General features: G+C 46.4%; 4 protein-coding genes across 5 annotated transcripts; 3 read left to right on the top strand and 1 right to left on the bottom strand.

Moving 5' to 3' along the window:
* The first annotated feature begins 33,122 nt into the window (after positions 1 to 33,122).
* LOC148510591 (cyclin-dependent kinase 5 activator 1-like) lies at positions 33,123 to 33,920 on the top strand. Its single transcript, XM_088442551.1, has one exon. It carries the CDS (start codon positions 33,123 to 33,125, stop codon positions 33,918 to 33,920), a length of 798 nt encoding a protein of 265 aa, XP_088298677.1.
* A 50,364-nt stretch (positions 33,921 to 84,284) lies between these two features.
* DNAJC19 (DnaJ heat shock protein family (Hsp40) member C19) lies at positions 84,285 to 105,374 on the top strand. Its single transcript, XM_088442632.1, has 6 exons — positions 84,285 to 84,444; positions 86,436 to 86,487; positions 87,125 to 87,198; positions 89,199 to 89,275; positions 98,385 to 98,455; positions 105,196 to 105,374. The coding sequence occupies exons 1-6, from the start codon at positions 84,442 to 84,444 to the stop codon at positions 105,270 to 105,272; spliced, it is 354 nt and encodes a 117-aa protein (XP_088298758.1). The 5' UTR covers positions 84,285 to 84,441; the 3' UTR covers positions 105,273 to 105,374.
* SELENON (selenoprotein N) lies at positions 105,328 to 140,118 on the top strand. Of its 2 annotated transcripts, none has more exons than XM_088442630.1 (2): positions 105,328 to 105,391; positions 137,748 to 140,118. In XM_088442630.1, exons 1-2 carry the CDS (start codon positions 105,343 to 105,345, stop codon positions 139,442 to 139,444), a joined length of 1,746 nt encoding a protein of 581 aa, XP_088298756.1. In that variant the 5' UTR covers positions 105,328 to 105,342; the 3' UTR covers positions 139,445 to 140,118. The 2 variants fall into 2 exon arrangements, with proteins under 2 accessions (XP_088298756.1, XP_088298757.1); XM_088442631.1 differs by lacking the exon at positions 105,328 to 105,391 and adding an exon at positions 126,396 to 126,432.
* Positions 114,330 to 117,785, bottom strand: LOC148510589 (E3 ubiquitin/ISG15 ligase TRIM25-like). Its single transcript, XM_088442583.1, has one exon. The coding sequence runs from the start codon at positions 117,520 to 117,522 to the stop codon at positions 115,933 to 115,935; it is 1,590 nt and encodes a 529-aa protein (XP_088298709.1). The 5' UTR covers positions 117,523 to 117,785; the 3' UTR covers positions 114,330 to 115,932.
* Positions 140,119 to 144,179: the final 4,061 nt, after the last annotated feature.

The raw sequence follows: 144,179 nt of genomic DNA, 5'->3' as shown, positions 1-144,179 counted from the left end.
ATATTGGTGGCATTGTCCGAAATCACAAATCCCGAGGAGAGTCCAAGTGGGGTAAGCCATTTAGCAATGATTTCCCTGAGTTTTTCTAAGAGGTTTTCAGCGGTATGCCTCTTAATCAAACCAGTTATACAAAGAGTAGCCTGCCTCTGTATCAGCTGTCTTTTGGGAGATGTTGCTGTTGCTGTTGTAGGCAATACACCTACCCAGTGGGCTGTCACAGTCATGTAATCCTTAGTTTGCCCTGTCCCACTTGTCCACATATCAGTGGTCAAGTGGACAGTGCAAATGTATTACCACCTCAAGCTGTGGAATTTGGGGCCATTCTGTCTAGGATTCAGACAAATCCAATTGTGTAGATATTATATTACAATTGCCACAACTATACTTTATCTGCATCCAGGGATTCCCAATTTGTATGTAAAAATACCCATTGTCTCTTCTTATTTACTTTTACTCAGAAAGCTTGTTTTTCCAGTTGCCCTTGGTAGGTTAACAAAAACATTGCCATCTGTTCTTAGCTCCGGAGTTATAACTTGAATTGACACTGACCACAAAAATGGTGTCTTGCGATCTCATTTCCAAAATGGAGTCTTGCGGCCATTCGCAAGATGGCGTCGCCGCGATTACATTTTAAACTGAACTTGTCTCAGCCAATTATTCAACTTCGACAGAAAGTAGCCAGCTGTCTGTTTCTATTAGAGATGAGAGGGTCCGGTGCTCCAAAACTCGGGGCCTGATTCAGACCCGGTCGCAAGCGCTGAGCGCTCGCAACCGGGTCGATGGTGGCCCAGAGCGCATGCGCATGACGGAGCCGGCTTCGTCGTGCGCATGCACGAGACCCGGATAGCGACGGGCAATCCGTCGCTCCGGGTCTCACACCAAATGGGGTTTGCTGTCGATGTTGAGTGACAGCACGCCCCCTTTGGTGGGCGGGTCAGGGGGGTGGCTGCCCAGACAGAGTCGTTCCCATGGGAACGCCTACCATTTGGGGGCGGCCCCACTGACATCACAAGTGATGTAAGTGGGAGAGCTTTCGGCTGTTTGAGCCGAAAGCTCTCTTGGGCTTGCGGCCACGAGACCCTACCACAAGGGTCTCGTCGCAAGCTCGATGGTCGCGATGGTCTTGACCATCGCGACCATCATCCTGGCTGCTCGCATTAGCTGTGGGTGGAAACCCACAGCAATGCGAGCGGCCAGGAGGCCGCTCCATAAAAAAAAAAATAGGATGCCCTGATTCAGAGCGAGCGCTCTGTCAGAGCGTCCGGCTCTGAATCAGGGCCTCGGTTCCCAAAATGCCATCAATCCTGGCGTCGGATATTTGCGGGTTTTGGATTGCATATAAGTCCCTTCCCACGGTGATCGGCCCCATTTGTTTCACTAAAGCTGTGCTGTACTCTGCTGTGGGCAGTGCTGAGTCCGTCCAGGGGCTGTGCTGAGTCCGTCCAGGGGCTGTGCTGAGTCCGTCCAGGGGCTGTGCTGTGCTCCGTCTATACACTCCAGTGGCTGCTCCTGTGCTCAGTGCTGTGTCCATCCACTCCTGTGCTGCGGACGCACTTGTCCAGAGTTAATCCATTCCAGTGCTGCTGATGCACCTGCTCGGTGTTCATCTGTTGAAAAAAAAAAAACACTTAAAAAAAGTCAAGAAAAGTTTAATAAAAAGTAAAAAAAATAATGTTAAAAAAGTTAACAAATATTTGTTGTTTTTTTTTGTGCTGTACTCCAGTGTATCCCTAACGCAAGTACTCTGACGCCGCAGGCCATACCCCAGTGTGTATCTCTAACAAGCAAGTACTGTGACGCTGCAGGCCGAACCCTAGTGTATCCATACAAGTACTGTGACGCCAGCTGTCTGTTTCTATTAGAGATGAGATGGTCTGGTTCTCTAAGACTCAGTTCCCAAAACGAGTCAAACCATCATCAATCCCGGCATCGGATTCTCGCAGGTTTTGGATTGTATGTAAGTTCCTTCCCGCGGTGATCGGAGCCATTTGCTTCACTCCGGCTGTGCTGTACTCTGCTGTGGGCTGTGCTGAGTCTGTCCAGAGGCTGTGCTGAGTCTGTCCAGAGGCTGTGCTGAGTCCGTCCAAGGGCTGTGCTGAGTCCGTCCAGGAGCTGTGTTGAGTCCGTCCAGGAGCTGTGTTGAGTCCGTCCAGGGGCTGTGTTGAGTCCGTCCAGGGGCTGTGTTGAGTCCGTCCAGGGGCTGTGTTGAGTCCATCCAGGGGCTGTGCTGTCCAGAGGCTGTGCTGAGTCCATCCAGGAGCTGTGCTGAGTCCATCCAGGAGCTGTGCTGAGTCCATCCAGGAGCTGTGCTGAGTCCATCCATGAGCTGTGCTGAGTCCATCCAGGAGCTGTGCTGAGTCCATCCAGGGGCTGTGCTGTCCATCCAGGGGCTGTGCTGTCAAACCAGGGGCTGTGCTTTGTCCATCCAGGGGCTGTGCTCTCTGGGCCTGATTCAGACCCACTCGCGAGTGGTGAGCGCTGGCAAGCAGGTCAATGTTGGCCAAGTGCGCATGCGTACAACGGAGCCGGCTCCGTCATGCGCATATGCGAGACTCGAATAACAACGGCCAAGCCGTCGCTAAGGGTCTCGCACCAAAGGGGGCGTGCTGTCGATGGTGATGGTGTTCAACCGTTTCCAGTGCTGCTGATGAACCTGTTCGGTGTCCATCTGTTAAAAAAAATAATACATTTAAAAAAAAAGTTTAAAAAAATAAAAGTAAAAAAAAAAAACACTTAAAAAAAGTCAAGAAAAGTAAAAAATATTTTTTTAAAAAATAATAAGTTGAAAACTAGAGATGTGCACGGACCCCCGTGTTTTGGTTTTGGCTTTGGATCTCCCCTGGTTTTGGATCTGGATTGTTTTTGCCAAAACCTCACCTCCGTGATTTGGTTTTGGATCTGGATTTTTTCTTAAAAAATTAAAAAAAAAAGCTAAAATCACATACAATGGGCCTTTTTTTGTTCCTACAGTATTAATAACCTCAATAACATTTATTTCCACTCGTTTCCAGTCAATTTTGACCACCTCACAGCTCACAAGGGAACCAGGAAGTGTGCTTTCCAAAAATAAATAAACAATTGACTTAAATAATGCTTTGCAAATCTTCTAAAGGCATTTCCAAACCTGTAGAGGGACATAAAAAAATATACTTAGTTAGTGGCCTTCAAACTGCCGTTTGCCGTTGTTCCCACTGTCCACTTAACCATATGAGATATATTGTGAACAAGCAGAACAGAGCAGCAAATGCAACATTTCAGACCTAAGGTTTAAGTATTACATTGTGTTTTTCTTGAGCGCCATGACTGCTTGCTGGGAGTTGATTTTTTTCATCCCAGAAGGAGACCAGGAAGCATGCTTTCCAAAATTAAATAGACACTTGATTTAAATAATCCTTTGCAAACCTTCTGTTCTGTAATGGAATTTTCTGATCTGTATAGGGACATTTAAAAAAACAGAGTTAGTTAGTGGCCTTCAAATTGCCATTGTTCCCACTGTCCACTTCTTCTTAGATATGTGAATGTTATGTGGAAGTCCAAAAATTGGGTGGACCACACATGGCTGATTGATCAACCATGGCGACTGAATTAGTGTCATAAGGAAGAGGAGGCTTTTTAACTGGGTGTCATGTTATGAGTTGGCCATATGGGGTATGTTGCTGTTAAGGGATCAGGCTGGTTATCAGTGGACACATTAGTTGTTATTCTGGGTTGCCATCTCCTGAAGGGTGTTTATTTTACCAACAGACAGAGACTACCTACCTATCAGCTCAGGCATAGACACTTCCTGAGGAACAGAGCTCTTTTCTCTGTAGAGAAGACAAATAGGTGGGAGCACCTGTACTTCCAACATCCGAAGCTCTTATCTCTCCACATCATCTATTATAGAAGACAAAAAAAATGTCATTGGGGACATATAGCACCTCTTTATGTAGCCTGCTTACCCTTTTTGGACAGGAAGTCCAGCATGGATGGTTTGAAAGAAGAAGGCCTAGCAACAGATGCGGATGGTCATTATCAAGACCTGGTCCCCCCAGTGGGTGTAGTCTGGGAGGTATTGGTTGGCATGCAGGCAGCAGAATAACAAAGGCCTCCATATTGTCTGTGCTTACTATTCCGTATTTCAGTTTGCGATTCAGTTAGGAATAAAGTGGGCTACAGAACACAGTGACAGAATCACTGGATGTCTTAGTGCATTCAGGCCAAATATGATCCATGAATTCCTAGACATATTCCAGACAGATGAATCCTTTGCTTGTAATAATCTTTGGCTATATATAACACCCACCTTTGCCAGGAATTACCAGACACTTTGAATGCTGTAACTTTGAACTGCTTTATAAGAAAACATGTGAATGAAACTTTTCCACACTACAGAACATGATGGAGAAATCCCTTGAAGTTCAGCACCTAGAGCATCTTTTTTCATGTTCTCTGATGCCTCTCCTGACTGTGAAGAAAGATTCTCCACACTGTAGTCTTCCATTGTGACTTTTTAATGGTGATTTCAATGTTGTCCACTGGCTGAGATCCATCCCATCTGAGGGTTGTGTTTTCCCCATGCAAATGAGACAATTCAGATCCAGTAGGTGACTCTTATGTTTAGCCGTTGTGTCAGTCTCTGTTTTGGCTGAATTAGGCTTTAGTTTTTTTTTTTTTTTACAAATATAGGCTTTAGTTTTTTAGAGCATATAACTTTATAAGATGTTAGGATAACATTTCTGCTATGATTAAGATTAAAAAAAAAACTTTTTGTAACCCAAAAACTTAAAAATAAAGATTTCATTGCAGTATTCATGCAGCCCCTTGACAGACAGCAGCACAGCACCCCTGCGCAGCTATGCCGATGACAGGTGTGGCTGACACGCACACCAAAAAAAATAGTTTATTTATTATTTTGGGCAACAGCCCCTCGACAGACAGGAGCACAGCACCCCTGCATAGCTACGCCAATGACAGTGACAGCCAGGTGTAAAATTGATCATAAATTATTTTAAAAACAATTCATTGGGTGCAGCCTCTGGCTGTTAAATTGATCATAAATTAATTTAAAAATAAATCATTGGTTCCTAAACCAACCATAACATTAATTTAAAATGTCAGGCAGCAATGCCCCAATCAGCACATAATGGAAAGGAAAAAGGTGCAAGATGGAATAGTCCTTGGGCCCTCCCACCCACCCTTATGTTGTATACGAAACAGGACAGTTTAACAAACCAATCATTTCAGTGACAAGGACTGCCAATTGTGGCTGAAATGATTGGTTTGTTTGGACCCCCATAAAACAAGCTGCCAATGTGCTTTGGACATGGAAAAGAAAATAATCCTATACACAAACTGGCTTTACATTACAAGTTGTCATCATCCTCGTCCTCGTCATCCCCATCAGTGTGTACATCCTCTTCTTCACACAATATTAATTCATCCCTGCTGGATTCCACCATAGGCGCCTCTGTCATTTTTTCATGTAATTGTTGGTCGAGGTCTATCCTCATGGAATTTGTAATTCATTTTAATGAACATCATCTTTTCCACATTTTGAGGAAGTAACCTCCTATGCCGATCACTGACAAGGTTGCCAGCTGCACTGAAAACTCTTTCGGAGTACACACTGGAGGGCGGGCAACTTAGGTAATGCAAAGCCAGTTTGTGTATGGGACTCCAAATTGCCTCTTTTGCCTGCCAGTACTAAAAGGGACTGTCTGACATGTCTATTAGGATGTTATCTCTGATATAGTTCTCCACCATTCTGTGAATGGAGACCGTATCACACATAGTCACGGTAGAAGACATGTCACTACTAGGCAGTTCTCTCAGGCCCGACCAGATGTCATTTTTTGGTGACTGATCTGCATGACCAGCAGACATTCTGTAAGGAAAATTGAGTTTTTTCCTGGCAGCTGTTGAAACTGAAGGAGGAGATGAAGGCGTTTCACATGCGGCTGCAGCTGACAATTATTTGACCAACAGCTCTTTGCATAGTTTTAGATTTTGGTCTTTTGGAAAAAAAATTCAAAAGGTAGGACTTAAGCCTAGGATCCAGAATGGTGGCCAAAATATATTTTTCAGATTTCAATAGATTGACGACTCTTGGATCCTGGTGAAGTGAATCAAGGGCTTGATCCACCAGTCCGACATACTTTGCGCAATCGCTCCGTTTCAGCTCCTCCTTCAGTTTCTCCAGCTGTTTTTGCAAAAGTCTGATGAGGGGAATGACCTGACTCAAGCTGGCAGTGTCTGAACTAACTTCACATGTGGCAAGTTCAAAGGGTTTGAGAACCTTGCACAACACGGAAATTATTCTCCACTGCGCTTGAGTAAGGTGCGTTCCCCCTCCACGGCCTATGTTATAGTCCGTTGTATAGGCCTGGATGGCCTTTTGCTGTTTCTCCATCCGCTGAAGCATATAGAGGGTAGAATTCTACCGAGTTACTACTTCTTGCTTCAGTTGATGGAAGGGCAAATTTAACTGTACCTGCTGGTCATGCAATCTTCGACAAGCGGTCGCCGAATGTCTAAAATGTCCAGATATTTTGTGTGCCACCAAGAGCATCTCCTGCATGCTCCTGTCATTTTAAAAAAAATGTTGCACCACCAAATTAATTGTGTGAGCAAAACATGGGACGTGTTGGAATTCACCCAGATGTAATGCTCTCACAATATTGGTGGCATTGTCCGAAATCACAAATCCCGAGGAGAGTCCAAGTGGGGTAAGCCATTTAGCAATGATTTCCCTGAGTTTTTCTAAGAGGTTTTCAGCGGTATGCCTCTTAATCAAACCAGTTATACAAAGAGTAGCCTGCCTCTGTATCAGCTGTCTTTTGGGAGATGTTGCTGCTGCTGTTGTAGGCAATACACCTACCCAGTGGGCTGTCACAGTCATGTAATCCTTAGTTTGCCCTGTCCCACTTGTCCACATATCAGTGGTCAAGTGGACAGTGGGTACAACGGCATTTCTGAGGACAGTAATAAGGTTTTTTTTAATGTCCTTGTACAGATTTGGCGTTGCTCTTCTAGCGAAGTGGAATCTAAAAGGGATGTGGTAGCGAGGACCCAGGACCTGAATTAACTGTTGAAAACCCACTGCAGTAATGGCGGATACTGGACGCACATCTAATACCAGAATAGCTGTTATGGCGTCAGTAATCCGCTGTGCAACTGTGTGATTACTGTCTTACTTGTTTGCTCTTGCAAACGATTGTTTAACAGTTAATTGCTTTTTGGAGGATACGCTACAAGTAGTCTTCCTCCTGGTCCCCTTCTGGGATGAAGATCCACTGACAGCAACAGCAGCAGCAACAGGAGTAGTCATCAAGGATCCTTCTGAGGAATCACAGATAGGAGAGGAGTCAATCATGCTTGGAATACCAACATTGGATGCAGCAGGACTACTCCCGATGACGAATGAGGATGTTGATGATACAGGTGTTGGTGTTGGAGATCGAAGGCGCTTGGATCTCACAGAGAGGGAGCAGGTAGGTGACACTGGACTTGTTATGTTTTGAGTTTTGGAACTTGGCAACGTACACTTTGATATTTGATGAATGCGCTCCAAGTGACGTAACAAGGAGGAGGTTCCTAGGTGGTTTAGGTCCCTCCCTCTACTCACTCTTGCATGGCAATGGGCACATATAGCTTGACAACTGTTGTCCGGATTGGGATGGAAATAATTCCACACGTGAGAAGTAGATTTTTTTGTCTTTTGTCCTGGCATGACAACAATGGGCTTTGGCTTTTTCAAACCATGGGCAACAGTTGTTACCTTACTTAAACAAAGGACATCCTCTGCATCAACATCCTCATCACCAACATCTTCATCATCAACATTCTCATCATCCTTAGCACCTTCAACTACCAAAATATCCTCCTCCTCCATGTGCAATTCCACAGAAGCATCCTCAGTGACTACGTGTACAAGATGTTGACTGCCCTTCCCCACATTTACAGAGGGCACACAAATGTTGGAACTTGGAGGATCCTCCAGTACACTAGTATTTAGGTCGGGCTCACACATGGCAACCGCGGACACACTTGCATTCTCCTCGGGGATTTGTGATTTCGATTTCTCAGGGCACACAGTTGGTTTATCTGGAGCTGTCTTAACAACTTTCAAATTTTTAATTGTACCACCACCACTACTACTATAAGCAGAAGGGCTATCAGAATCAGCAGTCTTCTTCATAAAGTAAGAAGGCCAAGGCCTTATCCTTTCCTTGCCACTTCGTGTAGTGAATGGCATATTGCCAATTTTTTGTTTATCTAAAGTTAAATATCCTTTCAATTTTTTTTCTTAATTTCAGTAAAACTTGCTTTACCATATCGATGGAGTGACTTAAGTCCTGTGGCATGGGCCTTCCTAGAGGTCGAGGAAGTTGACGGCCTTGCACTGCTGGCGGCAGCTACAACATGTGGTTCTTGGCCTTGCTCTCCTGTCATGTGACAGCCCTCCATATTTTTTCTGCAGTCTAGAAGCAGTGTCACAATCACCAATAGTGTAGCCAAGGTGCGGTTACAAAATTCACACATGTGCAGTCGTGTGCGCACACAAAAATATTAGAAAAAACGACAAATGATGATTTATATTTTTTTCAGCTTCAGAAGAACTTGGGCCCAGAGCACCGATTGATCACGACTGGAGTCGGGCAGCACAAGGTTGCAACTCGCGTTGCTGACTGGATCTTGTGCGCTACTGTGGTTAAGCCTAACACCCACCCACACAAAGAAGAAAAAAATATATAAGACAGTGACACTTGTATTGTTTTTTTTTGATTGAACACGACTGGAGTCGCTTGATCTTGTGCGCTACTGTGGTTAAGCCGAAAACCCACCCACACAAACAAGAAAAAAATATGACACTTTTATTGTTGTTTTTTTTTTTTTTTTAGAACGACTGGAGTCAGGCAGCACAAGGTTGCAACTTGCATTGCTGGCTGATTCTTGTGCGCTACTGTGGTTAAGCCTAACACGCATGCACAGTGCACACACAGAAAAATATAAAAAGACACTTTGATTTTTTCTTTTTTGACTTTTTTTTTTTTGGAGTCCAGAGCTTGGGCCCAGAGATGGACACAGCACAAGCCCAGGACACAGCAGATAGCCCAGATGGATCACCAGACAGCACAGTGACAGCACCGTGACCAGAGACCAGAATGGATAAGCAGACAGCACAGTGACAGCACCATGACCAAAGACCAGAATGGATAAGCAGTCACCAGCCCAGGACACAGCAGATAGCACCAGCACCTCTCCCAGCCCTACACTACCCACCCTCCCTGTTCAGTCTCCACAGCCAGAGTGAAATGGCATCTGTCGTGTGGACCCTATATACTACATTGATCATAGAGACGAAAGCTCGCGAACCGTGAGATTTCAGTCTCTATGGTTTTGCCTCGGTTTGGAGAACAGAGTAAGGCAGGAACCCCCGAGCCTTTTTGGATCTGACTCGGATATGCTAAATTCGGGTGGCCTCGGTTCTCTGAGAACCAAACCCACTCATCTCTATTGAAAACAATTATTTTTTTACTTTTTTTCATGTGCTGTATCTCAGTGTATCTCTAACACAAGAACTGTGATGCTGCAGGCCGGACCCCAGTGTATCCATACAAGTACTGTGATGCTTAGGGAGAGGGGCCCTAGATTGCACACCCTAAGCACAATGTGAGGTGCTACCTACTGAGACTTGTAGTGCTGCAAGCAGAAAACGAAACAAATGCAGGTCCACACTCTAACCATACTGAATCTAATAATAATACTGCTAAATTGCATCAAAAAGGTTCTTAGCATAATGATGGCCATAATTATGGGCCTGCCCACCATATCCAGGTGACCACCATCAGTCAGGTCCCTAACACTCCTATGGAACAAATACAGGGCACGGGACCCCCCAGGCCAACCCAGCATACCACCCCATGGCATCACACTAGTGTGAGATTTAAAGTGGAGGATAAATAATAATAATGAAATGCCTATGTGTTAAGTCCTACATAAGTAGGAGGTTATAATTAAAAGTGTATAAAGTGCTACATATATAAAAACAAACTAAAGAAGTTAAAAAGTGTACATTATGATGCCATGAAACAGTCCAGCCACACCAGCCCATACAGCCCCGCACCCCAATATCGTCCCAAAACTGACACACACACACTCCCGTCTGTCAGTGACACCCCCACACACATACTCCCCTGTCTGTCAGTGACCCCCCCACACACACACACACATACTCCCTCTGTCTGTTAGTGACCCCCCACACAATCACCTCTGTCTGTCAATAACCCCTCCACACACACACACACACTCTCCCCTCTGTCTGTCAGTAACCCCCCACACACACATACACTCTCCCCTCTGTCAGTAACCCCCACACACACACATACACTCTCCCCTCTGTCTGTCAGTGACCCCCCCACACACACACATACACTCTCCCCTTTGTCTGTCAGTAACACCCCCCCACACACACACATACACTCTCCCCTCTGTCTGTCAGTGACCCCCCATACACAAACACACACCCTCTGTTTGTCAGTAACTCCCCCCCACACACACACACACTCCCCTCTGTCTGTCAGTGACCCCACACACACACACTCCCCTCTGTCTGTCAGTGACCCCCCCACACACACACACCCCCTCTGTTTGTCAGTGACCCCCCCACACACACATACACTCCCCTCTGTCAGTAACCCCCCACACACACATACACTCTCCCCTCTGTCTGTCAGTGACCCCACACACACACACTCCCCTCTGTCTGTCAGTGACCCCCCACACACACACACCCCCTCTGTTTGTCAGTGACCCCCCCACACACACATACACTCCTCTGTCAGTAACCCCCCACACACACATACACTCTCCCCTCTGTCTGTCAGTGACCCCACACACACACACACACTCCCCTCTGTCTGTCAGTGTCCCCTCAGACACACACACTCCCCTCTGTCAGTGACCCCCCCCCCCCACACACACACACCCCCCTCTGTCAGTGACCACCCTCAGACACACACACACCTAAGTACTGTGATGCTGCACGCCATACCCCAGTGTATCCATGCAAGTACTGTGGCGCTGCAGGCCGTACCCTAGTGTGTATCCATAACACAAGTACAGTGATGCCTTTGGCTGTACCCTTAATATGTATCCATTACACAAGTACTGTGACACCTCAGGCCGTACCCTTAGTGTGACTATGTACCCATAACACAAGTACTGTGATGCCTCAGGTCATACCCTTAGTGTGTATCCGTAATACAAGTACTGTGATGCTTCAGGCCATTAGTGTGTATTCGTAACACAAGTTCTGTGACGCCTCAGGCCGTACCCTTAGTGTGTATCCGTAACACAAGTAGTGTGATTCCTCAGGAAGTACCCTTAGTGTATATCCATAACACAAGTACTGTGACGCCACATGCCATACCTTTAGTGTGTATCCATAACACAAGTACTGTGACGCTGCAGATCGTACCCTTAGTGTATCCATATAAGTACTGTGACGCTGCAGGCCTTACCCAAGTACTGTCATGCTGCAGGTCAAACCCCAGTGTATCCATACAAGTACTGTGATGCTGCAGGCCATACCCTTAGTGTGTATCTGTAACACAAGCACTGTGATGCCTTAGGCTGTACCCTTAGTGTGTATCCATTACACAAGTACTGTGACGCCTCAGGCCGTACCCTTAGTGTGACTATGTACCCATAACACAAGTACTGTGATGCCTCAGGCCATACCCTTAGTGTGACTATGTACCCATAACACAAGTACTGTGATGCCTCAGGTCGTACCCTTAGTGGGTATCTGTAATACAAGTACTGTGATGCTTCAGGCCATTACTGTGACGCTGCAGGTCGTAGCCTTGTGTATCCATATAAGTACTGTGACGCTGCAGCTCTTACCCAAGTACTGTCATGCTGCAGGTCAAACCCCAGTGTATCCATACAAGTACTGTGACGCTGCAGGCCATACCCTTAGTGTGTAACTGTAACACAAGCACTGTGATGCCTTAGGCTGTACCCTTAGTGTGTATCCATTACACAAGTACTGTGACGCCTCAGGCCGTACCCTTAGTGTGACTATGTACCCATAACACAAGTACTGTGATGCCTCAGGTCGTACCCTTAGTGTGTATCCATTACACAAGTACTGTGACGCCTCAGGCCGTACCCTTAGTGTGACTATGTACCCATAACACAAGTACTGTGATGCCTCAGGTCGTACCCTTAGTGTGTATCTGTAACACAAGTACTGTGATGCTTCAGGCCATTAGTGTGTATTCGTAACACAAGTTCTGTGATGCTTCAGGCCATACCCTTAGTGTGTATCCGTAACACAAGTAGTGTGATTCCTCAGGAAGTACCCTTAGTGTGTATCCATAACACAAGTACTGTGATGCCTCATGCCATACCTTTAGTGTGTATCCATAACACAAGTACTGTGATGCTGCAGGTCGTACCCTTAGTGTATCCATATAAGTACTGTGACGCTGCAGGCCTTACCCAAGTACTGTCATGCTGCAGGTCAAACTCCAGTGTATCCATACAAGTACTGTGATGCCGCAGGTCATACCCTTAGTGTGTATCTGTAACACAAGCACTGTGATGCCTTAGGCTGTACCCTTAGTGTGTATCCATTACACAAGTACTGTGACGCCTCAGGCCATACCCTTAGTATGACTGTGTACCGATAACACAAGTACTGTGATGCCTCAGGCCGCACCTTTAGTGTGTATCCATAATACAAGTACTGTGACACCTCATGCCATACCCTTAGTGTGTATCCATAACACATGTACTGTGATACCGCAGGACGTACCATTACTGTGTAGCCATAACCAAGTATTATTAAAATTTATGTTTTATAATTAATCAATCATATCCTACACATTTACATACATTATTTAGGGGCGCCCCAAAAAATAGTCTATTTGGTTTGCCTGTGCAGACAACTCTTTTTTTTATTGGATTACTGTATGACTATTGGGTGCACCACCAACAATCCTGATTAAAAGAGGTGTAGTTACTCCTAATGATGTTTATTATAGTTGGTTCATATACATAACAGATTTCTCTCTGATGCAGAATCCTTCTCCAAATTCCCCCTTCCCACAATTTTGCAAGTGTAGCCATAACACAAGTACTGTGATGCTGCAGGCCACACCCTAGTGTGACGCCTCAGGCCGTACCCTTAGTGTGTATCCGTAACACAAGTACTGTGACGCCTCAGTCCGTACCCTTAGTGTGTATCCATAACACAAGTACTGTGACCCCTCAGGCCGTACCCTTAGTGTGTATCCGTAACACAAGTACTGTGACGCCTCAGTCCGTACCCTTAGTGTGTATCCATAACACAAGTACTGTGACCCCTCAGGCCGTACCCTTAGTGTGTATCCGTAACACAAGTACTGTGACGCCTCAGTCCGTACCCTTAGTGTGTATCCATAACACAAGTACTGTGACCCCTCAGGCCGTACCCTTAGTGTGTATCCGTAACACAAGCCTGTAAAGTGACAAGAGCTGATTGGTTGGTACTTTTTATATATCTCCACGGCTAAGTACATCTACCCCAAAACCCGCCGTCAACTGACAGCAGTTTCTAAATGACACCAAAACCACAGCTTAATACATTTAGCCCTTTTTGTGTAGGGATCTGCAGTTCGGTTTTCCTGAAAACTGAACACACCCGAACTTGGGGGTTCTGAGTGAAATTGAGTCCCGGCTTGGATCACTTTTGTGGTACCAAATAGAACTCAGTCCTAGTTCGGACCACTTTTGGGGTTCCTTGAAGAGCCGTGCCCGGCTCGTGTCTGCTGTATGTTCGGTATTCGGATTTAAAAAACGAATCCCAGGTTTTGTATGTAAACAGGTTAAAATTATATGATTTTGGCTGTTTTTATGAAGAAATTCAAAACCAAATCTGAATCCGAACCAAAACATTTGATGGTGGCTTTACCAAAACCATAACATTTAAGGGTGGTTTTGCTAAAACCAAAATCAAAACACGGCAGTCAGTACACAACTCGACTTGACTTGTATGAGAACCTTACCGTAGGGTGATCCAGGACCGCAGCTGGAGTGTTATGCTTCTGTAAATGAAGGAAGTCAGATAAGTTAATTTTAGGTAAAAACTGTTGTTCTAGTGAGGTGTTTGCGTATGTATCATGCCTATAAATCCACTGTACTTTATATACTGTAGCGGCAGATGGCTGCCTGGTTTTATAGTTTGATATCTGGAAAGTTTATCCCTCCATCTGTTTCAGTTTTTCTGCAGTATAATGAGGCTAATCTTTGGTTTTTATTGTTCCACATGCAGTTTCTGAATGCAGTAATAATGTGTTTTTGTTTCCATTGGCTTTGGTAATGTTATGGGGTCACTTGTAGGGGATATACTGTAAAATTTTTGGAAATGTTATCATCCTAATAGAGTTTGCTTTGGTCAAGTATGAGAGTTGTAGGTGTTGTTGCTTCTTAGTTCACGTACAGATTGTGCAATCAAAGCCTCACTCTCAAGCAGCTTCTGATTCCTTACTGCCCCGCTCACTTCCTGCGATCTGTAGATGAAGGACTATTAGCAGTACCTACAATCTCCCTGAATTTATCTGGGGATTGAGCTTTTAGCTTTTTGGCCTCGACTCTTTGGAAGTCAGTTCCTCGCACAGTTCCAGAGGCCTCCACTCTATAATCCTTCAAGAACAGACTTACCTGTTCCCTCACGAATTTCACTGATGTCCCTTTAGTTCATAACAAATACAACGCAAATGCTTAGTTCTCTTTTCTGTTAAGTATATTTTGGGTTTTATATTTTTTAAATGAAAATGTAGAGCACTACTGGGAGAAAAGTACTATATAAATATTATTATTATTATTATTACTATTATTATATTTTTATGTTACATTTATATAAAATCTACATATTTCTAGATAGTTAAATTCCAAGTTTGGTGATACCCAGCCTAATCCACTGAAATCTGAGTGATCTGCTGCTTGAGGACTGGTTCACACCAAATGTAAAATTACCATGTTAGGTCATCTGCAAATGCTATTCATTTAATATAATTTCCACCCACCTGGAAATCCCATATTTGAAAGATTCTAAAAGCCGGTACACACTAGAGACGATGTCTAGTGCGCCCAACCTCGTTAGCGACGGGACCCGGTGGGGTTGCCGGCAGAGCGACGTGGGGGCCGTACTGCATTTGGCAGTGAAAAGAGTAGAGAAGTGGACAGTGGAGAAGTTGCCTATAGCAACCAATCAGCTCCTACTCTACCTATTATTTTATAGACTGTACTTAGGAAATGTTACTTCAAAGCTGATTGGTTACTACGGGCAACTTCTCCACTGGTTCACTTCTCCATGCTTATCACTGCTTCATACATAAACCCCTTAAAAGAATATTTAGAGTATGTTCAACGTTTCAGGATGCAATTACTGCTGCTATTTTGTATAACCTTGGCTGAGTGACGGCCACACGTCAATTCAAGTTTGTTTCGCTTAACGGTCTTCAAAATATGATAGGGATGGAAAAACACAGAGCACAGACAATAGCCTCAGACAGTGTTTGGGGGATAGTACATAGTAGGCAGTGAATGGAGGAATGTAGCCAATAGCATGTAATCAATTAACGAGGCACATTTAAAATACAAATTTGTATTATTATTACCCACACCTTTTAAATTGTAAAATTTGGGCAGGGCCATCTTTGACCATCTGTTTCGTGTCACTATATGTAATGTTTTTGTACCATGATCCCATCAATGTACAGCCTTGCGCAGACCCGTAACTAGACTTTTTGGTGCCCTGTGCCAGAGAGAGCATTGGCGCTCTCCCCTGATTTTGCACCTGAAAAATGGCCATGGCCACATGGGGAAGGGCCAGGGAAGAGATAGGAGAAGCCAGGAGATGCTGGGGATAAAATAAGAGGAAGCTACAAGTGGTACTGATAAAAAACAGAAAATTGACAGGCCCAAACAGCGCCCCCTGGCCTGCGGTGCCCTGTGCCATGGCACAGACTGCACTACCCTAGTTACGGACCTGGCCTTGCGTAACATGTCCGCATTTTATACAAAGATAAGAATACTTGATCATCATCATTGTTTTAATTATAAATAATGTAGATGATGAATATACACAATAGATACAATGATTATCTTAAATTTTAATTTCTCGCATTTATGTCTCCCAATTTTACTCTTTATTTAATTTGACTTACTGAATTGAATACTCAGTTTTTGTAAAACCCCTCATATTTAAATTTCTTGAGAACATTCAGCGGCCTTGGTCTAAGCTAAAATTTAGGCATTTCATATATTTTTACGCAGTCAGCCTTTTCGGTCAAAGCATCAATCTTCTTGTAAAGATAATTAGTCTGAACTGTTATATTTCAGCTTACAGAAAATTTAACCAAATACAAAGACACAGCACTGTCATCTTTTGAAAGAAACCTGCAAGCCCTGTTATTACTGCTTAGATTTATAGCAGGGAGTCTAAGAGGGGATGCAAAAATTTTAAAATAAACAACCACAGCCAGCGAAATCACCAGCTATGTTGTTTCATGTTATTTAGTGACATTTAAGCTAAAGTGCTAATATTTGTGAAAAACTGCATTAATATCTCATTAGGATAAAAGCAAAATAAAGACTCACAAAGGAGAACTCCACCTAACACGGTTACTTTCAAATCTTAGGGTATGAGTATTTTTTTCTCTGGCTATTACTGCAGTCTATTTAAGGAGAAAAACATCATGGGACACAATCTGAGAGCCTTTGTCTGAGCTTGGCAGCCATACTTGTTTTCTATCCAGAGGGATTTTGAAAAGAGATAATGATTTGTACAAGAAAAATGCTGCACACTGAAAAGATACTTAACTTGCTGTTTAAAGACAAGAAAAACTTCTATGTAGAATTGCGGCTTTAACGATTCATCTTGATTGGAATTGTCCTTAAATGTAACCAACATCTCTCCAATCTTAATAAACTGTAGAATTATATAAAATGTATTCTGCATTTAAATGGTAAAATGTCAGGTGTACGATTGTAATCTGCAGTCCTGTACAGTACAAGGGTTGTGCATGCTGCAGCTTCCCAATTACAGTAACATTTCCACTTACCTCATCAGTCTCCATCTCGTATAAAAGGCAAGATTAGTGCATTAGTCTGTAGATAAATTCACCCCTACATGAGCCTTTTTTTGGGCTGCCATAAAAGATGTATTTTATGTATTTTGTTAGCTAGGTTTTCTGAGTTATTCACATGAAATGGTGATAGTTTAACAAAGTACTATTAAAATGTGTAATGCATTGTGGTGTGCGCTCTAAAAGTTATATATCGATTCGTGACTGATCATTATTAACTCAGCCAAAACAAAAGAGACTACTAATTTGAACTTTTGCAGCAAGAGAGCTGACCCCTGTCCTCTCCTAGTTATGTCAGCCCTGGTCCCTCTCCTAGATATCTGAGCCATTATCCTTCTCCTAGTTATGTCAGCCCTGATCCCCTCCTAACTATTTCAGCCCTGATCCCTCTCCTAGCTATTTCAGCCCTGATCCCTCTCCTAGCTATTTCAGCCCTGATCCCTCTCCTAACTATTTCAGCCCTGATCCCTCTCCTAGCTATTTCAGCCCGGATCCCTCTCCTAGTTATGTCAGCCTTGATCCCTCTCCTAGCTATGTCAGCCTTGATCCCTCTCCTAGCTATGTCAGCCTTGATCCCTCTCCTAGCTATGTCAGCCCTGATCCCTCTCCTAGTTATGTCAGCACTGATCCCTCTCCTAGTTATGTCAGCACTGATCCCTCTCCTAGTTATGTCAGCACTGATTCCTTTCCTAGTTATTTCAGCCCTGATCCCTCTTCTAGTTATGTCAGCACTGATCCCTCTCCTAGTTATGTCAGCTCTGATCCCTCTCCTAGTTATGTCAGCCCTGATTCCTCTCCTAGTTATCTTATCGATACACTTTCTGGAACTCGATGCATGCAGCCACATCGCAGCCACATAGTATTCTATGGGCTTGCTGTCCCTCATGACCGCAGGTGAACCAAATGTATTGCGGTAAACCTCCAAAACCTGCAGTTTTCTGGGTTCTTACTGATTTTCTCCTATGGATACATCCCACCCTTATTGAGACAGTGGGTCTGATGCAGAGTTAAATGCATGTTGGCCATTAGTACACCCATATGCAGAATCTATGCAACCGTACCTCCCCAAATCCATAGACTTGGCTTCATAGCCGTCAAGCGCCAACCTTAGTACTGGTACAAGGGATCCATCTGAAACAGACGGATCTCTATTTACACATAGCTCTGCCGCAATTCCATCATCATGGTGACACTAAACACCCTGAATACACCCAATTACGCCCCTTCAGCCGCGAGTGGAGATCGCCGACAGTTTTCTGCGCTCAGCCCCAGAGCACTCACTGTGCAAAAGTGTGTCAAATCCACCCGCAAAACCGACATGTTCACATATGCATCAGCCCCAGAATCTTTAGGGCAGACTAGATGGGCCAAGTGGTCCTTATCTGCCGTCAAATTCTATGTTTCTATGTTACTTGCAGAGCGCAAAATGATGCAAACTCTAAATAAAGAGCTAATCTTTCAAATGAAGTGCGCTATCTATGCAGAGTTGATGGTTCTATGGTTAAGGTCAGTTAAGGATTTCTGAAAACAACTTAAGGAATATATAGCGAGACAGGAATACCTTAGGCACCTGTTGTCTCACAAAGATTATACAGTCTTCCAGCCATAATATCATCAAGCTTAAGAATGGTTCTAAAAGTGTCAGTCCGTCAGATGCTTACTGCCAAATATGCGGAACTTGACACTACGGTGATTACTTGAGCCGGAATAATAACGATCAAGACACCATCTGCAGAGACCCTCAGACTTGAAGTATTTCGCCAGCTACTGTATTTAAGTTTACTAAATAACTCACCACTGTCCATATAGCTGACACGAAACATGCATTAGCCCGTGGTCTTTGTACAGGACTGTAGCTGTTGTACAGTATATCTAATGCACAGGTTTCCCAGGTTGCAGGATCCAAAGAAAGAAGAGGAGCTCAGCGTTTGACGGTGATACCTATGTTGTTAGTGAATGTAACAAGTGAGAAATTAAAATATGTTTCAGAATGTAAACAAAAGGCAGTACAGCTGGCTATAGGTTATGTACAGTGCAGCTGGTTATAGGTTATGTACAGTACAGTGCAGCTGGCTATAGGTTATGTACAATGCAGCTGGCTATAGGTTATGTACAGTACAATGCAGCTGGCTATAGGTTATGTACAGTGCAGCTGGCTATAGGTTATATACAGTACAGTGCAGCTGGCTATAGGTTATGTACAGTGCAGCTGGCTATAGGTTATGTACAGTACAGTGCAGCTGGCTATAGGTTATGTACAATGCAGCTGGCTATAGGCAGGCTTGCCTACCCTCCCGATTTGGACGGGAGCCTCCCGATTTTCGGGTGTCACTCCTGGCCCCCCGGAAAGGCAGGCAAGCCTCCCGACATTCCCCAACAATCCCGACCTCCCCCCAGAATACACTAGAAATCCCCACAGGGGGAGGGTGGGGGCAGCGACGCGATTCGCAGTGCTGAAAATAACGGCATTGTGAAGAGGGGGCCGGGCCACAATGACATGATCATATGGCTCCACCCCCAATCTGTCACAGCTGTCCGGACACGTCCCCCCGCTGTTAGCCGACAATCAGCTCCCTCCCAGAAGGACCCGCTTGCGAGCGCTATGCGCTTGTGAGCGGGTCTGAATCAGGCCCTGTATCCATGTTGGAAATTAGAAACTGAACTGCCACATGTTAGTGCCACCAACTGTGTCACTTAGCTTAGTCAGCCAGCTAGCTGGATGCAACCTTTTGGCCTTAACTAGATGAAGCAAATAATATTGTGAGGTGGTCAAAATTGATTGGAAATTACTGGAAATAAATGTTATTCGGGTTAATTATACTGTAGGAACAAAAACAGGCCCATTTTATGTGATTTTATCTGGTTTTATGATTTTTTAGGTAAAAATCCAGATCCAAAACCCAGAGGTGTATCTAAGGATCTTGGCACCCACCCTCCCACCATAATTTCAGTAAGTGCCCCCAGTAGTAGTCCCCTCTATGCAGTGCTCCTAGTAGTAGTCCCCTCTATGCAGTGCCCCCAGTAGTAGTCCCCTCTATGCAGTGCCCCCAGTAATAGTCCCCTCTATGCAGTGCCCCCAGTAATAGTCCCCTCTATGCAGTGCCCCCAGTAGTAGTCCCCTCTATGCAGTGCCCCCAGTAGTAGTCCCCTCTATGCAGTGCCCCCAGTAGTAGTCCCCTCTATGCAGTGCACCCAGTAGTAGTCCACCCTATGCAGTGCCCCCAGTAGTAGTCCCCGTTATGCATTGCCCCCAGTAGTAGTCCCCCCTATACATTGCCCCCAGTAGTAGTAGTCCCTATACAGTGCCCCCAGTAGCGGCTATCCCCCCCTCCATAACGTGTCCCCAGTAGCGGCCACCCCTATACCGTGCCCCCAGTAGCGGCCACCCCTATACCGTGCCCCCAGTAGCGGCCACCCCCCCATAACATGCCCCCAGTAGCAGCCCCCTCTATACAGTGCCCTCTGGTAGCCACACTCCCCCCCCCTGTACCAGAAAAAAAACACACGCAGAAAAAAAGAAGCAACTTGCCTGATCTCCGCTCCTGCCGACATCCGCCGCTGTCCACTCCCCTGGGCCCGCTCTCTCACTCTGGGCCCGCTCTCTCACTCTGGGCCCGCTCTCTCACTCTGCACTATGGGATGGGAGAGACGTCATTAGCTCCAGCCGGCTCCCTCCATGGATGCAGTCTTGTGGGGCCCGGGGGACTAGCAGGGCTAGTTCAAGCCCCTGGGGTTGTCCACCCATTGGCTGCTGGTGGCACTGCCAGGCTGTGCCTCCCCTTTGGCCGGTGCCCCTGGTGAGTGCCATCCTGGCCAATGGGTAGATACACGCCTGCCAAAACCAAAACACGAAAACAAAACACGTGAGGTTTTGGCAAAACCAATCCAGATCCAAAAAAAGGGTAGATTCAGATCCAAAACCAAAACATGGGGGTTGGCGCACATCTCTAATTCATACACACATATACACACACATACGGACATGCATGCATACATACCATGTTTCCCCGATAATAAGACACTGTCTTATTTTTTTCATTTTTGTCCAAAAAAACGCCATAGGGCTTATTTTCGGGGTAGGGCTTATTTTAATTAACATTGACGCTGTTGAATGCAGTCTGTGCCTCTCCCTCCCCCCCCCCGTTGTTGAATGCAGCATGTGCCCCTCCTCCCCCCCCCCGTTATTGAATGCAGCCTGTGCCCCTCCTTCCCCCCCCCCAGGCCCCCGGCTCCTGCCCTCCCCACTTACCTTTACCTTCCTCCAGGGTCCACAGCTCTTGATCCGCGGCTCCTCCGACGTCAACCTTCAGAGTCGCGCTGTGACGTCATGACGCGCGCTGACTCCAAAACAAGCTTTATTGAAAGCTTGTTTTGGAGTTTGACTACCGTATCTCACTGTAAGCTGGTGGAGGAGCGGCCCACCAGCTTACAGTGAGATACGGTACAGTGAGATACAGTGAGACTACTACTGGGGGCAATGCATAACGGGGACTACTGCTGGGGGCACTGAATAGGGTGGACTACTACTTACCAGCTCTATCATTTAGTAAGGGACCGGGTCGGCGGGCGGTAGCAGCGGCGGCCGAGTCTCCTTTCCCCCCTGGCGGCATCCATTTCATATGGAGGGCGGAGCTGGGGGCATTTTAGTGTAGGACTGGACAAAATGGGGATTTTGGTAGGGCTTATTTTCGGGGTAGGGCTTATTTTGGACCGGGTTTCAAAAGTAGGGGTAGGGCTAATTTTTGGGGTAGGTCTTATTATCGGGGAAACATGGTACATACACACACACACACATGCACACACACAATTTAGCGAGAGGGAAGCAGAAATAAGCCGATGGGAGAGGAGAGGAACAGGAAGGAAGCAGGAGAGGTAAGGTGCTGGGGCTGGGTACAGGTGGATGCAGCCAGCACCTGCATGACCCGTTATTTGATGTTGGGGCCCATTTTGGTTGTCACTCCCCTGTCGCTGGGCCCAGACACAAGATGTAGCTGTAGCCATTCTTCCCTGTGTACTAGACCAAGGCTTACTGTATGTGGCCTGACCACAAATCTGTCCACAATCTTTTCTTAAATTGGTTCACAGGTGTCAGTGACGTGTTACAGAACATGTAAAATGACGTCATGACAAAGAAAAAGTTTGAAAACGGTTCTAGCATAGTGACTTTGTAACCGCTACTGCCGGCAGGCGGCAAAAGTCATCTCACCAGCCAATGCCATCTGACTATAGCACAAACAATGGATATAGCGCTGGTTTTTCAATAGATTGCATAAATCTGCTTAATAGAAACACACAATTTGCTTAATGTCCTCACATCCACCAATTTAAGGGAGAACATCTTGCGCTTCTAATGGATTTTATTACTATGCCATATGCAAGCCATTCCAATAGCCGAAATTAGAAATGGTTAGAAATTAATTTTAAATTGCTGTATAATAATATGACCAACTGCTATTGCACATTAACAATGATGTGGACTTTATTATATACAGTATCATCAAGCAGATTTTTAAATGATGAAATCCCATGTACGTATATTTGTTTGGTGCGCAGAGGGTCTGATTCACAGCTGTATGTTATTCCGGATTTCAGCGATTATCAGTAAACCGTGCATGCGTCTAAGTTGGTAAACCGCACATGCACCAAAGACATACTGCGCATGCGTCACAGACCATAACCACAGTCGCTTGCAGCGACTATTTATTTGCAATGTGATTGACAGTCAGGGAGCGCTTGGGGGAGGTATCAGGAAGTGGCGGCGAAGAACGCAGTCTTGTCACAACCATTTTGGGGACGTGTCACACCCTGTGACTGCGATCTCGTATGCAAGGAATATGGCACCGGTGTCTCTATTCCCACGGGCACTCTTCAGAACCATACACTCACTCAGGAGTGCGACTATCGAATGATCTGCGACCAATGCTGCGTCTTTGTACGCAGATGCTTGGATTCACAAAGCCGTAGATGGACGTCTCAATACATCTACCGGCGGCTGCGACATTTGCATATTTTCGCATAGCAGCTGCATGCACGCAGAAGGGGTCTCTGAGTACCTAGAAACCTCCCCTAACCGCCGATTAGTATGTGTGGTGCAGACCGCAGTCAAAGCCTGATTCTGTAAGGATTGTAATTGCAAAGCTACACGCAGGCTATAGATATGATGTATGCACGCAGGCTATAGATATATGATGTATGCACGCAGGCTATAGATATGATGTATACACGCAGGCTATAGATATATGATGTACAGTATGCACGCAGGCTATAGATATATGATACTTCATTTATTTTAAAACTTGCAACATAAAATACATAAATAGCATAAATATAAAATATATATAATATAAATAATATAATATACATAACAAAAACGTAGGTACACATAATATTACCACATATTATGCCCCCTCCAAACAAATATCACCTAACTCAACCATATATCATCTAACCCCTACAAAGAAAAACTAAGCAAGGATGTATAACGCACATCACTTGTTCCAAATCACTCAACTAACTAACAAACTTAACTCTACCCACCACCATTACCTGTCACCTCCAGGCAGATGTATGCAAAACCTTCTCATAAAAATAATAACAGCAAAATCTATGGGGCATGTAAGAAGAGAAAGACTCCCAGCTGGACAAAAAGAGGCTAGCCACCACCCACTCAAGGGGGCTTCAACTGACCCCCACCGACGGAACCAGCTGACAGTGTCTAGCCTCCCCCTATCCTGATCCATCATCCTCTTCACCTCTTGTAGAATTGAACCCACCACCACTTCACAGTGAAGGACCTTTCTCCGTATGGAGACATGACACCGTGCACCCCACATGTGTGTTACGATCCTCTAGCAATTGCTAGGACCGAGATGGAGGTGTTGGAGATACGTGGCACATCGAAGAACAAACACAAGAAGTATAGTTAAATCATGGCAGTTTACTAAATAAATGATATGATGGACCAGTGAAAACACAACATGTCAATGGTGCAATAAGGAGCTGAAACCATAGGACAGTCAATAGAATATACTGTAGGTTTACAGTCCAAACTAATGTTATTAAATGGCCAGGAGGCCTAGTAGATAGCAATGCTTGAAACGTGGTGAAGAAGCAGGATTGCTGGAGGGCCTAGCAGACAGCGCTTGAATCCTGGTATAGAAGCAGGATTGCAGTATGGCCTGGAGGGCCTAGCAGACAGCGATGCTTGAAACTGGTGTAGAAGCAGGATTGCTGTATGGCCAGGAGGGCATAGTAGACAGTGGTGCTTGAAACGTGGTGTTGAAGCAGGATTGCTGTTTAGCCTGAAAGGCCTAGTAGACAGCGGTGCTTGAAACGTGGTGTTGAAGCAGGATTGCAGTATGGCCTGAAGGGTCTAGTAGACAGAGTAGCTAGAAACATGGTTTAGAAGCAGGATAGCTGTATGGCCTGGAGGGCTCAGCAGACAGCGATGCTTGAACCGTGGTATAGAAGCAGAATAGCTGTATGGCCTGGAGGCTCTGTAGGCAGCGATGCTTGAACCGTGGTATAGAAGCAGGATAGCTGTATAGCCTGCAGGGCTCTGTAGACAGCGATGCTTGAACCGTGGTATAGAAGCAGGATAGCTGTATGGCCTGGAGGGCTTAGTAGACAGCGATGCTTGAACCGTGGTATAGAAGCAGCATAGCTGTATGACCTGGAGGCTCTGTAGACAGCGATGCTTGAACCGTGGTATAGAAGCAGGATAGCTGTATGGCCTGGAGGGCTCTGTAGACAGCGATGCTTGAACCGTGGTATAGAAGCAGGATAGCTGTATGGCCTGGAGGTACCTGCAGACAGCGTTGCTTGGACCCAGGGTACTTGGGTCACTTAAAAGCTGGTGAGCAGAATACACGCAGCATGTAGAAAATATAGCTGGAAGTCTGGATGCACAGAGAGCAGGTGCATAACCAAAAGTTCCACATGAAAACTCTATAGCCGACAGGGCAGCGACAGTCCAGGAAGTTCAAATAGGATCAGCTGCCAATCAAGCAACACTAGGAGGAAACATGTGAAATCCTCTGATGTCTGGGTCTCCTAGAAACCGGCAACCTAGAAGCATGGTCAGGAGCAGGAGGAATACTGGCAGGAGACAAGTCCTGGACTGGACTTGTAACAGTGTGGTACCTAACCACTAAACTTACTAAAACAATTGTGGTCAAGTCAAATCCACTGTACCTTCTGACTACCCCATAAGCCCACTCGGGGTAAGTAAGACCCGAAAGGCACAGGATTCCAATAGCCTTTGATACCTCCTCATAAACTTTTACATTAAAGGGACACTCAAGCAGGAAGTGGTCCATTGTCTCCTCCACCCCTGGACATTCCTCCCGTGGACAACCACGTTCACTGGCACTCCGCCACTTGAGGTTCCCTCCGACATAAAGCTTTCCATGAAAAGAGAGCCAAGTAATATCTTTAAACTTTGGCGGTATCCTCTGCGAATTTAACAGAGCTAACCCGTCCGAAGCAGCATTACCAAGGCAGTCCCTCAGTGACAGCGGAACATGAAAGTGAGTCTGAAAAATTCTGTTCTCCAACTTCCTTCTGGAACAGTTTTTGATTCACTCACTTCCACACCATACCGCTTTATCACCTTCAAGCTCTGGATGACATAGATCGGGAGGTAACCATGCTGAATCTGAAAACTTTTCACTTGGCCACTATCTATCCATAGACTGAGGAAGGGAGACACCCATGGTCTGAATCATCTACCCACAGAGGGGGAGCATCCAAAAACATACTCCCAACGTTAAATTTTATAAAAGCTGTCACAAAAAAAGATCACAGGGTTTACCATATCTAAACCCCCATCTTTCCTTGGATTGTAGGTAATACTTCTCTTAACTATGTTGGTCCTATTCCCCCACAACAGCAGAAAGAATAAGGAGTTCAATCTAACCAACATAGATTGTGGTAGAAAGCACACGTAACTGACATACAAAAAAATAGGGACCAGGTAAGTTTTGCACAGGTCAACCTTTTCCCTAAAAGATAACTTCCATCTTTTACCAACACTCTACTTTCTTGGTAGCATCTTCCAGCCTTTTAACCCAGTTTAGAGAGGCATAATCACCATGATCAAATATGATGCCTAGGATTTTAATCTGATCACTGACCTGGGGGAAGCTGTCCGGAAGGGAAAAATTCATCACCTTCCTCCCCCATACAAACAACTTTGCACTTTTTCCGATTTACCCTGGAGCACGAGGTTTCAGAATAAACAAAGATAAGATGCTCCATGTCACAGGCCTCTGTCTGAGAAGACAGAACCACTGTGACATCATCTGCGTAGGCTACCACCCTCAAGGGACACTCCAGACACAGCTGCACCCCTCCTACAGTTCCACTCTCTACCCTTCTGCTAAAGGGATCAATCGCAAAAACATATAAAAAGGGGCTCAGGGGGCAACCCTGATGAACCCCAGAGCATACCTCAAAGGTAGGACCTACCCAACCGTTCACAAGTGGGAAGCTTTCAGCCAGTCGATATAGAGTCTGCAACCAAATAACCACCTGCCCTGGAAGACCATACCATTCCAGTAAAGCCCAAAGGTACTTGTGGTTTACCCGGTCAAAAGCCTTAGACTGATCCAATGCCAGTGCGTACTTTCCCCACTTCTCGGCCCTGCACCACTCAATGGCCTCCGGACACCAAGGACAGCGCTAAATGTGCTTTGACCCTTCACAGGACAGTGCTGAGAAGATGAAAGCAAAAGCCTATTATAGAGTACTTTCGCCAAAATCTTTCTGTCTGTATTAAGAAGGGCTGTGGGCGCCAATTCTCAATACAAGATGGGTCTTTCCCTTTGGATAGCAAAATAAGTGCAGATAACCTCATGAAAGGAGAGAGAATTCCCTCATCCAGGCTCTCATTAAATACTTTCACTAGGCGGGGAATTAGGAGGTCTGAAAAGGTCTTATAAAGCTCAGATGTCTGACTATCTGGTCCTGGTGATTTCTTGGGGTTCAGACCCAATATCGCTTTCCGAATTTCTTCTGCAATTATATCACAAGCCAAAGAGTCAAGAGACGTATCCTGAGGAATCAGACCAGGAGTCCCCCTCAGAAATGTTTCCATCCTCTCTCTAATAAGTGGCTGCTCAGACAACAGATCAGAATAGTAGGACACAACTACGTCCAGAATGCCTTCTTTATCCTTACGAAGAGCACCCTGCCCATCAACCAATCCTCTGACATGTTTGGCATCAACTGATACCTTACAGCTCTGGTAAGGATCTGGCAAGTGGTATGAACCATAATCCCTTTCCAAAACCAAAAAAGCCAATCGGTTATATTGAAACTCTCTTATCTGAGCCATCACTCAGGAGATTTCCCCACAATCTCCCTCCTCAGAGATCAAGAAATCCAATTTACTTCTCAGTCTATGGTAGACATTTTTCTTTATTAAGTTTCTCTTAGCTACAAGACCATGGAAGAATTTACAGATTTTCTTATTAATTACCTCCCACCACTCTGACCTACTCCAACCAGCCTGGGTCTCTTCTACAATCTCTACTCCCTCTTATTCACCCTCCTGCACCTCCTTACTATCCATCAGCTTTGTTCCAATTGGGTCTAAAAGAGAGCTTATAGGATACCCTACAACCAACCTCTCTACCTCTTGCGTTGTTTCCTTCCTCTTTTTCCTTGATCACTATGTTGCGCATCTCCTAATTTAGCCCTTCTTTTTGTTTTACTTTTACTTTTTCCTGAAACAAGCCTTAACTCATTTCCATCTCTAACCACCTCTCCTTCCTCATCTGATGAAAATATATCAAATTTATTTGACAAGACTATTTGTCCTTCATTATTCCTTTTTTCTATTTCTTTTCTCTATTACTACCTAAAAAGGTTCTTCTTCTGCAATCACATTACTTGTTCCACCTCCTACATTATCTTGTTTTTCATTTACTACCACCTTATCTATCTCTATTGGACTTTCATCTTCACTTACTACCGTCTTTTCTTGTCTAGACTACTGGGATTCTGCATTATGACTAGCCTTAGGACACCTGCTATACGGGTGACCTTCCTCGCCACACAAGTTGCATCTCACCATATTACATGACCTTGACACATGTCCAATTTTCCCACATAAGGAGCATCACAATTCCTGCTGAGGTGCCTAAAATCCCCACACTTGAAACATGTTCTCGGCTGCCCAGGGTAAAAGCACTGTACTCTATTATGCCCTATGTAGGCAGCCGAGGGAACATGTACAATACCGGAATTTGACAAACACAGTTCAACCATGGCTTCCCAAGCTCCACCCCATACCCCTAGCATATGACCAGATTTTAACAAAATTTGACTGTAACTCACAATATCTTGATAACCAAAAGGAGATATCTTCTGACGGCAGTGATTAGTTTCTTACCAAAACAGTAATTTTTACTTTATCTTGACGAGTAATCAAGCTTGCAACAAAATTCTTATAAGGACCCCTATATCTGTATGCCTGCCACACCTCCCAGAAAGCTTGTAAACCCTGATACGATAAAAAGCTTAGATCGTAATCTGGGGATTTCACTGGGTGGATGCAGGCATAGAGATTACTAGCAGTGAAACCCATGCCAAAAAACATTTTCAAAAAACTTTCGGTATTTGGGCCCTCTCCTTCACCCACCCACTTAAACTGGATGAGATTCCGTCTTTTCCCCACATTCCCAGACCCCACATTTACAATTGCTTGCACATTAATATTCTGTTTGGATACCATACTTGCATAGGATATCCCACTCGGTAATGCCTTATTTACTGCATTACCCCACCAGCTGATCTCAAAGTCCTGGATGCAATGTCTTTTACAATGACTTCTGCTGCTTTCTTCGCTCTACCGGGACAGACATCTGGTCACAATATATAGTCTCTATTATGGCCTTCTCAGTATTAGAAACCTTATCTATGTCTAATACTGCCATACCTTGCACCCTTTCCTCTGTACCTATCAACCTCCGAACTATATCGTTAGCGCCCTGCACTTCGCAAGGAACGGCCCCAGATGTCTCTCCAGCTGCCTGTAAACTACAAAAAATGTCTGAGTTGTCTTTGGGGGCCCCCTCCATGCTACTCTCCGCTAGTACAACCACCTGTACTCAGGGCCGGATTAACAATGGAGCGGGTGGAGCTCCAGCTCCAGGCCTCCCATAAGAATAGGCCCACAGGCTTCATTGCAGGCAGTGCAGTGTTGACAGGTAAAAAAATGTCCTGTCACCACAAGCGGCCATCTGACGCTCAGCACATTCATACCCTGAGGGCGAGGCCCAACCTATTCACAGTTTCACCCACTACCCACCCCGCCGCCAGGTGCGCGAAGCCCCGCCCACAGCCGACCGAAGCGCCGTCCACCCACCGTCACTATCTGAAGCTCCGTCCCCTTATTCACGTCAAAGGTACACATTTACAGTTTATTCGCCGTCATGTCATCCTGTGCATGGCACATTCATTTTACCTGGGGATGTAGATATTGAAGATAAACCATATAAAGAGTTTTCTCCAGAAGAAAAAGCAGAAAGCTAAAACAGAAAGGGATAATCAGAAGCATAAAGAACTCTTCCAGTGGGTGGATTTTGAGAAGTGAGTGGACATTAATTATGGTTTCATGTATGTAAACACAGGCTCAGACTTTAATCCCCATTCAGCAGTTTTGCAGTCCCTACTCCCAGTCGCACAAAGCGGGGTGCCCTGACAGCAGAACCAGTGGCTGCATCCCGTGCTCTACTCCTTATTCCCATCTCCTGCACTGTGTTGGGATAGGCGCATCGCATGACATCTCCCACAGTCCTGTGGGCTCTGTACTGCTGCTCGGAGCGTCCTTCAGATGCCCCAAGCAGCACCCTATTTACCTGATGAAGGGGCATGGGGTGCAGGGTTATGGTATACTGGCGCTCTGTTACGGGGCTGCCTATCCCTATAGAGTGACATCATAGACTGTGTTCTTCTCCTATACATATACTATGCAGGACAGTGCTGTTGTCGTCTTCTTGGAGTATGTCCCATACGATGCCGCAATGCCGCCAGTCTCATAACCAACAACAGTATCCCGACGAGGGACTTAAGATAGGTGACGAAATACCGATGCATAGCTTAATCCCGACGTCGGAATGCCGAAGGACGCATGCCCGAATGAGGTAAGTCCGGGGAGCCCTTAGAGTTAGCTGTATGGTGAGGGTTAGGTTTAGAGAGCTTAGCGGGGTTAGATTTTGGGGGGGAGGTTGGGGTTTGGCACCCCTAGGGGGGACGGTTAGGGTCAGGCACCACTGCGTGGGTTAGGTTGAGGCACTAAGTGGGGAGGATTAGGTTTAGTAAGCTTAGTGGGGTTAGTGGTAGGTTTTGGGGGGGAGGTTAGGGTTTGGCACCCCTAGGGGGGATGGTTAGGGTTTGGCACTAAGGGGGAGGGTTATATTTAGGCCCTGGATGGCCTGATCTGCGGGATCAGGGCGACATATCTTCTAGTGTGTACCAACCTTTACACTACCCCAGACGACCCAGCTGACTGCACATGTGTGACCTTAGGGCTCACAGTGCAGAGGTGGTTAAGGGATCTGCTTGGATCCCTCTTCGCAACCTCAGACCTTCCCATTGGAAGGAGCGAGGATCCAGGAATCACCACCATCTTAAGTTGTTGTTGGGTACCACAAGCAAACTAAAGTTTGCTGAATCCTAGGCGGCTGTTACAGAAAAGTGAAAACATGTGGACTAGCGTTTCTGTATGTGCATCAGGTCTGTTCGGGATCATGAATAGGCCCCTAAACACATTTTTCCTTTTAAAGTTAAAGTCTGCCTTAAATGTTTATACAGCATAAATAATATTATAATGCCAACGTAGAATCTTTAGCAAAAGGCACAAGACATTATAAACTCATAGATACATAAAACAATCAAGTCATTTAAGTTACACAAAATGCTGCTTATTGTAACATACCTCCATATTACATTGTGTTTAATACCTAAGCCTGTCAATTACTTTGCAGAAAAATCCTCACTGCGACAGCTGTCGCAGGCCCATTGCAGCACATGGGCAGTGTGACATACACACATGCGCAGTAGAAGAAAATCAGCCATTTGTGAAAACATCGGCATTGTGACCGTTTCTGAATCAGGCCCACAGATCACACCCTTTTACAAAAAAAAATAATTATTTTTGATATAGCTCCACTATAAAGTGGTTGAAGGTAGGTGCTAGCTGTGCCCTCCGTGGAGCCTCATGGCACAGGCCACACCCCCTGTGCAAACCACACTGCTAGTTATGCACCCACATCAATAGTCACACTGCACAGCGCTGGTCACACCCTCTCTAGCAGCACACAAAAGCCCCTAAATAAATGTCAGCTCCAGGCCCTTTTGGAACTTAATCTGGCACTGGTGTGGGGGCCCCTGGATGACCGCCCCGTCCGCCCTGCCTATAATCCGGTCCTGCATACTATTATAATACACAGCATGTCACCTACTAGTGTGTATGTGAGAGCAGACACCGGCATCTTACAGCGCAGACACACACAGTAACAATGTGTAGCGCTGCCTTTATGTCTGCTTAGTTACAGCATCATCCACACTGCAGAGATCGTCTGATACATCGCCGATAGCCGTACGCAGCTGCACAGAGGACGAGATGTATGAACAGGCGTTAGGGAAATTAGTGGTATCAGTGCACGTTATGTGCGCTGATACTGCTTCTTCCCCATGTATTAATATGGGGTTGGATGGAAAATGATATGTACCACTGTCATTATTGGCGCCGCTATCTAGAAGATAGCGCGCCGATGTACCACCCAATGTATGACTGCAGCTGATGTTCCCCTATCACCACAGCAGGGACAGCACCGTCCCTGGTTGCCGCGGCTGCCGACTCCGGGCTGCATGTGAGATCTCGTGTATGCCCAGTGGAGCCGGCCTAAGGTAAGACACAGCGCTAGGCTAATGCACTGTGGGGTCTGGCAGGGATCGCCAGAGGGGGGAGTTATCACTTGTTATTACAACTCGTCAGTACTGCTTCCTGCTTTGCCTCATTAAAGAGGTGAAGCAGGAACAATTTTAGGGGCATGATGCATGCGGCTATAATACATCTCCCCCAGAGAGAGCACTTTTGAATTTGGCGCCTCAGTTGTGATAAAAATGAATACATAAAAGTGTCCTTATAATATATAGTACATATCTAATACATCAGGACACGTTTCTCACTATGGTGACAAAGCCACGGCATGTTCTAGACCTAAAACTTACTGTAAAGATGCAGTTTTAGTCGGTGAGCAGAGCTCCTTACCTTCACCTGTGACTGATATCTAAGGTAAAGGGTCCGGGTGTATAAGCTAAACCAGATACAGAAAACACTGTTAAGACAAATCTCTGCAAACATAAATGAGATTTTCTATGTCGGTGAAATGTAAATTGACTCCCTCTTCTTTGGACTTTGGTTTAACACCGGTTTGTTATAAGGGGTTTTAATTTATTAGGAAAAAAAATCTCACACAGAACCTCAGAGTTAATGATTTATTTTAGGTAATTGCTATAATGAATTTCAAAAACTATAATTTCATTTTGATGGCTTGTGCTACCTGGGTGCCACAGACTTGCGTATTCAGTTAATGATTTTACTCTTAATATTTACACACTGGACATAGATAATCAGTGCTAGATTGGTTTACTATAGTTTTCTGCTGTTGCCTGGCCAGCACATTCAGTGTACTCACATAAGGTTATGTCACTTTTTGAATTGTCTAGAATGTTAGCAGTAGCTCATTAGCATAAATAACGCATCACAATCATCATTCCGTGTCACAATGCCCAATGTAAGCAGAGTACCTCTGACAACAACCTCCTGGACTCAGTTGCTGCCTAGTCTACACACGGGCAGCTTCTTTCACAAAGTGCTGGAAACGGATTGTGCCTATCTGATTGTCTGCAGTCAGAACCACCACAGATCCGAATCTGAATTTGATTCCTGCAGACATTTCTGCTTGCAGGTACCGTGGATAAAGAATAGGAATGTGGAATTGTCTCCCATTTCGGTGCTTCCGAAAGACGGGTCAGCACGAGGAAGAATTATCAAATGGGACCCATCATGCTGCTGTCAAGAACAGCAAGACTGGAAGATCTGTCGAAAGACAGTCGCTCATCTGGCGTTTTAGGCGGAGACAACGCAGACATGGTGAAACCGATGTCACTCACCTCATCAGAGAGAGCATGAAGGATTCTCTATCCTGTGTTGATTTAACAATTTTCACACAGGCCTCAGACAACACTTTTGCTAAGAAGCCTGCTTCTAATGTTGTTGAAGACCAGCAAGTGTTCTTGAATCCAAGATGCACAAAGATGCAGGCATCCACCAGCGAGCTCCTGAGCTGCTTTGCCCAGTTCATCTGTAGAAGTTGTCACCAGCTGAACAATCTGTCACCTACAGATATCATTTTATGGATGACAAGTATAGACGACTCTCTCACTGGATACTGGCAGGAAGAATGCTTCATCAACCCGGCCAATGTAGTGTTCCTCTACAAGCTCTGCCGAGAGTTCATTCTATCAGAGTTGGACAGTAAGCAAGACCTACTGGCATTTCTATCCACATGTCTGTATATATCCTACGCATACTTGGGTAGTGAGATCTCCTATCCAATGAAGCCATTCCTAGTGGAAAGTTCAAAGGAAGACTTTTGGAGCCGTTGCCTCTACATCATTAATTTCATGAGCTCAAAGATGCTGCGCTTCCATGCCGACCACCATTATTTCATCCAGATCTTTGTTGATCTCAAAGCTGAGGGTGAAGAGGAGATCAGCCTAGTATAGTACTGGACAAGTAATCAACATTACTCCAGGCTAAATACTATACACAGCAATCTTCACCATCCGATCCATGCTGTGAACTAATACAGCAAGCTTCACCATCAGCTCCAGGCTGTGCACTGACACAGCAGGATTCATCATCAGCTCCAGGCTGTGCACTGACACAGCAGGCTTCATCATCAGCTCCAAGCTGTACACTGACACAGCATGCTTCATCATTAGCTTCAAACTGTGCTCTGACACAGCATGCTTCATCATCAGCTCCAGTGCACTGACACAGCAAGCTCTACCATCAGCTCCGGACTGTGCTCTGACACAGCAGGCTTTATCATCAGCTCCAAGCCGTGCACTGGCACAGCAAGCTTTATCATCAGCTCCAGGCTGTGCACTGACAGAGCAAGCTCAACCAGCCACTCCAGACTGTGCTCTGACACAGCAAGCTCTACCATCCACTCCAGACTGTGCTCTGACACAGCAAGCTTCATCATCAGCTCCAGGCTGTGCACTGACACAGCAAGCTTCATCATCAGCTCCAGGCTGTGCACTGACACAGCAAGCTTCATCATAAGCTCCAGGCTGTGCACTGACACAGCAAGCTCTACCATCAGCTCCAAACTGTGCTTTGACACAGCATGCTTCATCATCAGTTCCAGACTGTCCTCTGACACAGCAAGCTTCATCATAAGCTCCAGGTTGTGCGCTGACACAGCAAGCTTCATCACCAGCACGAGGCTGTGCACTGACATAGCAAGCTCTACCATCAGCTCCAGGCTGTGCTCTGACACAGCATGCTTCATCATCAGCTCCAGACTGTGCTCTGACACAGCAAGCTTCATCATCAGCTCCAGGCTGTGCACTGACACAGCAAGCTCTACCATCCGCTCCAGACTGTGCTCTGATGCAGCATGCTTCATCATCAGCTCCAGGCTGTGCTTTGACACAGCAAGCTCTACCATCAGCTCCAGGCTGTGCACTGACACAGCAAGCTTCGTCATCAGCTCCAGACTGTGCTCTGATACAGCAAGCTTCGTCATCAGCTCCAGACTGTGCTCTGACACAGCAAGCTTCATCATCAGCTCCAGACTGTGTTCTGACACAGCAAGCTTCATCATCAGCTCCAGGCTGTGCTCTGACACAGCAAGCTTCATCATCAGCTCCAGGCTGTGCACTGACATAGCAAGCTTCATCATCAGCTCCAGGCTGTGCACTGACATAGCAAGCTTCATCATCAGCTCCAGACTGTGTTCTGACACAGCAAGCTTCATCATCAGCTCCAGGCTGTGCTCTGACACAGCAAGCTTCATCATCAGCTCCAGGCTGTGCACTGACATAGCAAGCTTCATCATCAGCTCCAGGCTGTGCTCTGACACAGCAAGCTTCATCAACGGTTGATTTGAATAGCCACCCCTATTTTCTGGACGAGCGAGCGCTAATTGCGTCCGGCTCTGAATCAGGCCCTATGCTCTGACACAGGAAGCTTCATCATCAGCTCCAGGCTGTGCTCTGACACAGCAAGCTCTACCATCAGCTCCAGACTATGCTCTGACACAGCAAGCTTCATCATCAGCTCCAGACTGTGCACTGACACACAGTGACTTGAATTTAGAATATTCTTTGCATTTACAATAAAATGTTTTGGGTTTTCTTCTATAAAATTGGTTGGTGTATTATTTTGCTTTACAGGTCTAATATATGGACAGGGTTTTACTATGCAATGTTTTGTGATCTTTTTTTTTCACTGTAACAATATCCTGCAGAGGGACCAGAGATCGCCTTATTGGACACCAATATCTGTTTGCAAATAGGATGTGGGACTAGTAAATATTTATCTAAAAAACCCAGGAAGCAGTGTCCCAGGTCTCTTCTTTCGGACTAGATCATTGTGGGCATGCTGCCATTGCCTTCATGAGGCAGCGCACACTATGGGTCCCTGCCAGCCACTTATCTGCTCTCCTCACAGGCGGTACATGCTACTGTCACCACGTGCTCCGCACAGTTCAGGAGGGAAAAGCGACAAGGTGAGAATTTTACTTCCTTGTGTCTGCAACACCCATCCCCTCCCTTCCCTCTCCCTCCTTCCCACCCACTCCTCTCCCCTCCTTCTCCTCTCATCTCCCTCTCCTACTATCATGTGTAAGCCTTAAGGGGCATTACACTGTAAGTGGCATTACTGTGCGGAATAATATATAAAAGCCACTGCATGACTTAATGTGTTATAAGGTACACTACTATTGTGTGGCATAATGTGTATAAGGGGTACTATGGTGTGGTACACTACACTGATTGAAATGGAGGGTGTCTTAAGTACACACCCCCTTTGAGTGGCCACTCCCCCATTGTCCAGATGAACTTCTTCTGCAATAACCAAATTATTGAGGCCACTGTGAATGCTGCAGGCACACCGTGGGCTCCACATTTAAAAGCACCCCTGCCAGCCCTTATCCACCAGCGGAGGTAGAAAGAACAACCAGGAGCTGGAGAACATACATGCTTCTGTCATAAGAAGAAGGATACATGAGCCATGTGACACAACGAGTCAGAGGGTGAAAGAAGTATAATAATATGCCTCTGGCTGTGACAGTTCTCACCACTGCCATCGCGGAGCTTCCTCCTGGCTATCACTGTCTGCTGCTTCTGATAAGTTACCAGAGGAGCAGTGCAGCGAGGAAGAGAGAGAGGTATAAAGAAGTAGAAAGATAGTTGCTAAAAGAGAGAGAAAGACAGAGAGTGTTTAGAGGGAAAAGGTGCAAAGATGAGGAAGAGATCCAAAACAGCGATATGGGCAAAAGGAAAGGAGATAGAGACAAACATGGGCAGAGCCATAGAGAAGAGCATGGGGTGGAAAAGGAACCAGTTGGAAAGAGGAAAGGAAGAGAGAGTGGTAGACAGAGAAGTAAAAGTGGACATGAGAGGAATGTACCAGTTATCCAGCCTCAGAGCTCCCGCCTGGCAGTAGGTCACCTCCCCCATCTTAGGACAATCCCATTTGGCTCTTGCTCCAGCCTTAGACATTAGTTCTATTGATCACATGGCTGAAAGGTTTAAAATGAGTTGAGACTTAAGTATTAGCTAATAAGCACTGGTCCTGGGTTTTTATAAATATGCAACGGTACGAGCAGCACAGAAGGCGTAATGGTTAGTATTACTGCCTCACAGCACTGAGATTGTAGGTTTGATTCCCACTACGGCCCTACCTGTGTGACATCTGTATATTCTCCCTATGCTTGCGTGGGCTTCCTCCGGGTGCCCTGGTTTCCCTGGTAGGTTAATTGGCTCCCAACAAAAAATAACCCTAGTGTGTATGTGTGTGCCTGTGGTAGGGTACATAGAGTGTAAGCTCCACTGGGGCAGGGACAGATGGGAATGTAAAGCGCTGGGGAATATGTGTGCACTATATAAATAACTGGTAATAAAATAAACGGCCATTCATGAATTGTAGCTCCAGGGCCATGCAGACCTTCATTTGGCACTGCCTAAACCTCAACTCTCAATGGGGGTGACCGTTGTCAGGCAGTTTGCGCTGCACTGTCTGCACATGAAGCTGCCTGTCTGTCACAGATTTGTACTGGTCAGACAGTGACAGGCAGCTGTTCTGTCAGTAGGGAGGCTGAGGTGCAGCTTGGGCTGGTTTTGTAAGAGACTGGGATGGAGGGACAGGAAGGAGAGACATTTAATTGTGTGCCGTGATCTGCCCAAGGAAGAGCAAAGTCACAGATGACTGTCATAAAGCTCACCTGAGGCATATATATATATATATATACACATACACACACACACAGACATACATACACACAGATATATATATATATATATACACACACACACATACATACACACATACATACACAGATATATATATATATACACACACATACACACACACACACACACACACACATACATATATACATACATACATACACAAATATATAAATAAATATATATATATATATATATATATATATATATGAGGCAGTCAATATCCTGCCGGAATCTCAACCACCGGAATCCCGAAGGTAAGTAGCGAGGGTAGGGCAAGGATTAGTGTTGAGGGTTACGGTTAGGCACTAAAGGGGGAGGGTTAGGACACCTACCAACAGGTGTCGGTATCCTAACCCTGTCAGGATGCCATTGTCAGGATTCTGACCGCTGGCATGCCGTACCCATATATATATATATATATATTTATATATATATATATATATATATACAGTCAGGTGCATAAATATTGGGACATTGACAGAATTTTCATATTTTGGCCTCTATTTACCACCACAATGGCTTTGAAATGAAACAAACAAGATGTGCTTTAACTGCAGACTTTCAGATTTAATTTGAGGGTAATTACATCCAAATCAGGTGAACGGTGTAGGAATTACAACGGTTTCTGTATGTGCCTCCCACTTTTTAAGGGGCCAAAAGTAATGGGACTATCAACTCAAAAAATAACCGAAGTTCGCATAGATCTGAGGGCATATAAACACCTAGGCAGGGATACGTGGAGTTAATAAATTAGGTAGGAAGGTTAGCTTAATGATTGACAGGTTGACACTGTGTTCGGATTGGTGAGTGCTGATTTAAGGGGTGTGGTCAGTAGGAGTGTGGGTAGGTCTATAGAGTTAATCTGCCTCTTTTGAACTTGATCTGCGTGCTGTTCGGACGCAGGTCGTATAGTTCTGTGTTTGAAGAGCTTTTTTTTTCTCTACAATCTTCTAATTCTTTCCCTCTCTATTCTCACATCTTAACTTCCTCCTTCTTCTTCCTATCTAACCTCTATTCTCTTTCTTTCACTGTCTAATCTAACTATGTCTCGCCCCCAGCGTGCCCGATCTGTCCCCGCCCGGCTGGCTGATGCTGCCGGGCTGGGGCTCATGCCGCTGGTCCCTCCGCCTGCCCCCAACGCTAGTTACCCCCGCCGGTCCTCCTGCAGATCTGGAGGTGCCGACGGGGAAGGTGCGGGTGGAGTCGCTCAGAGCCGCGCGCGCCGCTCTCACGGGTGCGCGCGGCGTCCACTCCACGATGCCGCCGGCCACCCCAGCTGAGTCCCGCTCTGGGGATTTAATCAGCCGGGGGTCGGAGGATGCCAGGCCTCGCGGGTGCGCGCGCCCCGCGCGCAGCGCAGTTGAAGTGATGGTCACCCCGGCGGCGTCCCACTCCGGGACGCTGGCCAGCCGGGGGACCAAAAGGAGACATAAGGGAGTGAGTCGGGAGCCAAACAGGGCTCCGGCTCACTCCATAACGGTGGGGGGGTGGAGCCAGCGGCCATTTTCTCAGGGCCAGGGTCAGCAGCCATCTTGCAGCGGGGGTGTGAATCAGGGGCTGCATGGTCTGCTTGCTGCCATGGGATCCCCCATGGCAGCCCCTGTACCCCCTTTGATCGATGGTGGCGTAAGACCAGCCAGCCAGGCTGGTCAGGCAGGCGCAGCACTGGATAACACTGCCATTGCTGGGCTGCTGGTGGCAGTGGTGGGCGCTCTCACGCCCCTGCTGTCTCAGCAGCATGGGGCTGCAGGGACACCTGTGGCCTCTTCAGGGGCTGCGTCGGTCAATGTGCGGGCGCAGCTAGGTCCAATCCTACAGCAGTTAGGTAATTTGTGCGGCCTCCCCCCGCAGAATCACCTGTTGCCGCGGTTTCCTTTGCCCCAGTAGCCGATGCGGGTGATGTTTCACATGATTCCGCATCTGTATCTTCTGTTACAGCTGACAGCGCGGCGGACGCTCACTTGGCTGCACCTACGGTGATCACAGTCAACCCAGCTACCTCGGGTTCCCCCGGGGTTGGCGTCATCGCGGATCCTGGTTCCCGGAACGTGGTCGATGTACATGCTTGTGAGTGCGATAGTTCATCTGATATTATCTCCACTTCCAGTTCTACGTCTTCTTCGGGCAATAGTTCCCGCAGGGCCAGGCGCAGGCGATCCAAGCGATCACGACGCCATCATTCTAGGAGACGCCGTCATTCCAGTGACAGATCATCAGGTAGTAGCACTAGCGTAGAGGGTGGGGCCGGTCCAGCCGACGTAGTACACTGCGCAAATACAGAAGTCACAAGGGGTTTACGGACGCGTGTTAGGAAGTGCATTCGCCTGGGACACTATGTAGACATGTTCACCCTCACGGCTAAAGCTAAAAAAGAGTCCGCCGCAGCAAAAAAGAAAGGAGGCATAGGGGTGGAGGCTTATAAGTCCTATACTAACTGGTTGTCGGGCTTTTGTGTCTTTTCTGCCTGCTATTTCAAAACCAGACCGTCCAAATACCTTAATGTTATTCGATATCTTCACTTGATTCATGGTCTGTTCCGGTCATCTCGGGGTGCGGCCTGGCGTCACTATGACGAGGAATTTCGCAGGAAACAGGATAGGGTAGTTAATCTTGAGCTGGGTTGTAAAGATGTAGAAGTCTGGATGGAGGTTTCTCAGTCTGCGGGGAGTACGCCTGAACCGTCCCAAGGTCGTCAGGTGCAATCCGCGACCACGGTGCCCGCTAGGACTACTGGTAATAATCAGGCAAAAGGAAAGTTTCGCCTTTAACCACGGCAACTGCACGATGGAGGGGTCGGTGTCGTTTCCGACACCTCTGCATCCGTTGCAATGCAGGCCACCCCAGCAAAGATTGCCCCAGAAACAGCGGGGGTCACCCAGCAGCTGGCTCTGGGCCTGCACCTAAGCGGGTTACCTCTGGATCCTCTAAGTAAAGCTATGTCCCCGATTCGGTTGGATGCCATGACCAAGTGGCTTAATTGGTATCCATTACGCGTTGATGCAGATTTTTTATGTTCAGGGTTTACAGAGGGTTTCCGCCTTCCAGTTTCGGGAGCAGTAAGTTCAGGATGTCCCAGGAATCTCCGTTCTGCCTATGATTTGCCACAAATAGTCAGAGCCAAGGTGATGAAGGGGGTCAGTCTAGGCTGCATGATTGGGCCCTTTGACTTACCTCCGGTCACGGGCTTGATTCTTTCTCCTGTAGGAGTGGTTCCCAAGAAAGCCCCAGGTAGTTACCGGCTTATACAACATCTGTCCCACCCCCCAGGAATGTCGGTCAACGATGCCATTGCCGAGGTCGATAGTTCAGTGCATTACCAATCGTTTGACGCGGCTCTCGGGCTGGTTTGCGCCTCAGGCACGGGCTCGCTTTTAGCCAAAGTGGATATCGAATCCGCATTCAGGCTGTTACCCTTGCATCCGGATTCTTTCCGTTTCATGGGTTTCAGGTTGGCAGACGGGTATTATTTGGATAAATGTCTCCCGATGGGTTGCTCAGCGTCATGTGCTTTCTTTGAGCGGTTTAGTTCCTTCCTCCATTGGTGCGTTACCACGGGATCCGGCGAGGTGGGTCTGGCTCACTACTTAGATTATTTTTTATGTGTGGGTCCTTCCAATTCTGATCGTTGCGATCGCCTCCTTTTTTCGCTACAAGCGCTCTTCACGGAATTTGGAGTCCCAATCGCGCATGACAAGACGGAAGGTCCTTCCACTTATTTAATCTTCTTAGGTATTGAGATCGATACTATTGCTGGGTGTTGTCGCCTGCCTCAGGACAAAATTTGTCGTTTGCAGGACGCCATACTTCTTGCGCTAGCATCAGGGAAGGTCACTCTCAGACAGGGTCAATCTTTGCTTGGTTTGCTGAACTTTGCTTGCAAGGTTATACCTATGGGGAGAGTCTTCTGTCGCAAGCTACAGCATGCTTTAGGAACTTTGCATTTACCTCATCATTTCCTGCGTTTGTCCACGGAGCACACACTTGATCTCGCAGTTTGGGATGTTTTTCTGTCAGGTTTCAATGGGGTGCGTATTTGGCCGTCAGTTCCGCAAACGAACCGTGGCCTGCAGCTCTTCACAGACGCTGCGGGTTCCTCAGGTTTTGGAGCCTTCTTGGATGGGTCTTGGTGCTTCGCCACATGGCCAGAGGAGTGGGTAAGGTTGGGACTGACCTCAAACTTACTTCTCCTTGAACTCTTCCCCATCATTGTATCACTTGAACTCTGGGGTTGGCACTTGCGCGACCAGTCAGTGGTGTTCTGGTGTGATAATTTGGGGGTTGTACAGGCCATCAACAACCAAAGATCCTCGTGCCTCCCGGTGCTGTGACTTCTAGCTTACCTGGTGCTGCGCGCGTTGCAAATGAATATTAGCTTTACCGCTAGGCACGTCCCTGGGGTTGACAATGCTATTGCTGACGCGCTGTCTAGGCAAGATTGGGTGAGGTTCAGGGCATTGGCTCCCTCAGCAGCTTTAAGAGGTGAATCATGTCCATCTCATTGTTGGCAGATTATCAAGCCGGCATGGAGGATCTCGCACGTCGGTCCGTGGCCCCTCGGACCTTGAATGCGTATCAGGCCTCATGGCACCAATGGGAATGCTTCTTACAGAGTCGGAGATCAGCAGGTACTTCCAAGCGTGCACTCATGATAGAATTTGTGTGGAGTCTGTTTGGTGAAGGCAGGTCGCGGGCTTACGTAGCCCAGAGGCTGGCCGGCATTTCCTTCTTTTTGCAACTGGCAGGAAGTAGGGATGTCACTAAGGGTTTTTTGATACAAAAGGTACTCATTCCTTTCGGATTGGCGCAGCGACTTTTGCAGCTTCTTCAGGTTCTTCTCCACAAGAGATCCAGGCCCTGGGGCGGTGGAAGTCCGACGCATTCAGAAGATATGTCCGTGTGGAGTCTTGATGTACTTTGTTTCAGGCTTGAGTGCTTCGGCCAACTCGTCACCTTTTAGGTGGGGGTCTCGGGGGATTTTGCCCTGTTTTTTGCCCTGCATTGGACACTGATTGGTTATCTACAATATAAATTTATTGAATATGATAGTCGAAAAATAAAAAGACCCAGCAGGTTTTTTGTAGGTTTTTTACCTTTGGTCAAGCCTTCCTTCCCCCCTCTTCCCACCCCACCCACCATCTCCCTCTGCAATATTTTAATCACAGTATCTCATGTATTTTTCTGTGTATTGCAGGTAGCATCCAGGATTGTAAGCCCATTTGGTTTGTCGGTCATTCCTATATGTTTTGGGCGGGGCAGTCCCGCTTTGCAACAGATGCTTCTGTTTTCCCTCGTTGGGATAGAGTGAGGTGGTTAGGCCACAGAGGTATGTGTTGGGGATCGTTATTGCCCTGTCTACAGACGGCAGCTGAGAATTTCGGTTCTCCTATAGTCTTGGTGATTCACCTGGGCGGGAATGATTTGTGCCAGCAGACGTCTCTCGAGTTGCGGCACGATATTATCCGAGATTTGGGTGTGTTGCTCAGTATGTGGCCTGATTGTGATTGTATGGTCCGACATTATTGCCAGGCTTTCCTGGAGGTGCAGGTATAGTGTGGTGGGGCTGGACAAGGCCAGAAAGAGAGTGAATAGATGGGTGTCCGAGAGAGTTTTGCAAATGGGAGGTTTGGTGGTGCGTCACCCTCTAATTAGGGTACAAGATGCCCATCTTTTTCGTAAGGATGGGGTTCACCTCACGGAGGAGGGGCTATTTTTATTTCTTGAAGGTATAGGTTTAGTGTTAGGAGGTTTAGTTTGTTAGGTGGTATGGTGGCGTACATGTTTCATTGGGAACATGTGTGGCGAGAAAGAACGGCAGTCTATATAAAGCGTCCACCTTGCTGCAGTAATTGGCGGTGCGACCCCCTTCAATGCACTGGTTAGGCTGATTTTACCCAACTGGGGTCAGCAGCACCTCTCGTCGGAGTGGGCTAATAATAGTGCATTGGGATGGGGGCTGGATACCGTCCAACTTGCCAGAGAGGGATATCAGCCCTTGCAAGTTGTTATATCACTCTGACACTTGAATTGGGATAGTGGCCCTTTTCAGTGAGTGCATTACATCCTTGCTTAAGTCAAGTGGGGCGTCAGATGACTCGCCGTTCTTTCTTATTCCACCATACTATGTTGTAAAAATAAATAAAGCTGACCATATTTTTTAATTGCATATACTTTGTCTCTTTATTTAGTTAAGTTGTAATAACATGTTTATGGTTGCACACATTATCTGCTGATAGGTAGTTTAAAATAACCGAAGTTTGGATAGATCTGAGGGCATATAAACACCTAGGCAGGGATACGTGGAGTTAATAAATTAGGTAGGAAGGTTAGCTTAATGATTGACAGGTTGACACTGTGTTCGGATTGGTGAGTGCTGATTTAAGGGGTGTGGTCAGTAGGAGTGTGGGTAGGTCTGTAGAGTTAATCTGCCTCTTTTGAACTTGATCTCCCACCCTCCCTCCCCGATTTTCCTTTTGTGTCTTGTGTCGGCTTTATTTGCAATGGCGAGAAAGAACGGCAGTCTATATAAAGCGTCCACCTTGCTGCAGTAATTGGCGGTGCGGCCCCCTTCAATGCACTGGTTAGGCTGATTTTACCCTACTGGGGTCAGCGGCACCTCTCGTCGGAGTGGGCTAATAATAGTGCATTGGGATGGGGGCTGGATACCGTCCAACTTGCCAGAGAGGGATATCAGCCCTTGCAAGTTGTTATATCACTTGACACTTGAATTGGGATAGTGGCCCTTTTCAGTGAGTGCATTACATCCTTGCTTAAGTCAAGTGGGGCGTCAGATGACTTGCCGTTCTTTCTTATTCCACCATACTATGTTGTAAAAATAAATAAAGCTGACCATATGTTTTTATCGCATATACTTTGTCTGTCTCTTTATTTTAGTTAAGTTGTAATAACATGTTTATGGTTGCACACATTATCTGCCGATAGGTAGTTTAAGCTATTTTATGGACAGGTGTGGGCTATTCCCTCATTTTTTCATTATCAATTAAGCAGGTAAAAGGTCTGGAGTTGATTCTAGGTGTGACATTTGCATTTGGAATCAGTTGCTGTCGACTCTCAATATGAGATCCAAAGAGCTGTCACTATCAGTGAAGCAAGCCATCATTAGGCTGAAAAATCAAAACAAACCCATCAAAGAGATAGCAAAAACATTAGGTGTGGCCAAATCAATTGTTTGGAACATTCTTAAAAAGAAAGAACGCACCGGAGAGCTCAGCAACACCAAAAGACCCGGAAGACCACGGAAAACAACTGTGGTGGATGACAGAAGAATTATTTCCCTGGTGAAGAAAAACCCCTTCACAACAGTTGGCCAAATCAAGAACACTCTCCAGGAGGTAGGTGTATATGTGTCAAAGTCAATAAGAAGACTTCACAAGAATGAATATAGAGGGTTCACCACAAGATGTAAACCATTGGTGAGCCACAAAAACAGGAAGACCAGATTAGAGTTTGCCAAACAACATCTAAAAAAGCCATTACATTTCTGGAACAACATCCTATGGACAGATGAGACAAAGATCAACTTGTACCAGAGTAATGGAAAGAGAAGAGTATGGAGAAGGAAAGGAACTGCTCATGATCCAAAACATACCACCTCATCAGTGAAGCATGGTGGTGGTAGTGTCATGGGGTGGGCATGTATGGCTGCCAATGGAACTGGTTCCCTTGTATTTATTGATGATGTGACTGCTGACAAAAGCAGCAGAATGAATTCTGAAGTGTTTCGGGCAATATTATATGCTCATATTCAGTCAAATGCTTCAGAACTCATTGGACTGCGCTTCACAGTGCAGATGGACAATGACCCGAAGCATACTGCAAAAGCAACCAAAGAGATTTTTAAGGCTAAAAAGTGGAATGTTATGCAATGGTCAATCCAGTTATTTATATAATGGTCAAGCTTCTGTTGCTCTGATACCAGGATGACTGTGTACTTCCTGGTTGTTGGATCGCACTATGAAATATAAGCACCGGTTATGACACCACATCACTAGTCACATTCACTCAGGGCTGGTCACACCCCCTACAGTGGCACACAATAGGCCCTTCATAAATTTCAGCTCCAGGCCTATGTGGACCTTAATCTGACACTGCCTGTACTAACTCCATATCTGTGGCTTCCTCTCGCCCTTTAGAGCTGGCACTCACCTGCTCCCCTATGCCACCTGCCTTTTCTGATTTCGGGACTGATTCACATGCGGCCTCTAGGAGAACAGATGAAGCACCTACACCCTTCACCTTCCGAGCACCCCATGCATCGTCACTCACCAAACAGCCGGCACCACGAACACCCTTTCCACCGTACACCGTCTCCTGTACCACCATCTGAGGCTCCGACACCAACTTTACTGGCTCTTCCTGCTCCAAGGATACCTCAGATTCATCACCAGACACTGTACTCAATTTTCCTGTTTGCAATGGCTCCACCTTCCTTTCTGTATTCTTTCCAACCGGGAGTAAATCTTTCACCATAGCTTCTTTTTTAAATTCTCTCAGTAGAACCAATTTCTTTCTGGCAATTTCCAGTGTTTTATCCAAAGCATCAATTTCCTCTTTCAATCCCTGCCGCTCCCATTTAAAGCCGGAATTCCTTTTTTTACTTTATTTGTTGTTTATTTTTGCATTTATCCTCCTTATTTCCTTCTGCATTTCTTCAACATTAAAGGATGCATAGATATCAATCTCACCTTCTTCAGAGGATTGCTCCATTTTGAGTTGCAGACTTCCCTCTGTTACACAACTGGTGGGATCCAGCATCTCCACCTGAGTTGCACTACTCATGGAATCTCCCACCAGCATACTAGAGGGTCCTGCCTCTTCAGGGATCCCCTGGCCATGAGTCACCAACGTTACATCCGCAGGGGTATTTGGCTTTTGACTTGCCAGGACCCCTGCTGCCAATGGGACCTTTCCACCATCCTCCACCGGGACACATATCCTGGACTGTATCCACCTGAGCAGGAAGCTCTGTGACCTGTCCCCTCTGCCCAACATTCTCCTGAACAGTCTCCAGTGAGGAAGCCGCCCGGACCCCCCTGCCGACACTACTCCCCGCCGGGAGCAGAGCCACTAGAGCCGGGGTCACCTGACCGGTGCCTTCCGGATCACGTGCTTCCGCACATACTGCCTCCGGGTCGCGTGTTACTGAAGACTCCTCCGGTGCACACCTCGCGATGGATGCCGCCTTCTCCATACACACAGCGGGGGTTACACAGCAAGACTCACCCTCCACTTTGTCCACAGTTGGCGCCATTAGTGCGGTCAGACCCTCTGCTGGCAACTGCTGTTTCACTTCAGATGCCATTAATCCATCTGCTCCATCCAGACCTCCGGGCTGACTTGCGGACGTATGAACCCAAGATTTCACCTTCTTTGGTACCTTTGGCATTTTCCCTTATACCTCCTCAGCCAAGTATAATCACTTAGGGCACACAGGGGAGAGAAAACCCCACTTGCACTGCAATAAACGGAAGTTCTTAAGCCAGATAGGCCATACCAGAGTCACGGCCACACTTCCCCCAGGCAAAGGCAGCCTGCCTGGGGAAGCCTACAGGGGAAAGCCCCCTCCCACTCAGTCACCTACGAATACCATGAGCTGCTGCAACACACTACCTCTCCTGATGGATGCACGCAGGCTATAGATATATGATGTATGCACGCAAGCTATAGATATATGATGTATGCACGCAGGTTATAGATATATGATGTATGCATGCAGGCTATAGATATATGATGTATGCACGCAGGCTATAGATATATGATGTATGCACACAGGCTATAGATATATGATGTATGCACGCAGGCTATAGATATATGATGTATGCATGCAGGCTATAGATATATGTTGTATGCACGCAGGCAGCTTTGCAATTGCGATTCTTGCACATATGGTATCACGCCTTCTGTGCATTACTTAACTGAGATGCGTTGTCCAACGCAGCATCGGTTAATCTGTGTACCATTGGCCGGCAGCGGTGATCCGTAGGGTCCCTCACTCTGCAACAGCGGTGATACGCCTCCGTTTCAGGAAACGGAGGGCATCACCGCCCCCTCCCTGCCCACAAACAGCAGCAGACACAATAATGACAGTCTGCTGCCAGTTTGCGTGCGGTCTCACAGACGCGTTCTGCACATGAGCAGAATGGGTCTGGCGCCTGTGTAGATTCCCAAACATTGGGACTCTGCGTTCAGCAGTGCACTAGCATGCACTGTTGAATCAGGCCCGGAGTGCGGTCCGCACTACACAGTAACAAACACACCGGTGCCGGCGACGGGTAGTACACAGAGAAGAGCCGGGCGCCCGCTGGTAATAACATCTCAGCGGGCGTCCGGCTTAGAGCCTCCCTGCGGTGCAAAGCTATAGGACACTGGCGCTGGGGGAAGCGGCGCACCCACACCTCCAGCCCCTCCTAGTTGTGGCCCTGTTCAAGTATATACACTCGTATTACACACATACACACACATTGTGTGTGTGTGTATATATATATACATATACACACACACACACACACTGTATAAATATATATATATACACAGAATTTTATATATATATATATATATATACACAGTGTGTATATATATATATATATATATATATATACACACACACAGTGTATATATACACACACACAATGTGTGTGTATATATATATATATATATATATAGATCCAAGAAGGCGGCACTCAGATACTTGAAATATAGAAAAACTCCAGTTTTATTGATCGACGTTTCGGAGGACGTACCTCCTTTCTCAAGATGTTCAATGATTTAATTCTAGCACATAATTCTTCAGATGTAGCTGCTAAGTTGACATATACCATCAATATTCATGAGGTTACTTTTCTTGATGTTAAGATTAAGTCTGTTGCAGGCCGTTTACAGACATCACTATTTGTTAAGCCGACGGATCGGAATACCATCCCTCGTCATAACAGTTTCCATCCTATCTCTACATTACACAGTTTGCCGTACTCTCAGATGCTGCGGGTCTGTAGGATCTCCAGTGAGAGCGAGGATTTGCATGCACAACTTGATGTCATGATAAACAAATTTATTGATAGGGGTTATTGTCGTGAAGAGTTACTCCAATCCAAAGATAGAGCTCTAGCCATCAGTCGTAAAGATTTATTAAATCCACGTCCTAAAGTTTCTGACCAAAATATAATCACATGGGTCAATAGATACAGTACTACCAGTAGAATGAGTAATAAGAAGATGAAACAACTGTGGCCTTTGGTTCAGTCTGACCCTGAACTTTCCTTTTTGGCTGATACTAGGATTCGCCCTTGTTATACGAGGGGTCATAATATTAAGGATTTTCTAGTCAAAACAGCTATTACTGGATTTTCAAAGGTGACTCCCACTCACTTCTTACAACGCAAACATTGGTGTTTCAAATGTACTGGATGTCTGACTTGCCGCTATATGGTCACTGGTGATAGTTTTTTACATCCTTATTCTGGGAAAAAATTTAAGATTTTCCATGCCTTAACTTGTAGTTCTAGATTTATCGTCTACTTTCTGTCTTGCCCATGTGGTTACACTACGTGGGCAAGACAGAGAGGCAGTTCAAAGAGCGCATGGCACAACATCGCTCAGCAGTTAGGGCAGAAATCACTACTGGCTCCAGCGATCAGCCTGTGGCACGTCATTTTGCCCAAGTCAGACATGGAGTTACTACAATCCGGTATCGGATTATAGATCATTATTATTATTATTATCCTTTATTTATATGGCGCCACAAGTGTTCCGCAGCGCCTTACCTAGTACATAGAACTAATAGGTGAACAAGAAACAAGTAACTTACAGTACATTACAGTGCAGGACAAGGACACAACTTATATACATTGCTGAAATAGTGATTAAAGCACTCACAATAAGCTGCCGGGAGTTGGCAGTCACGTGTTAGGTGCCCTATGGGGAGTAGAGAGTAGAAGAAAATGTAAAGAGAAGCACATGAGGGAAGAGGTCCCTGCTCATGAGAGCTTACATTCTAAGGGGAGGGGCAGATAGACAGACGTGACACAGAAGGGGAAGATAGGAAGGAAAGAGCATGAGGTGGGTTAGGATGAGTGCTGGAAGGCCTTGATGAAGTAGTGGGTCTTGAGAGCCCGTTTGAAGATTTGTAGAGAGGTGGAGAGTCTGATGGGGAGAGGGAGAGCATTCCAAAGGTAGGGAGCAGCACGGGCAAAATCTCGGATGCGGGAGTGGGAGGAAGTAATCAGTTGGCAAGAGAGGCGGCATGCATTAGTTGAGCGAAGTGGGCGGGCAGGAGTGTGAAGGGAGAGAAGGTCAGAAATGTATGCGGGAGAGGATTTGGTGAGGGCTTTGTAGGCGAATGTAAGAACCTTGAATTGGCATCTGAAGGGGAAGGGGAGCCAGTATAGGGCTTGAAGGAGAGGGGAAGCAGATGTAGAACCTCTGGAGAGGAAGATGAGCCAAGCAGCAGCATTAAGAACAGATTGTAGTGGAGAGAGGTGAGAGACTGGGAGGCCAGCTAGGAGAAGGTTACAGTAGTCCAATCTGGATATGACCAGTGAGTGGATGAGGGTTTTAGTGGCATCCTGTGTGAGGAACGGTCTAATCCTGGAGATATTTTTTAGGTGAAATCGGCAGGACTGCAAGAGGTGCTGAATGTGCGGTTTAAAGGAGAGGGAGGAGTCTAAGATAACTCCAAGACAGCGCACTTTGGGGCTAGAGGAGATAGTTGTGCCATCAATAGATAATGAAATTGTGGAAAGTGATGTAGTGGAAGAGGGTGGGAAGATGATCAGCTCAGTCTTAGACATGTTAAGTTTAAGAAAGTGCTGGGACATCCACGAAGAGACAGCAGAGAGACAGTTGGAGATACGGGTAAGGAGCTCAGGGGTAGAAAGGTAAATTTGAGTATCATCTGCATAGAGATGATATTGGAGGTCAATGGAGTTAATGAGTTCACCTAAAGAGGATGTATATAGGGAGAAAAGGAGAGGTCCAAGAACAGAACCTTGGGGAACTCCTACCTTTAGTGGAAGTGGAGGGGAAGAGGAGTCATGAGAGGACACAGCGAAGGAACGATCAGAGAGGTAGGAGGAAAGCCAGGAGAGGGCAGTGTCACGTAGACCGAGAGAGTAAAGGATTTGCAGGAGGAGAGGGTGGTCTACAGTGTCAAATGCAGCAGAGAGGTCAAGGAGAATGAGCAGAGAGTAGTGGCCCTTGGATTTGGCAGCAAGGAGGTCGTTGCTGACTTTCATGAGGGCAGTTTCAGTAGAGTGGAGAGATCGGAAGCCAGATTGAAATGAGTCAAGGAGGGAGTGGGAGGAAAGAAAGGTGGTAAGGCGGTTGTAGACAATACGCTCAAGGAGTTTGGAAGCAAAAGGGAGAAGAGAGATGGGTCGATAGTTGGAAAGTATGTTAGGATAAAGGGTAGGTTTTTTAAGAATGGGGAGACAAGAGCATGTTTGAATGCAGAAGGGACAGTGCCAGATGATAGGGAGAGATTAAGGAGGTGAGCCAGATGGGAACAGGCAGAAGGAGACAGGTGGGAGAGGAGACGGGAAGGGATAGGGTCAAGAGGGGAGGTGGAAGGAGGAGAGGACCGGATGAGGGCCATGACTTCCTCTCCAGAAGCAGGGGAGAAGAATGTCAGAGTTGGTGAGACAGAAGGGGAGGGGTGGTAAGGGCGAGGAGGGGGAGGAGTGCTGAGGGTCTGATGGGATATGATGTCCTCACGTATGAAGTCAATTTTAGATGTAAAGTAGGTGGCAAAGTCAAGGGCAGAGAGCGAGGATGGAAGGCAAGGAGGGGAAGGGCAGAGTAGGGAGTTGAAAGTGGCAAAGAGATGCCGGGGGTTTGAGGACTGGGAGGAGATGAGGTTCTTGAAATATGTTTATTTGGAGAGAGACAGGGCAGCACTGTAGGAAGAGAGAATAAATTTGAAATGGAGGAAGTCAGCCTTAGAGCATGACTTTCTCCACTGACGCTCTGCAATTCTTGAACACTTTTGTAGGTATCTGGTGCATTTGGAATGCCAGGGTTGTGGTGTGGATCTGCGAGGGTGAGTGGTTATTGCTGGAGCAACAGAATCAAGAGCAGAAGTAAGGGAGGAATTGTACAGGGAAGTAGCTTGTTCAGGACAGGAGAGAGAAATGATAGGGGAGAGAAGAGAGTCCAGCAGGGAGGAAAAAGCAACAGTGTCAATAGCCTCAATATTACGCTTAGTAATGGTAGCCTTAGGAGTTAGAGGAGGTGAAGGAGAGAGGGATAGGTTAAAAGAGAGAAGGTGATGGTCAGAGAGGGGGAATGGGCAATTGGAGTAATCAGAAATATCACAACGGCGCGTAAAGACCAGGTCAAGTGAGTGCCCACTCACATGGGAGGGTGAGGAGGTCCATTGGGCGAGACCAAATGAAGAGTTGAGGGTAAGGAGTTTAGCTGCAGAGGATTCTGTGGGAATGTCAATAGGAATGTTAAAATCACCTAGGATAATGGAGGGAAGATCTGAGGAGAGAAAGTGAGGGAGCCAGGAAGCGAAGTTGTCAAGGAATTTGGAGGGAGAGCCAGGGGGACGGTAAATGACAGCTACTCTGAGGTTTACTGGTTGGAAGAGGCGTATAGCATGAACCTCAAATGTGGGGAATGTAAGGGATGGTTCAGAGGGTATTAGCTGGTAGGAGTAACTGGTGGATAGAAGAACCCCAACACCACCACCATGGCGACCCCCAGGCCGGGGGGTGTGGGAGAAGATGAGGCCCCCAGAGGATAGAGCAGCAGGAGAAGTGGTGTCAGAGGGTGAGATCCAAGTTTCAGTGATGGCTAGAAGATTCAGAGAGTTCGGGGAGAAAAAGGTCATGGGTGGGGACCAGTTTATTACAGACTGACCTGGCATTCCAGAGGGCACAGGATAGAGAGATAGCATTTGTGGGGGAGATGTGAATAAGATTATCCGGGTTGCTGTAACGTGGAGGTAAACTTAATTTGGGGGACCGATATGAAGCGAGTTTAGTGATGGTGCGGGCACCTGAGCTAGAAAGGAAACCTATAGGAGGTGGGCAGGGAGGGAGATGTGGATGGCAGTGGGGTGAAGTGACAGGGAGAGGAGTGTAGGAGGAGGGTTTGGTGGTGGGGTAGTAGGACAGAGGGGGGGTAGAACAGGAAGAAAGTGGAGTAATGGGTGAGGAGTGAAGAGTAGGCAGACAGAGGAGGGGGGAGAAGGGGAGGAGGAGGTGGAAGAGATAAGGGGGAAAGGATAAAGGTGGAAGCAGGGGGCAGAATAGAGGATTAGGTAGAGACTGAGTGAAGGAGGGAGTTGACGAAAACCTTGTCATGGTGATTATAAGTAAACAAGAGGAATGAAATTTGGAAATGTAAATGAGATATGAGTGCAAGAGATTTGTAGGAATGCAAGTGAAAAAAACAGTGATGTATCAAAAAAAACAGTGTATCAATATGTATGCAGATTAACAAGATTGTTATAGGGAGGATTAAAAGTGGGGTTCTAATGTGTGCGGAATATGAAAAATAATGCAGATTGTAAACAGATAGAGGATGTGAGGCTAGGCAAGAGAGCTGAGATAAAGGACAGTGTTTCAAAGTAGATAGATGTAAACTGACATTGGAAAAAGTACGATAAGCATTGAATTGGAAGCGAGAATCAGAAGGCCAGCATTATGAATAGCAATAGAAGTGTTCTTGCCGTGATTGTACAGGGAGTCCAGTTGTAGTCTGAGTCTTTAGATTGTTGAGGTTTGTTGCTTGATGGACCTTTTTCTCCTTCTGTTTCTCCTCAGTTTAGCGCAGGTCTAACGCTAGTTATGCACTTAAAAACACTGCACTTAGAAAAGCTGCACCCAGCCAAGGCTTTACCAGCCAAACTACTGACACTTAAACAGGGATGCAAGCAAGTGTGGCCACTAATTAATGAAAACCCCCAATTGGCCAGCCAGAGAAAGCTAGCAATAAAAATGGCTTAAGTCAACAATGACCACATACCATACATCTAAGGCTACAAATAAATCAAGCATTCAATTAAGTCAATAGACTGAGAGAATCCTTAATACAATTTAACTATTTCAAATCATAAGGCATTAGAAACTATAGCATAAGGATTCAGTAAAGAATAAGCTAGTTACCTATGATTATAATTAATAAAGGAGGCACAGGAGATGAAATACTTTGCAGTCACAGTCAACTTCAGTTACCTATGATTATAATTAATAAAGGAGGCACAGGAGGTGAAATACTTTGCAGTCACAGTCAACTTCAGTTACCTATGATTATAATTAATAAAGGAGGCACAGGAGGTGAAATACTTTGCAGTCACAGTCAACTTCAGTTACCTGTAGATAGGGAGAGAGGCGGTGTCAATTCATTCAAGATCAGCAGAAGAATTAACTCATAAAAATAGCGCAGGTCTAACGCTAGTTATGCACTTAAAAACACTGCATTTAGAAAAGCTGCACCCAGCCAAGGCTTTACCAGCCAAACTACTGATCATGTCCCTCAGTCATTACGGGGTGGTAATAGATCCAAGCGACTTTTGCAATTAGAATCCAGATGGATTTTCTTGTTGGACACGATTGTCCCTAGGAGCCTTAATGAATCACTTGGACTAGGTTGTTTCTTATAACTGTATTTAAATCTGTGACTTTTCTATATTGGTCTATGTTGTGTCTTGGTGATGTCCTTTCTATGTCTAATATCACTTGTCCTTTTAGGATATCATATATATATAGTGGTACAGTTTACTCCATATGCATATTGCTTTTATAATGTGCTGTTTTCTATATCGTGTTCTAGGTATTTGTGCATTGGGGAGTGATTTTCATATGATATTGTGTCCCCCCTTTAACTAAGTGACCTCTGAGATGCCATTTCTTAAACAGATCCCTGGGGTGCAGTCCTGGTCTTTTTGGGTGGGATTGCTTCCTTTATAAGGTTTATTACTATCCATTATGCCACTGTGTCATTCATGCTTTGATTGTTATTGTTGTTCCTGTTTTTAATTGTTTGTTGTTACGATATTCTCTGATGCTCGGAAGTTTGTTTGTTGCCATGGTAGCATCTGACAACAGTTCCGACCATTGGTGTAGCCGTCTGATGCGGCTTGCGGCGACGTGTGGGGATACACGTGACCATGTCTCGTGGGTGCCCGCCCTGCTCGCCGGAAGCACGCGCGGCGTTTTTGACCATTGAGAGGTGTTTCAGAGATGTCTGTCAGGTATTTAAACCTGTTCATGTTTTATGTGTGTGTGTGTCAGTGTCTTGAGAAAGGAGGTACGTCCTCCGAAACGTCGATCAATAAAACTGGAGTTTTTCTATATTTCAAGTCTCTGAGTGCCGCCTTCTTGGATCTGTATTTGGGACACGCTGCTGCTACCCTATAGGAGGGCACCAGAGCCATTTCTCAGTATGTATAGCCTGTGGAGTGCCGGTCTGTGGACTATTATATATATATATATATATATATACACAGATACATATATATATATATATATATATATTACAAATTTGTGTAAGCATACTCAAAATATATATTTAACTCAGGACTGCTGCTGCCAGGCCGCCTTCATGGAGCTGGAGTACTGAGCCTGCCTGTGCTAGAGGAGGAGGACAAAGTCGGGGCCGGATTACTTCAGGGTGCGGTGGTGGTGGGCGCTGGGCGGCACTTATGTGATATCACACGGAGTGACATCACATGATGCGAAGGGGGCCATGCCGCTGGGTCACTGTGTATTAGCAGCGCTGGGAGGGCTAGTAAAGCCCTCCATTCACCACCGTCATTTTATGCTTTTGAACCACCGGCGCCGCAGGCAAGGGAGGGGGGGTGCGCGGCCGGGGGGCAGGGCCTCGGACGGCCCCTGGCAAGCAACTATAGAAGGAAAAAAAATCCTGATTACTGCAGCACACACAGCTGCTTCTGTGGGCCTATTCTGATGGTGGGCCTGGAGCTGTAGCTCCATCAGCCCCATTATTAATCTGGCCCTGGTAGCCCACTAACCTACCAGTACGAAAATAAAAACACTTGCAGAGTTGGAGCTCCCATCAAGATGCGTTCTGGTCAGGGGTGTATCTAGGGATCCAAGCGCCCCAGGCAATGTAATGGACTGACTCCCCCCTACCCCCCCGGCAGTGCCCCAGTAGTAATCCCCCCCTATGCTGCATTGCCCCCAGTAGTAGTCCCCCCTATATAGTGCCTCCAGTAGTAGTCCCCCCTATACAGTGGCCCCAGTATTAGTCCCCTCAATGCTGCATTGCCCCCAGTAGTAGTCCCCCCAATGCTGCATTGCCCCCAGTAGTAGTCCTCCCTATACAGTGCCCCCAGTTGTAGACCCCCCCTATACAGTGCCCCCAGTAGTAGTCCCCCCTATGCTGCACTGACCCCAGTAGTAGTCACCCCTATACAGTGCCCCCAGTAGTAGTCCCCACTATGCAGTGCCCCCAGTAGTGGCCACACCCCCTAAACTGCCCGCAGTAGTGGCCATCCCTATACGGTGCCCCCAGTAGTGGCCACCCCTGTACAGTGCCCCCAGTCACGGGCACCCCCCTAAATTGTCCCCAGTAGTGGCCACCCTTGTACAGTGCCCCCAGTTATGGGCACGCCCCCCATAAAGTGCCCCCAGTAGTGGCCACCCACTATTTCATTGCCCCCCCCCCCCCCCGCAGTGCCAGGCTCACACAGACACACAGACAAGAAATACAACTTACCTGCCCGCTCTTCTCCTGCATGGGAGAGACGTCATGACGAGTGCCATTCTGGCCAATGGGTAGATACGCCCCTGGTTTTGGTCATCAGCAGTAACATATATGCCCGCTTTACCTTAGACTCTAATCCATTATTGCTGTGAGTTGAATCTATGAGCCTGTGTTTTGGGTGTGGAGGTGCAATGTTCTATCTGTACCACTTACTATTCTTTCAATTAATGTTTAAAAAGGAACAGAGCAAAAACATGAACAGAACATTCTGGTCTCACTGGCTTGCTAGGTCTTTCTGTTATTAATATGCTAGGAGGGGATGCAGTTAATATCCCTATGATCGGGATGCCACCTGACGAAATCCCGACACCGGAATTCCGATCACCGAGAGAACACCAGCACCCCTACATGACTGGGGATGTAAGTAAGGAGAGCGGGCAGGGCCGCCATCAGGGGGGACTGCCGGGCCTGGAGTCCCGGGCCCGCCCACTCCTCCTACCGCCTGTCCACTACTTCCACCCTGCTAAACTTACGTTCGCTGACAGGCTCGGCCGGGGGTCCTGCCTGATTTGGATTCCCAGGTCACTTGACCCGGGTTATTTTTCAGGGACCCTTTTCGGCGACCCTGGTAGACTCGGCAATAACCCGGGTTATTGCAGCAGTGGTAAAGAGGTGTAATAGGCTATACTGGCAACCTAGCAATTTGGTAGTTCAACATCTTTTTTGGGTTTAGAAAAGAGTAAGGACTTCTATATATATGTGCATCATTAAGCCTGAGTCAACTTGTAGCTTTAAGGACTGTTCCTCTCTGCCATTGGAAGAATTGGGGTTAGACTACTTTAGTATGTCAGCTCAATAGGATCAACATTTATAGCCACCAGCTCCAGTGTTTCGCGCTGGTCTGAATCCAGCCCACAATGACACATTATGAAACTCTGATAATCACTTAATCTATATTGTTGTGATTAATTTAATTTGATATCATTGATGCTTCTCCCATCAAGTAATAAAGTTGAAATGTGCAAGCAATGATCATAGGGATTTCCTGGGGTGGTGCCTGTTCTCAGTGCTCAGGGGTCTATTAATGAATGAAATTCCTTAAATATCTATTTCCACATGATTAGTATCATTGCTATTTAACAATAGGCAGAGGTAGTAGATACTGCTCAGTTTTCTATGGGGTCAGCGTAATGCAGTCATTTACCAAGTTCTGAAAAACTTGGTTTTTCGGTGCTTGGTCCCTGATAACCAGGGGTGCTGAGAGGGGGGGAGTGGAGCAGGTACAATTTACCCGAGCCCGGGGTACCAGAGGGGTCCAGCAGGGGCCCGGGTCCGGCTCCGCCCCCCCTTCCTCTTTCCCTCGCAGTGGCCCAGCACACGGTGTGCTGGGATGCAGTTGGAGATTGCTCGCGACTGCTAAGCAGCAGCCACAGCAGTCTCCTATGCCTGAGGGGGGGGAGCAATCACGCTGATCGCGCCCCACCCTGGATTGGCGCCGGGCTGAGGGGATCACAGCGTCCCCTCCAAAGCGCAGAGCAAAACTGTGTTTTTGTTTTTTCTCAAGGGGGCATGGCCACGGCTCCCGCGGTTAGGCCACAACCCCTCTTTACCTGGGCCCGGCGGCGCTCTCTACGGCCCTGCCGATAACTAATGCCATCTTCAGATGCAGTTACTCCTTAAAGCCTATAGGTTACAGTAATACAGAAGAGGGATCCCTCCCTGGCAGTCTAGACAGCCTGATGTCCGCTCATGCGCGGTAGATAAGTCAGGAAAGAACGGGCTGTATGGCTATATTGTAAACCCTTCGCCAGGACTGCTGCATATTGGCAGCACTAACAGTGGAATTTTGTCTTTGCGTAACACTGACTGGTTGATATAATATTGAGTAGACACAGTGAAAAATATTTTGTTACTATTGTTGAAGACTCTGGAGAGTGATAAGAATTAGTGGAATCTACTTTACTTGAATAATTACTGCTAATTACCAGAAGGGACTTTTTGGTTTATTTAACCCTACCGCTGGCGCAACAAGACATTAAAACCACCACCGTTCCTATGTATAACACAATACAAGTTGCACAGTCTACAAAGGATGCCGATTATAGTATAATCTGACACCAACAGTAGCTCGGCATCTACTAAAACCGTGATTGGTAGAAATATTCACATCTGGGATTTGTTGCTTGACTTAGACTCATTTGTATATTTCGCCACAGAACAACAGTATTTTGTGATCAATGATCTGTTTGAGCGCTGCAAACTTCTAATTGGATTTCTAAGAATATTGGCAGCACGTCCTGGCTGAACATTTTAAATAATCTGGATATAAAAAAATATATATATCTTATCTACACTTCACACATGTGGCGGCAGGAAGTGATTGTTAATTGGGAAAATTGTATTCATTGATAAAAAGGGGCCACGATACTGTGAAACAAAGTTACAGGATGACAAATGACTGCACATGTGTGAATTGTAGACCATGTGTCCTGAGAATTGCCTTTCTCTCTGCAGCTCGGAGCAATGGCACTGTACTCCTGGGACCCACAGCGTCTGGCCAGCTTCTTGAACAGGTTTCATTAGGTCACAAGGTTCCAGAATAAGATGCAACGTGGATCAACCAGGAACACTGACTAAATTCATTGGAGACGAATCAAGGACAACCAGGAACAATGACTACGGACCTGATTCAGCAAGGAACGCATGTATACAGACGCACGCAATTGGGCGATGGTCACGGTCAGTAAATGCGTGTGAGTCGCAGTGCGCATGCAAAAACACTCACTGCGGTGGCAAAAGCGAGTGCTGTGAGTACGCAGACCCATGGGTAAATGATTGACATGAAGTGCCATTTGTGGGTAGATACAGGGAGTGGTCGGCCGAACGCAGGCGTGTCTCAGCGTTCGTACGCCATTCCAGGGGTGTGCATAAATTAGCCAGGTGTCCCTCTTCATACAGGAAGTCTCTCAACTCCTGCAGCAGGTTCAGGTCAACCACTATTGTGCGTATAGGTCCGATGGTTCTTGATGGTAACTATGTTTACGCTATCTTGCGTACTGGTCAGACTGTGAGTAAAGGGAGATGGGTGGCTTAATATGGGGCTGGGCGTCTGCATCTTGTGCAGCGGTCTTCCGTGCGTATGCATTGATATTCTCGCAGCGGACGGGTGCGTACGTCTGCTGATGTGCGTTCCTTGCTGAATCAGGCCCTAAATCCATTGGTGACGAATCAATGACAACCAGGAACATTGACTAAATCCATTTGTGATGAATCAAGGACAACCAGGAACATTGACTAAATCCATTGGTGACGAATCAAGGACAACCAGCAACATTGACTAAATCCATTGGTGATGAATCAATGACCACCAGAAACATTGACTAAATCCATTGGTGATGAATCAAATACAACCAGGAACATTGACTAAATCCATTGGTGATGAATCAATGACAACCAGAAACATTGACTAAATCCATTGGTGATGAATCAAAGACAACCAGGAATATTGACTAAATCCATTGGAAACAAAACAAGGATAACCTAGAACATTGACTAAATCCACTGGTGATGAATCAAGGACAACCAGGAATATTGACAAATTCCATCGGAGATAAATCAAGGACAACCAGGAACATTGACTAAACCAATTGGCGACAAATCAAGGACAACCTAGAACATTTACTAAATCCACTGGTGATGAATCAAAGACACCCAGGAACATTGACTAAATTAATTGGAACTTTATTGACATTATCAGACACAGAATTCTGCAAATATACAGACTTTTGTATCATAAAAAACTTTGAGCGCACCAATTTCTATATGTATGTTGGTTTAGGAGGTTGGGACACCTCTTCATTGGGAGCAGCTGAGGATATACTGTGGTAAAACTCTTGAGTGTTAGGCATATAATATTACTATAGTGACACCAATGTTAACAGCAAGCAAGTGATAGATTTGCATTCCTAAAGCATTCAATACTGGATTAATAATGGAGCTGATCAAGGCCCAAATAAGAAGATAGTTTGATCTCTTCTCACCCAAGAAAACAAAAATCAAGATTTATGACATAAGAAAGGAGACTACACCAGCAGCTAGAGACAAGGCCCAAAGCCAGGGATGGTCCAAGGCAGGAAGTCAAAACCACCTGAATGAAGTTCCATCTGCAACAATCCTATAACGCACTTTGGGGCACCTGGGCATTTGTTAAAAAAATTGCATCTCCCTACAAGCATCCAGAATCGGGGGGTAAATGGAGGGGTGTGGTAAGTATTACCGCCGGACGCATGGCCGGCGGTTCAAATCTCGACAGCGGCTGCCCGGCAGGGGTGAAAATCCCAATCATCCTAAGGTAAGTATCGCTAACCTAATTCCCTACCCTAACCCTCCCTTAGGGGTGCCTAACCCTAACCTCCCCCTCAAGTGCCTAACCCTAATCCCCCTTTAAGTGCCTAAACCTAACCCCCCCTTCCCCGCTGCCTAAACCTAAGTCTCCCGGGGGGGGTGCCTAACCCTAACCTTCCCCCCAGGGGTGCCTAACCCTCCCGGGGGGGTGCCTTACCCTAAGTCCCCCCGAGACCCCTAAACCTAACCCTCCCCCCCTGCGTCTGCCAGCAGCCGCCCGGCTTACCTTCGTTCGGTATGCCAGGCATCGGTCTTCTGGCATCTGGTTAATGACAGGCTTCGAGTTTTCAACGCCTGTCATTAGTACCACGCCGGGATTACAGTGTCTGGAAGCCGACGGTCGGGATTAAGACTGTCGGCTTCCGGACTACATCCCGAATGGAGGCAATGGCCACCTATTAGATTACTACCTGAGGCAAAGCACGTTACATGCCTCATACACAGTAGTCCCTTGACATACATACAAATGTCGGGCCTTCGCCATGGATAATGTGTATTGATTTCTACAGAGGCAATTCATTATTGTTGAGTAGAGGAATTAATACTAGTATTACTGGGAAATTGATTTTCAGTCATTAGAATATTATGATGGAACTGGAGAGACAGTAACAGGCTTAACAGTCACAGTAAACCCATCATTATTTAATGAGGCCCTTAATCCAGCACCTAACAAATCTCAACACACTTCTGTTGTGCCATGTATAACTATTTGTAACTTTAAATACATTTACTGCATACTGATGTTCTATATATTCTGTTTCAAATGGCCATGTGTTATACATAATATTAAACTGGGTATAATACAGATACGTGTGTGGATTGTTTTAATTTATCCTTACACCTGACTAGTAATAGAATACCACTAATGGCACAAACAACACAAAATGAAAGCCAAGGTGGATTCCTCAGTGCTACAGTATAGGAAGGTATTATGCAGAAATGTCACTGGCTGAACAATGTAACAGCTAGGACAAATATAGATACAAATTCAGAAAGCTTTTAGTGCACTTTGAGGAGTAATGCGAGAGGTGAAACTTTTTGTGCTTTAGTTTTACACTTAGAACAGGTAACACATAAGGCACCAGTAACGCAAGATGAACACCATGGCCTCTGTGCAGACATTAAACATCATTCTATGCAGACATAATTATCAATGAGTGATATTCTCCTTATCACTTATTACTAATATTAAATGGTGCCCCAACCAATCAGCTCCTGTCATGTGTTTGAAAACACGTGCCCCTTATCATATATTTTGCCAGTGCCCATCATTTGGGTGTCAAAATGACAAGGCACAGAGTAAAATGGTCATTAAAGCTGCCGTTCCCCATGATTTACACAAACATAGGTCTATTTCTCTACCAAAGAGCTTGAATTTCTGGGGAATTTATTTTCGCTAGTGAGAATCATCAGTGGACACTACACCTTAGCCTGTGCTTGGTGCAATGGATACAGCTGGAAGCAGACGTATTTACGCTGAGGCCCCATTCTGCATAACCCCGCAGTTCCATCTACATTCCCCCACTGAACTGTGCCTATGGGCTCTATTTATTAACATTATTTTGACTAAAATAAAGTGAAAAAGGGTGTTTTGTGTTTTCACACCCTTTTCACATTATTTTAGTATCACCTATAGTTATTACAGGGCAATTGGAGTAGAATTCGTAAAATTCTACTCCACCCCTAAGTATCACTTATTTTTAGTAATCAGATCGCATTTCCCATATTTGTAATGGAAAATGTGATCTGACCAAAGTTACTAAAAATAAATTGTAAAAAAATATTGGGGAAAGCCCTGTGATAATAACGCCACCTGGAGGTGGCGTTATCCAGGGTCTCCCCCGGTTATCGGCCTCCTATTCTGTTCTAACGGGGAGAGCAGAGCCGGGAGTAGTCCCTGTAATCAGCTGTGTGGTCTAAACAGACCACAAGCTGATTAATGTAAAAAAAAGAAAAACAAATTGGTAACAAAAAAAAAATTACTTACCTGACTCCAGGGACCGGTGATCGGGCCTCCGGTGATGACTCCCCTCCGGTCAGCTGGTCTCCCATAGTGCACTGCTGCCCGGTCATCAGGTGATCGGGTCCCAATGCAGTATGGGAGATCACCTGACTGGAGGCATGGAGAACATCACCGGAGGCCCGGATCATGCAGGTAAGTGTAATTAAGGGAGTGGGGGGTCCGCGATCGCGGGGGTGGGGCTTAGCACCGGAAGGTAGCAGCAGTGTCCAGTCGGCGCATGCGCTGGCACTTAGTCACGGTATTTTTTGCAAAAATATCGTGACTAGTGTGCGGAGGGGATTCGCAGGGACAGAGCTTTATCACAAGCTCTGTCCATGCAAGGGATTTGTAGTAAATCCCTGTGATATTGCCTGAATTCGCAATGCGAATTCAGTCAGTAATATCACACTACAATCTGCATTCAATATGCGGATTGTAGTAAATAGAGCCTTATGTGAGAATGCCCCTTTATTGGCCAATTACACTTCAGTCATAAGTGGAAATACGACTGAAATGTGTACGACTCTGCATCATCCGTACTTGTAAGAAGACATGCAAGATGCGATACGCATAGTCCAGCTCTGATCAGGTCTTCTATAAGGAAGCTACAGTACCTGATGATATTATTGCATGCGGTTGTCTGGAGGACACTGGGTGAGCCCCTATATACATAAGGGTGGCAAGTTGATGAGGTCACAGGATGCTTCATTTACAAGCTGTAACCAATGGCGTAATTATCGCTGTTGTAAGGGGCCTAGAGGTGAGGTGGGTGTGGAGGGTTCCAGAGCCCAAATGGGGCTTCACTGCACATGGGCAAGAGTGAACTGGGGCCTCTGAAGTATGGACAGGCATGACCCCCCCCCACTCAAAACTTTGCAATGGGGCACGATGACTGGGAACAGAGCAGACATTGTGGTGAAAATGACTTTAGCATGTAGAGGGTTCCATCATAATTAATTTTGCTACAGGGATTCTCCTTTTGAGCCAGCACATAAGACTGTGGCCTGAATTGGTCATCTTAACATGTAATGCAAGATAGGGAACTGCTATGCCAAGTTTTCTATAAAAGCAGAGCCTGAAGCAGCTAGAACTGCATTAATGATGTATTTGGTGAGTGCAGAGGATTAATGTATTTTTGTTTACATCCCTCCCACCTCGGTCTTTATTTAATTTCTTTTCACTGTATTAAATGCTTGTGGCAGAGAACAATATTGTACAGTCTACTATGTTGCTTAGGCAGCGTACAAACAGCTGGAGGCTAATTTTATTGTGCTTTAAATAAATGAGCAACAGAAATAATTTAACAACATAAATACTTAACCTGCTTGTAAGACTGTCATGTTCCATATAATCTTCTATCTACTATATAAAAGCGAGTATTTATCCTTCCTTCTGTTTTTGTATACAAATCCACAGTTTACAAGCAGTGATCGTGAAATTTTACATACCAGCTATTAAAACACGGCACAGGCAACTAAAAAAAATTGAAATCGAAATGAATTACTGTTAATTTTTAATTAATGAAAAACCACAATTTTTGCATAGCATTCGCCCTCTACAGGTCAGGTACGGAATTACAAAAGTATTTAGCTTATCTACTATTTTTTCTTTTCTATCTTCTCTACTATACCAAAGCAAAAATGTGTCCTTCTGTCCTTCTATACAAATCCACAGTTTACAAGCCAAGATCATGAAATTTTACATATGAGCATATCAAAACACGGCCGAGGCAACTAAAAAAATTTGAAATTGAAATTAATTACTGTTAATTTTTAATTAATTAAAAACCAAATTTTTTGCTGTATGCTCATTGTGGGGCCTTGCACTCAGTACTGCTGTCTGCTGACTCCAGTGGTGATATTTAAGAACTTTCTTATCTCTACTACATTTACTATATAAAAGCAAAATTTTTTCCTTCTGTCTTTCTATACAAATCCACAGTTTACAAGCCAAGATCATGAAATTTTACATACGAGCGTATTAAAACACAGCCGAGGCAACTAAAAAATTTTTTAAATTGAAATTAATTACTGTTCATTTTTAATTAATTAAAAACCACAATTTTTGCTGTACGCTCATTGTGGGGCCTCACGGCATATGGGTAGGGCCTCGGAGCGAGCGTTTTGTATTGTCATGTTTTGTCATGATCTTAATGTTTATTGTCGAAGAGAGCTTTTAGCAGGCTTTCCCAGCATTCTCAGCTCTCTGACTATACCAAATTATGCAACAACATTGACTTCTTTCTTCGAACTGTGGACCTCATTCAGAGCCGGACGCTATTTGCGCTCGCTCTTTCAGAAAAAAGGGGTGGCTATTCAAATGAACCGTTCGCTGTTTGCGGTCTGTTCATGCCTCTAGGTCTGAACGAGCAAACCAAACATGCGGTCGTTTTGTGGAAAACTACGCCCCCTGGCCGCTCGCATCCTACGTCATGTCCGCTATTTATTATATTAATCGAGTACAACGACCAGCGTATGAACTGCTCGCTATTCTTGTGGTTGGTTTTTCCTACCGCAATCTTGCGAGCAGTTCTGACTATAAAATAACCCAGTGACGTGGTCAATGACGCTGCTGTATTAATTATGCACACCCATAAAACGCCCGTTTTGACCTTTAAGCACGCCTGCGTTCGGATCTCCACTCCCCGTTTTCAAGCACCTTCCCCCGTTACCACCCACATACGCCTCCACCTGTCACTCAAAATAGCAGGCATTCACTATTTAGCGAACAAACGATTTTCGGCCGCACTGACTGGTTCGCGCATGCGTATTACGATCCGTACGCATGCACAGTTGTGCAAACATCGCTCAGAACGAACGAGCGGCCGCTTACGAGCGGCTCTGAATCAGGCCCTGTGTCAAAATTATGACTTTGCAAGGACCCTGCTGTACTGTGAGCTGCCAAAATGTTACACATGCAATGCTTCTGGAAAAGTTTTTATGCTCGGAAAACAGGGAGTCGCTGTAGATGGTCATCCTGGTATCAGAGCAACAGAAGCTCTTGGCCGTGTTTACACTGTACATGCGACAAATTTTGAATGCTTCTATCTCCGAAGTTTGCTTTACACTGTTATAGGTCCTACTTCCTTCGAAGACCTTAGGACTGTTGTTGGGGAAGTTTGTCACACTTCGTGAGGCCTGCCTAAGGAGAGGTTTGTTGGCGGATGATGTGTAAACATTCTTAAAATCCCGGGCAATGCCGGGTACTCCAGCTAGTGCTAAATAATCAATACTAGAGAGCCTATTCATAAAATGAACATTTTCACCTGCAATTGTAAAAATTTAATTATCGGGCCATTCATCAAGAGGGTAAAGCAGGAGATATCAGATATCTACTACTTATCTTCCTCTTGCGGAATGGCCCCGTCCCCATACACTAGTATCACAGATATCTTGAACTTATCTTCCTTTTGCGGAATGGCCCGCTGTCCCCATACACTAGTATCACAGATATCTCCTACTTATGTTCCTCTTGCGGAATGACCCGCTGTCCCCATACACTAATATCACAGATATCTCCTACTTATGTTCCTCTTGCGGAATGGCTCGCTGTCCCCATACACTAATATCACAGATATCTCCTACTTACCTTCCTTTTGTGGAATGGCCCGCTGTCCCCATACACTAGTATCACAGACAGCTCCTACTTACCTTCCTTTTGTGGAATGACCCGCTGTCCCCATACACTAGTATCACAGATATCTCCTACTTACCTTCCTCTTGCGGAATGGCCCGCTGTCCCCATACACTAGTATCACAGATATCTCCTACTTACCTTCCTCTTCTGGAATGGCCCGCTGTCCCCATTCACTAGTATCACAGATATCTCCTACTTACCTTCCTCTGGCGGAATGGCCCGCTGTCCCCATACACTAATATCACAGATATCTCCTACTTACCTTCCTCTGGCGGAATAGCCCGCTGTCCCCATACACTAGTATCACAGATATCTCCTACTTCCTCTTGCGGAATGGCCCACTGTCCCCATACACTAGTATCACAGATATCTCCTACTTACCTTCCTCTTGTGGAATGGCCCGCTGTCCCCATACACTGGTATCATAGATATCTCCTACTTACCTTTCTCTCCTGGAATGGCCCACTGTCCCCATACAGTAAAAGTAAATAGTCACTGCGAGCGACCACAGTAATGTGCTTTGCCGCATACGCCGTGGGACTCAGATGCATCCGCAGGTTGCCGCTTATCGCTCAACTGTGAAAACATCGGCATTAACACACATCTCTGATTCAGGCCCAATGTTCCCTCTTAGGACCTGATTAAGCACGGATCACAGATGGTAACATGCACACAATCGGCTGATTGTTGTGCTCTGCACATGCGTATGCATCGCAGTGCGCGAGCCGGCCACTGCGATCACAAAGCTATGCAGACCCATCGCAGAGTGATTGACATGAAGTGCTGTTTGTGGGTGGTCGAGCAAACGCATGCACGCCATTGCAGGGGCATGCATAAATTATCCACTGCGATGCCCTGCGCAGTGTGAGGTCTCATAGCGTGCGTGACTGTTAGCAATTTCTGAGTAAGGCCTGGGCTTGTGCAAGTGTGTGTATGTGTCCGATGGTATTCGATTGTACCGATGGTTTCGCTATTCTGCTAAGTATGACGAATGTGCCTCTGGTAGAGTGGGCGTCCTTATGCGGTATTGAGATTGCATTGCGATCGCATTGGTTTGGCTTGTTATCGCAGTTGAACTGCATGCGTACGCAGTATTGCGATCCGTAGTGAATCAGGCTCTTAGTTGGAAATGAAAGAGACTCCAAACTGAAAGGTTGCACTGAGAATTCGCTGTTCAATGCAACCCTGTTTTTTTTTCCCTTTACAGTTTACTCATCGTAGTAGAGAGAACAGTAAATAAGATATTCACCCCCCTAGTACAATAAATAATGATGACACCTCACACATACATTTTATGGGTTTTTTTATGTCGTTTTTGTCTTTTTAATATGTCCGATTCACATGTCTGAGTACTATGACTTGTTTATGCAGTGGTGACTCTTATAGGGTAGTGTCAGGATTAGGGGATAGAAAGTCCTGTACAGAGTGGCTACGATGATGGACGCCATAGAAGCTCTGTGCTCACCATACACATTGTGAACACTCCTTGCTGTATTCCTTATACTCTATAAAGAGGGAATGTTAGTTTCAGCTGTTGCAACATTTGTTAAGCTGACCGACTGCGCCAAAGTCTTCCCCAACCACTCAGTTCTATTTTATCACTTAGTAGACATGGCAATTACTATCACATTAATCTTAAATATACAAATATACACTATACATGGACACATGTTCTCCGCCTGAAAAACTGCACCATGAACAATCTCCAGTGATGTGTCCGATGGTGCAACCGATGCGACCAATGGTGAGTCTTAGGACCTTATTCAGAGGCGGCCGTACGGTCTACGACCGCACGGCCGCCTCAATGTTTTGCCAGTGCGCATGCGCACGAGGGAGCCGGCTCCCTCGTGCGCATGCGTGAGACCCGCTACGACCGACAGTGCTGGTCGTAGCGGGTCTCTTTCCAAAGGGGGCGAGCTGTCGATGTTGATTGACAGCTCGCCCCGTTTGGAAGGCGGGCCGGGGGGGTGGCAGCCCAAACGGAGGCGTTCCCATGGGTCTCTGACCATCGCGACCATCACCCGAGCGGTCGTTAGAGCTGTGGGTGTTAACCCACAGCCTAACGACCGCAACAGACCAGTTTCTGAGCGACCGCTTGCATCCTCCGACCGCCTCTGAATGAGGCCCTTAATGCTCACAGCGGCGAATTAGGCCAGCAGCCGCTGCGTCTCTCTGTATGGATCCCATTGGCTGTGCCATTAGCATAAAGATGCAGTTGCGCTGCGGCAAAAGATGCAGACTGCATTAGCGCGCACCTCTGAGTCAGACCCTATGAGTATTAAATAAGTGACAATACACTGCAGAAACCGCCAGCATGTGGGAATATAGGGCCTGATTCAGAGCCGCTCGTAAGCGGCCGCTCGTTCATTCCAAGCGATGTTTGCCCAACTGTGCATGCGTATGGATCATAATACGCATGTGCGAACCAGTCAGTGCGGCCGAAAATCGTTTGTTCGCTAAATAGCGAATGCCTGCTATTTTGAGTGACAGGAGGAGGCGTATGTGGGTGGTAACAGGGGAAGGTGCTTGAAAACGGGGAGTGGAGATCCGAATGCAGGTGTGCTTAAAGGTCAAAACGGGCGTTTTATGGGTGTGCATAATTAAAACAGCAGCGTCATTGACCACGTCACTGGGTTATTTTATAGTCAGAACTGCTCGCAAGATTGCGGTAGGAAAAACCACCACAAGAATAGCGAGCAGTTCATACGCTGGTCGATGTACTCGAATAATGTAATAAATAGCGGACATGACGTAGGATGCGAGCGGCCAGGGGGCGTAGTTTTCCAAAAAACGACAGCAAGTTTTGTTCGCTCGTTCAGACCTAGAGGCGTGAACAGACCGCAAAGAGCGAACGGTTCATTTGAATAGCCACCCCTTTTTTCTGAAAGAGCGAGCGCAAATAGCGTCCGGCTCTGAATGAGGTCCATACTGCGCTTGGTTATTCTGTTATTTTGTGCAGCCATGGATATCTGCTGCCATCTTGTGTTTATTTTGACCACTGCATGCAGTGTCACCACTTTTTCTATATTTCAGAAGCCTACTAAGGGCCTGAAGTCAGCTGCGATAGTATGCTAATTCATTGTGATCTCAATGCCATAGCAGCACTACATAAGGACACCCATCTTACCTTACACACATCCGTAATGTTTAGCAGGACTGCAAAACCATTGTAACAATCGAGTACCATCGCAGCCTCACGCACACTTGCACAAGCTCTGACCTTACTCAGGAATTGCTAACTTTCACGCACGCTATAAGGCCGTAGGCTGCGTACAGTATCGCAGTGGATAATTTATGCACGCCCATGCAACGGCGCTCAAATGCACTGGCACGCCTGCGTTCGGACAACCACCCACAAACAGCACTTCCTGTCAATCACTCTGCAAAGGGTCTTCATAGTCACTGCGATCGCAGTCCCGATTGCAATGGCTAGTTCGCACGCGCGATGCATATGCATGCGCAATACACAAGAATCCGCCGTTTGCGTGTGTATTAGCAATTGCGTTCCTTGCTGAATCAGGCCCTCAGTACTCTCCCCCCAACTAACATACCCAAACCTGTCACACTTTACATTTCCATTATACTGTACAATTAGTATTAAAGGTTGTGACTCACGCTAAGGGTCATTTTATGGGCAGGATGGATAATCAGCCGTGGATTTTGGAACTCCTCAAGTTTCATATGAGATGCAGGCAATATAATCCTGCACTTGCCGAATCTTCGGGGTCTGTTCATCATTACATAATTATCACTTGTGATAATTATGATTTAAACTCGCTGTGATTTTAGAAAACTGTTTGGAGGCATTCACCATACCTCAGGAACAAAAGTATCACTTCCGAATATCTGCTCTTTTTGCGGAGTCAGCTTTTCCCCCTTTACCTGATTTTCAACATAGTCTATGAAAGTGCCCCACCCTCCACCCCGATAACCCCACTGCCCTCTGTAAATATATCTCCTCCCCCTGCATCTTTTCCCCGGTGTGCGCTGTCCCCTCCCCCCCATCTACTCCCCGATGTGTGCAATATCCTCTTCCCCCCCCCCATCTGTTGCCCTCTGTGCGCTTTGTCCCCTCTCTCTCCCCCCCATCCATTCCCCGGTCTGCCTCTGTCCCATCTCTCCCCCCATCTGTGTCCTGGTGTGCGCTGTTCTCTCTCTCATCCCCCCTCCCCCCCCCCCTGCTCCCTCACCTGTCTCCTCTTCTTACCCAGAGCAGCACCATGAAGCCTGGATGAGATGAAGAACGTGACAGGTGAGTAGGAGCAGGAGGCAGTGTGGGCTGTACACAGGGCTGCGGTGCCCCAGAGCTCACAGCTCCTGGGGCTCAGCAGTGCAGATACAGCAGGGAGGGATCTAAAAAGATCCCTCTACTGGCTGCAGTGGCTGCCATGTAAATCTTCACAGGCTGCCTTGTAAACGGCAGCCTGTGAAAATTATCGGGGGCTATACGCCATCTGAGAATGGCGTACAGTAACACCACCAAGTTTTGAAAAAAATTTGTTTTTTTTGTAACTTGATGAAGAGCCCTGACACTTTCTTTATACATAAATATGCGGAAGTGTTAATTTTCACCTTCTTTTGTATAAATTAAGGGCTGACGAATAGACCCCGTAATATTAGCACTGGTTGTGCATTCTTAAACCTCTGTTTAACTGAGCAATAAAAAATAAAAAAATACCTATAGTAGGTGCAAATTCAGAGTTGTTCTGAATGTGGGAGGATTGAGTGATTTTCTGCAAACTGCACATTTTTGTGTATCCGTGGGTGATTCTCAGACAGGCAGATCCTGGCTGTTTCTTACTGTACTGGAAATGATTGTTACTGTGTGGAAACTGGGCCTACGCATGGAAGTAAACCATCACTTGATGGTAGCTGCTGGGTTTTGCATACATAAAGATGCGTATGCATGGATGTAGCTATAGTGGGTGCAGGGGTGGCATTGCAATGGGGCCCAGAGACTTAGGGGGACCCGGACCCTAGTCTTATACTTGTCTGTCAAGTTCCCGGATTTGCCTGCTAAGCACTTTGGTGCAGCCCGTTGCCCGACCTGAATAAGGGGTCTAGCATGCACTCATATAGATGGGGGTCTCTCCCTCTCAGTCCGATGCATCACACTATGGCAGGCTTGCCTACCCTTCCGATTTGGTCGGGAGCCTCCCGAATATTGGGTGCCGCTCCCGACCCCCCGGAAAGGCAGGCAAGCCTCCCGGTTGCCGCCTGACCCCTCGACTACAAGTAGAAACCCCCCACAGCGGGGGTCCCGATGATGCGATTAGCGCTAAATCGCGTCATCGTGGCTCCGTCCCCTGCTTCAGAATGCCTTTATTTTCGGCATTGTGAAGAGGGGGCGGGGCCGCGATGACGCAATCGTGTAGACACGCCCCTGCCCCATTAGGCATCAGTGCCCGGCCATGCCCCCCACTGTGTGCAGGCATTCAGCTCCCTCCCGGAAGGAGGGAGCTGAATGTCGGCAACTATGCACTATGGGCCTGCTTCAGAGCCGCTTGCAAAAAGCGAGCGCTCGCTCTGAATCAGGCCGGCCGCATGTTTTTCTTTTGTTCGGCCTCCTGGCCACTCGCTAAGCTGTGGGTGACCACCCACAGCTTTAGCGAGCGGCCAGATGATGGTCGCGACCATCGGGCTTGTGATGAGACCCTTGTGGTAGGGTCTCGTCCATCGCAAGCCCCAGTGAGCTTAAGGCTCTGCTCTACTGTGCTGATTAATTTGATATGTGACACTTGTATATAAAGCTGGGCATCCACTATACAATTTTCTGTCAGATATCTGTCCAATCTGGCTGGTTGGAATGAAAACCTGGTAATGTATGGGATCAAATGACAGTCGATCATATAGTTTTTAACACTAAAAAAAGGACAAAAAAAATCAATTAAAATTGGTTATATTTGTGTGTTTTAACCAATTTGTCTGAACGACCATTTTTGTTTATTTTCCAGTGTTTGTGAGCAAGTGGACGATTGTCATTTGCTCCCATACAATACCAGGTTTTCATTCCAACCAGCCAGATTGGACAGATATCTGACAGATAATTGTATAGTGGATGCCCAGCTTAAAAGTCCTGCCATCACCAAGAGTTATACTGGGAGGTGCCCCACCCACTGCGGCTCTTCGGTTTCGCTTCACCAGAACATCTACCTTTAAGTCAGTAGCTTGTGGCCCGAGAAGGCCATGAGTTTAAGAATCACAGAATATCAGAACTATAAATTAGGTTTTAATTTGAAGTAATCACTTCAAAGCTTTTGGTTACAAAAGGTCTCAAAGATTATAATAACTATTAAAAGTTCACACAAAGTACAAACAATTTAAAAAAATAAAATTACACAGGTCACCTGTGCAGGGTTGAACAATGGCAGAAGTGAGGTCTCTTCTTGAGGATATGGTGCATTCTGACTAGGGATGTGCAGGCTCGGATAGGTTCGAGTTTGCACGTGGAGTTCGGATTTTTCCCTCCAAAAAAACGGAACTCAGAACGAGGCAAAACGTCATCTTACATGGACGAACATCATCATTCCTGGTCTTTTGTCCAGGAATGATGATGTTCGTCCATGTAAGATGACGTTTTGCCTCGTTCTGAGTTCCATTTTTTTGGAGGGAAAAATCCGAACTCCACGTGCAAACTCGAACCTATCCGAGCCTGCACATCCCTAATTCTGACCCTACGGCCTCCTCACGAATGGTTAGCATTATTGCCTCACAACACTGAGGTCGCCATGGCCCTAACTGTGTGGAGTTTGTATATTCTCCATGTGCTTGCTTGGGTTTCCTCCGGGTGCTTCAATTTCCTCTCACAATACAAAAGTATACTGGTAGGATCATTGGCTCCCAACAACAATTAACCCTAGTGTGTATGTGTGTGAGCATGTGATAGGGAATATAGAATGTAAGCTCCACTGGGGCAGGGACTGATGTGAATGGCCAAATATTCTCTGTAAAGCGCTGCGGAATATGTGTGCACTATATAAATAACTGGTAATAAATACCTATGCTCATTTTATCCTGATTTAGGGCCTGATTCAGCAGTGCACGCAAGTGCACTGCTGATTGCAGATTCCCGATTATCTTGAATGTGCGTGGGCACAGGACCCATTCTGCGAGCGTGCAGGATGGGTCCAGTGTAGTCGCACACAGACTCTTGAATGCCTCTGCCTGATTGACAGGCAGAGGCATTTAAGAGGCGGTGCGGGATCGGCAGGCGTTCCTGGAAACGGGGGCATGTCAGTCCACATTTCCAGAAGTGGCCAGCCCAGTATCTGTGTTGATCAACGCAGTGTCCTGGGCTCGCAAGCCGGCCAGCCTGAGTAGCTGAGGCTGGCCTGAAGCCCGGTGCCATCCACCTTCGTCGCAGTGCTGGGATCACAAATTCAGCAGGGGATGTCGTACACATCCTGATGCATTTGTATAATAGCAATGATCGTAATTGCAAAGCTGCCTGTGTGCAGATTTGCAATTGCGATCCTTGCTGAATCAGGCCCTTAGTTGTATTTACTGTGTAAACTACGACAGTGCTGTAAAAACGTGAAAGAAAATGCTTTGTAGTGTGCTTCCATCTTGTGGCCAAAAAGTAGTTGGTATTGTATCTGCAGAGAGCCGGAGGCTAGATGCGTCCTCATACACCCATGCTTTTTGCCCCATACGGCGCAAGTTGCTTAGATGCTCCACCACAGATAGCAATTAAAAAGTGCAGCTGCCAAATGAGTTTGTTAATTCCCATAGTAATTATTTGAACCAAGAATTTTAATTGGCTGCGCATAAAAAAACAGTATCGCGGACCTTATAATGTTGGCTTGGATAACTTTAGTTCAGATATAAATGAGACACTTTTACTAAAGTGCTATAGAGATATGTAGGAGAAAGCACTTGCAATTGAGGAACCAAGGTCCTGATCATTGCTCACCAATAGATCTCTCCAGTGAAATCCTGTATCCAGGCGGTTTCGTTTTGGCTGAAGGTCAGTTGTGCAAACCGAATCCTGAGAGATGTTGCACTATCCCAAATGACAAATCCATATAGAAAGGATGGAAGTCCAACCCTGGGTCAATGGAGGGAGATCAATGCTGTCCAATTAGAAGTCTGTTGGAGCCAGAGTATTCTACGCATTTCAGTGCTGGGCACTTTCATCAGAATTATGTTGCTTGATGGTTGCAGTCACAATAGGTCTATGCTACATGGTCTACTACTATTCAACTATATACTGTAGATAGGCGGCTCAGCACTCCAGAGGCAGAAATTCTCAGATGTGGCTAAAGAAGGAGCTATTAAACAGGTTGACATATACATTTAACTGCATGGGACCAGACTAGGGAACTCATTTTCAGATCTTTTTGTCTCCTAAACCCACTACATCAGACCACTTTAGGTGAACTTTTTGAATACCCGAGCTTCCGATTAATATAAGGATACATTAGCAATTGTGAAACAATTTGTCATATCATACTGTGTAATCTCTGTAGTGAGTGTATTAATATTATAAATCACATGTGAATTACAGGTGTGTTCTCATACACCTAGCATGAGACACCTGAGCAATTTAGACGTTCAGCCATGGGTAGCGCTCAATACTTCTTCCCTAAATATTGCATCTTAGTCGCATCGTTGTCACATACAGTATAAAGCCACTCACAGTGACCCCAGGAAGCTAAGTTGTCTTCGTGTCGACACGTTAAATGCTGACATGCTGACATTTAACTCTGTCAGTCTAAATACAGGTTTACAGAATAATGGTCGACCCGATGACCATGTCAATCTTTTGACTGTCGACATTCAGAATGTGTTGACCAGTCGGCCGGTATCCGGCGAGATGAATGGCCACATATCGTAACTATATTTACACAGATTTGTGACTTAGTCAAACACAGATGTACAAGTACAGCAAGTCCCAGTAGTGTACGGTAGCAATGTAGTTTTACAGTATGTGACAATATCACCAGAGATGGCTCTGATGAGCAGCAGATTCTGTGTGAGGCAGGAAAGATCCGCCCACACAGAGTAGAAAGAGAGTGTGGGAGCTCACCTAATGGCTGCCCTTTGAACAGAGCCCAGGGAGGACTGGAGCAGTCAGACAGTCCAGGCAGAACTGCAATTGGAGACCAGTGTGTGCTGGGAAGCCGCTGGTGGCTAGGAAGCCGGGGTTCAGACCTACAGGAGGTAGGGAGAACCCTAAACCTCTAAAAAGACTGAGTTAAGAGCGTAACTGTGAGGCTGTGGCAGCCAGTCAGCTAAAGACCAGGCCTGAGCCTGTGTTAACCTGCTAGAGAAAGCAGGACAGCTGACAATTGAGAAGCCAGAGGCCAAGCCAGGCCAGGCCAGGCTAACTACTCCAGTGTTACTCTGCAGGAAGCAGAGAGAGACTTTGGACTTTATTTGCAGACTAGCTGCCCAAGGTTCGTCAGGGGTGAGTCAGTGCCCTGAATGGGGGCTAGGCGTTTGTTATTTTCCTTTATATGCTGACAGTAAAGCACTTTTCTTTCATTTATAACTTGAAAAGCTGTGTGTGGACCCTGATTAAAGCACCTAACACTGCACCACTGACACTTTACCAAGGTGATTGCCCCAAGTCATCACAATGGCTCTTTGATGTTTTAGCTGTGCGAATAAGAGACACATTTGAAGAAAAAAGATGCATGCCAGGGCTTAGTGACAAGGACCATGTTGGCCACGGACTATTTGGCATGCCTAGAGTACGGACACATCTGTATCCATTACATATCAGTAGGATACCATGATAGAAGTGTACTGTATGACTTTTTCCAGCAAGTTCCAATTTGATACAGTCATAATGAGGGATCTAATATTAAAATAAAGATATTAATTGTTGTCTCACTCTTCCTGTGGTAATCTTAGTGTGCCATCAGGGTAATAAGCTTTGCGGCCAAGTATTTGTACAGTGACCTTAAAGTAAATAATGCAAGGGACTTAGGCCCTCATTTATACCCGGTCGCAAGCGCTGAGCGTTCGCAACCGGGTCGATGTTTAGGCCCTGCACACACGCAGTGGCCGCACTGCGCGTGCGCAAGCCCCGGAGCGAGAGAGAAATTCTCTCACTCCGGAGCTCACTACAATAGGGGCAGCTGTCGATGTTGATCGACAGCTCGCCCCGTTTTGTAGGCGTGGCGGGGGGGTGGTTTGACAAACGGACGCGTTCCTTAAGGAACGCCTGCCGTTTTGTGGGCGGCCGCACTGACATCAGAAGTGATGTCAGTGGGGAGCTTCCTGCTCGATTAGAGCAGGAATCTCCCTGGGGCTTGCGGTTGCCGAGACCCAACCTTAGGGTCTCGTCGCAAGCCCCGATGGTTGTGATGGTCTTGACCATCGCGACCATCAACCTGGTCGGTCGCTCAAGTTGTGGGTGGTAACCCACAGCTTAGCTTGCGACCAGGAGGCCGCACTAGAAAATTCAAGTGGACGCCCTCATTCAGAGCGAGCGCTCGCTTCTTGCGACCGCCTCTGAATGAGGGCATTAGGGCAACTCGCAAGCGGGTTGATGGCGGCCCAGTGCGCATGTGCACGATGGAGCCGGCTCCGTCGTGCGCGTGCACGAGACCCGGATAGCGACGGGCAAACCGTCGCTCCGGGTCTCGTACCAAGGGGGGCGTGCTGTCGATGTTGAGTGACAGCACGCCCCCTTTGGTGGGCGGGCCGGGGGAGTGGCTGCCCAAACGGAGGTGTTCCCATGTGAACGCCTCCGTTTGGGGGCGGCCCCACTGACATCACGAGTGATGTCAGTGGGAGAGATTTCGGCTCTGTGAGAGCCGAAATCTCTCTGGGGCTTGCGGCAACGAGACCCTACCACAAGGGTCTCGTCGCAAGCCCAATGGTCGCGATGGTCTTGACCATCGCGACCATCTTCCTGGCCGCTCGCTATAGCTGTGGGTGGTTACCCACAGCTATGCGAGCGGCCGCTCTAAAAAACAAGAAGGCCGGCCCTGATTCAGAGCGAGCGCTCTGTCAGAGCGTCCGGCTCTGAATCAGGGCCTTAGTGCTTACCTGATTTATAAGATGTAATAGAGAATGAAAATCTGTACTATGACGAAGCTGTGATTAAGAAAAAAAAAAATCACATATCACACTTACGCTTTTTAAGGTTTTCTCTATTGCACCAGTTACAATTTATTTTCTTTTGCATTTATTTAATTGTTGTTTGTTTGTTTCTTTAAACAGGTTTATTACAAAAATAAATTTTAAGAACAGTAGTGATAGTTCAAGATTTTTATGGAATATATATATACAATCATTTTTATATACAATATTTAGAGCACCACGACGTCATTCTGACTTTACTTTCTTGTTTCTTTTCTTCCTTGTTTGTTTAAAGGTCTGTGTGAGCCAGAGTACACAACGCATTTCACTGATGGAGGACTTCCATCAGAAGAATGCCGTTTGATGGTTGATGACCCAATATAAAGGCGAAAACCTCAAAAGGCACATGAACAGCTCATTATAGACATTGACAGTACTTCTGAGGTTGATTTTTTTTTATATTATATATTCATTTATGGATAGAAATTGAATACCAGCTGCGCTTACTCTTGGGGTAGTAGTATGAGCAGCGGGCACTAGGAGTAATCCCCACTCCTAATTAGCATAAGTAAAAACAATAATTGTGTCTGCGCTTGAAAGATGATGAGGTGGTTATGAGATAAATGAGTACAGATAACAGTAATGCTGGGCATACACTGCCCGATGCGGCCGACAGTTACCGGGTAAATATCGCCTCGGACGGGCACGCTGGACAATCCTGCATGCCCGACCGAGCAATATTTAACCCTCGGTCGCCCGCACACACGCTACAATTATCGGGGCGATCCGCCGATATCAGGCAGATCGCCCCGATACTTGTAGCGTGTATGGCCAGCATAAGTGTAAATGGTAAGTATTTTATTTATTTATAAGTTGCAGAGTTATTATGGAGTCACATAACCACCTCATCATCTTTCAAGCGCAGGCACAACTTTTATATATTCATTTATATCTAAATAGAATCTGTCATGCTTCTAAATGTCTCTTATATGGTTCGGAACAGTACTTATCAAAATACAATGAAGAATAATAATTAGAAGGCTATTTAAATTGAAACATCGGTTCTTATAGAAAAATGGGTACTTAAGATTGTGTTGTTTAAATAATTGAATTAATAATGTTTTATATTTTTTTTATCTTAGAACAGTCTGTATTAGTTTGCAACAAAGCTATTTTGCTACATAGTATCAGAATAAGCAGATATTTTATAGTTGAAACACGGGTACAGAATTATGCTGGCCATACACCTGCACGACCAGCATACGATACGATTCACCTGACGATTCCCCGGATCTCCCTGAAGTCCCGGCGGTACGATTTGGTGTTTTTCTTTACACACGATCTGTCCTACGATCGATCGTGTGCCTCACGCGTTCATCTGGAAAATGTAATTGAAATGACATGAATGGACGCACGATGGATCGCATGCACAAAATACACGGTACGATCTGCACACGATACGATGGATAATATGGGCTGCACATCTGATCATACGATCCAAATTAGGAGCTGCAGGACCGCGCATCGGATCGTATCCTACTAAATAAATACACGATTTTCACAAGATCCATCAGACAACACGTCGAAAATCGGCCAATCGGCCTGAAATCACGCTGGTGTATGGCCAGCATAAGTTTAGCAAAAAGTCTAGTTGAAGTGTATTATCATAAAAATGATGTAGCGATGAAAAGCGACGTATCTACAGAATTCTGAATAAGAAACCCTTTCACTGTCCTCCAAGATTCAACAGACATTTATAGTTTTTTATTTATTAACAGTTTCTTATATAGCGCAGCATATTCCGTTGCACTTTACAAATGGAAACAACATTAATAGAACAAAACTGAGTAGTAACAGACAGACATAAAGGAAAAAGGGCCCTGCTCGCAAGCTTACAATCTATATACAAAACAATGATATTTAGATATATCTCAGTAGGACTTCAGTACATGAAAAATATCCCAGTAAAAAAGGTTAATCAGACTAAGGCCCTCATTCAGAGCCGTACGCTCTGAGCAGAGCGCACGCTCTGAATGAGGGCCGCCCTCCATAATTATGGAGCGTCCTCCTGGACGCTCGTATAGCTGTGGGTCACCACCCACAGCCTATACGAGCGTGCAGTTTGATGGCCGCGAAGGTCTTGACCATCGCCACTGCGAGCCGGAGCCTGCGGTTGAGGCTTTCAACCGCAAGGCCCGGAGTGATTTTGGCTCTATCAGAGCCAAAATCACTCCCATTGACATCACTAGTGATGTCAGTGGGACGGCTTCTGACGGTAGGCGTCCCGCCCCCGTCAGGGAGGCACGCCCCCGGCACGCCCACCAATCAATCAATCAACATCGACAGCACGCCCCCTTTGATCAGACACAACGAGCGAAGGAAAGTCCTTCGCTCGTCGCGTCTGGCGCATGCGCATGACGGAGCTCCCTCCGTCGTGCGCATGCTCAGTGCAGACCATCGACCCACTTGCGAGCGGACAGCCGCTTGCGAGTGGGTCTGAATCAGGCCCTAAATGTGCATTTATTTTATCATTGCTAAGGTATCATAGTGTGTGTTTGTGTGTGTATATTTTATTTATGGTGCCATGAACTTGATGACGCTCCATAGCACAGGACTGCAGTGTTGACTCAATTTCATTTTGTCCCACATTAATGATAGCTGTAATTGCAGTTGAAACTGGCATTGTCCCAAATATTGAATTTACATTAGGGATGTGCTGGCTCGGATAGGTTCGAATTTACACGCTGAGTTCAGATTTTTCCCTCCAAAAATCAGGTCTCAGAAAGAGGCAAAACGTCATCTTTCATTGACAAACATCATCTTCCATGGACTTTTGTGCAGGAATGATGATGTTTGTCCATGAAAGATGACGTTTTGCCTCTTTCTGAGACCCGATTTTTGGAGGGAAAAATCTGAACTCGGCGTGCAAACTCAAACCTATCCGAGCCTGCACATCCCTAATTTACATGCAACAAATCCATGTGTTCCAATATGCTACTAAAGAAGAAAATGTCTATAAGGGGGAGATGTACTAAGCTCTGTAAAAGTGATAAATTGAAAAGTGATAAATGAACTGTCACTCAGCTTCTAACTGTCATGTTACAGGCTGTATTGGAAAAATTACAGTTAGGAGCTGATTGGTTGGTACTTTATCACTCTCCAGAGCTTAGTACATCTGCCCCTAAGTAATTGTGCTGCACAGTGTGTGATGATAAAAGGGATCAGGGGAATCCGAATTATACAAATTATACAAGACAGTGCAAATAACTAGCACATACCCAGCTAGTGTACATAATAGCACAAGTACCCGCACAGAATACCAGTGCCCAACAATATACAAACTTCATTTACCATTATACCAATGACCCTTCATAGCAGCATGTGCTAATACATAATGCTAGCATCATTATACCAGTGAGCGGAATCAGTGGTTGGAATCCCGACAGCGGCTGCCCGATATGGATGAAAATCCTGATCGTCCCTAAGGTAAGTATAGACTAACCTAATTCCCTCCCACAACCCTCCTTAGGTGTGCCTAACCCTAACCTTCCCCCCAGTGTCTACCCCTAATCCCCTCTAAGTGCCTAAACCTAACCCCCCTTCCCCGCCGCCTAAACCTAAGTCCCCCCCGGGGGTGCCTAACCCTAACCCTCCCCCTAGCCTAACCCTAACCTCCTGGGGGGGTGCCTAACCCTAAATCCCCCCCAGGAGCCCTAAACCTAACCCCCCCCCCCGCGCGGCTGTCCGCGACCGGCATCACTTCGATCGGGATGCCGGGCGCCGGTCTCCCGGCGTCGGTAAAATGACAGGCGTTTAGATTTAGATGCCTGTCATTTAACCCTTGCAAGGATAAAGCAGCCGGGAAGCCGGCTGTCAGGATTAGGTACGGCGGCTTCCCGACTGCATACCCAGTGAGTACCCCCCCGATATTCCATGCTGTCCCTCATGATATACTAGCACCCTACATACTCTCCGGCTCACCCTCAGTATATCAGTGCCATCATACTCCAGATTGTGCAACTACATACTATACGAAAACACAGTAACCCATTCTCTCATCCTTAATTGCCAATTCTCCTGGAATGTTTGGGAATTTGGGAGGTTATCATGGGCTCCCAAGAGAGTAGACAAAGTGCATCTGAGAAGTGATGATGCGATTAATCATAGCAGCTCCATCATCTGTGGCATAATGCGGGGAGATGTGGGCCAATAGGACTCAATTTGCTGCACCGTTTCCCAGACAGAACCATTAAATAGTAAATGACCTCTTGCCAATCCCTGCTTAGATTGTTGCATTTCCTCCAGTAGCCAAACTGGCTCCATTTCTATTGATCGTGAATGCTGCTGGCAGGTTAATTTTCCTTACTAATCGTGCTACTAATGCAACCCCCCGCTGCCAGTCATTACACTAACTGACCGCCTCTTTCAGGACGCAATTCATAAGGCTGGTTCTTCATTACAAATCCCTACACAAAGCTGTTTTCTGCTATTTTTTGCTTATAATAACAAATAGAATGATTGACATTTATTTATGGCAGCATTTATCCTCTACCATCAGCTGTCGCTCCATTTGCGTACTCTTCATTGAAATCAGTCACACTACAATCTACAGCAGGGATGGGGAACCTTTTTTCTGTTGAGGGCCATATTGATTTATAAAATATTATTCGTGGGGCCAGTGCAGGCCAGAACCCCTCCGTGTGGTCACACGGGGGCGGGACCACAATCGCCGGTGATTACAGCAATGCCCGGAGCATCCTCAGGATGCTCTGGGGAGCTGTAAGGGCAGCGGTGTGACCGTCTGAAGCGTCCTACGGATGCTCCAGGCGGCATTGCTGCAAAGATTCTGCCTGCAGGGTGCCATTCTAGGCACCCTGCTAGCCAGATGAGGCTAGCAGAATAAAGCTCCATCGGGCCTGACCAAATGATTCAGGGGGCCTTATACGGCCCACGGGCCTGAGGTTTACCTTTCCTGCTCTACAGTCTGTGCTATATCCTACACACTATGGGCCTGATTCTTAATCTGAGTACGCATTAGGCAATCAGCAAACGATGCGATGGTCGTCCAGATCTCCCTTGAATTCCCTGACAAATGATATAGGGCCTGATTCAGTAAGGATCGCTATTGCGATCGCAATATCGATTACGCACGCAGTCTCACTGTGAAGATAAGCTAATGAATACAATCGCAATGCTGTCACAGCCTAACATAAGGACGCCCCCTTTACCTTACACACATCCGTAATACTTAGCAAAATAGCGAAACCATCGGTAACATCGAGCACAATAGCAGCCTCACGCACACTTGTACAAGGTCTGACCTTACTCAGGAATTGCTAAACTCATCGCACGCAGTGAAAGCCCAAGCTGCGTATGGCATCGCAGCAGCTAATTTATGTACGCCCCTGCAACAGAGATTAAATGCACTGACACGCCTGCTTTTCCCCCGACCACCCCCCCATTACCCCCCCAAACGGTACTTCCTGTCAATCACTTTGCAATGGAGCTGCGTAGTCACTGCAATCGCAGTCCTGTCCAAAGTGGAGTCTTCGCGCACGGGCACTGCGATGCATACACATGTGCAGAACGCAACAATCGGCCAATTGCAGGCGGAATCGCAGTTGTTATCGCTAGAGAATCAGGCCCTTAGTGCATACACACTGTGCAATCTTCCAAACGATATAACTTGCATTGTTTGGTGGTTACATCATTAACTACATAAATAATATTGACATATATCGCCTGGTCGTTCAGTAGTGCGTACACACTGCACGATTTGCAGGAAATCATTCAGAGATTGTCAGACTGAGCTGCATGTAGGCAAGATCTGAAGATGCGATGGACGACGTTGCGGGAGCACGCATATTGTGCACACACTTGACCATGTGAACGATTTCTTGTTCCGATCAGTCGGAATCGGCCAAATCGTTCAAAAAAATCGTCTAATGTGTACCCAGCTTAAGTTGGAGGTTATTTTGCCATCCTCGCATGTCTTGATTTTGTCCGTACAGAGCAGCAGGACACATTTAGACGCACGTTTGCAGAAATGTAAGAGGAGTTTCTGGACATTGGGCTCGATTCTATTCTGCGCGAAGTGAACAGCTCCGGGAATCAGCTCCCGGAGCTATTCAATACAACGCGCTGCTAAGCCCGACTAAAGATTTCTTCTCGCACCCCTCCTGGGAAGCGAGCAGATATCCCACAAAAGTCCAGGCACAGTTTTCTGCCCTTAGCGCCTGGAAAACAGCATCGGAAGTTAGGTCGGGGAATGCCCGTTCTCGCGCCTTAAACAGGGTGTTTAGTCGCGAGAACAGGCATTCTCCGACTAAACACAGCGCAGAATAGAATAGCTCCGGGAGCTATCTCCCGGCGCTATTTACATTGCGGGCAATTAAATCGAGCCCATTGATTTGGAGCGGAACAGTACATAAGCATGTCAAATATTCCTTACTGACAATTGCAAGAAGATTTACTGACAACCACCATAATCTGCCAGAACAAAGTATCTCTACTACTGCAATTCAGAGCATCCTGGGACATGTAGTCCTACAGCAGCTGGGTGGCTGGATTTTAGTGCAGTGTGATACTTTGCTCTTACTATGTACTATGATAGGCTATGATATGATGATGTATACATGGTGCAAGCACATGTCAGGGAACTCCCGGGTTTCTTCTTCCAGTTGAGCTGCGCCCCCCCAACAGCAGTAACTACTAGTTACAGAGCGCTGTCTATCTCTCTCATTCTGTCGTCTGTCCTATAAAGTAAGCAATAAAGTTACGGTCTTCAAAATCAGAAGCGTCACACTGATCAACCTACCTTGGAATGGACTTGCCGTAGGCGGGGCTGAGACAGTACTGGCGGAAGTGACGTCACACGGTTAGGTCAACACACATTACAGCCCCGGCTCAGAGCCTGGGGGGATAGTGTCCCGGCGGTCGCGCTGCTGCCACCGGCTATGTGACTCACACACTGCAGCGCTCTTGTTAGTGCCTGTCGGCATGGTGAGTGCGGGTCCCAGGGCCGGAGAGGAGCAGCATGGGAAATGTCACATGACCTTCACCTACTGCCTGCCCTACAGAGTCAGGGGTCTGCTAGTTGGAGGCAACCCCTGGGAGTAGGTAATTGTCAGGGCGTGCCCCTTGGCAGTCGAACTGATGCGCCCATCAGAGTTGGGCAGGGTCAGAGGCCACCTGTTGGAGTCAGTCATGGTCAAGTGCCTCCTCTTATTCAGAGGCAAGGCCACCCATTGGAGTTGTTCACTTTAAGGGGACACCCGTCTGAGTGACTCAGGTTACGGGCCCACACGTTGGAGTCATTCACTTTAATGGGACACCCATTGGAGTCGTTCACTTTAAGTTCCCACCCCTTGGAGTTGTTCACTTTAAAGGGACGTCAAAGTCAGTAGGGGGGAGCCCTTCTGAGTTGGTCTCAGTCAAGGGTTGTCCGTCGAAGTTGCTCAGGGTAAAGGGCCATCTGTTGGAGTCGGTCTGGGGACGCCTGCCACCTGTCTGGGTCATTCAGGATCAGGGGCCATCTATCAGAGTCAGTCAGGGGATGCCCATTGGAGTCAGTTATGGGCAAAGGCCCCTGCAGAGTCAGTCTGGGGACGCCCGCCACCTATCTGGGTCATTCAGGATCAAGTGTCATCTGTTGGTCAGGAGCCACCTATCAGAGTCAGTCAGGGGATGCTCATCGGAGTAGATCTCAGTCAAGTGTTGTCTGTCGAAGTTGCTCAGAGTAAAGGGCTGCCTGTTGGAATCGGTCTGGCGATGCCTGCTACTTGTCTGGGTCATTCAGGATCAGGAGCCATCTGTTGGTTAGGAGCCACCTATCAGAGTCAGTCATGGGAAGCCCATTGGAGTCGGTTATGGTCAAGGGCTGACGTCAGGGTCATTCAGGGGCCCCCCATGGGAGTAACTTAGGGTCAAGGGCTACTCCTGTGGCCGTGAAACCAATATAGTCTACCTTGGAGGTTTAATATGTTGGGGGGAGACCTAATTCTGACCTAGCAGAGCAATATTTCCCTCTGCTAATAGGATATTAGCTATAGGGCATAGTAAGTAAAGGTCTACTAATCCTATAAGAAAACTCCATACATTCATACAAAAGCTATTTATAACATTCACAAATATATGTGTAAAAAGTTTCGGGAACTTGTTTTCCGATTATAGACAGTGTTTGGTCATACAAAGCTATGCAACAAGAATTCTGAAATATTGAACAGCATATTATCTTAACATTTTTCCTACATATTTTTTTGATGTTTCAATATTCTCAGCAAGTTGTCTACTACAGATATTTAGACAGAAATAACATTCCACATTGTAACATCAAGTTTGTGTAATACAGTTTTTTTTTTTTTTTAATTGAAGTAGATGAGCAGATACCATTAATTATGGTAAAACAGACAAACTAAGATATACTAGAGGTATGAGCCGACCCCGTGTTTTGGTTTTGGATCTGGATTCATCTTCGTGTTTTAGTTTTGCAAAACCACTCTCATGTGTTTTGGATCTGTGTTTAAAAAAATAAATAAATAACAAAAACAGGTAAAATTATATAATTCTGACCTGTTTACATGTAATGCAAAACCCTGGTTCAGTTTTTAAAACCCAGTTCCGTACCGTGGGAAGATCCGAACCGGGACTCTGTACCTAAAATGATTCCGGACTCTGTTCGACTCAGAACCCCTACATTTGGTTGTTGACGGTTCTCTGGGAATCGAACACCCGCACATCTCTAATTTATACCGATAACACTAATTGTACCTCCTATCAGTTGCTATTTCTCTACCTTGCAAGTCCTTGAGTCATGTTTTATGTACTGCCTAGCACTGCCAGTAACATGTTGTACTGTTTTATTTTAGTTATATCTTGCATATAATATATTAAGTTATAAAAGCACTGCATCTTTTTCAATGCAGTATTTCATTTTTGTTTAATTCTCATAATTCCTTTATGCATTAAAGTGTTATATATTATTTTCTTTGTAGGCAAGTACATTGATAGCAGCTGGCTTGACCATCGCTGCAGCTGGATATGTAGGTATGTAATAATTGTATTCATGGTCTGCTTATCTATCTGTCTGTCTGCCTACACCAGGGGTGGGGAACCTCCTGCCCGGGGGCCGTATAAGGCCCTCGAAATCATTTGGTCTGGTTCTCAGAGCTTTTTTTTCTGCTAGCCTCATCTGGCTAGCAGGGTGCCAAGAATGGCACCGTGCAGCCAGAATCTATGCAGCAGTGCTGCCTGGAGCGTCCTTAGGATGCTTGACGGTTACCCTGCTACCCTTACAGCTCTGCTGTAATCACCGGCAATTGTGGACTCACCACCGTGTGATGTCACGCGGAGGGGAGTGGGCTGCATCGAGCCCGCAAATAATATATATATATCAAAATGGCCCTCAGCAGAAAAAAGGTTCCCCACCCCTCTTCTACACATGTACTTTTCTTGATATGCTAATAATCACAATGTGCAATATCCACACTAGATGACTTTGGTTCTGAACGAAGGATATAGGAATAAATAGCAGAAATTATAATGCTATATATAAGATTATGATTAACCACAATACAAAAACCCTCACATAAATAGATATTGTGCTGTACCACCTTGTAAGCAGCTATACGTACCTATACATACGTTTATATGATTTTTGATATAGTTTCTGTTTTTACTGTAGGCCGTTATGTTTTGAAAAACTTTCAGCACCTGGAGCCTCAGGTGAAGCAAGCCTTCCAGACTCTGCCGAAGCCGGTAAGAAAGCTAATACAAGCCTTCCCCTTCTTTACATGCTTTTTACATACACTGTGCACATGTAAGACAGTTACATATACTGTACATGTGTATGGCTGATTACACACTGATGTTTTGCTTGATGCAAGTGCAGAGTTCATGATGAAAAGCATCTAAACACTATACATGTGCATCTAATATGCGGATCGCATGTAAATTAACCGCAGTTGGTATGTGCTAGATACGTTCACATTTGTTCATGCGCAAGCTGTATAAAGCTTTTCCTATTCATCTCATTCCTTTATTCTTTTCAGTAAGAGTATCCAGCATGTAGAAATTAAAATCAACAGGCTCGTGAAATGAACGGAAGATGTTCTGCTAGTAAATAATATAAATGAAAGAAAAAAACTCACAATTCATCATCCAGTTACAGAGCTAGACAGCGTTATGTAGTGGGGTCCTCTTGTTGCAGCAGGTAGCAGACTCCGCAATGTCAGCCCTGGAGTCTCTGTAGGGTTTTGGAGTGGCTAGAAAGCCCCTGGTGCTCTTCCTGGCACCTCTGGGCTTTGGGTACAAGGGCAATAGGGAATCTTGGGACCCCTAAAATGGCCATAATTTTAATACTTTTTAATATAAAGGGAAATATTCGTAATATGTAATCTGAAAGGAAATCCAAGGCAGATATCCTTATAATGCAATGGGAAATATCCTTCATTTGTTATCCAGTGGGAAATTACTTTAATGTTTTAATTTAAATAAGACACCAACTGTTCCTCTCTGAGTCCTCCCCCCACAATTAGAGAAGTTTCAACTGGTTCGTACTCCTCGTATGCACTGAGCCAATCACAAGCTGTTTTTTTATGCTAGCCGTGATGTGATTGGTTGTCCTGGGCACGTCCCTGTTTTGGTCGCATATCAATCGTGGTTAATTTCAATTATCCCCGTATTCAATTTCAAAGACTTTTCGCAGGTTCAAAAAGTCTTTGAAAAAAACAGGGATTTCGTTTCACCACTGAATAGATGGCGAAAAAAAGTGCAGAATTGGAGTTTAGGGGTGCAGGCTTAAAAAAAATAGCCTGCACCCCTGGGAATGACATTTAAAACATAACTGTGTCAAAAAAAAGTTTAAAAAAAAAAAAAAAAAAAAATAGGGACACCCCAAAAAATTAATTTAAAAATTTGGGGTGAAAATTTTTTTTTTTTAAAAAGTGTTTCAAAATAGGGAAATAGGTTCAGGGCTATTCTGCAAGTATGTGGCAGGTGTATTCTAGAATAGGCTATTAGCGGCAGGTGCATTTTTGCAGATTTAAAAAAAAAAAACACTTTAGGGACTTAAAAATCTGCTAGTACCCATTTTCATGTACCCCAAATTTGATGGGACCACGTAAAAAAAAACAAAAAAAAAAACCTAAGTGCTCTTCTGCATCACTGCTAATCCTATGGTCAGAAATGGAGATCGGCAGCCATCGATGATGGCCAAATCCATCGGGGAATCCGTGAAACTCTTCATGTTAGTAATCCCCAATTTGCTGATCACGATTGTATATTTAATCAGTGAAATTCAACACGTTAGTTTTCACAGATGCACTGGTGTCTGGGAATCGAGGGATTGGCCCAATACATCTCAGATGTATGGTGGCCTTTAGGCAGAGGTTCCCAAACTCTGCCGTTATAGTCCGGGTTTTAAGGATATCCATGTTTGAGTCCAGATGGTTAAATCAAATTCACTGAGGTACTAAGTTACCTGTGTAATTGCGGAGTTTGGGAACCTCTCACCTAAGGGTATATTCATGATGTTCTGTTAATAAGAGAACCGCTGTGTTTGATCCAGTTCTGGCAAGAAATTAAGACATCAATTAGACCCCTCCAGGTAGTAAATGATTTCCGTGTATTGTGATTGGGGGACACTGACCCTGTACTGAGATATTCCCAGCAGCAAATGAGTCCCTTACATCCCACCATGCGATCGCACAACTTCCTTTACGTAATATTAAATAGTTTCTTCCTTTGTGTGTTTCTAGGCATTTGCTGGCTACTATAAAGGTGGATTTGAACCCAAAATGACAAAAAGGGAAGCTGCACTGATATTAGGTGTTAGGTAAGCCAAATCATAGTGCCATTATACTGTTCTGTGTTTAGCCATGATAACCATTCATGCGTGTGCAGAGATCGCACAAATACGCGCTATAGGAGGGATCACAGGACATGGTCGTTTTTAAAAACAGAGTTTCTCACTAGCGTGCTCGCCACAGAACAGACAATCACCGCCGGCAGTTATTGGTTGGGAAGATGCTGCCGGCGGTGACTAGCTGCTGCAGCGCACACACACAGGCCGCAGCACCAATCACCGCCGGCGGTGCCTTGTCCAATCACATTCAGCAGTATTCACCAACCAATCACCACCGGCGGCGTCAAATCTAATCACCGCCGGCTGTGCGTTCCATCTGACTTCCGCGCTGCTCCAGGTGTACGGACGCTGGTTCCTGCTTCCTTCTACCTTCCCCCAGAGCCCCTTCTGTGACATCTTCCTTGTGACTACTGAGTAAGTATCACTGTATCTGGCAGCTGGTAAATGGTATTTATATTTATTATAGCACAGGAGGAGCAGAGACTCGTGTCCTAAGGTTGTTATACAGGGGAGCATTCTCTAGTGCCCTGTTATAATACTGCTGCAGCACCCACTAGTGCCCTGTTATCATACTGCTGCAGCACCCACTAGTGCCCTGCTATAATACTGCTGCAGCACCCACTAGTGCCCTGCTATAATACTGCTGCAGCACCCACTAGTGCCCTGTTATAATACTGCTGCAGCACCCACTAGTGCCCTGTTATAATACTGCTGCAGCACCCACTAGTGCCCTGTTATAATACTGCTGCAGCACCCACTAGTGCCCTGTTATAATACAGCTGCAGCACGCACCCACTAGTGCCCTGTTATAATACTGCTGCAGCACCCACTAGTGCCCTGTTATGATTATATTGGGAGACTGACTTGTGTCCTATTATAACAATAGTGGAGCAAACTATCGTACCCCTTCTGCTCTCCTGTGTAGTCTCCTCTCCCACCCTGTGCCCCCTGTTCCCCTCTACTGTTCTGATGTCCTGTTTACTTTGCCCTCCCACCCCTGTTCCCCTCTCCCCGTGTCTGTACCCCTTCTGCTCTCCTGTGTACTCTCCAGCTCCATTGTGACCCCTGTTCCCCTCTCCCCATGTCTGTACCCCTTCTGCACTCCTGTGTAGTCTGCCCTCCTACCCCTATTCCCCTTTCCCCATGTCTGTACTTCTGTTCTATTCTGTACTCTCCCCTCCCGCCCCTGTTCTCCTCTCCCCATGTCTGTACCCCTGTTCTCCTCTCCCTATGTCATTCTCAGTACAAAATGTGCTATAGCGCGGTTTTACGCACTAAAGGCTGTGAGGCATAAATTGTGATGGGACCCAGAAACTGTAGAGTAGGACCCCAATTTTTTAAAGTGAGGGGTCCCTGGGAAATTAGCAAGTTGGGTTTATTCTGTAATAATAAGCCAAAGGTAAAACGGCGTTTGGTGGAGTAAATACACTGACAACCATGCCCATCGTCCCTGGGATCCCAATGATCCTGTATGCTGTCGCCACATCACAGTGTTATGTCTTGTCAAATATAGTCTTACATTCAGATGATTCCAAATGGCAGAATGTATCTTACAGCCAATTCTGCACCTTCTCCCTCTAGTCTAATGACACTGAGCACTTCGTCCTATTCACAAAACAAGAAGTTGCGCTATTGTTAATAATTAGATTAACAGTTTGCTTAAGTGTCTGATGGGAAGTTTTAGATGCTCCATGTAAGCGTAAAGCCAATACGTGATATAATTGTATTGAAGTTGCTGTGTAGTATTTACCTGAAACAATTTCTTAGAACTGAAGAAATCTGTAATTATGTCTCTTTAGCAGATTACCATTTAAAATAACACGAGTGCTGTTCACACAACCAGTAACAATTAATGTAGGCCAGACTGGCCATCCCCGGCTGTAGGAAGAGAATCTCTCTGAAGCCTGGGCTCACTGCAGTTGTGCTTCTCACTGTCTCTCCCTATTCCCAGGCAGCAGTGATGGGCGATCCCCAGGAACACCCTCCCCTCCCTGCCCCCTGCTGTTGGCTGCTCTTCTGAGAAGTGTAACTTGGGAGAGGGAGAATGTTATACAGATGAATAAATAAAAAATTTTAAACTTTCCATTTATATACTCTATGTATGTGTGTTTGTTCGTGTGTGTGTATGTATATATATATATATATATATATATTTTTTTTTTTAGGGTATCCACAGGATTGGGGTATAGGTGATGATGTCAGGCATTGGGGACCATAGAGTTAAGTTTTCAGCCTCCCAGGACGCACTAGGGTCCCCCTCCTATACCCCGCCCCCGAGCCAAGGCATCTCAGTTTCGTTGGTGCCCGGCTCGGAGTCAGAGCACATGCTTAGAGGGGGGCTAAGAATAGCCCCTGAAGTTTTCTTCAAGGCTGCTGTGGCTGCACATCTGGGAGTGCAGCATGGACAGTCACTGCTGACGTCCATGCTGTCTTCCCTACACCCCGCCGGTACCAGAACGCCGGGGATGCTGGTAAGCATCTGGGGTCACGGCTAGCGGTGACCCCAGATGTTTCGGACCATGGGCGGATTCAAGGGGCAGCAGGTAAGCAGCGGGGTCCCGCGGTGGGTCCCTGCTGAACACATGGTCCTTAGTCCCCAGGCAGGGGGCTCCCTGGGGACTGGCTGCAGCGTGGAGCCAGGTAACTAACCTGTGCTTCCACTACCCCCTGGGACAGCGGACCGCAGCTGAGCAGTAAGCGCTTCAGCGTCCCAGGGGTTAATTGCATGCCAGGGGAGCGCGCCTTCCCTGTACACAGCCGGCACCTCCCCCGCTGCACACAGCCCTCTCTGCGCTGCCGATTGGCCCTGTGACAGCGCTCCTCCCCCAGGCCGGCCTCCTCTCTGCTCCTCAGTGGCTATCTTTGTATGGTGAACGCTGCTGGAGCTGCTGACGGTGGCATCGCGGTCTGGGTCCCCCGGCATACCTCTCCTCCGTTGACTACAGGTCTGTGTATGCAGCGCTGTGTCCTACCAGGCTCTGTGTAGTTGAGGAACAGCGCTTATAGTGCAGGGATTGATTTATTCTGCATTGTATGTGACTTCTGCTAGTGTCTGCTGCCTGTACTTTCACTTTCTACTGTCAGCCATTTTACTGTCCCTGTTCTTCCTCTGCTAAAGTGCGGTGATTGCAGGGTGGTTCTCCCACTATACTAACGAGTATCAGTGTACTAAGTGCAATGTACCAATAGCGGAGGGGGAGGGTAACGCGGAGGGGCTATGTCGGCAGTGTTATTTATTGGCGCGGCCAATTACTGTCACGGCTCCGGTACAGGAACCGCCCTGGGCTTGTTTCGCTAAAGCGCTTACACCCCTAGTGGGCCAGTTAGCTCTGCCACCTGCATTTTCCCAGATGGGATTGTCCCAGCAGTCAGTGGTGTCGTCACCGATGCAGGGGTTCCCGAGACAACTGATGGTACCCCACAGTCTCTCTATTTCCCCTCCCCAGGTTTCACAGGAGCCTGCGTGGGTTAATTCACTGACAAATCCGGTACATCATTTGTCGGACGTGTTACAAGGGGAGTCTGTGTTGCGGCCTGTGGCGTCTCTGTCTGCTCCTTATGAGGATGACGACGTGACGTCCGATGATGGGGAGTTTCTGGATCTATCTGACCAAGAACTTCTCCGTACTAAAGAGTCGGACGCTAAATCCAAGGTTTATATTCCTGGCCTTATTCGGGCAGTCCGCACGGCTTTAGTTATTGTGGATGATGATCCTCCGGTGTCCAAGTCCAAATATGCCTTTTTTTAAGGATATTAAGGGTGACGCCACAGTGTTTCCTCTTTCGGGTCAGTTAGTAGACCATTTAGAGGAGGCGTGGAAACACCCTGGTAAACGGTATCAGCCTCAGAGGCGCTTAGCTGTGGCTTATCCGTTTGGGGACAATTATTTTTCTAAGTGGGAATCCCCTCCACAAGTGGATTCTCATGTGACACGCCTAGTCCGAAGTGCCACCTTGCCCATGTCCTCCTTGAAGGATGCTACGGACCGCAAGGTGGAGATCTGCGTAAAGTCCATTTATTCCCTCCGGGGGGGGGGGGCATCTAGCCAGAGCTATGGAGCGCTGGGCTGATAGTTTGGAGGCGTCTTTGGATTCCGACTGTTCGGCTAAACAGGCCGAGTTGGTAGGCAATCTCTGGGATTCGGCCACTTACATCAATGAAGCGGCCTTGGATATCCGTATCCTCACATCTCGGATTTCTTCGGCAGCTGTTGCTGCTCGTCGCACCTTATGGTTGCGATCTTGGAAGGCGGACGTTGATTCCAAAAAGGGCTTAGAAGCTTTGCCTTTTAATGGAGAAGTCCTATTTGGTCCAGATCTGGACAAAATTGTAGCCACGCTGGCGGCAGCCAAATCTGCATGTCTCCCGTCTGCTGCAGTCCCTTCATGTTCGGCTGCGTCGTCCTTTCGGCCTTACAGGGCCCAGGGTAGGCCTAAAGCATAGTCTTTTCCCCGACGGGCTGGGTCCAAGAAATCGGCCAAGTCCAGGAAACAGGCCTGGAGAACCAGACGTCCAGCCCCTAAGTCAGATGACAAACCTGCGGCCTGACAGTCCGGGCCTCCCTTTGGGGGATCCCAAAGTGGGAAGCCGCCTGCTGCAGTTCGCCCAGTGTTGGTCGATAACCACGACAGACGATTGGGTTCACAAGGTGGTTTCTCACGGGTATGCCCTCTCCTTTCGGCACAGGCCCCCATCCCGGTTCTTCACCACGGGCCCTCCATTAGACCAGAACAAAGCCTTGGAACTGCGGAAGGTTTTGCACACTATGCTCCAGGCTGGAGTTAGTGCCTGTTCCATTCTCCCAGAGGGGCCAGGGTTTCTATTCCAATCTGTTTTTGGTGCAGAAACCAAATGGGTCGTACCGTCCGATTCTCAACCTCAAGGCCCTCAACAAGTCCTTGCGGGTGCCGCTGTTTCGGATGGAGACCCTACGGTCCATCGTTCTGGCGCTCGAACCTGGGGATTACATGGTGTCATTGGACATACAAGACTCTTACCTGCATGTCCCTATTCTTTTGCGCCATCAGCAGTTCCTCAGGTTTGCAATCCGCAACGATCACTTCCAATTCCGGGCGTTACCTTTTGGCCTGGCGACAGCACCACAAGTGTTCACCAAGGTCATGGCGGTCATGGCGGCTTACCTGCAGCTGCAGGGAGTCCGCATGTTGCCGTACCTAGACGACCTGTTGGTGGCTGGATCTCCAGAGCTCCTTCTACGCCACTTGGACCTGATGATTGCAGTACTGCAACGTCACGGCTGGTTAATAAACTGGCAAAAGTCCACCCTGATCCCGTCTCAGAGGATTCTGCACCTCGGAGCCTTATTGGACTCCAGACAGCAGAGGATCTTTGTGACGGGGGGAAAAGATCTCTGCATTACAGTTGAGGGTGCGCAGTTGTCTGCAGAGTCGCCGAGTGTCTCTGCACTCGGCGATGAGGTTACTGGGCTCCATGGTGTCAGTGTTCGACATGGTGGAATATGCCCAGTTTCACCCCAGACCTCTGCAGCAATTGATCCTGTCCAAATGGAATGGACTGCCTCAGAGTCTAAAGTCCCAGACGATGGTGCTTACTCCGAAGGTTCGCCTGTCTCTAGCCTGGTGGTTGCAGACGACCCACCTCAACAAAGGTCGTCCATTTTGGGTGGCGAACTGAGTCCTGTTAACAACTGACGCCAGCCTTCGGGGCTGGGGAGCTGTCCCGGGTCCACACTTGTTCCAGGGCAGGAGGCAGAAAAGGAGCTTCCAATAAACATCTTGGAACTCCACGCGGTTTTCAGTGCTCTCCAGCAGGCACATCGGGTTCTCCAAGGTCACCCTGTGCAGGTCCAGTTGGACAACGCCACCACCGTGGCCTACATAAATCGACAAGGAGGAACCCGAAGTTGGGCGGCACTCGTAGAGGTGTCCCGCATCCTGGTCTGGGCGGAGCGCCATCGTCGGCCATATCAGCAGTATTCATTCCGGGAGTCCTCAACTGGGAGGCGGACTTTCTCAGTCGCCAGGACGTACATCCGGGGGAATGGTCTCTGCACCAGGATGTCTTTCAACTTCTGGTGGACAGGTGGGGTCTTCCAGAGATAGACCTCATGGTGTCACTGCACAAGAAGAAGTTGCCGGTGTACGGGTCTCGAACAAGAGACGAAAAGGCGTCTCTGGTGGATGCTCTGTCCATCCAGTGGACGTTCCGGTTTGCTTACCTCTTTCTTCCGTTTTCCCTTCTTCCGCGGGTAATCCGGAAATTCAAACAGGAAGGAGGAACGCTCCTGTTGATAGCTCCCGCGTGGCCCAGGCGGCACTGGTTCTCAGACCTTCAGAGTCTGTCCGTGTACATTCCTCTGCGGCTGCCGCTACGACTGGTCCTGCTGTCACAGGGTCCTTGTCTTCACCCGGACCTGGCTCGGCTGTCTTTGACAGCGTGGCTGTTGAGACGGCCATGTTAAGGTCCAGGGGGTTTTCCAGCTCTGTGGTACAAACTATGCTAAGAGCTCGGAAACCATCTTCTGCAAGGATATACCATCGTGTGTGGCATACGTTCTTCCAGTGGTGTCGACCGAGAGGTTATGCCCCTCGGGAGTTCCGTCTGTCTAGAGTGTTAGCTTTCCTACAGGCGGGGCTAGACCATGGGCTTCGCCTTGCTTCTCTGAAGGTGCAGGTGTCTGCCCTGTCAGTCTGGTTCCATCGTAGGATTGCTGCGATCCCTGATGTGCGCACCTTTATGCAAGGTGTTCTTCGAATTCAGCCACCTTTTTGTTCCACCGGTGGCGCCTTGGGATTTAGCTGTGGTCCTGAGGTCTCTCCAAGGACCGCCGTTTGAACCACTGGACTCAGTGGACCTTAAATGGCTGACAGCTAAAACAATATTCCTTCTGGCCATTGCTTCGGCCAGACGTGTTTCTGACTTAGACCCCCTTTTCTGATTTTTCATAGGAACAGGGCGGTGCTGCGCACTCGTCCTGGATTCCTTCCCAAAGTTGTTTCAAGTTTCCATATCAACGAGGAAATCGATGTGCCGGCTTTTAACTTACCTGATCTTTCAGTGGGTGAGGCCACTTCGGACGTTGTGTGGACCTTAAGGATTTATGTTGACCGCACTTCTTCGTTTCGGAAGTCGGACGCCTTGTTTGTCCTCTATGGCTTCCGTAAAAAGGGTTGGCCTGCTTCAAAGCAAACTTTGGCAGGTTGGATTCGTATGGCAATCTCAGAAGCTTATCTTCATGAAGGCCTTCTGGTTCCATCCTCTGTGAGGGCTCATTCCACTAGGTCTGTGGGTCCTTCGTTGGCAGCTCGACGTGGTGCCTCTGCAGTCCAGATCTGCAAGGCTGCCACGTGGTCCTTTGTCCATACCTTTGTGACGTATTATGCGTTTGACACCTTTGCCTCTCAGGATGCTTCCTTCGGGTGGCAGATTCTCCTTTCAGCACAGGAGCGTCCCCACCCTTAAAGGATACTGCTTTGGGACATCCCCAAAGTATCCTGTGGATACCCTATGGACCCTGATGTAGAAAATATGATCTGGTAAGAACTTACCTTTGTTATCTCTATTTCTACGAAGTCCTTAGGGTTCCACAGGACTCCCGCCCTGTCGCACCTGTGCTGCAGACGGGCTTTACTCTGGTCACCGGTTTTTTTCCATCTCTCTCTGGTGAGAATGTGATTCTTGTATGTGTCCAGATCTTTTTTTTTTCTCTCTCTTCCTTCTCCTCCTCCAACCTATGGCTTGGTACGTAACTGAGATGCCTTGGCTCAGGGGCGGGGTATAGGAGGGGGACCCTAGTGCATCTTGGGAGGCTGAAAACTTAACTCTATGGTGCCCGATGCCTGACGTCATCACCTATACCCCAAGGTATCCTGTGGAACCCTATGGACTTTGTAGAAATAGAGATAACAAAGGTAAGTTCTTACCATATCTCATATTATATTATGTGTATGTGTGTGTGTGTATAAATATATATATATATATATATATATATAATCACACACACACACACACACACACACCATAGTGTTATTTTATTGTGTAAAGCTGTATTTTTTATTTATTTATTTTTTCAAAAAATTTTCCAAAATTATTAAAACTTTTTATTAGAAAATCAAATCATGTAAATACTAGCTATCTAAACCTGATTTGCTATCATTTTATTGACACATCTGCATATCTTCTAGTAAAACTATGGTGAATCAGGTTTAAATAGCTGCATAATTTGATAATAAAAAAAAAATCGACAATTTTGGGAACATTTTTTTGGAAAAATACATTCACCAGTTAAGTGGTTAAAGAACATTTGGGAATTGAGTGTTTTCAGGATCAATGCAGCCTAATGCATGTCCTGCAGTAATTATTCCTAAACAAATCACTATATATTGAGCGATCCATGGATTTCTCCTGTGTGACGTCACGTGGTCATTGCAAGAGAGGACAATTGGTTGAGTTATTTATTTTCTCTATCCCTTGTAATGACAGCTACGAATGTACTGTATGTAACGCTTGTTCCTGTAAAACAAAAATTACACTTTTCCGTGTTTACTTCCAAAATTAAAAAAATGGAATCACAAGTTACATAACGGATTATTCACTTTTCAACAACACCTCCCCTTCCCTCCTCAATATTATAGCATATCAGAATAATCACGTCTTACCGCAAAACGGTAGACACCTCTGTTATTCTAGATTCCCCGATATCCTCTGTTCTCCCCCTGCCCCCTTCCAGAAGCCCTTTATCATCCCAGCCTTTCCCGAGTTCTCTGTTATCCAAGCCTCCCCCAAGACCCTTCTGAGCCAGTGCAGGGCACAGGATATATAAAGAGGGGGTTCTCTGTAAGTTGTGAATGTGTAGCCAAGTAACTTGTAAATTGGCAAATGTTTGTCCACCTGCCACTAACTACATAACAGCAGAAACCCAGCCTCGGAGCTGAGGAGGCCAGTGTGTTATAATGAAGCAATCAGAAGCGGAAATAGGGCACAGACGGTGCCTTTTATCAGAGGGCACCCTTACCCCCCTTCCAGTAGTAGTGAACGATGTGAAGTCCTCCCACGTTCTGCAGTGCAGGCAACTTACACAAAGCTTTTTCATTGTAGCCCGACTGCAAACAAAGTCAAGATAAGAGACGCTCACAGACAGATTATGCTGCTGAATCACCCAGACAAAGGTAAGTACTTCTCAGCGCCTTGTGTGTGTCAGATATTTATATATAGTTGGGAGGCCCATACACCTACCGCATACAGGGGACATATACCTATATAAAGCACCCCATACATCTGTGGGTGTCATAGGTGATTGAAGAGGGCCACTAAGGTTGAATCTATTAGCATAAACCTTTAGAATGTAAGCTCTCACGAGCAGGGCCCTCTTCTCTCGTGTGCTTTACCCTCCCTTACTTATACGATCAACTGCGACTTACTGCCTACCCCAGCACCTAACCTTTGGGTTCTGCCAGCCTGTTGCCTATTTGAGTGTTATGACCGCTGCTACAGCGATGCTTACTGTATACCATGTCCTGCCATGTTCTGTACTGTAAGTCACTTTTTTTCTTGTTGTGTTCATTCTGTTTCTGTCTATGTACTTTGTAAGACGCTGCAGACCCCTTGTGGCGTTCTATAAATAAAGAATAATAATAAACTGTATACCAGCATAATAGAAGCTACCACTAAGCCAATGGCCGAACCATAGTTCCTTGTGCATTGTGGGTAATTGACTCTTTCAAGGAGGTTTTTAAATGACTGGTTGTATATTGTGCAGGTTAGTGGTAAGAGACATTCTAAGGGGCTTTACTGAATCTTTGTTTCCCTGACACCCTGTAGTCCTGGGGCTAGATTTACTAAAAAAGTCAAAGGCCATAATTTAAAACATTAATTATATTACATGCAGAATCAGGCCAGTTTAGCATTTGATATTACGCCGTTTTCAATTTCGGGGTCAAAATCTCAAGCTGCCACTTATAAATTTAAATTTCTATTTCAGGGTCCATAGGGGGTCCACAGGGTTGACCTTGGGGTATAGGTTGGGAACCAAATCCGGGCACCACGCAGTTAGAGCTTTTAGCTCCCAGGATGCACTTGGGTCCACTCTCCCTATAACCCCACCCCCAAGCCAGAGGCTTCTCAGTTTAAGTTAGTGCCCGGCCGGATTCGGGTCACCGTTTAGTGCAGTGGGGAGCTGATTAGCAGCCCCTAAGCTTTATTTTTTCTAAAGGACAAAGTTTTTTATTTTTACTTTGGATTCTTCAGAGCGGCAGCGGCAGACTGTCCATAGGACGTCTAAGCTGCCGCTCCGTCACCCCGCTGGCGCTGAGGCGGGACCCCAGAGTCTGTACTAGCCGGACTCTGCGGGCGCCCAGGACTGCTGCCGGATCCACGTGGAGCAGGTAAGGCGCGGGTCACCGCTTGCGGTGATCCGCGCATTTGAAATGCAGTTCTGTGCCTCCGGTCTCTGGGGACAGACCGGAGGCACCGGCAGTGGCGGCGGGCCCCCCCATACCCCGTGTGTCCACTAGACCACCAGGGACTTAGTGTTCGGTGCAGGGAGCCGGCGTCCCGGGGGTTAATAGCCGGCCAGGGGAGGCAGCCTTCCCTGTTACAGCGGCTCCTCCCCTCAGCTCAGCGCGCCTTTCAGTATCCATAGTCTGGCGTCGCTGAGCTGCTTCCTCCGCGGGCCACGCTTCTTCTGAGGTCTCCAGCGGCCATTTTCTCTGTGGTGCAGCAGAAATCTCCGGAGATGGCAGTTGGTCCAGTCCCCCTGCGTACCTCACCATCAGGTCAGTGTACACAGCGCTGTAGCCTTCCCAGACACTGAATCTGGGTAAGTTGCATGCAGTGTAATAGTGCAGTATATTATATGACATGTTTATGTATATATGTATATATCTGCATTGTATGTGACTTATGCTAGTGCTGACTGTCTGTACTTTATTCTCTCACCTGTCAGTGTATATCTATCCCTTTTCCTTATCTGCCCTAATACAGCTGTACTTAGGGTGGTTCTGAGACCTCACATGTATATACTTGTTAATATTTGTGAGGTTTGTCACATACTGTTGCGTGCTGCACGTTGCCATATTTTGAGTGGAACTGGTGTGTTGCATACGCTGAAAATGGGTCCCTGCAGCTAATTTTTAGTATCATTCAGGACCAGTATAGCGCTGTTTGATCGCAATGCTTGGTCAGATATGTCTGACCAGGAGATAGAGCATTATACTGCACCCAAGGTGCCGGCCCCTTTCACGACCCCCTTGGGCGGTTTGTTTTCTCGGGATCCTCTCAATTGCGAATCGCCGGGCGGGCCCCATTGTTGTACCTCACTTGGGGTTACTTCACCATACTGCCCTTTTCATCTCAGGGTATCTTGCAGTTTCTTACACTCTTCCCCTGTGACACAGGCTGTAGCTCCCTGCAGGGGTTTTTCGAGTATATGAATTCTCCCTGGTGCCACAATAGTCTATCATTCCCCTTGCAGGGATTACCACAACAGCCACCCTGGGTGGATGTATTTTTCTACGAAACGCAAATTGGCGTCGTTGACGCCCTGTGGTTACTTCCCAGTTGTCTCTGCCGTGAACTGGATACTGTTTTTGGCTCTTTCCCTCTTACACGGGGGGAAGCCTATTTCAGGTATTATTATCCCTGCTTTCGGGCTGGTAGCAGGTCCATTCTGGTTAGAGTGAATGTTGACCTGCACCTGTATCATACACCCTCAGTATTACGTGCCTTCTGGTTCCCTGTTGCTGACTAGCGGGTGGATCGCATGGCGGGACTTTGGCTGTTGCCAGGTACGAGGTATTACAACAGTGTTTGGCCTCCTGTCCCAAATTCCCTGGGGGTCATCACGAGCCCCTCCTGGGGTGGATGGGCGTGTTACTCGTCTGATTACAGACGTTACTACGCATCCCATTCCTGCATAGTCGGATTCTTCCAATCCGTAGGTGGTAACTCTGCCTGAAATCAGTATACTCTCTTTCAGGGGTTGTTGCCCATCCTACCATGGCTATAGCATGGTTCGTTAATACTATTGCATACTGAGCTGATGCATTTGTAATGTTTTTTCCCCTCCAACACGTCTGGGGTTCAAATGCATTTGGTCGCTCACGTAATATATGCAGTTGTCATAGGTGGACATGCCTATATTGGATACCAGTCTCCTAACTTTCAGAGTTCCGGCTGCGACTGTATCCTCCGTAATACCCTATGGCTGCGCTCTGGGAATGCAGAGGTGCAGATACCATCTATAGGGTAGATCTTGTTGGGTCCTGACCTTGACAGTGGCAATACAAATTTACCGCCTTCAGCTATGCCCACTACAGGGCCTCAGACTAAGTCTATTAAGTCTTTTTGTCCTCTGGGTCAGCCTAAAAGTCTGTTTTTTCATAGACTGTCGGCCTTTACAAGGGCCGACATATCCAGTACCGAGCAGGCCTGGACTGCCAGCCGATCCTGCTTCTGAACCTACGGATATATCTTCAATCTGACAAGACAGGCCTACCACTGGGAGATGGCGATTTTCTCAGTTCGCCCAGTACTAGTGTCAAGTTGCTGCGGCTAGGTGGGTAGGAGGGTACGCCCTCTCTTTGCTCAGGCGGCCTATTTCCATGTGATGGTACGCAGGCCCTTATTCGGACCCGAACAGGGCCTTACAAATCCAGAAAGCTATACAGTTGTTGCGGTAAGCGGAGCTAATTGGGCCATCCCCACTTTCTCAGCGAGGGACTGGTTGTTCTGCTTTCTTTCTGGTGCGGTGGCTGAATGGTCCTCTTTGGCCTATTCTCTGTCTCAATTCCCTGAACCAGTTCCTAAAGCTACCTGGGCTCAGGAGGCAATCCCTATGCTCCATCATACTATGTTTGGAACCTGGGGACTTTATGGTATCACTGGATATACAGGACGCGTGCCTACGGGTACTTACAGAGACCTTGCCTCAGCATGGACTGAGGTTTGTTGTATCACAGCACTTACAATTTTTCGGGCTCTGCCTGTTGGGACTGTTCTCAGCCCCACAGGGGTTTACCAGCGTTTAGGATTTTCTGACCGTTCTTCTGCTCAGTATATCCCAATGCTCCTGTACCTGGATGGCCTCCTGCTCTTAGCCAGATCACCGGGGTACTTTACAGCCGGGTCAGGTTGACTGTGGCTTCTTTAGGGTGCAGACGTTTAATCAATGGGGAAAAAGTCCTCCCTGCATCCCTCTCTGGGTATTCTTCACCTAGGAGCCCTGCTGGATTCTCAGAATCTGAGAATTCTTCTGGCGTAAGACAGTATCTCCACTCTTCCATTAGGAGTACATGGATGTCTGCGCAGTCGACATATGTCTTTACACTCTGGGATGCATGGTCCACTATTCAGTGTCTGCCTTTGGAAGGGTGGAATGGGCTTAGTTCCATTCCAGGCCTTTCCATAATTGGCTTATCTCCAGATGGAACAAGTTTTTTCTGTCTGATCACTCTTCAAACGATGATGCTCTTCCCGTAGGCAAGTCGGTCCCTTTTCGGGTGACTATGGCCATGTCGTCCAGGGTATTCTTTGCTAAGGACAGTGTCTGGTTCGCATCCATTTCAGTGCAGTTGGATGTCTGTCGATTCCACCCTGTCAATTAACTTGTTGGAACTTTAGCCTGTCTTGGGCCTTCACTCTGGCATAGCCCTTGTTTCCCGGTGACCCTGAAAAAGTTCAGTCCGACAGGGTCAGAACAGTGGCTTCCTTTTTAGCAATACTGTTCGTTGGGTGGCAATGTCAGGTATGTCATACATTCGGACATTGTCCGAGGGTCTCCTCCCGACCATCTCGACAGCGTTCATTTCAGGTGCTCTCCATTGGGAAGCGGGAGTCCTCAGCCGTCACGACGTGCATCCCGGGGACTAGTCTCTTCCCCAAGAGAGGTTTCATTTCCTGGTGAGCAGGGGGGGGGGGGGCCCTCCTGAGGTGACCCTCATGGCCTTCTGACTCTATCACACTATGGTGTTACAGTCCAACTCTGGGGATTCTGAAGCAACCTTCAATGACTTTTTGTCGGTGAGTGGTCCTTCCAATTTGCGTACCTGTGTTCTCCAGTCTCCATTCTTCCTCGAGGGAAGTGTTTCAATGGAGACGGAGATGCTTTCCTGCTGGTGGCTCCTGATTGCCCCAGATGTCAGGGGTACTTGGTTTTTCGGAGTCTCTCCATCGATACTCCATTCCTGATGCTTCACTGCCCAGACCTGTTGTCTCAGGGTCCTGGGGTTTGCCTTGGACCTGGGTCGTTTGTATTTGACTGCGTCCCTACAGTGCTCTTACGGCTTCCCTGGCTTTGTCATCGTTGGAATGATTAGAGCACATGGATCAGCTTTTGCTGGGACCTACCACAAACTGTGGCAGCCATAATTCTTATGGTATTATACCTGTCGATACGATCCTCCGGTGTCAAGGATTTCCAGATATTCTGGCATTCCTTCCGGCTGGCTTGGGTTTCACCCTCGGCCTGGCCTTCCTGACAGTGCGGATCTCTACACTGTCAGTATGATTAAGATATGAAATTGCTCCACTCTGGTATCCAGTTCATCCTTTGGTGTGTTTTCTGGATTATGCCTCCATTTGTCCTCCCTAGGGACTCCTTGGGAGTTAGTAGTGGTTCTTCGTTCCCTCCGGGGACAGTCAATGGAACCGCTGGTTGTGATAGCCATTACATGGTCTATTGCTTTGGCTCTCTCTCTTTCTCTCAGGGTGTTTAGATCAACCAGGTGAGTGTCGGAATTGGGAGCGTTCTCATGTGGCTCCCTCTTCTGGAGGGCATCATGTCAGGGTGTGAGTTGCTCTCACCCTGTGTTTCTTCTTAGTGATTTTTAGGTTCCATATTATTCTGGAACTTATGGTACGGCCATTCAGTCCCCAGTCCTCTCGGCTGGTGTGGCCTCATTGACTGTGGTCCGGCCTCTGTGGATTTATGTGATCCGTTCAAGTTCCTTACGGAAATCGGACTCCTTATTGGTGGTCTGAGATTTCTGGTTTTAACAGGAAAGGATGGCCGGCCTATAGCCAAATGTTGGCTGGATGGCCTCGTATGTCTTCTTCAGGGGCCTACCCATGGGTAGGCCTTTCTGTTGTTGATGCTTGTTTTTTCTCGGGCCATGTAACCCTCGTGAGTGGCTCGCTGTGGAGCCTTGGCTGTTTTGCCTTACTATGTGACCACGTGGTCTTCTGTCCGCACCTTTTTAAGGTTCTAGGCATTGGTTTCCTTTGCCTCTCAGGATGCTTCCTTTTTGGCGGCGGATTCTCCTCTCAGCACAGGAGCGTCCCCACCCTTGGTTGAACTGCTTTGGGACATCCCCAAGGTCAACCCTGTGGACCCCCTATAGACCCTGAAGTAGAAAACAGGAGATATGGTAAGAACTTACTTTTGTTATCTCTTTCTACGAAGTCCATAGGGTCCACAGGGCGCCCCCCCAGACGCACCTGGCTTCATATGGGCTGTGTGGCTGGTCACCGGTTTTCCGTCTCCCATTTCTGTGAGTATGGTTTCTTGTGTGTTCCAGTCTTCCTTCTCTCTTTTTCTCTCCTCCTCCGGCCTTTGGCTACTTACAAACTGAGGAGCCTCTGGCTTGGGGGTGGGGTTATAGGGAGAGTGGACCCAAGTGCATCCTGGGAGCTAAAAGCTTTAACTGCGTGGTGCCCGGATTTGGTTCCCAACCTATACCCCAAGGTCAACCCTGTGGACCCTATGGACTTCGTAGAAACAGAGATAACAAAGGTAAGTTCTTACCATATCTCCTGTTTTAGCCCCTGGTCTGTTATGCCAGGATAAACTGTAATGTGTTCTCTTTCTTTATAGGCCGATATTTCGCCATAGTGTCTTGTTATGGTGCGTCTGTGTGTGATTGCCCTGTGTTTGCTTCTATTGTGCCACTATAACAGGCTTCTTTCTCTGTAGGCGGATCTCCGTATCTCGCAGCCAAGATTAATGAGGCAAAGGATATGCTGGACGCTCAGGCAAAGAGAAAGAACTGAACGTCGCTGGCTGCTTGAGAGAACGGTTTATAATTTTTACCTCAGATTGAGTGATTTGGGTTCACAGAAAATGATTGTCAATAAAGCCATGTTATTCATTCATCTCTCTTCCGCTTTCTGTGAGTAATTCCAAATGCCTCGTCCATCACAAAAGCATATACAGTATTACCCTTGAGGATCTGAGATCTATATTTGTACAGTCTATTATTGAATCTAGCACAGTTCAGTGTTGATTTAATTATATTGCCTCAAATTACCAATGGGAGTGATGTCACTTCGTGATGAGGCGGGAGAGACCTTGAGGTAACCAGGAGAGTCCATTCCCAGCCCGTGCAGCGTAAGACGTCTTAGATGGACTGAGAATATAGTGCGTTTTTCTGTCGCCTTATGAATTAATCATTCTCTCTGTGAGGGGAAAGAATAAGATAAATCTACTCAGAAATTGACTGAGATTTATTCTGTTCACATCCCGCTGACCAAACAGAAATGAATACACCAGCTCTGCCTGCGGAACGGGCTGCTCAGTCAGTCAGGTTCTGTAAAGTATCAGTTAGCCAGTAAGCACATATTCTGCAGGGGTCGTTGACAGGGATCCCTGTGTTTTGTGTGTTTGTTGAAGGCTGCTGTAATAGCCTTTTACATTTATACTGTGGAAAAAGCCCAAACAGGGATTGCTGTTCTAACAACAGATATCCTTGTGCATTGGAAATGGCTGAATACACATTGGGGAGTGTTCTTGGGAATATTTGGGGTGATTCAGTAGTGAGCGCAAGTTTGGGCACTATTACACCTGCATTGCATGCACTGTGAAAAAAAAAAAATCGGATATTCGGCCATGTGTTGAGTTGCATGCGTCTAGGTGACCGCATCTCCCCATCATACAATTGGATTGGCCATCGTCATCATTGGTGCACACTTGGACCAGCCCTATCCTTGGTGCAAATAAGTCGCCTGAAACAGGAGTATCTTCATCAAAGCGCCACTCTGCAGACACCCCTGTTACACTTTGCCATGTTAAAAAAAACATTTGTGCCCAATTCGGCCGTCAGTAGAGATAAAATGACGTGTATGAGCCGTCATCACCTGTACTTGGCACTGCAGCATGTGCAGGGTGGAAACGGGCAGGATCTGTCCGCACGACGACGCATCAGCCTCCCGTATGTGTGTGGATATCAAACTACGTAATCGAAGAAATAAATGCAGTTTATAACAACTTCCAAACATTGAAATTCAGAAAAAAGGTAGAGTACTTGAAGATGAATTTGCAGAGGGCGCAATCCTGTATGTATAATTGTCCCTGAATGCCACTATAGCAGAGTTGTCTGATTCCGCCGACCACATGTGTGGCCAAACTGAACGATGGTCATGGGCTAATAAACAAATCAGTTGTGCGCCAATTGTACAAACCAGCAGTTCATTAAATGCTGATTACTTATATAATGCTTTTCTCCGAAAGAACTCAAGGTCGATGTACAGAAATCTTAAACAAAATAGAGTTTTAGCTTTACAGGAAATACAGAAATCACTAAAATAAAACAGGATTAGGTTTGTGGAAAAAAAAAAGAAAAGGAGGAACATACTGTAATACAGAGTTGCGGCAGACATTTTGGGTTATAAATTCCAAGGATTATTTATCCTGCCCATGAATGTACCAGACGAGGCAGCCATTTTGGGCACACTACATCGGTTACACTGGGTGGAATAGGTAAGGCCTGGAGGAGTAAGCCGAGATGTACGATCCTTACAAAATCATCAGATCCATGCACTGTTCACCCTACACACGCAAGGCTGCCATTTTGAGTGCACTACATAGGTTTCAGTGTGCAAGATGAGCAATGCATGGTGGTAAGTCATATAAGGGTAACATAGAAAATAACCAATGAATAAATTGTTCCATGGGTTGTTCATCCTGCCCATGGAAGCACCAGGTGAGGCAGCCATGTGGGGCACACTACATACGTAGGTGGGCAGGATCAGCAATTTGTACTAGTGTAATATACTGTGGGCAATCGCATCAGAAAGAGAGAAAAATAAAAAATCAACACAGGGTAGCACCCAGAAGGGGACAGGTGAGGGACGATTAGTGTAGTTACCTTGTTTTTTGGCTTTATGGGGTCTATTTATCAAGCAGTTGCCCATAGCAACCAATCAGTTTTAAAGTAGCATTTATCAAGTGCAGTCTATACAATAATAGGTAGGAGCTGATTGGTTGCTATGGGCAACTTCTCCACTGGTCTACTTCTCCACGCTTTTCACTGCTTGATAAATAGACCCCTATTTCTTAATAGAGATTTAAGCGGGGTACACACTGGAGAGATGTTGGGATGATATGCCGTTTCGTAACGACGTATCGCCTACATTCCTCAGTGTGTACGCATGCTTGTGCTCTCCAGCGGTCGCTAGCGATGGTCGCCAGGTTAGATGTGCTGCACATCAAACCTAGCGATATTGCTAGTGGCCAGTGCATAGTTAATAAATGACATAACGGTGATCGTTACGTTGTTCATTAAAGTTGTCCACACAATCACTGTTGACGGGCATTCATTCGGGACGAATGACCGTCGCTCCAGTGTGTGCCCAGCCTTAAATATATAGATTTTGAGAAGTCTATTGTGGTAATATATTTACAAAGAAGGTCTTGCAGCTTCCCCCACCTTTTTTATATCAATGCAGCTGTGTAACGCTGAGGGGCGATTTATTTATCTGATGAATTACTTCTTTCACACAACCGCGAGGAACGAGAGAGAAAACAGCTGCAGATCTGTGTTAATCAGCCCTTGCTGGGTGCTGTCCTGTAACTTACATCTACATTCCCAGCTGTTACACAGTCCCTGCAGGCGCTGGGTGAGTTTGCATCCAGATGCTGTGTGTGAGGATAATCTCAGGCTGCCTTGTGATCAAACTGACAAAGGACCAGTCACAACGTCTTCCTGTAATTCCCAGACCTGCCCACAGGAGCATTCTTCTTACATTTCCTGTGCGTGTTTGGTCACATAACAGTTAGGGGGGGTAGTGCCCAGGCACTTTCATCCCAGAGAAACAAAAGACCCAGAAATGTGCAGTTTATTTTTCAAGCTTTTCAACACAACTAAGGAAAATTGTAAAGGAGCTTTTTAAAAGTAATTCAACTTTTAAATTGAAGCGTTATGTGGGCCTTGCTCAGAATCGTAGGGGTATATTTACTAAAGGTCAACTTTAATTAATATTTAAATAGATCTAAATTAATGTTGTGTTTCTGGGGCCAAATCAGATATTTACCAACACTTTAAAAAAAAAAAAAAATTGTCTATTAGTAAATGTGTGATTTAGCCCCAGAAACAAGCTCTATTTAAAATCGTCCTTTAGTAAATATGCCCCTTACACTCAAGTTGCGATGGTTTACATACATATCCGATGGTGGGGCTCCTAAACATGCGCATGAACCGTTCTGCACCTGCGATCGCAGTTCCCCCTGCTTGGGGGCAGAGAGGGGGCCACGCCAAGCTGGTTTGGCGATGGTAGCATCTAATCTATGGATGCAGCACTGGGATCGCAGATGCATCCAGTAAGTGTCTATTCCCTACAGACACCTCCTGCTGCTGCATTTGCATATTAGTTGGACGCTATTATACAACCACTTCCTTGCGACTGTGCAATACCGTCCACATCTGAATGAGGCCCTTTGATATTAGAGAGATCACTCACAAGTCCCAATAATTTATTTATTTATTAACAGTTTCTTATATAGCGCAGCATATTCCGTTGCGCTTTACAATTGGAAACATTGATAGAACAAAACAGGGTAATAACAGACAGACATAGAGGTAAGAGGGCCCTGCTTGCAAGCTTACAATCTATAGGGAAACAGGCATTGATACACAAGGATAGGTGCTATATATATTGCAATTTGATCTGGCCAGAATACCACTGCTTTTTATTTTTATGTTGTTAATCCTATATGTTGATTAGTCATTCCGAAGATATAGAAGCCAGGATAGAAGGTGTAATTACCAGTCAGTCTGTATATATATATATAGCGCAAAAATGGATGATGTACGGGGGTAGATGTAAGAAGAAGTGTAAAGAGTGGAGAAGTGTGCCAGTGGAGACGTTTCCCATGGCAACCAATCAGCTCCTACCTACTATTTTATAGACTGTACTTGAAAAAATGCAACCTCAAAGCTGATTGGCTGCCATGGGCAACTTCTCCACTCTCTTCACGGCTTCATATATCTACACCACTATTCCAAAACAGCAAGAGATAGTTTATGGATGCAGGGTGTGTGATGTGGGTTCTCCTGGACCCTGGGGCCCTGTGCACTGTGTCCATTATTAGGGCTAGAATAGAAATGGGGCGGATGGAACTACAGCTCCAGGCCTCCACGTAAATATAGGCCCATTATCATGGCAGCGTGATGATAACCAGTTGCCACACAGCCAGCTATAAGCCATAACGGGATGTACTATGGACAGAAATGTGGTCAATCCCCCCGAAAATGCTGTTTTTGTGGGTTTGACTGCATTTCTCATATGTATTAAGCGCATTCCGTAGCTTCAACCCGGTAGAATAGAAGCCTATGGGCTTTTTTTGCGTCCTGTCCTGAGAAGGATCCAATCAGATCCCTCCAAGTGTACCCGGCGGCGGGCGCGTCATTCTGTGCATTCGCAGAAGGATGCCAGAGAGACTTCTGGGTCATAAACCTAGAATTCCCTCTATCGCAAAGGACAGCTCTTAACGGGAGAACTGTCCTTTGCGAAGTTCTAGGTACATACCGGCGATATTATCACCGGTATGTACCGATAAGTGGTGGAATGTACAGTATCGCGGATGCGATATTAAAATTCTATTTCTACTTTTTTAGTTCTAGGGAGACATTGGGGCTGATAGTGTAGGAGGCGTACACACCCACGTGGCTCTGGCCACACCCACACAGCGCTAGGGATGGATATCAAATAGTGGAACCATCGCATCAAAAGCATTTGATGGTAAAACCTTTGTGATAGTTCGCACATGTGCAGTTATCCGGGATCACGTGGCAGGCCAGAGTAGGTGGAGACAGACTGTCACTGGAGGGGGCGGAGCAGGACAGGACAACTCCAGTGACTGTAGTATAGCACATGCCCCTCCCCTGCACCATGCATACAGCCATGTGTTACTAACAGACTCCTCTGCTTTTTACTGACACTGAACTTCAACCCGATGTTTTGGTGCAGAGCTCCCTGTGAATGCATTGCCGTTCACTGCCGCTGCAGAACCCCTGGTTATGCAGAGCTGTCACTCACTCTCTCCGACAGTCCTTGAGGGGCAAAAGGCTCTGCTGCAGCTGCCACTCAGATCCAGGGAGAGCTGGGCTGGTTTGGAGTACGCACTCTTGTGTGGAGTCTGAGTGACAGTTGGTGGGTAATGCACAGTGTGAGTGGTAGATGGGAAGGGATGCACGGGGTGAGTGGGGCTGGCTGGGAGCTCCTGTGGAGATGGTAATGTGCACTGGGAGTGTGAGTGGTAATGGCCAGAGTGAGTCTCACGCAGAGTCCTCCTGGACCTCAAGAAAGAAAGTAAAAAAAGATGTGACAGGTTTACACTACTGTGCAGTACATATACACTGCTGCCCTACCTGTGCTCTGATTGTGTGTGTATATATATATATGTGTGTGTGTGTGTATATATATATATATATATATAAATAAATATAATTTACAGAGCAATTATGATGCTCCAAGCCACTTGGGTACTTGTTTGATGCACAGTCCGTCCATTAACTTCAATATATTACCATTGTGTGCTGTAATTTGTAGCATTTCCTGTGCTGTCCGTGAAGTCACTCCTCCATTCTCATCCCAGCCAGGTACGACCATGGCCGTAGAGAGCCAGGCTGTGAGAAGGGGGCGTCGTCCTATTGCAGGAGGCTTGGCCACACCCCCTTAGAAAAAAAAAAACTATTTGCAGTGGTGCTGGGGAGAGGGGCACTGTGAGCACCTCAGCCCAGCACAAATCCTGGGGGGGCGCGATCAGTGCATACCTCCCAACTGTCTCGCATCCAGTGGGACAGTCCAGTTTTTCTGGGACTGTCCTGCTGTCCCACCCGCGGGCCACTGTGTCCCGCTGTGGGGGGGAAGTTGGGAGAGCACAAACCGCTGCTCTGCATACCAGAGCAGCAAGTGTGCAGGAGGAGAACAGATGTGTACGGAGTGCCTGGGGGCTGCCCCGCATCCCTGAGAGTGCTGGGCACCCCCCCAAAGTGACGAAAAGGGGGAAGCCGCCAGGCTCCGCCCCGTTTTCAGTTGGTCCCATCCCTTTTGCACGAGTCACGCCCCCTTTTTGGACGCGTGCGTCGAAGGCGCCGACCTGTACATCTTTAGGAGGTTAAAATGTTGGGAGGTATGTCAGTGCGATCCTTCCCCACCCCACAGGCAGAGAAGCGGAGATTACAGCTTACCAGTAGCGAACAGTCTCCCACTGCAGCCCAGCACACAGCAGGTAAAAGGATGGGGGGCAGCGTCTGATCTGGGCCCCTCCGGGCCCTTCCAATAAGCCCGGGCCCAGGTAATTAGTACTGATGCAGTGCCGCCCAGAGTATCATGAGGACTGCACTGCCGGCCCCACCCCCTCTGCATGATGTCATTCGCTCAGGGGGCGTGGCTGGTACAGTGCTAAGTAAAGCCCTATATCGGTGCTGGCATTTATAGAGCACTTCCAAGTGTCACATTCTTCATAAAATACTGATGACTGTAAAGTGATGCTGAATAACAGGCAGAGGCTAGTGTCAGGCTTTATTGCCTATTAAATGCCGGGTTATGAAGTGCTGGCAGGTGATTATCCCACAAAGGTCGTTATCAGGTTTCACATTCCCTATACTGCAGCTATTCACCCGCACTTACAGGCCTGTGTCTGCATTCTTTCAGGAATGGAAAGGGGATGGGGGGGTGGGATTCCAGTTTAATTAGAGTCACAAGATAATAGTCTAAAACAAGAGGACGGAAGTGGCAGGCACAAATGTAAAGACTTGTACGTCAATGAAAAATTAGTGAATGTGCTAGGGGAAAACTCAGATGATTTTCTGCAAGTTTTTGAGCCTATTGTAAAACATAACAACCAGCGCAGTACTTGTCAGAGATGTTCTAGACCAGAGGTTCTCAAACTCGGTCCTCAGGACCCCACACAGTTCACTTTTTGCAGGTCACCCAGCAGGTGCACAGGTGTATTCATTACTCACAGACACATTTTAAAAGATCCACAGGTGCAGCTATCAGTTTCACTAGTAATTATGTGAGGAGACCTGCAAAACATGCACTGTTTGGGGTCCTGAGGACCGAGTTTGAGAACCTGTGTTCTAGACCTTAGGTTCTCAAAGTCGGTCCTCAGGACCCCATATGGGTCACGTTTTCCATGTCACCCAGCAGGTGCACAGGTGTACTCATTACTCACAGACACATTTTAAAAGTTCCACAGGTGGAGCTAATTATTTCACTTGTGATTTTGTGAGGAGACCTGGAAAACATGCACTGTTTTGGGTGCTGAGGACTGAGTTTGAGAACCTGTGTTCTAGAACAGTGATGGCGATGTGACACAATTCCTGCGGCATTCTGACATTCCAGAGCACCACATATTACAATTAATCTCAATACCTGCTAAAACAATACTTTAATTCAAAGAAAGCCACACATGTAATATAATAACAACTGCAGGCCTTTTAATGTGAAAGAAACAAATGTCAAATAAATATATTGGACAATTCAGTGTGACCTTGGCACAACATACAGTATTTCTGCCGAGCAGTTTACATCTGTCTTCCAGTTGCACTTGCTGTGTTTAATGTACTCCGTCTCCATCATAGAGAATATCTGCTCACATGAGTAATGCTGGGTGTACACACTACAATTATCTGTCAGATATCTGTCCAATCTGGCTGGTTGGAATGAAAATCTGGTAATGTATGTGCCTAATCTTCCCCACCCCCCACAGCCTAACCCTGCCCCCCGCGGCTTAACCCTAACCCTCCCCCTAGTGCCTAACCCTCCCTCCCGCAGTCTAACCTTAACCTTCCCCCTAATGCATAACCCTCCCTGCCCCCCCGCAGCCTAACCCTCCCCATAGTGCCTAACCCTCCCCACCCCCCCGCAGCATAACCCTAACCCTGCCTCCCACAACCTAACCTTAACCCTCCCCCTAATGCCTAACCCTCCCCATAGTGCCTAATCCTCCTGCCCACAGCCTAACCTTAACCTTCCCCCTAATGCCTAACCCTCCCCATAGTGCCTAACCCTCCCCCTAATGCCTAACCCTCCCCATAGTGCCTAACCCTCCCCCTAATGCATAACCCTCCCTGCCCCCCGTAGCCTAACCCAAACCCTCCCCATAGTGCCTAACCCTCCCCACCCCCCGCAGCATAATCCTAACTCTCCCCCCGAAGCATTACCCTAACCCTCCCTCCCACAGCCTAACCTTATCCCTCCCCCTAATGCCTAACCCTCCCCATAGTGCCTAACCCTCCCCACCCCTCGCAGCCTAACCCTAAGCCTCCCCACCCTCTGCAGCATAACCCTAAGCCTCCCCCCAGCAGCATAACCCTAGCCCTCCCCCTGCAGCATAACCCTAACCCTCCTGCTGCAGCCTAACCCTAAGCCTCCCCCATAATGCCTAACCCTCCCTACCCCCCCACAGCCTAACCCTCCCTACCCCCCCACAGCCTAACCCTCCCCATAGTGCCTAACCCTCCCCACCCCCCGCAGCCTAACCCTAACCCTCCCCCTGCAGCATAACCCTAACCCTCCCCCTGCAGCCTAACCCTAACCCTCCCCACCCTCTGCAGCATAACCCTAACCCTCCCCCTGCAGCATAACCCTAACCCTCCCCCTGCAGCCTAACCCTAACCCTCCCCACCCTCTGCAGCATAACCCTAACCCTCCCCCTGCAGCATAACCCTAAGCCTCCCCCCAGCAGCATAACCCTTGCCCTCCCACTGCAGCATAACCCTAACCCTCCCGCTGCAGCATAACCCTAAGCCTCCCCCCTAATGGCTAACCCTCCCCCCTCCCGCAGCCTAACCCTAACGCAGCCTAACCCTCCCCCTAGTGCCTAACCCTAATACTTACCGTTGGGGTGTCAGTGATCGGGATTCTGACCGCCGGCATCCCAACCATCGGGATGCTGACTACATCCATCTCATGCTGACCATTACAGAGTTTTGTAATGTTTGCATATAGAATTTATTTCTTTGAAGATTTTTATTGGAATAAATGTATTTTGTTGCGGTAGCTGTAAATTAACAATTCCCTGGGGTCTGGTGTTCATGTGATACAAAGGGGCGTAGGGGCCTAAAAAACAATATTAATTGTTACTATAAGCAATGAGTAGTCCTGACTTTCTATATCCCTGCAAATGAAGAAATTTCTGTGGCTCTTTAGATATCTGTTTTGAAGTTCACCAGCAACTACCTCGTACATTGAACTTGAAGACACATTGTTTGTGTTGAAGAATTATCATCATTCCTCTTTCCAAAACCTACAGTGGCAGGATCACATTGTTATATTGGATAATTCCAGCCTTAAAATGTTCCATCAGAACCTCTGCCTGGATAGCTCTTCCCACAATGCAGCACCGCGCAATCTATCCTCAGTGCTGCAGTGGTTGGAGAGTGAATAATGACCACTTGCCTGGGCAGGTTATTGTGACACCATTGGCTGAACAACGTGTGGAAAGCCAGAGCTTGTCCAATCAGCAGCATCAGGACAACATGCGCAAAACCTGTTAACATTCAAAATCCCCAAAGTCCTGTTTTTGCAGGAGTGTAATAAAATGTGCAGGGTTGTGTCTGAGGGAACCAACTTGCAATCTGCAAAGGGTTTACATGAAGGCACCACAAGGGCTGTCTTCACAGCATTGTAGGCCCTGGGCAAAGCAATGGACTGGGCCCCCTACCCACCCATTCACGGGAATACAAATGTAAACAGTCAATAAAATTAAAACTTTACATTTATTGGTTCTTTCATCAAAATCAATGTTTAAACATAAAAAAACATGATGTTTATGGGATTGCTGACCCCACCTCCGCACCGTCCCGTAAGTGCCTCTGTCTGGCAATTAGGTAGAGGCATAGAAGGGGATCCATGTGATCCTGCGGGACCCGTGCTGCACATTCGCAGAACAGGTACTGCGCACGCACAGTTTCCCCATAATCGGGAATCTGCCATCAGCATTGCACGCTGAATGAGCCCCATAGTGTGGTCAGTCAATTTGTGGGATAAACCAATTAATTTCATAACATTTATTTATATAGTGCTGGCATATGCCACTGCTTTGCAATTTGGAACCAATATTCATATGAATGTAGTCTCTGAATTCACAAGGAACTAGTGACATCATTTAGGTAGGATGTAAAAAAGTGATGTCACCGGATTCTGGAGAACTGATTGGCTGTATTCTTATACCTATTTTTTTCACCACAGCAGCACCTGAGTTATGGAGAGACATCTATGAGCTTAACTCCCTGACAATCCCCATGTATGGGAGTACCACTGTTCTGATAAAGGCAGTGAGCTCTAAAATACTAAAAATTGTCATCTGCAACTATCAAATACCAGGGATGGAAGGAACACAGGTCATGACTTTTGTACAACATGTAATGTATGCACTGTTGAAGGTCATCGGTTCTATCAGTCATTACTTAGTACTGTAGATGTCTTAGCTCCTGATCCGGATCCAGGAATTATTATAAACGCAGAACGCAGCATGGAGGGGTTCTGTGAAGTGAGCGATGAAGGTGTGTAAGTGTCTGATCGACCCACAGATCTGATAGAAGGAGAGCCGCCCGGCCTCATAGTCCAGGTATATCCCTAATCTCTGGACCGAAATGTCAGGGTACAAGGGGTTAATCTTTGAATCGTGTATGGCTGAATGTGTTTTATCCGACATACGGAGGCACCAGGACTTCTTATTATAGCCTGTCACAGCCCGATCGCCTTTCCTCTCTATACTGGGATACGCCAGTCCTACCATCCAGTAGCCCAGTTCACTGGCCTCCACTTCCCAGTAATTTTGCCCCGAGGTGAAAATCTTTGTGCTTAAAATGTGATAGTTCACAAACCTTTCGGACGTCTTAGGCCGACACTGCTTGGTTTCTGACCACGACGCCATTTTAAAATCCCTTGACACAGCTACATAGTCCCCCGCCGTGTTTACATCAAGAAGTATATCCGAGGCCACGTGCATTTGGAAACCACGCTTTGACTTTAGGCTCGTCACAATGTCCGTTAAGCCCGTGTGTAAAATCACCGAGATCAGGCCCTCATCCAAATCGCATACGGCCTGGACATTTTTCACATCTTTCTTCCTGTCCTTTGGATCTTCCTCCTCAGCATCACAACAGTCGGTGGCATCCGATTCTCGCCCTCTCAAGACCGTCAGGGGGTCCGTGATGTTGCACAGTTCATCAATGTGACGCACCTTCTTGGACAGCTCGTCCTTTTCCATCTCCAGCTGCTGGATGAGGTCGGACACGTGAAGTGAGACCTGTTCCTCTTGGCCGGTGATCTCACTCAGGACTCTCTTCTCCAGGATTTCCAGATGTTCTCTGATTTCTTTGAACAAGAGGGCGACTCTCTCGGTTATACCGGCTGCCTTTTCTTCGACTTTTTGGCGGTGTTCCTGCAGACTTTGCGTCCTTTTCTCAGTCTCCTCCCTTTTGGAAGTCAGTTTCTCCATAGCAAGTCTCAATTTGTCCTTCTTTTTCTTTGAGGCCTCATAGAGGAGCGCCACCTGGTGCCCCCGATGCTCTCCGAAAGCGCAACAGGACACGCAGATGCAGGCAGCGTCCTCAGGGCAGTAATACTCCAGCAGCTTCTTGTGGACGGAGCACTTTCTGTTTTCCAAAGAGGTCGTCGGCTCGGTTAAAGTGTGTTCCACCAGCTTGCTGTGTGCCTGCAGATGGATTTCGCACAGGGACGTCTCGCACTGCAAACAAGTCTGCACAGCAGGCACGGGGCACTGCACACAGTAGGTACAGAAGATCCCGGCTTGCTCCTGCACTGGCCGAGAAGACAGGAAGCACTCCACGATGTTGCACAGCTTCATGTTCTTCTGCAGTGTGGGTCTGTCTGGGAATTCCGCTCTGCATTCGGGACAGGTGTAAACGTCGGCTGCCTCCTGGGTGTCCAGGACCCGGCTGATGCAGAGGCGGCAGAAGTTGTGGCCACAGCTCAGGACAGCAGGATCTGTATAAATGCTCAGGCAGATGGAACAGTTCAGCTCCTCCTTCAGTTCAGCAGAAGCCATTCTTACAAGCAGCAGCAGCAGGGAATTGGGCTGAATGTACTTTTTGTTATGTAGTTCAGCTTTCTTCTCTCTCAGCCTGGCAAGCCCCTAGTCTGCTGACCTTCCGGCACCAGCGGTAGACCTGAGATCCAGGCACCCAGCAATACTCCCCAGGAGAAATGAAAGGATTCTGCAGAAACAATGTAGCAAGAGTTCTCCTGCCCTCTCACTGGCAACTGTCTGAACAGTATGTGAAACTCCAATAGAAAAGCTGCTCTCAGTCTCTGCCACGCTGTGCAAAGCCAGCTGGGATTGGTCAGTGTGTTGATATGCAAAAGGAAAAGAAAGAAGCAGAAAACTTCTGTTGTATGAGAGTGTAGACTCCCCCCCAGGCTTATCATTGGGGTTTCACAATGGAACTAACCCAGGTTTACCCCACGCAAATACTTCATAGTTAATCAGACCCAAACAAAGTCTCATTTCAGATATACTCCTCGCCCATCTGTGTCTCGAAAACAGTTGGGAGGTGTCCCCTGGAGACACATTGTGCTGTAGTAGAGTCTGACATAACTTTCCTAATTAGTGCTCCAGTTGTTCACAGGTTCTTCTTGTTACCAACATGGGCTTTCAGGGTAGGAGGTCATTATTTCAGGCAATAAAATATACAAAGAATTTGGTGATTACATTTACAAAGCATCCTTCTGTGCTCTGATATCCCCTTCTAAATGATATTGCTGAGCAGAGGCAATTAGTGTATGTATATGGCATCATTTGCAAGCAGCGACCTCTCTCACCCAGGGGTGTATCTATCATAGGTGCAGGGGCACACGGGCCCCTGGGTCCTAGGGGGCCCCACACCGCACACCATGCACCCATAATATACTTACCTCTCTGGAGTCCCACGTCGGCACGGAGGTCCAGCGCTGTAAATACGTCTGGAAAATGGCCACGACGGCCCTTTTCCCGTCGTTTGTGCATGCGCCTCGGCCATTTTTCCGGTGACCTGCACATGCGCTATAGACTCTGGGCACACTCTAGTGCCCAGAGTCTATAACTCCGGCGCTGGCCGCGCACAGCTCAGTGCACGGACGGCTGCCGAATGGAGAGAAGGGGGCCCGTGACGGAGACTGCACACGGGCCCCCTCCTCACTAGAAACGTCCCTGCTCTCACCTATTTATTAAAATGTATTTATTATTTATATCGTGCCACCATATTCCGTTGCGCTTTACATTTGTGAATAAAACAATAAATGACACAAGCAGGGCTGTATTAAGAGCCCGTGTTCACTCCCTGTACGGGGTCCCCTTCTCTCTCCCTAGCTGCCGTCAGTGAAATGACAGCAGCAGTAGACTGCGGGTACCAGAGTGTGCCAGGAGTGTACTGCGCATGCGCAGGTCACCAGGAAAATGGCGCTCATGTGCAAAACACCAGGAAAATGGCTGCCACAGCTTTTTTCCTGCTGCTGCCAACGTGGGACTCCGGAGAGGTGAGTAACAAATGAATGGGTGCAGGTTGTGTGGATTAAGCTCCATGGACCGCTCACCCTGCACCCATTATAGATATGCCATCATAGGCGCCGGAACGGGGGCAGAAGGGGGGAGGCGGCTCAGCCCTCCCAAACACGGTCAGGGGCTGTGCTTTATAGCAATAGGCTGCACAGGCCCTTCACCACAGAGAGGAGGAGGTGTAATGAGCGTCTTTAAGTGAAAACACCGCACATTACACCTCCTCTGTGTGGTGCAGGGCCTGTGTAGTCTATTGCTATAAAGCACAGCCCCTGACTCCGCGGCCCTCGCTTCCTCCACCAGCCGCCTAGAAGAATGGGCGTTTCCCCTACATCTCGCCCACTGCCTAGTGAATTGAGCAGGATGGGGAGAATAACGTTGGGAATCGCAGCCCTTGGGGAGGGGTTAAGGCCAATATTTCTAATTGTAATTTTAGTCATTTGGCCCTGCCCCCTCTTCAGATAAGCGCACTTTGTGGCATTTATCCCATGAGGGGGAGGAGCCTAATGACATGAATAGTCAAGCAACTCCCTCATCACAAGCCACAAGCATCTCCTCTCCGGGTCACTCCAGGAGAGAGAATATCATAGTAGGCAAGTAATTTATGCACAGAGGTTAGAGGTGGAATGGTATCGAATGGTTCAAATCCCGAAAGCGTGAGCTTGACGTAGGAAATGCAGACAGCATGAGGTAAGTACGCTAAACCTTCCCCTCTCCAACCCTAACCCTCCTTTAGGGGTGCCTAACCCTAACCTACCCCAAGGGGTGCTTAAACCTAACCCCCCTCCCCGCACCCTAAACCTAACTCTCCTGGGGGAATGCCTAACCCTAACCTCCCCTCCCTAGTGCCTAACCATAACCCCCCCTTCCCCTAGCCTAACCCTAACCTTCCCCGGGGGGTGCCTAACACTAAGTCCCCCCGGGGGTCCCTAAACCTAACCCCCCCATCCCCGGGCTAAAAGCATACTTACCCGGCAGGAGGACGATCGGTTTTGGTGGTCCGGCATCGGGATTAACATAGGCGTCAGTATTTCGACGCCTATGTTAAATCCCTTGCCGGGATTACACTGTCGGGATTGAGAGGTCTCATAACTCCATCCTGTTAGAGGGTCCTGCTTGCAGCGTTACACTCTATAGGGAATATGAATATGATATATAATGAATTTGAGGATAAGATGAAGGAAATTACTCTTTGAACCTCAGCTGAGTCTGTTACAAGGATCACGGCTATTATTTGTATTAAGAGTTGTTTGACAATGTGTCTTTGACCACATGAAGTGGACAGGCGGACTACCGCTAACTGGACCTTACCCTGTACGCGGGTCACCGCTATACTAATTAACTTCAATGGGGACTTAACCATCTGAAGGAAGACTGGAACCTGAAGCCTGTTTGGATGACTCTTCTTAATGTGGACATACACTCTGGCTCAAACTACCTTATTAATCTACATGTGTCGGTAACTGCTCCTAGTAGCTGTTACTCTGGTCGTTGAGAGTGATTATTTTTCACTCAGCTCAATTATAACCTCAGCCCAGAGGCGTAGCTACAGTGGGTGCAGGAGGTTCAACTGTGTTGGAGCCTGGATCACTTCCAGGGCCCACCTCAGGGCAAATGCAGGATTTCTAGAGGGGGGGTTCCAAATGCTTGATTTTAGAGCGAGTGTGGCCAGTCCATGAGGGCATAGGGCCTGATTAGGCTTGGATCGCTATTGCGATCGCAGCTGCTAATATGCACGCAGTCTCACTGCGATAGTATGCTAATTCATTGAGATCGCTATAACGTCGCAGCCCTACATAAAGACACCCACTTTACCTTACACACATCCTTAGCAGAATAGCAAAACCATCTGTACAATCGAGTACCATCGCAGCATCACTCACACTTGCACAGGTCAGACCTCACTCAGAAATTGCTAATAGCCACGCACGCTATGAGACCACAGGCTGCGTATGGCCACGCTGTGGATAATTTATACATGCCCCTGCAACGCCGTTGAAATGCACTGGCTCGCCTGCGTTTGCCCGACCCCCCCTCCCCCGTTACCACCTACAAATGGCACTTCCTGTCAATCACTCTGCAATGGGTAGCCTCTGCAATCACAGTCCCGATCGCAGTGGCTGGTACGCGCACTGCGATGTGTACGCATGAGCAGTACGCAACAATCGGCCAATTGCGTGCATATTAGCGACTGTGATCCAAGATGAATCAGGCCCATAATTTGCACTTAACCAGATTTAATATGTGCCATACAAAGTGCAGTGTACTGTATGCCATAATTCCAACATACACAAGACCAGCGATCACAGTAAGCCATTAGATGCAGCAGTAGGACCATCCTGCCTGAGGTGAATATATTTATTTCTCAAGTGGGCACTATTCCCTAGTATGGGAGCAAAACGGGAGTCGGGGGAGCAGCAGAAGAACCTAGCACTGCCCTGGACATCTATGTACATATTGGTCTCCTTATGCACTGAATAATAGTATTAATAATTAACCCTACAGATGATCTATAGCAGTGCACCCTAACAGTACATGTTTTCCAGATCTCCTAGTTGGTGCACAGGTGTATTCACTACTGGCTGACATGTGTTAAAAGATCCACTGGTGGTGCTAATTATTTCATTTGTGAGTTCATGCAGCACTAGTAAAAATGTATCATACCCCTTTCAGACATACAGCAAGAACCCAGGTTTTTCGACGTGAACCAGGGATGGACTGGGGCTGTACATTAGCCTTGGCAGTCCGTCCTGTGCGCGCGTTCACAAAGGGGGCGTGGCTTAGTGTCAAGGGGGCGTGCCGTGAGTCAAGGGGGCCTAGCCTCGCGGCACGCCCCCTCTCTTCATGGCCCACTGCTACCACCCTTTCCCTCACCCGGAGCTAATACCCTGTATCAGGAGGCGTTGGGTGGATGGCGGGGGTCCTTTCGCCATCCTCGAACCGGCCCAGAGACCGTTGGCCCTTCTGGCAAATGCCAGAAGTGCCAGATTGCCAATCCATCCCTGACGTGAACGTACATCAACCCGGGTTTTTACTATGTGTGTACAAAAACGACCTGGGTCAAAATCCTGGGTCCATGACCCTGCTCTGTATCAGGGTTTTTCCCAGGTGAAACCGAGGTAAGCTCTAGTGTGAATGCATCCAACCCAGGTGTTTTAGACCTGGGTTTTAAGAAAACGTTCTCATTGGCCGTGAACCTGCAGATGACATTAACTGCAGGCCATTGTTCATAAATCATTTGCAAATCGTTTGCAAAAATGTCTAAAACGACCAGCGATGCGCGCTCTCGCTGGTAGTTTAGATAACTTCAGGTTGAGCATGTTTGCAGATGATTGATGAGTCTGCACTGAACAACTGCACGTTCAGTGTAGGCTCATCACAGACTGACAATGACAAACGACTGATTACAATGTCGTAATTGGGCAGTCTTTTGCCTGTCTTGTAGTGGATGGGCACCTTAAGACCTGGGAATTTCCAGGGTTGATAGACCTGGGAAGTACCCGTGTATTTCGCTGATCTTATGTCTGAAAGGGGCATAATATACTATTTATATTGTGGTCATGTTATGGGCTGGGGGGGGGGGTGTTTCCAGGCAATGGGAAACCCCCTCTGCATTTACCTGTGCACCTCCCCCTGCACCCAGTTGCTCTGCCACAAACCGATGAGATTCGTACAGAGATGCCAACCGGCCGCAACTCAAATTGCAAAAGAAGTTGCACCATCGTACACACATCGCTCGCCCCATCGGACATTAGAGCAGCCCTAGGTTTGCTCAGAATGTCCATCGGAACATGGCCGCTGATGCCAGTGCAACTACGTAAAAAGACGCAGTCACTGGCTGCGATACGCCCGCGTCTAGCACGCCACCCCCGTTACCATCAAGGAACGCCCACTGAAATTGTCTTTCTGTTTCCAAATAAGTTCTGCATCCCCAGGCGGTAACCATTAGGACGCATACGTAGTGCGATTTGGACGCGTGTGCATCCTGAAAACATTGGCCGCTTGCGACCAAAATCAACACTGCTTCCACCTGTGTATCAGGCCCAATGTAATCTGCTGGCTGTAGTTATGTATGTATGTCATTTTGTCAAACTGTCTGTAATAAGTTTTGTAATTTTGATGTATGTTCTATCCCCTAAGTACAGCGCTATGGAACCCTGGTTACACCATAAATAAAACATAATAATTAATATTCCATATATTTCAGATAATTTTAATTTAATATCGGTAAAAACTGCAATATTCACCATGCAGAGCTCCTTTACAAGGCCATTGGCTTTTATTTGGTTATATAAGAGGAATATATTTACTTCCCTACTTTTAAATCCACCTCCCAGGAGTGGGACTGCCCTTAGATGCTAAATAACAAGTTGGTGTAACTTTGTGTAATCATCTGGGCAGAGCAGAGCCTATGATGGCATCTACGACACCACTGCCCCCATTTCTGACACATTCCATGTCATCAAGTTGGCGAGGCAAGGAGTATGATGACACAAGTTGCATCGTCATGGACCTTCCTGCCTGCTTTGCAGGCTGGTGAGTCCTTTTCTGTAGGGTTGTCCATTGAATGGATAACCATTGTTGGTCTACATCAGGGGTCTTCAACCTTGGCCCTCCAGCTGCTATGGAACTACAGATCCCAGGATGCCCTGCCACAGTTTTAGCATGCTGTTATATCAAAACAGTGGCAAGGCATGCTGGGATGTGTAGTTCCACAGCAGCTGGAGGGCCAAGGTTGAAGACCCATGGTCTACATTAATGGCGCTATCGAAAATTTCCATCATTGGTAGAAATTTGCATTTAGGAAAACTATTGATAGTTCAAACTGTTGATAAGCGTCACTAGCCGGCGTCATGTGATGGTGACAGGCCAACCGGAGAAGAAGGGCGGGGAATTGAAATGTGCAATGGCAGTGGAGTGAGATTCTGGAAAAAAATACTAATCTTTGCCATTGATGGTGGAGAAACATCATACCTCCACCATCGATGGCTAAACTATTGATGATCAATAGCAAACCATTGATATTTGCTAACCATTGACAGTCGATGGCCAACCCTGCCCAGCTAGAGAGATAAGCTATTATGCATTAAATATACTTATTGTACACTTTTCTTTCTCAGTGTAACTATCCTGATAACCTATTTTATTGCTTTGGGTTCTTTGTTTTGTTTTGTATGATTTCTTATAGATTATTATTTATTTTTCCCCCCATTATACTGTGGTTCAATGTACTAAATTGCCTTTTATGTGCAGCATAGTGTGTAATGAACAGAATGCATAGATGACAATAATTCCATTACTTTAGATATTGGGGGCCTGATTCAGAGGTGGACGCAGTGGCCAGGTTGGCTGATGTTCTCAGTCTGCGCACGCATCCGACTCTCACTGCGTATGTGTCCTGATTGTTACTGCTGTAAACCGCAGAATGAATTTGGATGCAAGAGCTGGTGATTTCAGTCGGCACTCCTGGGAAGTAATATGGGAGTGGCTAGCTAGACGTGGGAGTGTCACGTCATTGACGGACTCTAAAGACGAAGTTGCACTGCCGCCATGTTCAGACAGAGATTCTGCTCCTCCATAGGCCTGGTGCAATCTCTGATGATGCTACTGACGCTGCGTCTTAATATGCACAGCCAGGGCCGTAACTAGGATGTGCGAGTGGCGCGGCCACACAAAGCGCAGAGCCCTCTGGATGGCACCGCCGCTCACCAATGGCTCTGGTATCTAGCTAGCAGGGTGCCTGGGACGGTATCCTGCAGCAGTGCCGCTTGGAGCATCCTCAGGATGCTTCAGATGTACACATTGCAGCCCTCACGGCCCCCGGCATTGCTGTAATTCTTGCCGTTTGTAGCCCCGCCCCTCCATGTAACTTCATATGGAGGGAGCGTGGCCTGCACCGGGTGCCATGAGCCATTGTTACAGCCCTGTGCAGCTGGTGGGCGGCTTAGTAGTGAGACCATCTGCTGTGTCATCAGCATAAAGACGCAGTCGAGCTGCGGCAAAAGACGTAGTTGCAGCTGCAATAGCGTGTACTTCTGATGGGATGTAGTCAGGAACTGGCGGTCAAAATGCTGACCGCCGGCTTCCCTACAGTGAAATCACGGCATGGGACTAATGACCGACACCTATCATTAGCCCACGCCGAAATCCCGACGTCCGGCATACCGAACGTAGGTAAGCCCGGCATTGGGAGGTGACAGCTGCGGGGGGGGTTTTAGGGTTAGGCACCCCTGGGAGGGTTAGGGTGAGGCTAGGGGAAGGGGGGGTTAGCATCAGGCACCCCGGGGGGGAGGTTAGGTTTAGGCACCCCATGGGAGGGTTAGGTTTGGGTGCGGGGAGGGGGGGTTAGGTTTAGGCACCCCTGAGGGGCGGTTAGGGTTAGGCACTAGGGGGGGAGGTTAGGGTTAGGCACCCCTAAGGGAGGGTTAGGGTTAGGAGGGGGAGAGGGGGTGTTAGGGGCTTTACTTACCTCTATCGGGATCTTCATGTGCTGGCCTTCCAGTGTCGGTATTTCATCCACCAGGTTTAGGTCCGGCAGTAATTATTACTGATTCCCTTCTGAATCAGGCCCTAAACTGCTAAACCAGGTTAGCTGAGCCCATTGCACCCAAGATACCGATTCTTTTCCATTCAGAGGCCAGTACAATCCCCATAATAACATGCTTACTCTGAGTGCTCAATCCAATTAGGAGCGAAGGGGGCGAGTTGCCATTGTAACAGGGTACAATTCCACCCAAACCCCCCCCCGACTCACACATTTTTGCTCGCCGCCCCAGTGCCTTGTGTCCGGCATGCAGCCGCACTTACTTGAGCTGTTAGTAATTCTATCCTAATTGGATAGAGCCCTAATTGCTTGTAACAAACTTTGTGCATTTTAAATATTCTTCTTACATAAATATTAACAACATGGTGGGGATTGCTGAAAAATAGGGGCAACAATTTCCAGAGCCGATTTTTTTAAAACCTGGGATTGTACCTGAAATTTAGGGACAGTTGGCAACTATGCAAAATATAACTGAAATAGCTGCTGACTTTGCCTGGGTGACCTTACTGAAAGAGTTAACATAACATCTGCTGCTACTGACCCTCAGGGTGTCCCTTTCCTGCCTCCCACTGAGCGTAATGCATGGGTTAATCCAGCAGGATTAACTATAGAAGGCAGGCAGACAGCTCCCCCCGACCGTACCACTGCACTCTGGAGAGGGGGTGGTCAGTACTTTATATCTTTATTATTAACATGGATTTCTCCCCTTGTGAAAATTATAAAGTGTTATGATGCAGTTTCCCATGTGAAGATTTATCTGTATAGTGCTGGGCCTACAGGAGGGGAGGTTTCCCTGGACAGTTACCCTCCCATGGGTCTGGCAGATGGTGAGGGCCTGTGTTAAGGCAGCAGAACTCTCATTCTGGCTGGGGGAGTGGGAGGTAAGCAGTAGCTCTCTGTGTCCTCTGAGTGTCACCAGCTTGTTACATTGTATCACATTGTATTAGGGAGCCCTGCTGTCTATTCCTGGGTCTGTGTGTAACCAGTGTGGCTGATACTTTGTATCATTGTGTACAGTACAGTACTGCAAGGGGGCAGCAGTATGGCTGATACTTTGTATCATTGTGTACTGTACAGTACTGGAAGGGGGCAGCAGTGTGGATGATACTTTGTAGCATTGTGTACAGTACTGCAAGGGGGCAGCAGTGTGTATGATACTTGGTATCATTGTGTACAGTACTGGAAGGGGGTAGCAGTGTGGCTGATACTTTCTATTATTGTGTACAGTGATGTAAGGGGACAGCAGTGTGACTCATGTTTTATCACTGTGTACAGTGCTGTAAGGGGGCAACAGTGTGCAGTGTGGCTGATACTTTATATCATTGTGTATAGTACTGCAATGGGTCAACAGTGTGGCTGATACTTTGTATCAAAGTGTACAGTACTATAAGAGACAGCAGTGTGGCTGATACTTTGTATCATGAGTACATTGCTGTAAGGGGGCAGCAATGTAACTGATACTTTGTATCATTGTGTACAGTGATGTAAAGGGGCTGCAATGTGACTGATACTTTATTTCACTGTGTACACTGCTGTAAGGGGGTAACAGTGTGGCTGGTACTTAGTCCTGTATTATTGTGTACAGTGCTGTAAGTGACCAGTTTGTGACTGATGCTTTATTTACTGTGTACAGTGCTGTAAGTGACCAGTTTGTGGCTGATACTTTATATCATTGTGTACAGTGCTGTCGGTGAACAGTAGTGTTGCTGATACTTTATCATTGTGTACTGTACTGTAAAGAGGCAACAGTGTGGCTGATCATTGTATACAGTGCTCTAAGGGGGAAGTAGTGTGCAGTGTGGCTGATACTTTGTATTATTTTATACAGTACTTTAAAGAGGCAGCAGTGTGACTGATACTTTGTATCATTGTGTACAGTGCTGTAAGGGGGTAGTACTGGCTGATACTTTGTATCATTGGGCCTGATTACCGATCGCAACTGTGATTACGTGCACAATCGCAGTGCGCATGCGCAAACTGGCCACTGCGATCAGGACTGCGATCACAGTGACTACGCAGACCCATCACAGAGTGACTGACAGGAAGTGTCGTTTGTGGGTGGTGACGGTGATGGTGGTCGGCGAAACGCAGGTGTGCCAGTGCGTTTGAACTCCGTTGCAGGGGTGTGCATAAATTATACACTGTGATGCCATACGCAGCCTGAACACTCATAGCGTGTGCTGAAGTTAGCCATTTCTGAGTAAGGTCAGAGCTTGTGCAAATGTGCGTGAGGCTACGATGGTACTCCATTTTACCGATGGTTTCACAGTCTTGCTAAGGATTACGGATGTGTGTAAGGTAAAGTGGGCATCCTTATGTTGTGCTGCGTATGGCATAGTGATCGCAATGGATTAGCATACTGCGTGTGTAATCGTTATTGCAATCAGTAATGAATCTGGCCCATTGTATACAGTGCTGTAAGGGGGCAGTAGTGTGCAGTGTGGATGATACTTTGTATTATTTTGTACAGTACTTTAAGGAGGCAGCAGTGTGACTGTAAGGGGGCAGCACTGTGGTGGATACTTTATTATTGTGCACAGTGGGCCTGATTCAGACCCGCTCGCAAGCGCTGAGCACTCGCAAGCGGGTCGATGTTGGCCCAGTGCGCATGCGCACGACAGAGCCGGCTCCGTCGTGTGCATGCGCGAGACCCGGATAGCGACGTGCAAACCGTCGCTTCGGGTCTCGTACCAAAGGGGTGTGCTGTCGATGTTGAGTGACAGCATGCCCCCTTTGGTGGGCAGGCAGGGGGTGTGGCTGCCCAGACGGAGGCGTTCCCATGGGAACGCCTACCATCTGGGGCCGGCCCCACTGACATCACAAGTGATGTCAGTGGGAGTGCTTTCGGCTCTGTTTGAGCCGAAAGCACTCCAGGGCTTGCGGCAACGAGATCCTACCACAAGAGTCTTGTCGCAAGCCCGATGGTCGCGATGGTCTTGACCATCGCGACCATCTTCCTGGCCGCTTGCTATAGCTGTGGGTGGTCACCCACAGCTATACGAGTGGCCAGGAGGCCGCTCTAAAAATCAAGAAGGACGGCCCTGATTCAGAGCGAGCGCTCTGTCAGAGCGTCTGGCTCTGAATCAGGCCCAGTGCTTTAAGGAGGCAGAAGTGTGCCTTATACTTTGCATCATTGTGTGCAGTAGTGTAAGTGGGCAGCACTGTGTCTGCAACTTTGTACAATGCTGTAAGTAGGCAGCAGTGTCTGATACTGTGTACTCTGTACAATGTTGTAAGGGAGCAGTAGTGTGCCTGATACTGTGTATCATTGTGTACAGTAGTATAAGGGAGCAGTAGTGTGCCTGATACTTTGTATCATTGTGTACACTAGCGTAAGGGAGCAGTAGTGTGGCTGATACTGTGTATCATTGTGTAAGGGAGCAGTAGTGTGCCTGATACTGTGTATCATTGTGTACAGTCGTATAAGGGAGCAGTAGTGTGGCTGATACTTTGTATCATTGTGTACAGTAGCATCTGGGAGCAGTAGTGTGCCTGATACTTTGTATCATTGTGTACAGTAGTGTAAGGGAGCAGTAGTGTGCCTAATACTTTGTATCATTGTGTACAGTAGTGTAAGGGAGCAGTAGTATGCCTGATACTTTGTATCATTGTGTAAGGGAGCAGTAGTGTGCCTGATACTTTGTATCATTGTGTACAGTAGTATAAGGGAGCAGTAGTGTGCCTGATACTTTGTATCATTGTGTACAGTAGTGTAAGGGAGCAGTAGTATGCCTGATACTTTGTATCATTGTGTAAGGGAGCAGTAGTGTGCCTGATACTTTGTATCATTGTGTACAGTAGTATAAGGGAGCAGTAGTGTGCCTGATACTTTGTATCATTGTGTACAGTAGCATCTGGGAGCAGTAGTGTGCCTGATACTTTGTATCATTGTGTACAGTAGTGTAAGGGAGCAGTAGTGTGCCTAATACTTTGTATCATTGTGTACAGTAGTGTAAGGGAGCAGTAGTATGCCTGATACTTTGTATCATTGTGTAAAGGAGCAGTAGTGTGCCTGATACTTTGTATCACTGTGTACAGTAGTGTAAGGGAGCAGTAGTGTGGATGATAGTTTGTACCATTGTGTACAGTAGTGTGGCTGATAGTTTGTATCATTGTGTACTGTAGTGTAAGGGAGCAGTAGTGTGGCGGATACTTGTATCATTGTGTACAGTAGTGTAAGAGAGCAGTAGTGTGGCTGATACTTTGTATCATTGTGTACAGTAGTGTAAGGGAGCAGTAGTGTGGCGGATACTTGTATCATTGTGTACAGTAGTGTAAGGGAGCAGTAGTGTGGCGGATACTTTTATCATTGTGTACAGTAGTGTAAGAGAGCAGTAGTGTGGCTGATACTTTGTATCATTGTGTACAGTAGTGTAAGGGAGCAGTAGTGTGGCTAATACTTTGTATCATTGTGTACATTACTGTATGGAGGAAAATCTTCTAAATGCAACTTAATCGGGGTACATACTAGTATATACAGTATATCGTACGATCGAACGACAATTAATATATATCGGCAGCGGATCGGTGGATGTGTACATCTGGTATGTCTGTGAATAACGTTCACTGACATATCAGGTCAGCCCTTCAGCACAGATGATGCTGATATATCATACAGATACAGTAAGTGTATACATGTGTGTACGGGCGACCCGCCAACCGCCCGTACACTGGCTGAATTAACTGAGTGGGCGAATTTAAATGCCCGCCCAGTTGTGATGTCTGGCCAGACATATCGAGCAGCCGATGGTTGGTAAGTGTGTATACTGTAGCTTACCAAATCGGCCACTCGGTCGGCGTAAGTCGGGTAAGTGTGTACCCAGCATTAGTCACAAAAGTTTCTTACTTGGGGTCTGATGTTCTTGTGTCCTCCGTGTGCCAGAGAGCAAGATGGCAGATGCCAGGTAAGTCATCCAATAGGGGCCTAGTTTTGAGCGGATAAATCCACACAATGCACTTAATTTTGTTTTATAATTCTCATTTATAAAGCACATATTCTGCAGCGCTGTAAGACTGCGGAGACAAATACATTGCAGGATACTATTACCCAATTCTCAGCTATCCTGGTGGTAGATGACAGTGAATTTTGGTGCTTGACAAGATTGATCGCCCAACTTGTTTTTGTGCAGAAAAAATATAAAACAGAAAGGTAGTTGTGTTATTCACATGATTTAATTTAGGTAAATGATTGTTCTTCAGATTGTAGGATGAATCAAATCAGTTGTACTGTATATGTTTTCCCACATTGTACAACAAATACTATAGACTTTGGAAGGACAGGAAGATGGTTGAACTGAATACAGTGACTCTGATACATAAACATTCCGCACCTACTGTAGACATTACGCTCTGGAACATGTTACTGGCACTGATTGGGGTTAATGTCTGTAGGCTAAAGTTGCACTTAATTTGATTTTTATAGGCTCCAAACCCTACTTAATTCATTATGTACAAGATGACGGGTATGATCCGAGTTTTTTTTTTCTTAATTGCGTTCCAAGATTCTTGTTTATTTATAAAGCGACGACATCTTCTGCAGTAAATAACACATACAGGACCCGATTCAGAGAATTACGTAAAGCCGATATTTACTCAGATCAAGCGATTGTTTGCCATTGCATATGCCGCACTGCGCAGCGATTATTGTGCAATTGCATTTGCACAGAGGATTAATTCACAAAGTGAGTGACGGGTAGTCAGCGTTTGGGAGAGATAAGGGGGGGTTAGAAAAAACGCAGGCGTGTCTGACCGTTTAAACGCTGTTTCATGGGCGTGCATAAATTCCGCATTGCGATCTCCTTAGAAGTATGAGAGCTCTCTGCGGTGTTTGAGGCAGGTCAGACATGCTGTGTGACTCCCCGATGTTCGTCGATGGTACCGATGTTTATGCTGTTGTACGTCATCAGACGGATATGAGAAGGCAGCAGTGGGCGTCCCCATGCTCTGGTAATATTTGGAAGGCATTAGCATATCTTTGCAGCTGTGATTGCATTATCTTTGAATCAGGTTCACATAGTTGAGTGATTACACTCTGAGGATCTAATAAATTGAATGACTCCCCTATCCAGCATTTATTGTTGCCTACATACTAAAATTAGATACACACTCTATTAAGGTGTATCTTTGGGAGCCCATAGGCCAGTGTTGGCTAACCTTGACACTCCAGCTGTTGTGGAACTATATATCCCAGCATGCCCTGCCACAGTTTTAGCATGCCCTAATAGCAAAACTGTAGCAGTGCATTCTGGCTTATGTAGTTCCATAACAGCTGGAGTGTCAAGGTTAGCCAACACTGCCATAGGCCCTGCGGGAGAACAGAAACACGGTTGGCCAAAGCCGTGCGGTTTTTGTTACATCACCGGAATTTGAAGCCTATGTAATGCGAGAATGGGTCTGATTCAGGGGTGGACGCTAACTGCGCGAACTGCCGATCTTTGCGCAGTTGATTAATTCTGCGAATGCACAAAATATAATGAAAACCTCTACGGCGCATGCATTACCCTGAGTGTACGCTTAGATGCGCTATTGTGTAGGGACTGCTGGTATTGGAAATGGTGCGGGAAAACCATGGCCTTTCCAGGGTGGTGACTGAGAAGTGAACGCGAAAAAAAAATGTTGTGGGAGTGTCGGTGAAAGCTGCTGCGTTCTTGGACGCAGTCCTGCGACCACAGAGGCCACGTTCAGACAGAGACACTGCACCTGCTGTAGGGCTATAGGGCTGGGGGAAGTGTCGATGGTGCATGCAATGGTGGCACATCCAGAACTACTTGCGATGTTGCAGAGTGCAGGGGCATTTAACGTGACCATCTCGGGGCGTGCACATTCCGGCACATGCTGTTACACAAGGGGAAGGCTGATCCTTGCATACTATCGCCACCGTGGCTCCATAAAAAGATGTGGCGGCAGCAACGGCAATCACCCCTGGATAAAGCCCACAGTGCATTACACCAATGACATGATTATAACATTTACACAAACAATAGGAACAAGAAACCTGCTGACACAGCGCTTACAATCTAACACCTATGTGAGAAGCAGTAGGTGAGATGGGATAGGAATATGTTGGGGAGGTGACACACACAATAATATTCTCTTTTCCAATGATCAAATAAATAAACGTTGCCATAGTGCAGGAAGGGTAGGGCTTGGCGCATCTCAGTGGCAGATTACATTTCCCTGGATGAGAACACGATCACCTGGCACTGAGTATAGATTGGAAAAAAGTATGAAAAATAACCGCTCCTCCTCTGAGGTATATAGATAAGTCCATAAAGATAACGCAGATGTATAAACGTCCAATAATAATTCCAGTGGACCCTGATTTAATCACAACATGGCATCTTCCATCGTGAAATACTGTCACATTTATTAAAAATCACACATCATATGCAGTTAGTAATATAAATATATAAACAAATGTAAGATGGCAGCATACCACGAATAACCTTATCAGGAAGGCACAGTGTAAAAGCATATGGGGGTTAATATTGCTACCCCAAACAGTTCACCTTCCGGTTAGTATTGTATCCATAAATACTTGGTGTCTGAATGAGTTGGAAGCAAGTCCAAATGCAGACTTATCCCATGGGTATCTGTGTGCTCTGCAGAAAGCAATTGCAGACTGCGCATTAACTGTACCATGCACACACACACACTGATGGAGACTACACACACATACACTGATGGAGACTGCGCTCTCTCTCTCTCTCTCTCTCTCTCTCTGAGACTGCACACACACGCACACTGATGGAGACTGCACACGCACCGTATTATACACACGCACACTGATGGAGACTGCACACACACCGTATTATACACACGCACACTGATGGAGACTGCACACGCACCGTATTATACACACGCACACTGATGGAGACTGCACACGCAACGTATTATGTACATACACACTGATGGAGACTGCACACGCACCGTATTATGCACACGCACACTGACGGAGACTGCACACGCACCGTATTATGCACACGCACACTGACGGAGACTGCACACGCACCGTATTATGCACACGCACACTGATGGAGACTGCACACACACCGTATTATACACACGCACACTGACGGAGACTGCACATGCAACGTATTATGTACATACACACTGATGGAGACTGCACACGTACCGTATTATACACACGCACACTGATGGAGACTGCACACGCACCGTATTATACACACGCACACTGATGGAGACTGCACACGCACCGTATTATACACACGCACACTGATGGAGACTGCACACGCACCGTATTATGCACACGCACACTGATGGAGACTGCACACACACCGTATTATACACACGCACACTGACGGAGACTGCACATGCAACGCATTATAGACATACACACTGATGGAGACTGCACACGTACCGTATTATACACACGCACACTGATGGAGACTGCACACGCACCGTATTATGCACACGCACACTGATGGAGACTGCACACGCACCGTATTATGCACACGCACACTGATGGAGACTGCACACGCACCGTATTATGCACAAGCACACTGATGGAGACTGCACACGCACCGTATTATACACACGCACACTGACGGAGACTGCACATGCACCGTATTATGTACATGCACACTGATGGAGACTGCACATGCACCGTATTATGCACACGCACACTGATGGAGACTGCACACGCACCGTATTATGCACACGCACACTGATGGAGACTGCACACGTACCGTATTATACACACGCACACTGATGGAGACTGCACACGCACCGTATTATGCACACACACACTGATGGAGACTGCACACGCACCGTATTATGTACATACACACTGATGGAGACTGCACATGCACCGTATTATGTACATACACACTGATGGAGACTGCACATGCACCGTATTATGCACACACACACTGATTGAGACTGCACACACACCGTATTATGCACAAGCACACTGATGGAGACTGCACACGCACCGTATTATACACACGCACACTGACGGAGACAGCACACGCACCGTATTATGTACACGCACACTGATGGAGACTGCACATGCACCGTATTATGCACACGCACACTGATGGAGACTGCACATGCACCGTATTATGCACACGCACACTGATGGAGACTGCACACGCACCGTATTATGCACACACACACTGATGGAGACTGCACACGCACCGTATTATGTACATACACACTGATGGAGACTGCACATGCACCGTATTATGTACATACACACTGATGGAGACTGCACATGCACCGTATTATGCACACACACACTGATGGAGACTGCACACGCACCGTATTATACACACGCACACTGATGGAGACTGCACACGTACCGTATTACGCACACGCACACTGATGGAGACTGCACATGCAACGTATTATGCACACTTACACTGATGGAGACTGCACACGCACCGTATTATACACACACACACTGATGGAGACTGCACACGCACCGTATTATGCACACACACTGACGGAGACTGCACACGCACCATATTATACACACGCACACTGATGGAGACTGCACACGCACCGTATTATGTACACACACACTGATGGAGACTGCACACGCACCGTATTATGCACACACACTGACGGAGACTGCACACGCACCGTATTATGCACACACACTGACGGAGACTGCACACCCACCGTATTATGTACACACACACTGATGGAGACTGCACACGTACCATATTATACACACGCACACTGATGGAGACTGCACACGCACCGTATTATACACACGCACACTGATGGAGACTGCACACGCACACTGATGGAGACTGCACACACACCGTATTATACACACGCACACTGACGGAGACTGCACATGCAACGTATTATGTACATACACACTGATGGAGACTGCACACGTACCGTATTAGGCACACGCACACTGATGGAGACTGCACACGCACCATATTATGCACACGCACACTGATGGAGACTGCACACACACCGTATTATACACACGCACACTGACGGAGACTGCACATGCAACGTATTATGTACATACACACTGATGGAGACTGCACACGTACCGTATTATGCACACGCACACTGATGTAGACTGCACACGCACCATATTATACACACGCACACTGATGGAGACTGCACACGCACCGTATTATGTACACCCACACTGATGGAGACTGCACACGCACCGTATTATACACACGCACACTGACGGAGACTGCACATGCAACGTATTATGTACATACACACTGATGGAGACTGCACACGCACCGTATTATGCACACGCACACTGATGGAGACTGCACATGCACCCTATTATGCACACGCACACTGATGGAGACTGCACATGCACCGTATTATGCACACGCACACTGATGGAGACTGCATACGCACCGTATTATACACACGCACACTGATGGAAACTGCACATGCGCCATACTTGCCTACCCTCCCGATTCGGCGAGGAGCCTCCTGAAAATCGTATGCCACTCCCAGGCCCCCGGAAGGGCAGGCAAGCCTTCTGACGGCCGCTGACCCCTCCGCCTCCCCCCCGCCACGGTAACAGGAGAAACCCCTGCAGTGTGAATCGCTTCACAATGCCGGTAATCTCGCGGGGACAAAATTACACTATCGCTTGGCCGCACCCCCCTGCTCCACCCACAAATGCTTGGTAAGCTGGCCGTACCATGCACACAGATGGAGTGCAGATTTGCCCATCTGATGATGGATCACTCTTTCTGTGAAATGGGCATTTCTTTATTTAAGTTAAAAGCAAAAAAAATGTTTTAAAAAAAATACAGGGGGATGCTGGATCTTTCAGTGTCAGACAGACAAGGGAAGAATGGGTGGTATTAAAATATTACTGATAGTAGATATCTCCCTAAAGTAATGTCCATCCCTTATAGGCTCGTCACGTATGTAGCAGCATACAGAAATGATTTCCCATGCTCAAGAAAGGTGTTTTAGAGGGGAATATATTGCTTAGAAACACGTTTACTCTACTCTGCAACATCCTAGTTTGCAAACACACAAGACCGCTCCAAAAAGACAAAATAATAAAATGTTTGCTTAGCTAAAGCTCAACGGAATCTGTGGCAAACTAATAAGGAGTCAATACAGCAAGATTACACGTGGCCGTTATATGATATCACCAATGGGGAAGAAGATATCGTTCAGGTTGAGCTAGGAGTATATACTCTGCACACTACTCACATTGGTTTAGAATTTTGACTTGGCAGCAGCTGGTGTCAGATTTGATAAAAACCAGCAACAGACTTGTATAAAAGTCCGTCTCAGAGTCTGATTTATATATTTTCCATTTCAGTTGTTACATAGTGAACAACTTGAAAAATGTGTTAGCAGTAGGTCTTGTTGACCATCAGCACTGATAGCACAGAGGAAAGAGTACTGTCTGGGAATGTTAGGAAGACTCACTGGATAGTATATTCTAACTATTGTTCAGTGTGTACTGTAAATGTAGCATTTGATTGGATAAGAGCCATGGCCAGTACATTTAAAAACTGTTTACTAAACTATTCTACTGCCGAGTATAGCGCTAAACACTGGTAATGGTACAGTGGTTGGTCCTCAAAAGAATGACAGGTCCCTAAATAGAAGGGGGACTTCCAAAAGTGGACTAGCCATTTTAATATGTACCATTAATCAAGCAAAAATATTATTGTGTGATTTTTATCAATGCATGTTAGGAGATTGGAAAATATTATTGTTGTTGTTATCATTATTATTATATTTTTTTAAATAATTTTTATTGAAGCAAAACATATCAAATAATAAATACAAAAAATACAATAAATAAAAAAAAACTAGGTTTTCAATATTACTAGAAGATGATCGTAGATCATCCAGTAAGGTAATATATAAAGAAACTGTAAATTGTTACATTATGTGACTTATAATATATATATATATATATATATATATTACCAATTGAACAAAAAATAATGGGCAAATAAAATGTGACACTCATTTCATGTTCTAAATATAGAATATACTATACTAGAAATTATTTTTAAATATATATTGAGAAATCATAAACAGATTAAGTGTAAATAAGTCTTTTTTATTAGGTGCAGAATTGGGCTGCAAATCATATTCTAAAATATTTAAATATTTTATAGCGGTTGTTGAGCTGCAAAATAAATTTGTGAAGCATTGCCATGACATTTTGTGAGCAAATGTGAGTAAAAATTCTTGTTTCTTCTAGATATGACAACTGACCTTCGAAAAAGGAAAAAAGACCCAGAGTTGGACAATGCCACCCACCAGGAAACTGTGGACAAAGAGAAAAGCAAGAAAGAAAAGCATCCATTGGTCTGCTATAGGTGGTTTAAGAGGGCAATGATTGTGGCACTGTTACTGGTCATGCTGGTTGGAGTAAGGGTGTACAGAGATCACGAACTGGTAAAAAGTCATGAGGCAGCTCTACGGGTGCTAGGTACCGAAGGTCTCTTTCTTTTCTCTTCTCTGGATGTTGACAAAGACATGTCCATCAGTCCTGAAGAGTTTAAACCTATTGCTGAAAAACTCACTGGGATTACCCCAGCATCCGACTACGAAGAGGTGGAGGACCTGGATCCCAATGGTGAAACCCTGTCCGTAGCTGCTCATTTTCAGCCTCTGATCATGGAAACTATGACCAAGAGCAAAGATGGATTTTTAGGAATTGCCAACAGCGCTCTATCAGGATTGAGAAACTGGACTGTGCCGTTGACGCCGAACACAGTGTATTTTGCCAAGCAATTCAAGGCTTTCCTGCCACCAAGAAACAAAGTTGATCTGGGAGATCCTTGGTGGATCATTCCAAGTGAGCTAAATATCTTCACCGGTTATTTACCTAACAACAGATATTATCCTCCTCCTTACAGAGGAAAAGAAATTATTATCCATAAGCTTTTGTCAATGCTTCATCCTCGACCATTTATAAAAACCAGGTTTGCAGCACAGGGTTCGGTGGCTTGTATCCGAGCCATCAGTGACTTCTACTATGATATTGTGTTTCGAATCCATGCTGAGTTCCAGCTTAATGAACCTCCCAATTTCCCTTTCTGGTTTTCTCCTGGTCAGTTCACTGGTCATATAGTCATCTCAAAAGATGCTTCTCATGTGCGATACTTCAAGCTGTACGTCCCCAATAACCGGACTCTGAATGTTGACATGGAATGGTTGTATGGAGCAAGTGAGAGCAGTAATATGGAGGTTGACATTGGGTATCTGCCTCAGATGGAATTGGAATCATTAGGGCCTTCCATCCCCTCTTTGATTTACGATGAGAGCGGAGACATCATTGATAGTCGAAATACTGGAGGCGAACCCGTAGAATTTGTATTTGAAGACATAAACTGGCAGTCCGAGATAAGTTGGGGAGAAGCTGCCAAGAAACTAGAGGTTACTATGTACCCCTTTAAGAAGGTGTCATATCTTCCCTTCACGGAAGCTTTTGACAGGGCCTTTGCTGAAAATAAACTTGTGCACTCTGTCTTACTGTGGGGTGCCTTGGACGATCAGTCCTGCTGAGGTTCGGGGCGAACTCTCCGGGAAACCGTCTTGGAGAGTTTGCCCGTTCTTGCTTTGCTCAACCAGAGCTTCGTCAGCAGTTGGTCGTTGGTGAAAGAACTCGAGGAACTGCAAAACAACAAAGAAAACAAATCGTATGCAAGTTTTGCTACTCTCCACCTGGAGAAATATAACTTCCCGGTGGAGATGATGATCTGTCTCGCTAACGGAACTGTAGTCCATCATATTAATGCCAATTATTTTCTAGATATCACCTCTGTCAAGCCAGAGGAGGTGGATTCTAATGTGTTTAGCTTTGCTGATGGTTTGGAGGATATATCTAGTTCCACTTATATAAAGTTTCTGAGAGAAGGGCTGGAGAAAGCCAAGCCGTTTATGAATTCCTAGTTGTACATTAGAAATATCTGTTTCAAGTGCATCATTCATATTATAAATCAGGGGTTCTCAACTCCAGTCCTCAAATACCACCAACAGGTCATGTTTTGTGGATGTCTTTAATTATGCACAGGTGAGTTAATGTATGTTGCTAGGTCAGTAGTTATTCCGCTAGCTTCCTCAGACAGAAATCCTCAAAACATGACCTGTAGGGAAAACTTGAGGTTGAGAACCACTGTTGTCATTTATTTGTCGTGTGCCTGAAAACTCTAATCCGGCCACAAATGGTGTAATGTTACAGCTGGGCCATTGAGCCAATATCGTTGCATGTTTGGCCAAAACCATCAGATTAGGCATGGGCATTGAAGATCGATATATTGGAAAGTTTGGTGTACGTGTCCGATATATAGTGCTTTATTTATATTTTGGATTGAGCCTTGAGGCTTATGTACTGTAAACAGTAGAATCGATCCAAAAAACATGATAGTGGCAGCAATGTTCATGTTCCTGGCGTCTCTTGCTCCACTGCGCAAATGTGGCCTTTTTTTTCTTTCAATTATTTTTTTTTTACTTTTCTCTAATTCCCAGCTGCGCAAAATTAGTGTGTGTATGTATGTGTATGTATGTGTATATATATATATATATATATATATAGTTACACACACTATCTGCATGGTCTTATAGCCAGGACAATAAATTGCAGTCAAACAGCCATATTGATCTAACGACGTTTCTGGTCTTCATTACCCGTTTTTTTTAATACATCCTTGAAAACTGGTAATAAAGACCCGAAATGTTGTTGGATCAATATGGCTGTTTGACTGTAATTTATTGTTCTGGCTCCAAGTCCACGGAGTGCCGTTCTATATATAAAGTTTGTATGCTGTCTCTGTTCCTGCAACCTGGTAAGTTACCAGTAAGGGTGTGGGAGTGCCAATCATCTGGGTTAATATATAATATATATATATATATATAATTAGTGCCAGCCTGTGGTTCTATTATTCTTTCTACCTATGCATAAAACCCTAATACCTAACATCATCTTGTTCACTAACATACACGCAAAACTGACATTTATATATTTTTTTATGTTTTTCACGTACTGTAGAGTGAAGAAGAGTTATGTGAGCTGTCCTGAATGAGCTGTTCTGTATGACGGTGTGATCCTAAATTTACTCTTAACGGGTTACACCTGACATTTTGTTTGTAGCAGCAACATTTCAGGGAGTAAAGACTAATTCTTCCTCCTTTCTGCATGTATTTCTTTCTTCTTTAATCTCTAACATTTTGTATACTTTATAACTACAACCTACAATATTGTGGGTTTTTTTTTTTTATATATATTTTGCTATTATGCAATCGTGTTAAATAATGACTTTTATGATTGGCTGCTGATGGACCTCCAAAGGTGTCTTCAGATATTGGTGTCATGTTCAGTATTAGAATTATATACAGGATATATTTTTTATGGGGAAATAAATGTGTTGGCCTTTAAACTGGTACCGCCAAGAGCATCCTAATTACCCTGAGCTGGATATGACAATGTTCTACATGGTAAATTCTAGTTTGCCAAATGATGTGCTTTGTGGTGTAACCCAGAGGTTCCCAAACTTCGTTAGCACAGTCCAGGTTTTAAGAATATCCATGCTAATGCACAGATTACTTAATTAGTACCGCAATTTGATTTAACCGTCTGGACACAAGCATGGATATCCTTAAAACCTGGACTGTAATGGCGGAGTTTGGGAAACTGGTGTAACCTATAAGCAGGCTCGGATTAATGGCCACATGAAAATGTTCAAGGCCCTATTGTGAGAAGAGGAGGTGTGACCAGTGCTGTGTGGGTGTGGCCAGTGCCATGTACAGTAAGTGTGTACACCCCTACACTATCAGCCCCAAAGTCTAAAAACATTGATTCATTCTGTGAGGAAATAGGAATTTAATTTTAATAGTTCTGATTTATGGACGAACGTGTGGAAAGCTGGTGACTGGTCATAATTATGTTGTCATGATGATGGGCCTATTTTTACATGGAGGCCTGGGTCTGTAGTAGTCCCATCCGTCCCATTGTTAATCTGGCCCTGCCTATAAGCTTATTAGAAATCACTGACCTGTTCCTGGTTCGTATAAAGGCATAAAACACTGTCACTACTAATATCCTTATCTACATGTTATTTCTTATATTACTACACCTATGGTGGTAAACATACTTGCCTGTGTAATGTGATTTCCCATTTGCTTGCAACATCAAAGCCCCAAATCCCACCCATTTCCCTGGGGTTGCGGGAACTTTGTTCTGGAGGCCTTTCCAGTAATTCTGGGCTCTACCTAACATTCCGGGACACTAGTGTGATCTACAGGACTTTATATTGAGCTTGATATATGTAAACTGTAAATCATATTATAAAAAAAAGCTATCATGTGTTAAGCTCCTATACACGATACCTGTATGAAACGCCAATTCTGATTTCCTTGTTCATTATGAAAGCTGTAAAATTAGTGGCACTGTGATTTTGTGCCCTTTTATGTGGTTAAAAAAACCTCTTGTGACTTCTAATAACCTTAGAAGTTGCAGTAGTTGGTAATAATAATAACATATATATTCCTATATCCAGTTGTCGGAGGAAAGAGTTAATGAAGACAATACAGCTACTTAGGGGTTTATTTAAGAAGTGTCTGGTTGTAAATTCTGACACTTCTGTTCGTGTTTATGCCAGATATTTAAAAGGGCAGTGCTTTTACTAACAAGACACGGCTAGTATAAGCACTGCCCTTTTAAATATCGGGCATATTTTTGCTACTAAAAATCTTTGTGCCCATTTCCAAGCATGACACCACTGACTTCATACAGCCTTACGTTATACTATATGCGACTGTTACTCATTGTATTATGTAGTGACATGTTTGTTAAATATGTCTTTATGCCAATGGACTTAAACTTTCTAGCGGACATGACCAAAAAGTCTTTCTATGCAGAAATAGATTCCTTCTTTTCTGAGATTCTGTCCCAACAAAGACAGTTCAAAGGTTGTTTTTTTGTTTTGTTTTTTTTTACTCTGTACAAATGTTATGTTTACAGTTGTATAAAAAGTTTTTTAATATTTTTGTATCTGATACCTACAGTAATATAAGAAAATTTTTGTGTTTTTAAAAAAAAAATTCAACCATTCATGTATGTGATCTATTATCCGAAATACCTGTCAATCTTCTCGCTGCACCCAGCATCTGTCTTCGTCAAACTGTTTACAGTGCTCCTCACGGTGACTATACGGCAAACTCTTCGGTGTATGATATTATTCCCGAAAATCAACAGTTATTTACTTTGTTACTGGTTTTCAGAAGTGTCTGGATGATGGGCTCCCGGGTAAGATGTCCTATACCTGTCTATAGACTGTTTAACTCTTTTTTTTTTTATTCGGGTTTGAAATGGTAAAATACCTTGATGTGTTTTTGGCCTACTGATGGGGAGCAATATTCTAATGCAGTGCAAATCTGGGTGTATGTTTTGCACCTTCTTTTCATTTCTTTAAGCAGCAGATTCATTTTCTGGAAACCTGGCGCAGTTTGGAATGCATACACCATCTAAAAGTGCCAGGCTGTACGTGGCACCCAATCAGCAACCGCATAAGTGCTAAACCGGCATCTCCATAAGGTGAAACATAAAAACCGTTCTAGCCCCACGTACGGTAATTCCACTCCTGCCCAGCTTGCTAGCCTCCCCTGCTGCCCAGCTCATCTATGTAACCCTGTGGTAGCATTTAGGAAATGGGATCTTGAAGTTGATGCACAACAGAATACATAAAGGAAGTTATCTCTTGAAAATTAACCTTTTTGTGAAAGCACACAGTATTGCAATTAAACTAAATAAGTTTTTTTCTATGTCTTGTACTTTTGTATTGTCGCAGGCTGGATGGATTATTTTGAGTTTCCTAAATCTACTGTACTTTATGATGGTTTAATCTTAAAGTTACCATGTAACGGGTTATACCTGAATACTACCGACGGTTGTTTTGTAAGAAATAACAAATAATTTATCCCCTCTGCTCAAAATGACTCCCCCGCCCCCTACAGATTTTGTAACCGATTCTCTTTTACATTGCCTGCTTTCAGATTTGTGTGTTTTTGACGTTTTTGTTTTTTTCTTAAATAAACTGAGTAAGTATTCTCAATAAAACATTGTGTAATTGAGATCTGCTATTTACTGAGACCGAGGTGCAGAGATGTATCAAACAGTGAAACGTATGGGCAGGTGGAGATTATTCTGAGATTCCTAAATTTACTGTACTTTGTGATGGTTTAGGGGTTCTATTCAGCAATAGTGCCGATGTTGTTCCAAATATTTTCGGGCTACATCGACATGATCAGTTTTCAATTATATACTTTTTTTTTTCACCGCTATTCAGCATTAAACTTAGCAGGGACATCGGTTGCGTTAACACGCTGCCCCTGGAAGGTTCATTTTCTTCTTCTGCTCATGCTCGGTCATTACAGAAAATACTGTAAATATAACCCCCATTAATACATTGGTCCTGAATTGGAGTCTAAACTGCCTGGAAAATGGCTGAAATTGACATAAAAAATAAATGCACAAAAACTTGAGACTGGAGAGTGGTGACCCTCTAACCGGGAAACCCGTAGGGTGGGTTCTCTCCTGCTATACGTCCTATCCTGTCCAGGACTGGACTGAATTCCTGAGGAATAATCAGGCCCTTGAAAAAAAATTTCAGCCACATTCCATAGAAGTACA

Source organism: Taudactylus pleione, unplaced genomic scaffold (genome assembly GCF_031769625.1).
Source record: "Taudactylus pleione unplaced genomic scaffold, aTauple2 ptg000314l, whole genome shotgun sequence".
Classification (NCBI taxonomy): domain Eukaryota; kingdom Metazoa; phylum Chordata; class Amphibia; order Anura; family Myobatrachidae; genus Taudactylus; species Taudactylus pleione.
This window is presented reverse-complemented; position numbering and strand designations above follow the sequence as displayed.

What these genes read in the sequence shown, in the direction of transcription:
- DNAJC19 (XM_088442632.1), top strand. An exon ending in CGCTGCAGCTGGATATGTAG is followed by an intron (nt 86,488 to 87,124) that starts GTATGTAATAAT and finishes TTTTTACTGTAG; the next exon opens with GCCGTTATGTTTTGAAAAAC. An exon ending in GCACTGATATTAGGTGTTAG is followed by an intron (nt 89,276 to 98,384) that starts GTAAGCCAAATC and finishes TTTTCATTGTAG; the next exon opens with CCCGACTGCAAACAAAGTCA.
- LOC148510591 (XM_088442551.1), top strand. Translation starts at nt 33,123, where the DNA reads ATGTGGAATTGTCTCCCATTTCGGTGCTTCCGAAAGACGGGTCAGCAC.
- LOC148510589 (XM_088442583.1), bottom strand. Translation starts at nt 117,522, where the DNA reads ATGGCTTCTGCTGAACTGAAGGAGGAGCTGAACTGTTCCATCTGCCTG.